The following is a 144,179-nucleotide window of genomic DNA, read 5'->3' as shown; positions in this document are numbered from 1 at the left end:
GCGTCCTCCTTGGTCAGGATGCCTTTGATGATTACAGGCAGTCGGGTGATGGACTGCAGCCAGTACACGTCCTTCCAGCTGATGGATGGGTCCAAGGTGTTGGCCGGGATCCCATACTCCTCTGGGACTGCAGTCTCCTGTTGAAGCAGGGACCACAAATATAAAACTGGTGAATATGTCCACTGGATTAACAAATGGACACAGAGCTACAACGGATTCGCCTTGGAGTACACTAAACTGTCTGATATTAATATTTACCTGGAACACTCCATCAAAGTTCTTGACCTTGAGGTGAGGCGGGAGCTTGAAATGGTTGCGGATGTCGTTGCGACGCTTCCCGGTGTAGGGCACGTCGACGGTGAGGACCAGGGCCTTGTAGCCGAGTGCCTCGACACGGTGCACGATCTGCTCTGACAGCTTCCGGTCCCGGTAGACGTAGAGCTGGAACCAGCGGTAACCGTTGGGTGCAGCTGCCGCGATCTCCTCCACTGAGCAGGTGGAGTAGGTACTGGCGATGTAGCAGGTGTTGATTGCCTCTGTGGCTGTGTAATGACATTTCATTGAATTTAATTTAAAACCTGAATTACCTTTAATTTTAAGGGTTCTGACCTCATGTGTTATATGAGTTCTAACTTCCAGCTCTACGTCAAGGACTTTTTTTTAGCCAAGATTATTCACCAACTATATTTGAGTTTTATTCCTGGCAATTCTCATAAATTCCTGTTAATTCCCATGTAAAGTTTCCAATTTAGAAAATTGTCCGAATTTTGCAACCCTAGCACAGACAGGTCCTCACCTCGAGCTGTGGCCACCTCTCCTTCATGCCAGGCCAGGCAGTGAAAGGCAGTGGGTGCAATACCAACTGGAAAACTGATTTCTGTTCCCTGCACTGTGGTGCGTGTGTCGCTCACTGACACGTCCCGCAGGATGCGAGGCCTCAGACGGATCCTTGGAATGAAGTATATAAATAAAGTGTCAGGGGGATAGAAATTGTAATGATGTTTGTAATGATGTTGAATGTGTGGATTAGCCATTTTTTTCAATCTTGTTACCTTTTGTAAGCCAGTAGATTGTCGTCCCTGGTGCAGCATTCGTCGGCTCCAGCTGCGTAATAGTCCCAGGTGGCCTTTGAGAGATGCTCCTTTGCATACTGCTCAAAATCTGTCAGACAAACTAAAGGCATCTCTGCACAGTGACCTCCCTCTCTGTGGGGGGAACAGAGATCAGACATTTTAACTACTGACACCAAACCACTGCTAGTGTTGCTTATAAAACATAAACACAGAGAGAGACAGAGAGATGATATCTATAATCCATCTATTAGTTAAGTTAAGATTAGTTAAGTATGTCTATCTGTTAATAGGCTAAATAGAGATTGTAGTCTAGCTTCAATTTGTGCTTTTACTATCTCTGATAATAATTATGAAGTCACACCAAATTAACTTACATAAAACAGTGGGGGTTGAGATGTTTTCAAGAAGGTTCCAAACACTTAACAGCTAGAAACTTTAAATTGTATAATATTGAAAACAACAGTTACAAAACAAAGACAACAAGAAGAAGGAATAGAAGAATGAAAACCCCTGCAGGACAACTCACAGGTGAGAGCAGGTGAAAATCCAGACGTAACAACTTATCACAGGTTCCAATAACAAAAGGCAGTCAAACAGGCAAAAATATTACAAAGAAAAATGGCACAAAAGTTACAAACAACTCTCCAAAACCAAATAACACGAAGAACACGAGAAACAACAAAGACAATGTGACAGGGAAAGAGAGGAAAGTGCATAATATAGAAGGAACTGAGCAAACAAATAAAACTGGTTCACCTTCTTCCTGGAGGCTCAACTGAGCAGAAGCAGAAGCAACTCTCCTGGAATCTTAATTTTGAGTTTGTTCTGAATTTAGGTTTCAAAACGTGTTCAAATACATAAACGTGGTCAAATACCCACGTCTATGTTTGTCTCTGTGTCCACGCAGTCAGTCAGAATCAAACAGAGCCTGTGTGTGTGTGTGTGAGAGAGAGTGAGTGCTTGTATTTGTTGCCACTTTAGGACCTGTTCCGCCATAAACACTGACCTTGTTAGGACCAGTCGTCCTCCTGAGGACCAAAACCTAGTAGGGTTAGGCATTTACTAGTTATGGTTAAGATTAGGGATAACACTTTGTTTCAGCTGTCCAAACAAATGGAAGTGTCCTCAGAAGAATAGCTTTGCAAACCTGTGTGTGTGTATGTGTGAGTGGGTCCCCTGCTCTTGTTGTGTTAACATAAGCTGGAAATGTGCTGATGGTGACAATGGTCGCTATAGTGACCATGCGGCCCCCGACAGTACATACAGTACATTTACAGTACATGCTCTGTACATACAAAACCCACATGCTAACACATACCATACATGCTGCTGTCATCTAACATGTTGGTAACCGTTTAACATATTTACCCTAACCCTAACCCTTAGGGTTAGGTTATATACATATATATGTGTAAACATCAGATTAGTTGATCCACTTCACATTCACACTAGATTTCAGGTCAAAATAGTTATTTTTATTTTTTGTTTTATTTTATTACTAAAATATCATAAAACAAAAGCCTGATAAATCTCAGTGGGGTTGGGGGATGAAGTTCTGGTTGTGTGTTTGTGTGTAAGTGTGTAAGTCGCTTTGGATAAAAGTGTCTGCTAAATGACATGTAATGTAATGTAATGTTATTGAGCAGCAATAACAACAATTCTGACATGATCAATAGTAGTCGTAAGATCATGTAGCAATAATAAAAACAATGAATAAAGGTTTACAAAAGCACATTCACTGCCCCACAACCCAAGTTAATACAAGCACATTCACTGCCCTCATCCCCTATTTTATTATCTATATGTTTATTTATGTGTTACACACAATATTAATAAAGGTGCATCATATATTACTGACATCATGAAAAGTAAACGTATTTAATTCAGTTCAAAAAGTATACAAAAACCACTTATGTCATTGTAATAGCTTGACCTGTCCAGTAGATGGCTAAGTAGAGCAAATGAAGCCTCAAGAAGCTTAACCCTCCCTTGAGTGGACCAATTTATTGATTGAACCCAAACCCTCACCATAACCTAACCATACAACATGTCTTCACCCTAAAATGTAATGTTATACAATCTTTGTCCCCATAAGGAAGACAAGTCCCCGTAATGTTAGTGTGTAATCACATTTAGGTCCCCACGACATGACACACACACACACACACATTCTCTGTTGTCACCCCATGTCATTGTAATAGCTTGACCTGTCCAGTAGATGGCTGAGTAGAGCAAATGAAGCCTCAAGATGATACAAACTTGCTTGTTGTCCCCATAAGGAAGACAAGTCCCCATAACGTGAGTGTGAAATCAGATTTACGTCCCCAGAACATGAATAATTACTGGAACACACACACACACAGCAGCAGATTGGGTTTTTTTACTCACTGATTACAAATGTTCATTCTCAGCAGATCTTCTCTCCTGACGACAGACTCATAACCTGAGGAATACAATAAAGACACTTCATCACTGCTACTACAAATACAGATATTACTGCAGTACTACTACAACTACTGCTACTACCAATACAGATCAGATACTATTGTGCTACTACCAAAACTACTGCTACTACAAATACAGATACTACTAAAACCACTGTTACTACAAATATAGATACTACTGCAGTACTAAAACTGCTGTTACTACAAATACAGATATTACTGCAGTATTACTACAATAACTGCTACTTCCAATACAGATACTACTGCAGTACTACTAAAACTACTGCTACTACAAATACAGATAACTGCTGCTACAAATACAGATACTAGTGTAGTTCTACTTAAATGACTGCTACTACAAATATAGATAATACTGCAGTACCACTAAAACTATTGCTAATACCAATCCAGATGCTACTGTAGTACTACTACCAATATAGGCCTTACTGTAGTACTACTAAAACTACTACTTCTACTACTACCAATACAGATACTACTGCAGTAATACTAAAACTACTGCTGCTACGACAATTATTTTTTTCAATGTGCTATAGAATTAAATGTTTAATTACATGGGAGTATTGTAGAACAACTACTACAAGTATTACAGTAACAGCAACTAGTAGTACTACAAATAAGTAATTCAAATCAAATCAAATGATTCTGTAATAATTATTGTATGGACACAGTTAAAGAGCCTGTGTTGTGCAGTTTTCAGCCATGAACACTTGAGGGCAGTATAACACAATACAAATTAAAACATTGTCTCAGAGCTGTGCTCAACATCTGTCAAGCAGGTCAACACAAGCAGACTTTAATAAACTTTAAGTGTGTGTGTGTGTGTGTGTGAACATGTTTTTATATTCTCGTGGGGACCACTGATTAAACCTATCTTTGTGGGGACATTTTTGTCCCCATAAGGTTAAAGGGCTTTTTCGGGGTTAAGACCTGGTTTTAGGGTTAGGGTTAGACACTTAGTTGTGGTGTTTAAGGTTAGAGTAAGGGGCTAGGGAATGCATTATGTCCATGAGGTGTCCTCATTAAGAGATTAAAAAAAAAACAGGTTTGTGTGTGTATATATAACCTTTTATAGGAAAACTATAAATGACCTCTGATGTCACACCTGTGGCTTTTGTAAACACAACACACACTTTACAACACTATAGTGTAATTGTAGCAACATAAAAAATCCTTGTTTTATTTTTATAATAATAACAACTTTATTTAATTAACACTTGTAGATACAACAAGATTACAACGTGCGTTACAAATACATGTTATACATAAAATAAATGATCATTAAAGATGTTGCTTTTTATCCTTTATGTTTTACTAAAGAAATACTAATAAATAAGGATCACGTGAGCTCCAGAAAACATAACATATATATAACATAATATAATATAATATAATTTACTTATATAATTTGACAGTTTTATGTGATCAATTTTGTGTATATACTATATATACAGTTAAGGTTAGGCATTAACTAGTTATGGTTTAGTGATGAGGTTTTAGTAGTTCTGCTGTCATAATCTATAGAATTCAATACAGGGTCCTTAAAAGAATAGCTGGACAAATCTGTGTGTGTGTTTACGTGTGTATGTGTGTGTATGTGTGTGTGTATGAATGGGCCACTGTCCTGTGCAGGCGGTGAAAGGAAGGTGGCGCTCTGTGAATGGCAGCTGTGAGCACATTGTTCAGGTGAGTTTCTAGAAAACCTGCTGTTTGTTATTTAACATGAGTGATCCTACACACACACACTTTGTAGATTAGATTATATTAGATTAGATTTAAAGATCGTCTCGTGTGATGTTATGTCACGTTCATGTGTGAGTGGTGAGCAGCTGTCTGTCTGCCTGCCTGTCACCAGGACATAAACATGTCACGACTCCATCACATCGCTGTCATTAAAATGTCTGATAGAGGAAAACATTTGAGTAAAAAAGGTAAAGAGCTAAAATGAATAAAAAGTAGAATCACACACACACACACACACACACACAGTGTAAATAACAACAGAATCATTGTCTTACCTTATACTGAGCTACTTTTCCAGCTTACGGTGAGTGACGGTGTCCTTCTCATGTGACAGGGTCGTGTCAGAGGGTGACCCCCACCCCCGTCCCCACCCCCACCCACTACACACACACACACACCACAACCCCTCCCCTCAAAGAGTGTGGCCCCTCCCACCAACGCGGCCTCACGTCAGCACTCTGACCCTCGGCCTCTTCTCTTTGTGCCAAAAAAGCTCAGGTCAATAGTCTGTCTCTGTCCTCGTCCACTTCTCTCCTTTCTTCCTTTTCTTACCTCCTTGCTTTCATCCTTCTTTTTCTTTTTCTTTTCTTCCTTCTTCTTTTTCTTTAACTTCCCTGTCTTCCTTTTTTTGACCTCCTCGCCGTCTTCTCTCTCTCTCTCATGTGACGTCTCAATCCGTCCTTCATTTAAATCCTCTACCCTTTCCCAATGTGTGTGTGTGTGCGTTTGTCAGTCAGTAACCGTGAGCAAACGCTCTTTAAATCTGACAGTTAATCATAAATGGACATGTAAACAACTTGCACTTATAAAATATATAAACAAAGGCGGATTAACAATCCCAGATAACACAATTGGAACTTGGATTACGACTGCGTATTTATGTAGAACTGGACCCAGGAGAGTTCCTGTTCTGAAAGATAAATAATAGAAGAATCCCATAATTATGACTGAGTATTAGGTCCCTACAACAAAGAAAATCTTTTGAGGATAAAGTTGTAATATTATGAGAATAAAGTTATTATTTAATTTAAATTTAAAATTTAATTACTCAGCGTTTCTCATCTTGTCGCAGCTGATCATCTTTGCTTGATTAATAATTACTTTATTTTCATAATATTACAACTTTTTAATATATATATATATATATATATATTAGGGGTTTATATATATATATATATATGTATATTAGGGGTTTATTCTAGTAATGTTATGACTTTTTTAATATTACAAGTTTATATTATGACTTTTTAAATATTACAAGTTTATTCTAGTAGTATTATGACTTTTTAATATTATGAGTTTATATTACGACTTTTTTAATATTACGAGTTTATTCTCGTAATATTAGGACTTTATTGATAGATCAAATCAAGCACTTTTACTTTGCAATATCTTAATTTGTGATATCATAGTGGAATAGTGTGTTATAACAATTTTTGTTTTCTCTTTAGACACGCCTCTTTAGACTCTTTAGACTAGACACTCATTGGCCCTCGGGTCATGTCACTTTGACCCCCCCCTCACTTACTTACTTACTTAAACAATAGTCTGAGAGTTTATATATATGGTGATAAAAACGTGAGCCACGAGAGACAAAAAGCTACAAAGACTCTTCCACGTTTGCAGCAGTGGCCTCGGTCTCGACAGGTGTTTTGAGGGTCTTTGACGTATTTAACACAGATGTCTGAACCTTTTGAAAGTTTCAGCGCTGTTATGTTAACTGGTCCCAAACCCGTAAGTGATTGATTGATGGCAATGTCACAGCGTCTCTCTCTCTCTCTCTCTCTGCTCTCCACGGACGAAAGAAAACAAAACAAAACAAAACGCCTGGAGAAGTTGTCCAAGCATTTGAAAACACCAGTGGGGGTTCGGGGCGATGCTAAATTAGATTCTCTCGCTCTTATTTCATTACAGCCTCTCAATTGAATTTACTCTTTGTAAAATGTAATATCTTTGGTAACAGAACCGGAGAAGCAGCCTGTTTCTCTTTCTCTCTCTTTCTCTCTCTTTCTCTCGCTCTGTGTGAGGATTTATGTGTTTTATTTTGGCGTTCACACTAAAAGGCTGTGAAGGTGGAGCCAAAGGCTAAATGTGACGAGCTGGACCTCCGTGGGGAGGTGTGGGTGTTACCTGGAACCGAGAGGAGGTGCAAATTGTGTTAATCCACAGCTGGCCGGCCCTCGATGCTTAATATCACAGGGTGAGATCTGGCTCTGGGGGCGGCCGTGTTTCTGGGATGTGCTGGACGTTGGGCTGAGTGGAAAACCTCTTCCACATGGCTGGTGGAGGCTCTTCCCCCCAGGCTGCGGCCCAACATGCTGCAGCACATGTGTGTTGAATTGTCAAGGTGTTATCATGGGCTGGCGCCGCTCCCAGATCCTCCACCTCTGTCTTTCCCAGGTTTATTATCAGACTAAATACAGCTCCAGTCCACAGACGAGGGTCAGCAATCTATAAACTGTGCAGCTGATGGCTGATTAACGCTGGTTACACTAAGGTTCTTTTTTTCTAATGCATTTTAAAAAGAGAAGAAATCACCTGGAGACAGTTAAATACAAATCTGTTGTTTTCTTCACTTTCCCAAACAACAGAGGAAAAACAGGATCCATCCTTAACAAAAAAGGTTTAAAAGGAGAATTAAACCTCAGATTAGAGATTATATATAGACATACATATATACATATACATGCATGTATACATATATATATACATTTTTTAAAGTAAAAAAAAATCACTTAAAACTAATCTGAATAATTATAAATCTACATCTTATTACTTAGTGATTAAGTAATCATTTGTTAATGGTTAAATAATCATTAATTAATAATTATTTAATTATTAATTAAACATTAATTATTGAACTAATGATTATTTGATGCTTGAATTTAATAAATATATATACAGTATATCTTTTTTTCTTGGATTTTTCTGATAGTTCTCAATGATTTTTTTATCAAAATGATTAAAATCTAAAAAACAAAACACTTTATACTAATGAAAACCACTACTGATTGGGTTTTAAAAGTTAATAATAATATTAATAATAAAATATGATGTTGAAAAATTAGAGTTAGATGAAAAAAGCAGCACAAAGAGTATGAAGTGGTTATTGATGAACATTTATTATTATTATTATTATTATTATTAATAATAATAATAATAATAATAATAATAATAACAATAACAATAACAATAACAATAACAACAACAATAATAATAATAATAATAATAATAATAATAATATTGTCAAGATGTTGTTAATATTAAGACACATTAAATATTATTAAAACAATTTGTTTAGGTTTATCATTCAAAAATTTGGGTCAAAATAAAGTTTTTTCCCACTACATTGCATGTTTTTAAAGTTAAATATTCACTTGTATAATTGCAGTTATGACTTGAAACATGAATATTAAACTGGGTGTAAACTAATACTGTAGAAAAAAAACCCACATTATATATTACACAAGTGTTATTACACCTTTATTTGATTTGATGCTTGATTGTTTATGTATAAATACATAAAATACGTATTTTTTTAAAAAATCTAGGTTTTTTTGACACAAAATTCTTCCAAAAAAATCTTGACAGTCAACGTAGATCAGTGTTTTGAGATATTTTTGATCGGAACAATGAAAGTTACCACAGCCTGTTGTGTATATGCTGTAATAACTGATGTTTGCACATAGAGATTTCCCAACTTTTATCCCTAATTATACCTTTAAATAAATAAAAAATCCAAAAATAGCAGGAAAAAAAAGTTACACAATGTAAGAAAATGTACTGGCTCGTGGGTTGAAGATATCTATCAATAACTTTTATATATCTGTGTGTGTGTGTGTGTGTGTGTCAGTGAATTGTTCACAGAACCAAAGCAGAGGAGCGAACACATCAGTGCCTATAAATGTCATGTCACGGCTGTATGATGGACGTCCACTTCATCATTTGATGTCTGCGAGACATCTGAGCATAATTCACAGTCCACACAGTCCTCACGCCATATAACCCACACACACACACACACAGAGGATGGTTTTGTTGTGTGAAAGTTTTATTTCTGCTAAGTTTTTCTCACTCGTGTCTTGATTTAAGTGAACGAGTCATTCGTTCCTGAACCTGTAAAAAACCTTTCAATTTCGTGAAAACTCCACTGTGACGACACTAAAGTACGTGTGTGTGAATGACAGGTGAATGAATGACGAGGACAGGTGACAGAACTAAACCACTTGTCTACCAGTGAAGGTTAAAACTTCCTTTTAGCCACATTTTAACTTAGACATTGGACCAAGAAGATGTTCTTTCCCATTGACTCCATATAACCAACAGTGAGTGGGTGATTTAGCTGCCTGTTATATTAATGGTGAACCTGAAGGGTCAGATGATATGTGTGTTTTCGTGTGTCACACCAGACAAGAAAGAAAGAAAGAAAGAAAGAAAACATACTTTTTACAAAATGCTTCTGTAGGTAACATCCAAGTTATTATGGATTGATACGGTCAATAACTGAACTGAATTTGTCTCCGACTTTGGAAATACCATGCTTTTTATAGGGGATTCCAACGGTCTCTTCCAATCCAGCGTCACGTTAAAATGTGTCCATCATGATGGGCGATGATTGAGTGAGGTGGATGATGCTTACAGAGTAACAGTCAATTTTAAACTTAAGACTTTGTTATGTCACTAACCCTCTTCTTTTTGTCCGTGTCTTTCCTTTCGGTCCTCTCTCTCTCTCTGTCCTCATCTTGCAGGTTGCAGGATCCAGATCCAGTTTCGAGGCTATTACTATTATTATCATATATATATATATCATATCATGTCATCACCATTATTATTATGCTATAATTAAATTTGATATCTGTATATCAACTTATATATATACTGTATATATATACACAACAGCATAGTTATTTGTCTTGTCTAAACGTATAACTTGACACAACTGTTGTATATCTGCTCCTCTGTCTCCCAATTTTTTCCTTTCACCCCAACCTGTCTAGGCAGATGGCCGCACATCTTCTTCCTGTTAAAAGGGAGATTTTTTCTTGTTGTTTGAGCCAACTGTAAATTGATTTGGTGATTAGCTGCATTTGTATATATAACAGTGAACCTGAATGAAAAAGTGAATTCAAACGGAAGTGTAAATGAACTTTATTGTCGACCATTTCCTTGCTTCATTGTAACAGGAAGGAGATTATTTCTACATTTTTTGGCAAAAACCTTCTGAAGAAGAAGAAGAAACACTTATTTTCCTCCAAAAGGAAACAATGTCTCTGTGATATAAAAGAGTGAGCCTTTGAAGATGGTGTGTGTGTGAGTCTTCATGCCTGGTTCTGTGAACTCTTTTTTTTTTTACTGGGGTGAATACTTGAACTCGCCTCGGGGACACAAAGACTTTATGAAAATAAAAAAGCACATAAAACTCACAGAGTGCAGCTATTTTGCTTAATAATATGTAATAAATACTCTGGAATGATTCGCTCTGATCATTGAAAAATCAAGCGAGCTTTGATTTAGTGCCTCTGTGAAAGGAGAACGGTATACGAGCGCCCTCGAAAACCACTTTTCTTTCCCTCTCCTTCCACGTTTCGCTCGTTCCCTGCAGCCTCATCACGCTCTGGGCTTTTCATGTGTCCTCGGGGCTCATTTGGAAAAACTTCACGTCCAATCAGTGGCGGCTGAAACGCGAATCCGCAGTGACATTTTCTTCTCTAATCAGCTCCCGACGAGCACCGCCGCTCCCTCTCCTCTTACACATTATGCAAATAATCAGCTCCCGACGAGCACCGCCGCTCCCTCTCCTCTTACACATTATGCAAATAACGACGCAATAACCCGGTCAATTAAACTCAAATCAGACTCGTCACTCATCCCTGCTGCTTGTCTCTGTTTCCTTTGTAAGAGGAGGACAACGACACAAAACCGTGGACTCTCTGACCTCCACTGACTGAAAACTCACTGGCTATGTTTACATGGACACAAGTAATTAAAATAAAAGCCTGATCGGAAGGAAAATATGTCATGTAAACGTGCCAATCTAAAAACTTTGATCCGATACGGCACATTCAGAACATTTCTTTAGTGGGCTGGTCCATGGTGATCCTCTGCAGAGGTGGAAAGAGTTGCTTGAATATTCTACTCAAGTAAAAAATCCACTGGTTTGGTAACATTTTTACTTAAGTACAAGTAAAAGTACTGGTTTAAAAATGTACTCAAGTTACTTGTTTAATCCTGTACTTTTTTTAACAAGGTTGGGTTTCTGTCCTCATTCACCTGTCCTCATCGTTCACCTGTCCTCATCATTCATTCACCTGTCTTCATCATTCATTCACCTGTATTTCCTCATCATTCATTCACCTGTCCTCATCGTTCACCTGTCCTCATCATTCATTCACCTGTCTTCATCATTCATTCACCTGTCTGCCCTCATCATTCATTCACCTGTCTGTCCTCATCATTCATTCACCTGTCTGTCCTCATCATTCATTCACCTGTCTGTCCTCTTCATTCACCTGTCCTAATCATTCATTCACCTGTCTGTCCTCATCATTCATTCACCTGTCTGTCCTCGTCATTCACCTGTCCTCATCATTCATTCACCTGTCTGTCCTCGTCATTCACCTGTCCTCATCATTCATTCACGTGTCTGTCCTCGTCTTTCACTGCCAGTTTCCCGTGCGTGATTCTTTAAATTATTATTATTTTCTACATTTTACACAGTACAGTACTTCCAAAAAAACATACTTAACTAAAAGTAAAATCACTTGAAAATAAAAAGGACACAAAAGTACACAAAATGTAATTCATGACTTTCCACCTCTGACTTCCTCTGCTTCAACACACCTGATTCACATGCTCACCTCGTCATCGAGCTCTGTAGAAACCTGATAACGACTCATTTGAATCAGGTGTTGGAGCAGGAAACATCTCCAGGACCAAAAGTGATGGTTTGAGAAAAGCTGGTTCTGTGTGGGGAAAAAAAAAAGCCAACATAGAAACATTCATGTACACACAAATATTAGCTACCTGTTTGCATCTAGTTGGATGTTCTGCCTGAAGTCAGGTTTCCTGTTTCCAGATTTGCAGCTCAGTGGGTCGCACTGCAGCCTCACAACAGGAAAGCTCACCAGTTTGGATCCCGCTTTGACCTTTCTGTGGGGAGCCTGCATGTTCACCGAGGACACGCAGAGGTTAATTGACTATGTCACTTCTTGGTTTTCTCAGTTTTCTCTGTGTCTGCAGAAGTTACCCAGAGTTATTTTCATTTTAGGCCATTTTGAATCCCTCAGGGCTTCAAATATGACCTTAAAGAGTCCAGGTTTCCCCTTAACAACAACTGACCGGAAGTAAAACGTCCAGTGTGTAACATTTAGTCGCAACAGCGACTCCAAGCCTGTGATGACTTCCGGTCCCAAACTTGGTAGCCAATCAGCAGGCAGCTTCCTAAGGCCCGCCCACAAAGAAAAAAAACATAGTAGTCAGGGGAGTGTAGAGAACAAGTGTATTTTCAAACAATAAAATACAATATTTTTTAATGCTTTAATCAATATTATTTTTGCTATTAAAAAGTGTTGTTTTAAAATATTGACACAAATCTAATTCCATAGTTAAGGAGCTGACTATTGTCCATTGGACACTCTAAATTTGTCCACCCTGCAGGTGTGACCATGTCTTTCAGCTCCAGCTCACGTGGAAGACAGAGCAGGAGACAGTAAGTGAGATTTGCAGCTGTTTGCAGGGATTTCACTTTGAATTTACAGGATTCTTACCGTCCACTCATCTGGGATTCAACAGAGGATGAATCCTCCAGCTCGGTTTTTTTTATTTCGTAATCCGATACAAAGGTCAGGGAACTGTCTTGTAATTTAAGGCCTGGTTTCCTTCAGCACAGATTACAACACTGGGTTTGGTTTTTGTGGCTGAAAGTCCAGGCTCAAAGGTGCTGGATAATTATTGAACATTTGGACTTTTGGAAAACACTGATCACAAATATATTGGGTGGAAAATAGCAGAATAATATCATACGGCAGCTTGTTAAAGTCTCCGAAATACCCTTCCCAGGGAAAGATTTCAGAGTCCATTTAGCAACATGAGGTTGGTTTGGACCAAGAAAACAGTTTCCAACACTAAAGTGAATCGTCAATATTTAGAGAAAGAGAAGAGAAGAAATCGTCCCCCCGTTTAATCCCATTAAAATCTGATACGTTTGCTAGTTCTAATCCTCATATTAGCTGAAGCTGTGGTGTGTGGTTTGAGTTTTAGTGGATTATTTCATTTAAAATCATGTTATTATAATTAGTTCTACATTTTTCCAGCAGTAGCAGCAGTCGTTTTGAAACCACAGTATTTTAATGCTGTGACTAATTATGTGTTGATGCAAAACCAAAACATTTTAGTAACTCAGTTTGAGTTTATTCAGGAGAAGAAGAAGAAAAAGAAGAAGAAAAATGTTTGTTTGATGCTTGTGAAGCAACACGCCTCATTTACAACAATCATCGGAAAGGTTTGAGTCAGAAATAATGAAAGCCACAACACACACACACACATCAGTGTTGCAACGTAATAAAGTACAAATAATTCATTACTCTATTTAAGTACAAAATTCATGTATCTGTACTTTTACATTGTTATTTTATCTCTTCGAGAGTTTCCCCTGGGTCATCATGTGGTCATGTGACCGATGAATGTGTGGCTCGGACGCTTGAATTTCCAAACTGCTTGTGAAACAGTCATAAGGGAATTTTTGGTGGAAATCTACCCTGATTCGGGGAGAACCTGGAGTGAAATTGCTGCTATAATTTCCACCGTGACCGGCGCCCCGCCTGCTGAACGCAGATTCTCCCTCCAAAACCGAATCAACACCAAAGCCCAAAGAAGCCGCTTTTAATGAAACACCGACGCAAACGGACATAAACGGAGAATCATGACATTTGGACCGAGCCGTGTGTTTTCATACGTTTGCACTTATTTCCCTTCTTTTCATTATTTATTTCAAAGTGAACACAAGAGATAAGCGAGTCATAAGGAAGTCTGGGGAAATCTACTCTGACTTGGGGACGAAGCTGAGAAAGATCGTCACCATAATTCCCCGTTTCCGGTGCCCCGCCTGCCGAACGTGGATTCTCACTCCCAAACCAAAAACTAGAGCCATGTGTTATCATACGTTTGCACTTATTTTCCTTATCTTCATTATTTATTTTGCAGTTAACGCAAGAGATAAATAAGCGTGTTAATTTAACGGACTCTTCGACGTGATGTATTTCTGGTTCATTCAGCAGCGGCATTCATTGTTTTTCTCATTTAGTTTATAATCATTAGATTTTTGCCTGCTCAGTTTACAGTTTGCGGAATGTTTGTTTTCCAGAATTCAATGAAAACTTGTTAAATTGTAGATTTTGTGTGTGTGTGTGTGAATATTTTCTAACATAAATTCTGCTCTGTAGACAAACAATGGTTGCCGGGGTTACACAGAGGCCTGTGTGCCACTTTGCCACTTTCAGCTCAGTCTGTACTGAGTTGGGTTAGGTCTGTGCTTAAGAATGTGAGTTTGCTAATTTAAAGAAGGCCGAAAAATAATAATAATAATAATAATGATGATACGTTTTTATTCTCCTACAGTTTCCTTTTTAATGAATCAAAATCAGAAGATCCAAACTTTCATTAAGTGAACACTGATCCCATCACGTTGGTGCCATATGTTAGGGTTTGAGGAGAAGACGAAGAGACTTTAGAGGCTAAATCAAAGCCTATGGCGAGGTGGGTGTGGTTTCTGCATGTGTGTGTGTGTGTGTGGATTATCTTTTTGGAATTAAAAGAGGTGATTGACAACTTTTCATGACGGCCAGAGGGAGATTCTCCAATTGGCTAATACTCGCGCACACACACACATTCTGGCACAGCTTTCTTAATGAGGACACTTAATGCCACTTAACCTAACCCTTAACCTAAAACAAAAATCTAACCCTAATCCCAAAACCAGGTCTTAACCCCCTTCCAAAAAAATCCCCTTTAAAGTTGTGAGGACCAGACTCCCTATGGTGTTTGGTCCTCATGAAGATACACACACAAGTACACACACACACACACACACAGAGAAACATGTGTGCCCATGCAAGCCCTTCCCACGGCAACATGGTCCCAAGAAAAGCCCACAATTTGTCGAGTTTTCATCAGAGTAGAGAGAGGAGAGTTTAGCCCGAGTGTCTATAATGCGTAACAAATCCTCAGTTCCCGCTGCCAAACCCAAGAAATCAAAAGACCACATTTGACACAAACAAGCGTAGCCTTTCGCTTGTAAAAAAAAAACCCACCCCAGATATCTGGTGGGGGATGAAGGATCTTGGGTTTATAAAATGCAAGAACCCCAGTAAGGCATATTTAACCTTTGGCCTCCTCAATGCCAACTTGAAAGTGTGCTATTGTGTCTGGCTGCTTTCATATCGGCGGTGACACCGTGGAGTCAGAGAAGCGATTCCTGCGCCGCTCGCCTCGTTCCACATCTGCAGCGGATCATTAAACGGAAAAATCCAGTAAAAATATTGACTTCCCCGCTCGACTCTGAGGCTAAATATTCTTCCCCCGTTTGTCTTTACGTTGATTAGGCCGAGACACTGCGATCGTCCAGAGTGCATCTGTCACAAATCACAGTGTCTGTGTTTCACCATCAGTATGAATACATGAATGTTTCTCCTGAATATGACGTGGTTCCAGTCTTGTTTCCCCACATAAATGTTGCTAATTAACACTAGAAAATGTTAAATTTGGAAATTCTGTACGTGATAAAATGATTAACTCTTTAACAAACTTTTTTTGTGCTTATTTTAACAATAAAAGGGCCAGAAAATGTCCTGTAACTCAGTGCTTTTGCTAATTTTTCCAGAATAACTACCGGTATCTGGCAGTTATTTACAATTTACTGCACGTTAAAAATGCTGTTTTAACAATTTAAAATGAAGAAAAACGTGTTGCGTGTTAAATTAGAAATCTGAGCAATTTAAAACATATTTACGCTAACTTTTTTTTGAGTCTCTCGATGTTTTTTTGTCTCTCAATGGGCAAAAAACAGGTGTTCTTCCCACTCTCTCCTCTCTGGTGACGCTGATTCTCTGACTTCCTGAAACAGAGTGTGACTGAAATTACCGTAATAACCACACATCTGGTCTTTCAGAAACCGTTGGAGCTTTTCCGCACAAAACGCGTGCGCTTGTGCAAATTAACCCAAGTAATGGGGAGCGATGGGGACTGGGAATGGAAGAAAAATCTTGTAACGCCAACACTTTTGTGTAGACAACCAATACGCTACTTTGAGAAAACGATGATGTCACAATCCCAGCTCTCTCTTGCGCTTCATCGACTATTGTCGTCGTCATCGTCTTCTTCTTGTGTTTGGAAATGTTTCCGTCACCCTGACTTCATTCTTTCTGTCTCTGTTTCTAAGAGTGTAATGTTTACTTATTCGAATAAAGCTTTCTTCTTCTCCAGCGTTGATGAAGTGTAGCAGCACTACAGTGCCATGTAGAGGCCAAGCATAGGTACTGCAGCGTTCAGAGTCTGTTTTTTTGAGGATGATTTCTATAAAACTAAGCCGTTCTACAAAAGGTAAAAAGAAAAATATTGCTTTTACGTTTTGGTCCACTTCCATTTTGGTCCAAAAAATACACAAATGTCTCTTTTTTCTGTTGTATTTTCTTTTCCAAAAAAAAAAAAACCCACTGACTCTTTGAATGCAAGATCTTAAAAAGTCAAACCTCAGTGACGCACAGCTCCGACTTCAGGTGGTGGTGAAATGCGTTTCAGGAGGAGATGAAAATGTGAGAACACGGTCGGCGTTGACAGATTTATGTGCGTTAGAGGGAGACGTTGTCGACTCCCTCTTCTCCCTTCTGCACTTCACCTGCGCGTAACGAGGCTCTTTCGAGGTGGACACCTGCCCACCTTGCAGCACGGCGCCCCCCTGTGGCCACCTGGTGTCTGCACTGACAGGTGAGGACAAAGAGCCTGCAGAGAGAGTGAGGCCTTGCACGTGGCATCAGGTTTAACGAGCTGTCGCCAGGCTTTAGGGGACGGAGGAGTGATGGGGGAGTTTAAATGTGTGTGTGTACTGTATATATGTGTGTGTGTGTGTGTGGGATGCGGCAGAAACACAGGAGGCGCCTGGACCTGTTTCCAGTTAAAAGCAGAAGCCCCCACAACAAAGGTTCTGGCCGGGGGAGTCGTAACGAGGAGAATATCATTTTTCTTTTTGGCCTCTGTGATCTGCCATTCTTACGTTTCACTTTCAAAGAACCCGGCTTCGCTGGCACAAGCTCCTCGGCTCCCTCGCATCCCTGACGGAAAAGAAGGAACGTTGGCCTCCGCCTCTCCTCATCTCTCTTCCCTTCTGCCAAAAAACACCGAGAGGGAAAGAAAAAATGAGCAGGGAGAGAAAAAGAAAAAAGGAGAAAATGCCTGTGTTAGTTTGTCGTGGCTGATAAAAGAATCATGGAGGTCATTTTTCTCTGCGTGTGCAGACTCTGCTCTAATCCTCAAACAGGCTGTTAAAGGTCTGTTTGTGGCTTCCAGGTAAAAAAAAATCTCTCCTCATGAATCCTTTTCTCTGAACGTCACACTGCAGCTCATAATCTGCTCATAATCTGCTCGTAATCCTGTAATAACAACGCAATATTATGGTCACACCCTTATAGTATATATACAACATCTGTAGACGGACAAGTTTATATAGGATTTTTGTGTATATGGTGTGGAAATGTATATAATAAGTATTCTGATTTATAAACACAAACATTTGAAGAAATAACCATAACTAATCACGGCGTTGTAAATAAATTAAAAATAAAACAACTAATTTGTCAGTTTCATATACGAAAGGAGTAGAAAATCATACATATGATATGGACATGTACTTTAAAAGGATCATTGTTTGTGTTTATTTATGCTTTTTTGAGTATAAATGTACAATAATAATAATAATAATAATAAAAATAATACTAGTAATAAGTCACATTGTTGAATAATAAACATTTCTCACAGATAAATAATCAGAAATTAAACACAGAAAATGTTTAGGTTTCATGTCTGAAAGTAGTAGAACATTTTATACATATACATAATATACTATCAGGATGTTGTATGGTATGGAAATGTGTATGAAAATGATCCTTGTTTATACTATTCTATTTGAACATTATAAACACATGCATTTGAGTAAAAATGTGTAGTAATACAATAATAATACTATTAAGTCATATAGTTAAATATTTCACATATATATGTATATATATATATATACATATATATGTATATATATATATATACATATATATATATACATATATAACCAGAAACCAGAAATAAAAAAAATCTAAATAAAAACTTTTTTTTTGTAAGTTTCATGTCCAAAAGAGTAGATATTAGATAGTAGAATATTGTTTTTAATCTACTTTTGTTTCACTTTCTCTCTTTAATTTGTATACATATATATATATTTTCATCATATGTGTTTTTATTTTATGTTTATTTATTGTAATTATTTCATTCCTCAAACAAAGCAAATACAGACACAAAAAAGCAGAAAACATGAATCAAAAAGAGCAGAAAGAAGAATAATCTGATGATATAATCTGCCCATATTTCACGGGACATGAATGAACTAAACACCAAAACAATAAAGTTAAATAAAAACGACCCTTTCTTTCTGTGCATCTCATAATATCTTACACAAAAGGGCTAAACTGCAACAAATGTCATTATATTCTCTCAAAAAAATTGGCTTTAATTTTCTTTTTCTTCAATGTTTTCCCTTTTACACTGAAACATGTATGTCCTAATGTTAAAAAGGAAGAAAGAAAAAAAACTTAATTTCAAATGGATTATTATATCACAAAGCACAAGCTTGGAAATAACAATGGAAACTATTTCACATTTCCACGTGAAGCTTTTACACTGATTATCGTCAATAATTATGGACATTACTTTTTTTTGGAAAACCTACTACTAAACTATTATCACTATTATCATTTTTACTAATAAGCTGGAACTTTCACTGACATTTGACCATAATATTTTCATCCCTACAACAAAATAATCCTCACTATTATCGTGATTTTTCCTCTGCATGAGTGGAGGTGGAAGTCGAGCAGCGAAACTGTGGTTTCACTGAGTCACTGATGAATAACAGCCAGTGATTGTGAAATAAAACAGCCGCAGTTGAAAATGTTTGGACTCGTGCGAAACAGCCACTTCCTTCTCCAGAGACCGTCCCGTCCAATTAGAGACACACAAGCGGAGGAGACGGTGAGAGGAGACGACAGAGTCCAGCATCGCCCCTGCTCTGCAGAGATGAACGCAAATTGCTCGGTTAATCATTTGGGAACTCCCGGATTTTCTTGCTACCATACAACAACTCCACAAGTCCATGAATTACGGTTTTCGTAAGTTCTTACGTTTTCATTTCTCTTCCAGAGTTTGTTGGAAGTCGTTCAGACGTCGCTCCACACTCACAAATGCCCTTAATGGTCGTTTAAAAGCTGAAATAATCACATATCATCGTGACTTTACCTCAGAAAAAAACCTCTAATCAGTGCACCTGTCATCAAGAAGATCAGTTTTAACTCCAGCCACTGCTCTTTTTTTTTTAAAAGGTTTCATTGTGAGTTTGATGTTTTTCTGACTCCTGATCTTTTCCAGCAGCTGTGACCTTTACAAAAATAATAAAGCACTTATTATAAAAAAATCCTTTAAAGCTTCATTGATAATATGTGGAAAACAAAGTCAAAGAAAAACTTGCTTTTAAATGATAATATTGTCTTTAATCAAGTGGCACGGTCAAACACAAGTCTCAAACACGCGTTTTTGTGCTATTTTGTGTAGAGCACCGAATCACAACATACATAGATAATCTCAAGGCACTGCGCATAGACAACATCATCGAGAGCAGAGAAACCCAACAGTTCACACACTGAGAAAACACTAGGCATCAGGGCAGAGAAAAAAACAGAAGAAGAAATCTCTGACAGAACCAGAAGATGTGCAGCCATCTGCCAAGACAGGTTGGGGTGAAAGGAAAAAATGGGGGAAAGAGGACAGAAAGGTTTCTGTTGATAAAAATGATACTGATATCAACTTTAATTGTAGCATAATATTAATGGTGATATATGATATGATTTGAATGATAATAATAATAATAGCCTTCGAGGCGGGATCTGGATCCTGCAAACTGCAAGATGAGGACACAGAGAGAGTGAGAGAGAAATTTGAAATTCTAGGAAACTAGCATTGCGACGAGAATGTGGAGAATTCCGTCTTTAAAGTAGCCCTGAATGATATAAAAAAAATAGTAAAATGTTACGGCCAGAGAGCTGCTGGATGTCCTCCTGTTGTCTGTTGTGTCGCGTACGATGATGTTCATTGTCGTTGCACTGGTACAACATCAGGCTACGTATCTCGCAGACGTGGCCATCAGGCACAGCCCACACCTAGCAAGCCTACCATGTAAAGGTACAGTTCTTAGTCGAAACACAAGCCTGATCCAGGTCTTTACCATTCCAAACCAGACCATACCATGATGGAACCACAGCATGCTTCACGCCAATCTGACCCTTATTTCAGTCCAACACAAGAAGTATGGACAGGCCACGAAAGGCCCCGAGCGTAATATTTAGGAGAATTTATTGTCAGAGACTGAATATACAAATTCTTTCTTTAGTCCTGAATAATATAAAAAATACAGCAAAGTATATTTGCATTGACTCTACTTATGAATTACAATCGCATCCCTTGTTTTTGTGTTACTTTAAAGCAATTATTAGACTTATGGACAGTAAATTCATTTAATTTAATTCTCCATTTAACATACACACTGTGCCTTTAACAGCGCCATCTAGTGGACATCTGCTGCCTCAGCGTGAACTCTCCCTCCCTCCCTCTCTCTCTCAGGAAATCTTGTTGCAATAAAACACAAGGTGTTGTCGCTACAGTTGTACGATATAAACGTCCATGGAAATCGTCTTGAACGATCCGTGTCTCTCATGTGTCGACCAGATCTGTGAGTCTAGCTCCTCCATGCCTGCTGCGCGGCGGGTGAGGGGGCGAGAGAGAGAGATGGGGGGGATATTTATGGGCGGAAGGAAAGTGTCTTTGATAGAACACCCCTTGAGCGTTCTCCAGGATGAGTTGTACTCATGTCCTCGACCTCTCGCCTCTTCCCCTCTTCATCTCATCATCTTTGTTTCCCATCAAACAAACGTGTAGGAACCTCACAACGTGCAGAAGTTCTGCTCTGTTAAAAGTCTCACAGGGACGTGATTGAACTCGCCTTGTAAAAGTTCTGAGTGCGAGTGGGGAAAACTATCACTTTGTCGTCTCTCTTCCCGTCACATGACCGTATGTTTTCATTCTGCCGGACGAGCTTTTTGAAAAAGATCCAACCATGTGTTTCCACTGCTGTGCTACAGTATTTCACTCATATGTCACAATGTCGTCAGACAAATGGCCGTCGGTCCATCTGCCTGTGAGACATTTGTTTGAGTGGACTCTACAGGATTCCTCCTCCTCTTCATCTCCATCATCATCATCGTCGTCACTGGGAGCCGGTCCAGTTGTGGTGGCTTCAGGCAGAAAGTGCTGAGGCCTTCACGCTGTTTTAAAGTACAGATGTAACCATCACACACGTTTTACTGCTCCAGCACTAAGAGGCATGAAAGAACCACCAAACTGGCCTCAAGAGGAAACGTTTGAAAGTTTTACGTCTTTTAAATGTGTAACTAAAACCACTGTTTTTTTCCAGGTGTAAACCAGCGGATAAGTGTATCTAGTTAATGTTATTTGTTGATCCAGGTTCAAATCTACTAGTTACTGCACTCAAATCCTGCCACTGGCTTTCTTAAGCCATGTTTCAACTTAGTGGAATGGTTTGGTTTGGGTTCCACACCTTGGTTGACATCAAATTCCAGGAATTTTCAAGGACTTTCCAGGACCAATTCTCTTTAAATTCAAAGACTGACACAGCTTAAGATGGTAGGGCAACTTGTAGGAGCTGCTTCGTCCATGATGGTGTCCACTTTCAATGGTTTGCAGCATGCTCTGCATCTGGACAACTAATTGTCCTTTTTGGGATCTTGGTCAAAGTCAGTGTTTGTAATTTTCTTTGGTGAGATGCCTGGGAATTTTCATTTCATTTGCTCTTTTTTGTAGGGTAGGCCTGAATATCAACTTAACTTCAAAATTCAAACACTTTTAATGACCTGTTGTCTAATTAGGGTGATTTTCAAAAACATTCAAGGACCCATTGGGACCCTGAGTAGGAATAGTACCAAGATCTATTGGCACCCTTCCCTTGGAGTAAAATGGTGCGGTCAGAGAGCTGCTGGATGCCCTCCTTTGTTGTCTGTTGGGTCGTGTACGATGTCATTGTTCATTGACGGTACAACGTTGTACTACGTATCTTGCAGACATGACCATCGGGCACAGCCCACACCCACCAAGCCTACCAAGTAAAGGTACTGTTCTCAGTCGAGACACAAGCCTGATCTAGGACTTTTCCATTCCAAACCGAACCATACCATGATGGAAACCATACCATGATGGGTCCTCTCTTACTTCACGGCAATCTGACCCTTAATTCAGTCCAACAGTGCGCAGGAAGTATGGACAGGCCTTGAAAGGCCCTGTGCGTAATATTCGGGAGGATGTATTAGCAGAAACTAAAGGTACTACCCATAAATATGTTTGTACAAGTGTATAATTGCTTTGAAATAAAAACATTGGTTGTCATAACCTTGGTATGACAACCAATAGTACCTAAGTACATAAGACAAGGGCCTTGCTTTATGGAGTGCGCCATTTGCGCTTACCATGTTTTTTTACAGCAGTCCTAGCATGGGTTTTTGTGATCTTGAAGTGAATGCGTACTACGGAACATCTTCTACATACTTTCCAATACTGCAATCTCACCATTAGATGTCACTAGTTCTTACACCCTGGACCTTTCGCTGACATCCATGATACTGAAGGGATGTCCAGTTGGAAATCTGTAAACACTGAAGGCTGCAGAATGTTCTGTCCGGCGAGTGGAACAAAATAGAACCAGGTGGCGATGTCTGACTTTGAAGTGACGCTCAATAGCTGCATATATCACTGGAGACTTTCAGCTCGGTTTATGAGCGAGCCTTCTGATATTCGCCCCCCACCTCCTCTTTATCCACTTTTGCATCTCACTTTGAGATTTTTATGGCGACGCTCACAAAAGTGTCAGCTGCTGTATCACGGCCAAAAACCTCACATTTTGACTATATAAGTTTTCGTTCCTCCTCTCTGGTTCTGAAGTATCACTCCAGGTTCTCACTTGTTTCAGCTGCTCAGATGCTCCAGGATCCATACATGTGCAGAGCAGCTTCAGAGTCAGGCCGCTCGGCTACACGAGGAGCATTAATCTGCCTCGAACGTCTGCTCCACATGTGTGTGGGACGGAGCGGGTGGTGTAAATATGTGGGCATGCGCTTGAATAATATTAGGTGAGTGTTGGTGTGTATGTGTGTGTGTGTGAGAGAGAAAACAGCGGACGGGGATTGTGTTTGAGGGTGATGCAATCCTTTAAATACAAACAAATGTGCGTTACATTTAAACCGCTGTCAAATGAGTTCACACAAGTCTATCGACTCCACATGACTCTCAAATGTGTTTCTCAGCGTAGACCTCCGGATGTCACGTGACTCAAGTTTGTTTACACCGTCGTGGTGGCAGGAACAGCTTCTGCAAACAAAAGTGATTGGCGGCGGTGCCTGTAGTGTTCTAGTGTAGGTTAAACTTTACTTCCACACTTCCTCATTAACATTCTGGTAAAAACAAATAAAATGATTAAAAAAACTTATGTATTTCGTTTAAAATGAAGGTTTATTTTTATTCTCATTCAAACAATACAGTTGTGATCCAACTCTGCCGTCTCTCCGGATCTTTGGTGATCCGATAAATTGTTCTCCCACTAGCCTGTCCCTGACTATTTTAGGTCTAAAATCTATCCACCATCTTCAGTTTTTTATAAAAAATGCATAAGAGAAAGAGACGATTAGTTGCACTGACATATTGCCTGGTTTCTATGCTTTATTCATGTCTATGAATTTGAACAGCAAAGCTTCCTGCCAAAATGGCGTTGTGTTGGCTAACCCTAAACCTAATTCTATAGCAGTGTTTCGTTTTTTGTGTCTGTGGCAACAGTGCTGCGCTACACACAGATGCTAGCAATGTTTTGGGTCATTGACTGAGTAGTTTTTCCATAAAAAAACTGTTTATCTATTGTCAAAACTCTTTAAAGTTGTTCGTCATCTAACTGTCCAAGTGTCCACTTGATAGGCTTCAAACTTGGTAAATGACTGACTAAGGACACCAGGGTGTGCACTGCTGACTTTGAACAGTAGTTGGTAGGCGGGGTGTGGGCTATGACAACAATGGAGGATACAGCAAAGTCTTTAAAAACTAATCACACACAACACACACAAGGTAACGGATTACTTTTATTTATACTACCTTGAGGGGCGCCTTTTTTAAAAACGTACCTATGGATCATAATTCCTGCCAACGTCCCATAGTGACGAGGACAGTGTTTGTCCTGTGACTGTTTGTCTCTTTGTATCTTTGTATGAGAATACAAAGAGAATACAAAGACTGCGGCTGTTTGCCTCAAATTCCATGGGATATTTACACCAATCGCGAGGGAGTGACCTTTTTCTGTCACCCAACACTGTACCATTTTATACCCAAGGGAAGGGTGCCAAAGAATTGAGTGTTTGGGGCTGCTTATCTTGGAACTATTCCTAATGGGAACCCCCAAAAAATACATACTGTACCAAACCCAACTGTTTCACATGGTGTTATTGAACAGGTACTACACTAGTAATACATTAACTACAACAAGCCTCTTAAATTACAATGGGGTGACTAAACTATTGGGTCAAAATGTAATCATCTAAAGAAATCATCATACTCAATTAAAGAAGCTGTAAAATATTCAAGAAACTCCCTGTTTTCTCTCTCTCTCTCTTGACCTGTCAGCACAGAGGCATCACGTTAACAAGCAGCCGTATAATTGAAGCCAGGAAGAAAAGGTCAGTCCCATCTCATTTACACCGCTAAGGAGGGATAACCACTGTGAGAATTCCTGGTTCCCGTCAGTCCCTCGGAGATGGTTTGGGATTGAAGCTGGCAGCTCGCACTCAGAAGGAGCTCGGAGGAGGAAGGAGGCCCAGTCCCGGGCGACTCGCCACCAGCCGAGGTGAGGGATCACGAGGGAAAGGAGACATGGCAGCTCCACTTCCTCTCGGCTATGCAGCGGGGAGCCAAATTAGAGCGAGAGAGAGGGAGCGGAGCCTTGCCTCATCTGTCATACTGTCCTCATCTCTCACTCTTTCTGTCTCCTTTATCTCTTCAGTCCCACCTCTTCCCTCCGTCTCCTGGATTACAGAGCAGAAATATAATCCAGATGATGTCTGACCACAGAGCAGGGGGAGCCAACCAGAAATCAGCAGGCCTGATAATCAGAGTGTGTTGATTACGTTGCTTTGACGTCCATAGAGGAGCCTTTTCTTGAGCAGGTCTCTCACTGATGACAGGTCGAGTCTACGGAGTCTTGTACGGTTTCCCTGTTTTGTGTTTTATCCTCATTCTTCTCTGTTTTTCACTGCAATCAGAGGCTCAGTTTTGTCATTTTTCCTCTCATCGTGCCCTTTTTATGAGTCTAGTTTCTTAAATATCTTTTTCCTTTGTTATTGAGGAGTTCCCCCCTCCCCCCACCTTTTGTTTCACATGCCATGGTAATAATTATAATTACACAACTAACTTTGAAATTATGACCCCGATATGTCATCTTACAGTTCATAAACAAACTCCCAGAGAAGACAATATAGTAATAACAATATGGTAATTGTAATTTTATGTGAAAACCAATACATCAGAATCAGAATTGATTGCTTTTATTGTATCTTCATTCACTGAAATTTAATCTGTAATGGTGTAAACATAAAAACACAGACGATTGAATAAAACAATAAAACAAACAGGAACAAAAAGAGTTAGGGTTAAGGTTAGGCTAACCCTAACCCTTCTTGTAAAATTGCTGCAGACGGAGGAAAAAAAAAACAGGTTTTGAGTCCTGTCCTGGAAGAATTGAGTCCACATGTGACGTCAAGAAGAAGATTCGAGCAAACAAGACTTTTAAAAAAGAAACGTCTGACATATGGAGAGCAGACTAAAAGTTAGTCATTTGTCATGTGTGGTATTCTACACAAACACATTTATATTATTGTCATACACAACAAGAGCAGCCAGGACTAGAGGGGTAAACCAGATTTTTTGACAGAACTTGCGCTCAAGGAATGTTTCTTTGCAAATAAAAGATGAACATCTTCACTTACAATAAAAAAAAAAAATTAAGTTTGTTTTTGTAGGTATTTGCACTGATGGTCAACTGTAGCACTTAATACTAGCACTGCATGCTAATGTATCACAGTTAGCATAAAAGCATAAAGCATAACATAAAATGAAAACAAAAGAAAGAAAGTGTTTTCAAGAGCCTGGCCCTGAAGCTACAGCAGCTGCAGCTACAAGATGTTAGCATGATACTAACATTACTCTCACCGCCAATTGATAGTTTTGGACAAGTCAGCAGATATTACTATAACAGCTTGGTCTTATGTGTACTGAATGAGTATTTGGAACAGCAGGGGATTTTGTTCTCAATATCTGTGTTTGTTAATGTTGTCATGATGAGTCATTGTAAGTAGCAGCCAAGCTAGCAAGCTAAAAGCTATGCAGAGCAGCTGCACCTACTGTAGAGGCTAATGATGACTTTTTTTAGAATGTTTGTTGTGTGTTTCTTTAGTGAGGTAGATAGCATTAGCTTGCTAGCACCCTATTATTAAAAAAATAAGTACTATGTCCAATTTCCTGTTATTATCAACAGATAACTAATCTTACAAGCTAAATCTTAGCAGAAACATTCAAGTACAGGTACTTGAATGAATACAGGTTTTTTTTTGGTTTTTTTTAAAAGTGCCATGTAGGGCTCTATATCAGACATAAAAAAATAATGTACATATAGTTATGACAAGATAATAGAAGTAGATAATATCAGCACTTTGACCTATGTGTTGGACAAATTTATTTGGGTGTGGATTTCTCGAATTCCTCAAAAGGCTCAGTCAAATGAATCCTCCATGTGATCCGTATTTTAGTGTTGTTAATTAAAACGCAATTATTATGAGACCTTCCTGCCCCCAGTCACCCTCTCAGACTCTGCTGCCTCTCTGTCTGTCTGTCTGTCTGCCTGTCTGTCTGTCCGCCTACTGCCCAGCACACAGCCACACACAGTTTACTGCGGCTGAACCAGACCGCTCTGTTTTTTATTGTTGTATCTGGGAAACAGACTCGGTGCAGGACCCTCAGTAAAATCGCATGCGGTTCAACCTCAGACTGTGAGCTTTTCAGTCACTTCATAAGTGGCTTTACAGCTTTTACTCTCTTCAAAAATATATATGTAGGTCTTCTGCGGCGAGTGCATCGTGTGCTGATTCTGGAGGGTTCGTGACTCATGACATCCAAACTCACTTTGACTGAAAACCATATAGTTTGAACCTGGGGTTACAGTTAAGTTAATCAATTAATCCATTATTAATCCATTACTAAATGAATCACCAACTATTTTGATGAATTGATTCATTGATTTGTTTTTTTTTAATAATTAAAATGAAACTGAATCATTTTTCTTTTTGAGATTCATCTTCAGTTTGAGGTTTGGGAAAAACTAATCAGCATTTTTCACAATTTTAATGGCATTTTATGGACCAAGCATTTCATTGATTAATCAACAAATACTGTAGTTGTGTGTTGCAGCCCTGGTTTACAGCCACACTGTTTTCTTGCCATCATTTCTTCCCAATATGGGCTTCTGTTTGTGGCCAATGAGTTTGGCTGGACTTCTTTTGCTGCTACGATTAAATTTACTCCAATCTATTATGTATTTTAAACGGCAACGATGTATAGACTAAATATTAAATATATAAAACAGGTCTTACAAAGACTTTTACATGTAAAAAGTAAGTTTTAGCAGCATTTGTCAAGGTTCTGAGACCCAAAGCTTGTAAAATACATATATATATATATATATATATGTAATGATAGTGTCATTAAATAATAATTGGCCTTTTATTATTTTGGTGGATTAGTAGAAAATGGCTAAAACAATAAATCTAAAACAATGAGACACAGATTGGAAAAGGACCAAAAAAGGTAAAAAAAAAAAAGTGCTCAGGACGCCACAAATAAATAATGTTGCATCAATATCACGCAAGATTTACGCACTGCAGCTTTAATATCCCACAAAATAACAGATATAGAAAAACCCGAGGCCTGATATATGGTGACATCAACAAGTCGCCCTCAAACAGTTTATTTTATTCCAACCAAACCTGCAACAAACCACAATATTCTGAGTGTGTGAGAAACAGAAACTGCAGAACTTTAAACTGCAGTTTTTAAACAATTTTTTTTGGATCTTCACGATGACCCAGAGACTGAGACCTGAGAGCCGCTGACAGTTTCAGAGAGTCAGAAACCGTTTAGACTCAAACGAATGCGTTGTTGGGTCCTTTTTAATGGCTCGGTTGACAGTTTTAAGCTTTGATAAAAACACACTGTGCTGTTTGTGGACAGTGGAGGCTCTCAGTTTTCCTCTCTCGCTGCAATATAGGCCGTGTTTTAAAGCTGTAATAAATACTGATCCGGCCTACTTCCTCTCTCTGTGTGTGTGTGTGTGTGTGTGTGTAAGTGCACACATAGCAGAAGCGCCGCACTCCACTCTGAGGGTCTGGTTTCAATTTCTGGAAAATGAAGAGGTTGTGAGAAGGAGAGAGGGGGAAAAAAACCTCTCAAGCCTTGTAAATCCATTATTGTTCAGGATATATCAGAAATCCAGCTTTAATAGCAGTGTTTGTGTAGGATCTTACTCTCAATCCCCCACTACATAATCTGACTGTGCGACCAAAGCTTAGCTGCACAAATAAATATGGTAATGGATTCCCTTCTCGCATATATACGGCGAGCAGAGGAGGCAGAGAGTGAGGCACACTTCGGCCCAATGTTTTCCAGATGGCACCAATAGATTCACTTTATTTACATCGGCTGTGTTCGGGTTCCCGAGGCAACGGCGCTCTGTTTTACAATCGTTCCGTCCAATGACCCGAATCCTCTCCGCTGCCCTTCTCTTTCCCCGCGTCTTGATTAGTGCGCAATCCAAAAGGTGGATCCCAGTGTCACTTGGACGGCACCTTCTCCAGAGTCCCTCACCTCATCGCCCCCATATGGCTCCCCTTATATGATATTCAATCCCCGAGCTTGGCGAGCATTACGCACTGATCAGTGCGCGTCATTTCCATTAGCGAAGCTCGCTCCCCTCTGTTCACCCGTAAAGTGCGGTTCGGTATTCGGGACTCATTTACTCCTCGCCCCGCTCCTCTCCCACTGCGGTTATGCGTAGTTAGCTTCGTTCATGACCCTTAATTGTTTCTCCTTGTCTTTGCTGCTCAGAGATGAACAGCTGGAGACAAAGACCAGAAAACAAATGAATGCTCCCACACAACACATGTTAAGAGATTATAATCCAGTCTCAAACTGTTTATTCTTTATTAGATTAAAGGTAGGGTGGGAGACGATTTTCTGGAGCAAACGCAATAAATGGATCATGATGCATCAGTCAAACTGCCAAAGATTCCACTGCAAAAAAGAGATATAATTAAGTGTAAACATGCATCTAGATGTAAACTAATAACAAGACAATAATCTGTAATAACACAGAGGAACATGAACGTAAAGCTCAGAGGTTCTGATAATGTGTCAGAACCTCTGAGCTCAGTTTGCTCACGTCGCCATGTTGGCAGGAAAAACTCCTGCCGGGTTTCAAGCTGTAGGAGTTCACTGTGCACTTTGAATCCACGGAGATTAAGTAATATATCCAAAATTGTGACAGAATGGTAAACTTCAGCGTCATTTTTAGGACAGGAGCTGATGAATGAATGATGAATTAATCACTAGCAGAATCCGTTGTTTGTGGATTCCCATCGCTTCTCTAATATTCCAACTTCCTGACAAACTTTCCTTCCTCCTCCTACTCTGGAGAAACAAGATATTAAAGTTATTTGGCGTTGGATTTTGTGCCTGATATAAAGAGATTATTACACTTTGAGTGTGTTTTATAGCTGCGATCCACCTAATCCATATAATTTCAGCATCCTGCACCACAGCGTCTATCCAGCATCTTCAGCCAGTGAAGAGAGGAGTCATGTACTACATCTATGGATGTGACTTTCCTGCCAACATGGCGTTGTTTTGGTTTCTGTGTGTTGCATGAGCTCAACAAACACGTGTTTCCATTTTAACAGACACAGAAAAATCACCGTCCAGCGCATCAGTGGACGACCTCGCCCGGCACACGGTGATGAGGCAGCGGTGAACTCCTGTGCTCTCGTCTGGAAAAACGCTCTCCCGACTGCGTGTGTTCGAACTCCTGGCCTTTAACCGCGCTGTCGTATTTCCTCCCGCCGCTGCACACGTTCCCGATAAAAACCCCATTATCCTGAGAAACGGCCGCTCACTGTCTTCTTCTTTGAGAAGAAACTAATTTAAAACACAAACCAGTGAACGGTCGGTCACAGGAACTTGATTCACACTGGAATAAATCACACGTCTTTCATGAGTGAATCAGTGCGAGAGTCAGGGAAGTGTATGAAGAGGCAGCGAGCAGCAGATGTACAGTTACTGGAAATGTCATTAGAATTAATGTTGGCGGGTGGGAGGCAGGTGAGTTTGGACAGTAAGCAGAGGCTCCACAGTCTGGCTCCGGATGGTTGTGGGTGCAAATCCCTTGTTCCTAAACTCAGTGAATGAAGCACAACATCTTCAGTTCATCTGTTTGTCCGATTCTGTCATGAAAGAGTGACTGATTTATACGTTACAATGTAATGATGCAAAGTAACACATGAATGAGTGAATGAACACTTGAACAAACGACTGAATGAACGACCCAAAGAATAGAAAACGAATGAACACATAAATGAACAGACAATCAACAAACAATTGAATAAAAAATGAAAGAACAAGTAAGTGAATGAACGCATGAACAAACAAATAGAAGTACAGACAAATGAATGAATGAATGAGCAAATGAAAGTTCAAACAAATGAATGAACACATGAACAAACAAATAGAAGTACAGACAAATGAATGAACAAACAAATGGAAGTTTAAACAAATGAACACATGAACAAACAAATAGAAGTACAAACAAATGAATTAATGAACAAACAAATGGAAGTTCAAACAAATGAATGAACACATAAAACAAATATAAATTCAAACAAATGAATGAATGAACAAACAAATGGAAGTTCAAACAAATGAACACATGAACAAACAAATGAATGAATGAACAAACAAATGGAAGTTCAAACAAACTAATGAATGAATGAACAAACAAATGGAAGTTCAAACAAACTAATGAACACATGAACAAACAAATAGAAGTACAAACAAATTAATGGATGAACAAACAAATGGAAGTTCAAACAAATGAATGAACACATGAACAAACAAATAGAAGTACAAACAAATGAATGAACAAACAAATAGAAGTACAAATGAATGAATGAACACATGGAAAAACTAAACCAATGAATTGACAGTCAAATGAACAAATGAATACAGAAACTAATGAACAAACTAATGAATGAACAAATGAATCAACAAATAAATAAACAATAAAGCAAATGAAGAAAATTAACAATCAAAAAACGACCAAACAAAGAAATGAAAGAATGAAAAACCAAACTAATGACTGAACAAATAAATGAACGGATTAGTTGACAAACAAATACACAAAAGAATGAACACATGGAAGTACACATTTATGAATGAAGAAATTAAACTAATGGTCAAACAAATGTACGAATGAATAACCAAAAAAAAAAAAATAACTAATGAATGAACAAACCAACAAATGAAAGAATGAGCAAACAAACTCATAGAGAAACACACAAATGGAGATGTGAATGTATAAATGAATACATGAATGAACAAATGACTTCCTGTAACAAAAGTAAACACAGCTCTTGATCTCAGTGAGCTCATGACTTCATAGACACGTGGACCATGAGTCAGCAGAAAGGAGCTTGTGCGTCGTCACAGCTCAGTTACACAGCAACACTGACATTTGCCATTTAATCACTGGTTCTTCCCTAAAACGACGGCCCCGCAGAGGTCAGAGGTCGCTCAGAGGCGGAGAAAATGAAACCGTTTGGAGCGGAGCGTCACAGACGAGAGGAAGCTCCCGCTGCACAGCCTCTAATTTCACAGACGAGGAGCCGTCTTTGTGTCACACCATCTCTTCTTAATCATGTATCTGCTCATAAACATGTCTGCTGGGACGCACTGGTGTCTCCTCTCATGGCAGCCGAGCATCACTCGGCTCTTTTCATGTCTTTGGATCCCACATGGAAAAAAAACCCGCCACACACTCAGAAATAACTTTGTTTTCCTCCATCTTTCACTGCTCTCTTGTGCACAGACCTTATTTGTCTGCTTCGGTATCTGCGGTCAGTAGAACTTAAAAAAATAACACAAACACTTCTAAAAAAGCTGATATCGTGTGTGCATTCAAAGGACAAGAATGTGGACGTGAAACGCAGTACAAACTTTTCTCCACTGTAATTCTTATATTTAAAGAAGTGTCCTTATGTTTGTTTGTGTCACTTTGTTCAAAATAAACCCACACAAGATCATCCTGTACCACAGGAACGGTGAATACACTACTTGGCGGGAACTGGGGACACTATATAGGGGAGAGGGACTCAAGGGCAGGTGCGAGTGATTACTAAAGGATCACCAGGTGACGTGCATGAGGGAATTAGGGGGGAGATGTGTCAAAACAACTGAGGAAACTACGCGACAGGAAGCCGGGACATTTACCAAAATAAAAGGGGAAGTGAAAATCAAACCCACACTAAAAGTGACATGAACTTAACGTGACTTTAAACCTACAAAACACTGCAGGTAAAAACCTCAGCTTATTATGATTAAGTGATGATTAAGGTTAATATACACACCAAAATAAACAGTGAAACTCGCTGTTGTCGTGTCCGGCTCTGGATGGTGTTGTGCAGCCACACACAACACTGATTTCCACAAGAGATAGAGTACAACACTGCATCTGATATCATGGGAAAACGAAAGAAATGCCCTTTATTTCTGTCGTCTCTAACGAACACAATACGCCAACATCCAGTATTTTGTCAATGAATGTGCGAAATTCGCAATCCCCATTTCTTTAGCCACGTTGGTGGTGAAAACAAACAAAACTGCTCTTCTGGCCAAAACATACCGACTCCCGGAAATACACGTCTCTTCCGTGACGCGTGCAAATGTTCACAAAGCGCACAAATGTGATCCCGCGGTACGTAAATTTTGTTTATCATTAATTTTAATAAAAATCACAGCACAAAAAAAATAAAAACACATGTTGATAAAAATACTCACATGGTCAGGTTTGTTTTTTTTTGTTGTTGGCAGAACAATCAGACACACACACACACACACAGACAGACACACACAGTCTCTGTTTTCCACAGTGATTGTGTGTGTGCAGGTCGCTGCTACGTGAAAATGAGCCGGGTTTGGGTTCCAGCTGCATGACTTCAGTAAAACAATCCTCCGTCACACACGCTGAAGACCTGACGTGATGACAGCAGTGATGAGGCCTGGGAACAGATATTACACATCTATTACACATGTGAGCACACACACACACACACACACGCTTACATGTGGGCTATCACTGCGCCTGCTCCTTCCTAACATGTGCACAAACACATGGGAAAATGTGAGCAACAGTGAATACTCTGGGGACATGAAAAGGGAAATGCTTTACTGTGTAAATGCGTCTGATTAAAGGCCTTTTTTTTAAAGGTATAAAAAGATAAAAACACCTTAAAAAAAACTATGTTACAGCAAATATTGGCACTTACTTACAAATTTTTCTGCTTAAATCAGAAATACTTAATGAATATTTGGGGTTAAAATGGATTTTGTTACAGAAAATACAAATATTTTCATCGGTGTTACGAAACCAATATTCAGTACATAAACAGAATATACTGCATATTTATGGTAGTTTGGATGAATTTCTGCCCAATTTATATATTAAATGGACTCAAATACTCATTAATTCTAGTTCATGTTACATTAAATTGGCCGTATTATGTAGGTCATTTTGTGCCCATATATACAATATGAAGACAACTATGATTAATATCGATAGAATAGGTTTTCATTAGGTCAAATTCAAACAAATTCAAACAAATAATATCATTATTTGGTTTAATTTGTTCAAATTCAAACAAATAAAACCAAATGATATCATTATAATTATTTGAATTCAACCAAATAAAACCAAATAATTATATTATTTGGTTTTATTTGTTCAAATTCAAACAAGTAAAACCAAATAATATCATTATTATTATTTGAATTCAACCAAATAAAACGAAATACTGATATTATTTGGTTTTATTTGTTCAAATTCAAACTAATTAAGCCAAATGATATCATTAAATATTCAAAATGTGTCGCTTAAATCAGTAAAGTCAGCGATATAAGATGTAAATGAGTGAAGAAACACCAGGTGTGTGTTTCACCTCATCACACTCCAGGTCCAGGTGCACTGAGTTACAGCAATCAAGTTTCCTGCAAGGGCAGCCAGAAAATTAGGCACAGAGTAACTTTTATACAAATGATTATATAACAAAAAGCATTAAAATGTAGAAATAACAAGAAAATTACAAGATTTCTGTGTAAATTCACGTTAATACGTGTGACGGTTTTCCAAATGTCATTGAAAATACGCTTCTACTTCTCACTTGATTTGAAACGTCAGTAAATTGTGGATTTGGGGGTTTAGTTACACCTTTATTCAAAATCACAAAAGTCAGAATTGGACGGACCAACAAAGATTGAAATGACCGTGTAGATCTGAGACTTTACGTATGAAGAGAAGCAGGAACAGCTGACCACATCATGTCACTCTGGGATCAGCGCAGTCCAGAGGAATTACACAAGCGGGGAAAACGACGCGGAAAACTGTCGTGTGGATTGAGTTTGAGTAAGTGAGACTTGTGTGGTGGACGGAGACGGAGGAGGTTCACACCCAAACTTCACAGCGTTGTCAGGCTGACTAATGACTCCAACGTCTCTGCTGCTGCTGCTGCTGCTGCTGTTGCCGTGGAACCCGGGGAAGAAATTTCCTCCGCCGGTGATTTCACGATGCGGTGCCGCGGCACTGATGGATCGCAGGGTCTGGTTCTGATTACACGCCACACTGGCCTCCACTCATCCCCCGCTCTCTTTGCTATTTTGGAAACGGGTAATAAACAGTCAGAACGTTACACACACACACACACACATTTGTGTAGCAGTCGTGGTGAGGACGCTAACCCCTTACCTGAAAACCAGTGACGCTTTTTCATGGTACAGTTCTACCTCTGCTCGGCTTTACTCTACCCGTATCAGTCACGTCGTTTTCCATGACTTTATAGTTCCTCCTCCACGTGGGCGGGGGTTGTCATAGTGACGCCGTTTTATTATACGCGACACAAACACACAAGCTAGTGACTTGTAAAGCAGCTGTTTTCAGTGTAACTGAATCATTAGAATCAGTCGATTAAAAAGAATCGAGCTGTGATTCGACTCACGATTAATCGCCGAAATACACCAGACTTAGATATTGACATTTTAGACACTTCCTTCTGTTAAATGTTGGAGGTCAACACACATTTTCAGGTTTTTTTTAGTCTTTTTAACTGATCTACAGTTCGCTCATTGTCAGCTTTCGATTCTTGAGTTGGACGTTGTGCTCGTGACTCTTCCAGTCACGACACTATCTGACCGATCAGTGGCCGGCAAATCTGTTGACGTCACATTTTAGTATCGGCTCAGCAGACTTGGAACCTCACTTAAAAACAACACCAGGTACCAGGTACGATCACTGATGGGAAAGCAGCAAAAACAGAGCAGAGTAGAGTTAGAGTTGGAAATCCGACTTCTGGAGCGTTCCAGTTTAAATGTTCGACTCGGAACTCTGAAATTCAGACTTCCGGCTACAACTGGAACAAATTACTAGGGCCCTGAGCACTAACGCCTGGGGCCGAAACGGTATATTGACATAGTGCCCGGACCTGTGCGTTGATTAAGGGATCATCTATAGCGCCCCCTAAGGTGAAAACAGAGCCAAAATTGAGTTCCACCGAATTTCCCGAAACTTGGTGGGAAGACGTTCTAGCCCAAGACGAACAAAAAAGTCAATTGGAACCATGACCTCAACTCGACGGAAAGTTGGTCATTTTAAGTTTTTTGGTGTCCATTTTGGCGATTCTTTTGCACATTTGTCGTACTGACCTAAAAACATGTCAATTTGTACTACTTTCTTCTAGTCTTATAGCAGGCGGTGTCCATAATGTTCCATTCCTTTTGTTTTGCCTCTTTTTCCTCCTTCTTTTCCAGTCTTTTTCTTCCTCTTCTTCAGTCTTTGGTGTTTTACGACTGTTTTCATCCGTTATAAGTTGCATCACTGCCTTCTTCTTTGCTTCTTCCCCTTCTCTTTGAGTTTATTCTTTGATTTCTCTTTTTTATTTCCTTCTTCTTCTTCTTTTAGTGTTTTACAGCAGTTGGCATCTGTGATATTGTGTTTCTGTTGTAATATTGCATTCTCTCTTTCCTTTGGCTTTTCTTTTTCTCTTCAAGTCTCTTCTTCTTTCTTCTACTTTGGTGTTTTATGACAGTTGGCATCCGTCGTGTGTTTCTTCTTCGTCATGTTTTGAGGACTTTCATAGTAGTTATAATTACAGGTTATTGAGCATAACTACAGTTATGCTGGTCCTTCGTCATGGAATAACTTACAGAGTGATCTGAAATTGAGTTTAAACTTGATTTTGAAGGATTTGTTTGCTTCTAAATAGTTGGCAAGTTTATTTGTTAGAGTCACCTGCACAATGAGGCTTTTTTACCTGGTTAAGTAAAGATTTGTGTCTGACTTTAAACACTTTCTGACTTCAGCAAAGCTTTACGTTGAGCTCAGGAACTAGAGACACATTTCCTGTAAAACAGAGGTGTGTGTGTGTGTGTGTGTGTGTATCATTAGTGTTAATATTACAACTTTCATTCTGAAGTTGAGGAAGTGTCCTTTTGATCTTTGGTAATTCTGTGTCTCACCCTGTCTCACCCCCGACTCTTGTCCTGTCAACACTGCAATGAGACAAGGTGCTGAAAGTGACTGAGGGACCCCCACAACCCCCCCATGACCCCCCACCTCTGATTTAACACACACACAGGCTTGTGCAGCTATTCCTCTGAGGACTCTGCGTTGACTTCCATTCATTAATTTTTAACCACAATTGAAATCTTAGTCCCAAACATTACCAGTTCTTCAGAAATGAGGTTCTGCCTCATTAGAACCAGGTTTTGATCTGGTCCTTACAAGGTCAGTGTTTATGACAGACAAAAAGGTCCTTAAGAGGCAACAAATACAAGAACACACACACACACACGGAAAAATAACACAGAAAACCTGTGTTTGTTCTGATGTGTCAGCAAATCTTTAAGGCTTATTTTTTTTTACTATTGCTATACATTAAAAATTGTATGTTTAGTACTTTTACTTTGTATTTTTCCATTTTGAGTTTGTTCCCTGTCTCACTCATGTGTCATAGATGTTTATAAAATGATATTTTCTGTTTTAAAAAGTGTTATATTTCATGTAAAACTGTTATTATGACACTTTCATGTCCTTGTGAAGCATTAAAATACATTATCTTATTAAAATTTGATAATAGTTATTTTTTGTGTATTTCATCACCCTCCTTTTATTATGTTATGAACATACTCTGACCTGTACGTACACTTAATGCACGGCTATAGAACTATTCTGGGAGTGTTTCAACCTAAAATGTTTATTTTATTTATTTAGATTATCGGTTAATTAAGTTACAATTATTAAGTTACCAAGTTTAAACTGACTGTTCCACAAACTCTTTCCTTAAATATCTGGAATGCAACTGTATTATATATATTTATTTAAAAGCTGTGTGTAATTTGATATAAAATTCCCACATAAATAATTAACGTGGATTTAAACCACAGCAGATTAGCAACCTCAGTGAAAAATGTGTACGGCAAAATTTAACATTATATATTGTTATATATCACCCAACCGTACATACATATATATATATATATATATATATATATATATATGTAGACATACACACACGAGTAATGAAATCCAGATCCTCCTCAGGGAAGAAAACATCGCTTTTACACAAAATACTTTGTCCCCGAGTGTTTATTATGATTTCTGAGGCTTCCCACTCTGAGATCAGCAGGCCGGTGGAGGAGCAGCGCCGCAGGCTGTGTGCGGTCTCACGCTCCACCCGGGCAAAACTCAATCCCTGACACATTCTCTGCTCCATCACACTTATTATTCTTAGCCCCTTGGCCAAAACCTGTCGCTCCGGCGGCCACCGACTCATCTGTCACTACGGTCTGCTTACTCATCTTTCCATATGGACATGGCCGCCCGTCCGTCCATCTATACGTCTATCTATACGTCCATTCATCCATCCATCCATCCACTTGGGTGGTGGACGTCCTGTGGGCTCTGGATGCCTTCAGTGTCAGAGGGGAGATCCTGTCTTTCAGCGTCACACACACACCTCACTCAGCAGCCCTCTACCTTCCCATCATGCTTTGCCTGGCTGTATTATGACAGGTGGAGTGTCAGCTCAGCTCAGGAGGCCTGCTGCTGCTGTTGCTGCAGAAGTGTGTGTGTGTGTGTGTGTGTGTGTAATAATTATGTACACATCCTGCCTGAAAATGTATAATGTATGTTTTTTACGTAAGCTTTTATATGTTTAAGATGCAGTATGCACATTTATTTTTTGTCAAGCAATACTACCATTAACTGACTGAGGGAGTGCTTGTGTGTATACAGCAGCAGAGCGGGGGGGAGTGCGACTCGCATCGGAACGGCTATTTTGCTTTTCCATTAGTGATAGTGCCTGGTGCTTTTTTTAGTACCTGCTCTGGCTAAGCCAATGCTGAAATGCGACGTCAACAGACTGCCGGCCACTGATTGGTCAGAGAGTGTCGTCACTGGAAGAGTCACAAGCACAACGTCGGACACAAGCATCAAAGTCAACAATGCCAAACTGTAGATCAGTTAAAAAGACAGATTTTAATTTTATTTACTGTAGATCACATATTTACTGTAGACCACGTATTTACTGTAGATCACATATTTACTGTAGACCACATATTTACTGTAGATCACATGTTTACTGTAGACAACATATTTACTGTAGATCACATATTTACTGTAGACCACATATTTACTGTAGATCACATATTTACTGTAGACCACATGTTTACTGTAGACCACATATTTACTGCAGATCACATATTTAATGTAGACCACATATTTAATGTAGACCACATATTTACTATAGATCACAGGTTTACTGTAGACCACATGTTTATTTTAATCACATATTACTGTAGACCATATATTTACTGTAGATGCATGTTTACTGCTGAACTGTAGATCAGTTAAAAAGACTTCCTGAAATCCCTGAAACATTGTTAATCTCCAACATGGAAATGTCTAAAATCACAATATTCAACAGGGGACTCTGATGTATTTAGCAACAGCACTGCTGAAAACTGACAAAACAATGAAAATAAACACAGAATCATGTCATTTATGATTCTATTTATAATGAATGAATGAACGAATGATGGGGGAGTAAACGATGGAGAAGAAGGAAGATGAAGAAAGGAAAAACGAGATAGAGAGGTGATAATATACCAAAGAAAGAGTATTTTTTCTTCAAACAGAAAGAAGAAGAAGACAATCATGACATGAGGTGAGGATGGAAGGATTTAAGGTGTGAAGTGAGGGTGGAAGAGCAGGAGGAGGAGGAGGAAGTGCGGAGATGCCGCTGAGGTTGAAAAATGAATTTACCACGATGGTGAAAGGAGAGAGGGATTTTTGTTGAAAACACAACGTCTTCACTCATCACCTGGACGACCTCTCACTCCTCCTCCTCCTCCTCCCCCTCCTCGTCTCTGGAGATCAGCTCGTGCTGAGTTTCTGTTTCTGCTTCAAACTGAGTGATGGACACTTTTAACACTTTCATTAGCGGCGACGACGACAGAGAGGAAAGAACCGTCAGCACCACGTTCACTTCCTTCAAATAACACAAGATCACCTGCTGTCAGAGTTTTACACAGAACATGTTCTGTAGACCACATATTTACTGTAGATCACTTATTTACTGTAGATCACATGTTTACTGTAGACCACATGTTTACTGTAGACCACATATTTAATGTAGATCACTTATTTACTGTAGATCACATGTTTACTGTAGACCACATGTTTACTGTAGACCACATATTTACTGTAGATCACATAACCATAACCAAATAACCTTTATTTAATTGTTTAAATGTTACAATAACATTGAAAATTACAATTTTCAGGTTTTTTTTCCCCCAGAAAAATGTTTATTTTTAAACATATTATGTATTGATTTTGTTAACCAGGGCTCGAACCCGGGTCTTCTACAGCAAGGCGAGAGTGCTAACCACTACACCACCGTGTGGCCCCACACACACATTCTGTTCAAATTAAATTAAATATGATATGAAAATACTGTATATATTATACAGATATAAGTATATCTCATGTTGTGTACGTGACATGTGGTATGTATTTTATTGGTGAAAATGTCTGGAATGTATGTGGCTTCACTGACACTTTATTACATTTTAAAGGGCTGCAACTCTGACTGAGCTAGAACCAGCTGCAACTGTGTGTTACACAAACTCAGAAACCTAAGATTACAGTGTGCCAACTGGTTTGTGTTCATTAAAATGAAAACATGTCTGAAAGCGCGTCACCTGACACGCTAAGAGCTCGTGTTCTCCAAGCTCACTTTCTTTACATATAGTTGCTGTGTCGGAATCCAGACGCAAGACTTTGATTATTTGAGTTTTGCGCTTTGTATAATCAGATTTACCGCGTGGCCAAACCAGAGGTGCAGCCGCGGGGCCTCCTGAGTGGGTTAATACGGCCGTGACCTTCTCTACACCACCATGTTGTGTGGACGAGTCCAACTTTTATGACTTATGACCTCTGTGGTCTTCATGTGTTCACTCAGTTTATGGAACAGGATTTCTGGACTAAACCAAAACTCTGTACATTGAGAATTATATTGTGTTTATAACTAATCCCAGCTTTTTGTACCACCTTTTGGGTTTTAGGCCTGATCCACACAGCGAAAACAGACCTTTCAGTGTACAATCTTTTTCTTTGACGTTATATAAAGGGAATCTTTGGGAAACTGCCATGATGTTGTTTTATATACAACACAAACTTATACACAAACTAGTTGTTTTTGGTGTAACTGAATCATTGTGAGACCGTGTGTGTGAGACTGGATGGTTGTTTATCTCTCTATGTGTGTCCCTGTGATGGACTGGCGACACCATTTTTGAATTTGGTGTCCATCTTTGGCGTTTTGACCCTCATGCCCATGACCCTCATGTGGAGGATAAAGCAGTAGAAAATGGAAGGATGGGATGGAAGTTGATTTACAGTTTGCATGTTCTCCCCGTGTGTACATGGGTTTTCTCCAGGTTCTCTGGTTTCCTCCCACAGTTAATGGTTGTTCGTGTGTCCCTGTGATGGACTGACGACCTGTCCAGGGTGTACCCCACTTTTCTCCCTATGTCAGCTGGGACCTTCATGTAGAGGATAAAGCGGGTAGAAAATGGATGGATGGGTGGATGAATTACGTTCTCTTAAATATTCTGTCATATATAATCCCATGTGGGATGGGCCAGCGGGCATGGCACAGAAATAAAAGAGCAACCTCTACTACAACTACCACCCCGACCCCACAGAGCTCCAGTGCTGCAGATCATGTTACACAGATAATTCATCATTTGACTTTTAAAAAGAAAGGCGGAATGAGGAAAAGGAAAGTAGGAGATATAGTAAAGGAGGACCAGCCTCTACTGGGTGGCCAGGAAACAGGAGCTGACACACACACACACACAGCGACCACATCTCCCATCACAAGGCGTGAGAGAACAAAACGGCTCAGGTCTCTGAAAAAAATCTGACGCACCAAAGCTTCACCGCCTCAGGATGTAATAATGAATATGGAATGATAGAAGTCTGTATTTTGTGCTGCAAATGCAACCAGATGCAAAAAGGTGGAGGAAAAAAAAGTAAAAAGAAAAAAGAATCAGGAGCAGATGTTTGAAAAGGTCTAAACTCAGGGATTGCGAGCGGCCACTGTGCCCTGCAAACATACTGTAACCTTAGCCAGTGTGAGGAATAATCACTTATGGTCTGTACATCGCCACGTTGTAATGAGACAGACGGAAGGTACTGAGCAGAATGATTCTGCAGCTGCTCACACCGGGCTAGACACAACACCAGCCAATTATACACGGACCGCAACAAGCTCTGGTCACAGTGTTGTCATGTGATGAAGTACAAATACTGCGTTACTGTACTTAAGTACAAGATTTACTCCACTACATTTGCTCTAACTCGTTACTAACAAATAAAATCAGAAGAAGAAGACTTGGTATTATGGTCTGTATTTATATAGAGCTTTTCTAGTCTTGCATATACACTAGCAGCGCCAGGAATTGAACCCACAACCTTCTAGTTGAAAGGCGACTTGCCCTATCACTGAGCCACCATGTATACAGCTGGTGTTCAGTTCAAGATGAGAGGAGAATATCACATGTTTTATTTCAGTGGTTTGTGAAAAAGATGGATTTAAAACCAGCCTTCTTTCATTCTTTCATTTTCTTTTTCCACCCTGTTCTGTCTCTGTTTTATTGTAGTGCCGAGGATTAATGATCGTGGTAATCCTGCAATGCACATATTATTAGTGGGGTTTTATATGGAATCCACCGCCGGGCAAGTAAGAAAAAAACAAATCAACTGGAATTGGAAGCCTGTTATTACTGTGACATGGATCAATAATCCCGAGTCTAGCTGATATTTATACACTATAACTCATACAGATTTAGAAATCTGTTAAAAATGTTTATAATCTAAATATAATAAGTCAGAGGATACTTTAAAAAGTGGCTCCTGATCAATGAATTAAACAATAAAATCAATAAACAATACTTTCTGAATCAAACTATTTAATCTTATTACATTTTTTGTCGTCTGAGTGTACATTTTTCACATATTCTATGTTAATATTGTAGTTTATATGAAGATATAGACACCAACAGATACATCACGTATAATAAAGATTATATTTTGTGGTGTTATTGTGGAATTATTGGAGCAGATTACGTGCATAGTCAGATGCTACTGCCCACACTGTAATCTGATCTCGCCGCTCCTTAATAAATGGGTTTGAAACACATGTTTGTAAAGGCTCTGGTTCAGGAAGGACTCCCATTTATTTTTCAATTATTTTCCAAGAAACTCCCTGTAAAAACAGTCACCAGGTGAATCGTCGCCAGAAAATATTTGATTTGCAGAGGAAAACTACTGAGTACACTCTTAGATTTCATGGAATATTGCAAATTTTCCCACTTCCAGTACACTTTTTTCTTGAATATAACCTTTTTATTTAAAGATTTCTACATAACCATATCAAATTCATTGTCCTTTTTCACTTTAACTTGCTTATATAAATTACTATTTGGACTTTAGACCACATTATCCTCCATAGTAATTTCTATGTGTGTATTATGATGTATAACAAATCGTTTCTAGCATGTTGGAGCTAACAGCTAGCTCTCCCTGACAACATTGCAACATTGATATCACACCAATAAGACTATTTGTCCCCCTACAACATAGTTTTTATACAGTTTTATACGGAATTGTGTAACTTGTGGTGAATCTACCGTCGATTCTTACTTTATTGTCGCAGTTGATCAGAATCTGGACCTTTTACTTCCGGAACCGCGCTTTGAGACCCGTTTTGCCCTTTCGAAGCCACCGTAGTGTGACGTCACAGTCAAAGATGGCGCTGCCCGTGCGGACTAACTTCGGACATGTCTCCCGGTTCATTCGGTCTCTAAATTGTCCTCAACGGTCTCTGTGCGCTGGAGTGAGTCGGGAAAACACGGTGAGTGTTTTGTTAACAACATTTTTACGACACGAGAGTTTGTGTTTTTGTCGGAAACCGCGAGGTTTTCGCTCAAACACACACTGAGTGGGAGACGTTTCTGAGTCCTCTGTTTTTCTTCTTTCCCTCCGTGACATACGTTCACACTTTGTCTCTCTGTCTCATACGTTCATAGTTTGTCTCTCTGTCTCATACGTTCATAGTTTGTCTCTCCGTGTCATACGTTCAAAGTTTGTCTCTTTGTCTCATACGTTCATAGTTTGTCTCTCCGTGTCATACGTTCACAGTTTGTCTCTTTGGCTCATACGTTCATAGTTTGTCTCATACGTTCACAGTTTGTCTCTTTGGCTCATACGTTCATAGTTTGTCTCTTTGTCTCATACGTTCACAGTTTGTCTCTTTGGCTCATACGTTCATAGTTTGTCTCTTTGTCTCATACGTTCATAGTTTGTCTCTTTGTCTCATACGTTCATAGTTTGTCTCTTTGTCTCATACGTTCATAGTTTGTCTCATACGTTCACAGTTTGTCTCTTTGGCTCATACGTTCATAGTTTGTCTCATACGTTCACAGTTTGTCTTTTTGTCTCATACGTTCATAGTTTGTCTCACACATTCACAGTGTGTCAAACACAGTCACAGTTTGTCTCACACATTCACAGTGTGTCAAACACAGTCACAGTTTGTCTCACACATTCACAGTTTGTCTCACACATTCACAGTTTGTCTCACACATTCAAAGTTTGTCTCATACGTTCAAAGTTTGTCTCACACGTTCACAGTTTGTCTTTTTGTCTCATACGTTCATAGTTTGTCTCATACGTTCACAGTTTGTCTCTTTGGCTCATACGTTCATAGTTTGTCTCTTTGTCTCATACGTTCATAGTTTGTCTCTTTGTCTCATACGTTCATAGTTTGTCTCATACGTTCACAGTTTGTCTCTTTGGCTCATACGTTCATAGTTTGTCTCATACGTTCACAGTTTGTCTTTTTGTCTCATACGTTCATAGTTTGTCTCACACATTCACAGTGTGTCAAACACAGTCACAGTTTGTCTCACACATTCACAGTTTGTCTCACACATTCACAGTGTGTCAAACACAGTCACAGTTTGTCTCACACATTCACAGTTTGTCTCACACATTCACAGTTTGTCTTTTTGTCTCATACGTTTAGTTTGTCTCACACATTCACAGTGTGTCTCATATATCAGCCGTTTTTACAGCTTCAGTGCACTTTTCGGTTTGTTATCTACATAATTAAGCTAGCTAATTTCAGTTAAAATCGAGTTTATTTGAAATAATCAGTGATAATCAGTGATAAAAGGTGAAGCTGATTTATTTATGGTTTGCACTACAGATGGAGAGAAAATAAATTATTATCTAAAGGATTATCTATTCTACGCCAAAGATATTTATTCAATACATAGTTTTGTCTATGAGAAGAAATTTATTTCACGAAATAAACAGAAGCAAAAAAGCAAGATAACATGGACACAAAATGATTAATCATCTCCTTGTTTGTTTATCAGTTCACACTGACTACTTTCATTTGTCAACATCGTATACGATAGTTTGAGTAAAAATTGCGAATACATTATATATAGTTTTCTAAATCTGTTCCTTTCTAGTATTTCTTCTCTATTAAATTGATTAATTGTTTGGCGAAACAGAATCTACAAAACTTGCGTCAATACAAACACCCTGATGTGTGTTTTATCATTTGAAATTCTATTGTTATTATTGTTAATAACAATAATAATAATGATAATAATAACTATTATAAATATAACTTTTTATTGTTACTTGTTATTGACATGCACACATCTGCACTAATGTTGAGAAATCTTTGGTATGAAGGAAAAGAAGACAATCATGTTCTCTGGTGTTGTATGGACACTTTATGTGTCTCACAGTTGTCAATAATAAGTTAATTGAGCGATTAATGGTCATAACTAAGTGTGAAAACGTTAGTTGCTGATTCACCGAGTGTTGATGATGTGTTAACATTTTTTTTGTTTCTCAGAAAAATCCAAATTACTCACTTTCTTTTTTTACTGGTCCTTAAATGCAGGATGTTTTATTAGAACAGCTGCTTTTAGTTTGACAGCAGTTTTCAGATGCTTAAAACCTGAAGAAAAGAGCTAATGTTTTCTGTTTTTTTCCCCCCTTTCAAAGCACAGATTAAAGCAAACGCCCAATCTTTGTAAAAGAGAGGTATGGAAGCAGGCATATCTCATGCATGTCTTATCCAAACACCGCCAAACTCGGCGCTGCACACACTGGTGCACTTAATAAGACACCTGCCAAGTATGAAGCCTGTCAAGTGAAGTGTTGGACAGTTATGCGATTACAGATGGACAGATGTTCCTTGGATTTATAGTATAGTTGTCAGTAATCTTCTGATTTGGGCATTTTCTATTATCCTTGAACGTAGCATCTTTTGTCTATTTGCAGTAGTTTTACTTTCACGGCCTCGGCTACTACAACTCAGCTCAGAGGGTTTCTTATTATTTCATGGCCGTGCTGGACGAGCTAATGAGGTGTTAAGACAAACAACGAGTCCCCTGTCTCGCGTAAGAGTAGGTTGTGGGTTTCAGTTTGACAACAATGCTAATTATTGAGCTGTCCTTGCTCTACGGCGTCTGTAAAAAACCTCACCAGAGTGTATCCATACGCTGATGTACGAGCTGTAATGCTGTATGTGCGCGCGCCGCTGTTCCCGTCTGTGTTTTGTTAAGACGTGGTCTCCTCGGGAGAAGCCAGAGGTGTGTGTGTGTGTGTGTGTGGATGGGGGTTTGGGGGGGGTTTAGAAAAGGATCACAGCAGTGCTTCATTACCAGTAATAACATCAGAAATGAGGTGTTGGTTTTCATTTGTTTTAATTTTCTCCAAATGTGGTTGAGTGAGCGCAAAACACCAGCGCGCTCTGAGCCCTCAGTGCCTCGAGGTATGAGGAGAGAAAAAAAAGAAGGTTTTTCTGCCCTGGAAACTTGACGTGTCAAATGTCTGTCAAACACTTTTAAGAGATAATTCGTTTGAGACGGCTTGCTATTAATATTCACCATGAGAGCAAATATCAGTGATGACCTGTAGTATTTTGTCAGCAAAGAGAATAAAGAGAGAACAGATGTATCACTATGAAGTTTCACTGTAGATTTTTCAACATTTTTAACTATTCTTCACACCTCATCCTGAGCTCTGAAGTAAAATAACTGGTTGCTTTTAGAGGTAGCCTGAAACCCGGCCCAAAAACCAAAGGGGAATTGCGGTATTTTTCGGTTTTAATGTTTATAAATGTGGGTGTGTACGGCAATGTCTGCAGTGTAATCCTACAGGGCTACAGCGCCACCCTGAGTTATATCCATAAAAAAATAAAGCTTGTTTACGCCCCAATAAATGGCTTGTATGTTGGTTATTGTAAGCAAGGGCGCACATATATTCATATCAGCCCAACAAAACATCTCTCTCTCTCGTCCACTCGGCGGCTTGCAGCGATGTTTCTGCTCGAACGTGATGCATTCAATGACGCTAGTAAAATCCACCCGCTCACTCTCGCTCCCTTCTCACATTCGCATTTGCGTAAAAATATGTAGTAAGGGCGTAGGTTTGCGTATATGGGGTGATTTTGAATGTAACGGACAGTTGTATGTATTTAAAAATCACACCGTCCAGGTGTAAAGTAAAGTGATGAGTTGGAGCAGTAATGTGTGCAGCTTTACTGCCTTTTTACCTCCAGCCTCATGTCAGCTGTAAATATGGAGGCTCCTCGTCCCGGCGTCCCTCTCCTGTGGTCCCGTTATTGGCTGATATCAGTCATGTCAGCCCCGAGCTGCAGGAAAGAGGAAGTGACTTCTAATTTGCTTCACTCTCCTCTCCTTTGGCTCCAGAGTTCACCGACTCGGGTGTCAGCTAAAACCATTATGGGAGCTGCTGCTGCTGCGCCACATGGGAGCGGCCTGGGCGAGAGCCGGCCTCCCCTTCGTGGATGTTCATTAACTGCCCTATTTATTTTCATCTGTCAGAAAAGCCCCGCTAATTCTCAGCAGCGCTGCTCAGCGTAATTGCCTCTGTAGTCGTCGTGCAGCCTCTCAGATTAACCCTGTGCACATTAAACCTTTTCCTCAAACTATCCCATATGTCAACATTTTTTCTTTTTTTAAATATATATATATATATATATACATATATATACATATATCTAGAGAGAGAGTCATTGAATTACAGAATCAGTGTAGACGTGCGCCCGCATTGGCGCCTGGGGAACTCTTTACAGCGTTTCCCATGTTTCGGTCTGAGCCTGATCCACTGGCTTCAGCTTAGTAGCTGACATTTGTAATTAAAACGTTGCGTAACTCTCTGGTGTCGCGTCTTTGAGCTGCTCTCAAGTCAACAACTGCAAAAGCCTTCGCAGGAGGAAGTGAGGGAACTGTTCAGAGAAGCTGCTCAATGTTATCATAATTACATACAGATACGTTTATGAAGTTTGTGTGTATAATTTTTTTTGTCTGTGTCATGAGTTGTTTTTCGGTTTTATTAGCTAGAAGTAGACCGATTCATTGGTTAGGCCGATATTTGCCGTCTTTCTAATAATCAGCATTGGTAGATTATTATTTATTAATCGACTTATTATTACAAAGGCATTTTTGTTCTCAGAATTGCTTACAGAGACTGATGATATTGGACTTTTTGACGATAGCTGTTATGCCGATATATTGGGAGTGCTTTGGCCGCTAATGATATCAATACCAATTTATACGTGACTGTCATTTATAGGTAACTATTCCTCATTGTACGAAATAAATAAACATCTAAAATACCCTGAACTGCAGTCTTTTCAGTCTACTTTTTTAGTCGGGGAATCTCCTGATAATGAAGTTTAAAGCCAATATCGTCTGATGTTGTGTCGATAATATTGCAAACTTTTCGTTGCTAAGTCACTAAAACTTTATTTTATTAATCCATAAGGTTTTTTGTTGGTTTTTCAATGACCTGTTTCATGTAATTAAACGTATCAACGAGATTGATGCCAAGTATTGTGTGAGTATATCGCAATATATGATTAGGCAAATTTATATTGTGATGATATCGTATCTATCTCGGTGTCCGCCCCTAAAAATCAGTATTACTGCAATGTGTCTTATAATTCTACATTCTTTTACTCGAATTTCCTTTCCTGGAATGTATTTTCAAGTCTTAATACTTTTTAAAAAAGACTTATACATTAGCTTATAACGTATTTTTCCAATATCTTTCCTAAAATACAGTCTGATCTCGAGTTTCTTCTCGTAACTGTTCATGAGACGGAGACTACACCAGGACTCTCAAATGACCTGGTGGCCATTGAGGGTCTAGTCTGATATTTCAAAATAAAAGTGTTTGTTGTGATATGAAACGATATATTTATTTTGTGATTTAAAAGAAAAATCATAAATCATAATCATAAAAAAATCAGTTTAAAAGGATAAGAAACTGACATTTTAAATGACTAAGTGGAGGGCCGTGAGTGATAGATTGGGGGGCCACATGTGGCCCGCGAGCCACAAATATCAGATCTCTGGTCCTGCAACTGCACATGTTCAAATGTGGGTTGTTTTTATGGATATATCCTCACACACTGATGTATAATTAACAGTTCATACGATACTGTTACTGACACAGTATCAGATGCCAGTGTTTGTCACTTCTCATCAGCTAAATAGGTCGTTAAATGTTTCGTTTCTAACGAGGCAGATTACTGTTTCCTGTCCCAAGTATTTTTGGTTACTCCCCCCTCACGCTCACCCGCACCCGCACCACCACCCAACCTACCAACCAGACTGCATTGAAGTCTGGATCCTTCAGAAGCTGCAGCCTGTTAGTGCTGGAGACTGAGGCCGCCTCCCCTGCCCGGTTATTTTTGGAGCTCTGTCGGACCCTGTCTGCGGGGAGTGCTGTTTTTGAAGGGCCTCCAGTCCCATTAATCAGCCGAGGGACCCCACGGTGCGAGCGGGCCCCGAGCCCTGGCCCCGCCACACTGCAGCGTTCTGTTCCTGTACCCCCGCTCTCTGCACAGTGTGAAGCTCAGAGGAACCTCATCAATCTCACCTGTCCCACACGTCAACCGCAGATTTAATCAAACGCTCCTTTCGGGGCCTTCCCTCCACACTATCCCCCCCCCCCCCCCCCCCCCCCACCCTTAGACAGCCTCCCTGGTTTTTTTCCCCCCTTTTTCTCCCTGCAGGGTCTTGACTGAACTGTAGTTATAATTTTAGGGCCTGTACACATGAGACGTAGTTTTAGAGAATCTACAAAAGTTTTGTATCATATCAGCTTTTTTTTTAATCCACACGGAATCAACCAAAAAAAACGGCAATTCATGTATTCTGGGGGTCAACCGATATTGTTTTTTCAGGGTCGATATCGATACTGATTATTTCGAGTTCGAGAGGTGGGAGGAATCGTCTATTTTACGATGCATCACAATATTTTAGATCGGCCTGCTTTTACAGTAAAATTTAAAAATGCAAATTTTTCAAATTTTATCAACACCCAAATGTTTTTTTTACATGAAATTTAAATAAAAAATTTTGGACGTAAACGTCGTCCAACACTGGAAGCACTTGCATCGGCATTCGCTGTCGCCATCTTTTCTTGTTTGTTGTCAGTTTCTTAAAGAACTAGTTTTGGAGAATTTGCGCCAAATTTTTCTATCAAATCAGCTTTTTTTTTATCCACACAGAACCAACATTTTGGGAATTTGAAAGTGATATTTTATTTTGGAAAACTTGTCCCAGAGGGAACATGAGTTATAGAGGTGGGAGAAATCGTCTATTTTAGGATGCATTTGTGATGCTTTGGACCCGTCTGCATTTACAGTAAAAAAAAAATTCAAATGCAAAGCTTTCAATCTTTTTTTTTACATGCAATTTAAATAAAAAATTTGGATGTAAACTAAATAGATGTAAATACAGGAACTGCCCCCTCGTAGTCTTTAAGCGCTCGCTCCACGACTTTGTCTTCTCCATTTTTTGTGTATTTCTGTATCAGCGTCACAGTGCCCCATACAGGCCTGGCATATGTACTGCAGAGTCATTGTTTATGAAGAGATTTTTTAAAACGATGCCTCTCAAGAACAAAATGGAGGGAAAGGGAATATATAGCTTTTTCTTCTACTTTCTGCATTTCTCATTTTTTGTGTTCATCTGCTGTCATTCATGCGTGTTTTCTCATGTGGTCACACACTTTGTATCAAGCTGTGGTGTGGTTACACACACACACACACACACACACATACATACATACATCCACACACACTGTTAAGGAAAGGAAAAAAGGAAAGGGGGTGAGGAGGGTGTCGTACAGTAAACCCCACGTTTCCTGTTTGCTACTTCACTGCAGTGCGGCTCTGCTGGGCGTCCGCGTTAACAGGTCCCAAAGTGAGCACAGAGATGTAGAAAGATACAGAGGAACGGCGCTCGCGGCGTGGTGCCGGCGTTAATGGGGTGCGTGGGGGACAGAAGAAGGACACTGGACCCTGTGTGTCTGCAGGCCAGTCTTGATTCTCTGCAGTGGAGGCTCTCACGCAGCCCACAAAGAGCTGACAGTGAGCACTGATGATCCCACAGGCGCTTCTCACACTTGTTGAAATTGGCGCCGTAAATGATGGGGGGGGGGGACCATCAGCTCGGTGAGGGAGATGTCAGTGGGCCACCCCAGGACTCTAGGGCTCTGATATGATGTATGAGCCCTGAAAAGGAGCCCAGAATGGATCTGAGAAAGAGAGAAATCCACTGTTTTGCAATGTCCACACTCGACCCAAAAAACTGTGGCTGTGATTAATAACCGCGATCAGAGTGAGGGTTTTAGGCCCCAGACACGCTGGGAATCTGCAACCGCTCGCCGTTTCCTCTGTTTGGACTTGTGACTCCAGCTGGACGTCAACGATTTAATGAGCAAAATATAATAAATGACTGAAAAAAACTCAAACCATAGTCGGGTTATGAGGTTGGGTTTACTGGCAAATATGTGAGCTATCATTTACTGTCATTTAAAAAAAATATGAATACTTTTTCAATTGAACGACATTTATTTGCGTCTTTTCAGTCGTCTGCAGCTACACATCAGGGCTGGACGATGTGCTTTTAGTCCCATTTTATATTTTATCTATGGTATCGATAGATTTGTTGATTCAAAGAAAATGATTTTTAAAATTGTCTGAATAAACAACAGTATATTGTTTGTTTATTAATTTGTGTGAAGTCTGAGCTGAAGAATTATTATTTTTCTTTTCTTTTCCATTTGGTAAAGTGTTGATTTGTTGCCTTAAATGAGGTGAATTGATACCAAATTAGAGGTTGGTGGAAATTGTTGATAATTGATGCCAATTTGTTTTGGCCCTTACATTCAGACAATTACAATTTTTTTTTTTTTTGAAACTCAATCTGACAAAATGGAACCATTTATTGATGACAAATAATACAACAAATTACCAAACTTCAGTAACTGGCTACTGAACAACACTAATGGTCTGTCCAAAGAAAAATAAACTTTTTCATTGGCCAAATAATAAATAGTAATTGACCAATGTGGATAATGGCAGATATTGGCCCAATTAATCAGTCTACCTCTACTCCAAATAATAATAACAATATTAATAAACTTTATTTGTATAGCTCCTTTCATGCTATATTGCAGCTCAGTGCTTGACAATGAAAGGAAAATAAAATTTAAAAAGAAAAAAGATGCAAACACAATAACAAAATACAACACAGTGTGGAATGAAAAGGAGCTAGTTGAAGGCTAGAGAAAAGGTCTTTTTTTAAAAATATCTAGTGAGCTGGCTTCCGTGATATCTAAGGGTCGTGTGTTCCAAAGTTTAGGGGCGTAAGTAACAAAGGCGGCATCCCATAATGATGAGTTTTTCCATCTCAATGCTGCCGTCTTATCCCGTATGTAAGCCGTCATATCAACATTCCAGCTGCCATAATGTTGATGTAGGCAAAGACTCCTCATGCATATACTACATCTATGTTTGCACGCATAACCTCTATCCCTGCGGTTAGTACCACACACACTGACAAACCAACAACTATTCCCGGGGAAAAAATGCACCACAAGTGTGAAAACATGGGCCTTTTCTGTGTACGTAACCTTCGAGCTGTTGGCGTTAATGTCACACACACACATGGCGCGTAATGCGTTCAGCACATGGCAGACGGAGGACGGAGAGAGCTGTCGCCACCTTGGCGACGATGTAGTACGACAACGCCGCGCCTGTCAGCGTTTAAATATGAGGAGAGAAGCCAACGGCGTTTCCTGCGTTCGCCGCGTGTGTCGTCAGCAGACGTTAAATGGCGGCGAGGAATAGAGGTCAGGCGGCTTAACGTCCGCCATTTTGGTTCTGTAATAAATATGTTAACATCTACTGGCTGGAGTGCAGTATAATTACGCACAGATGTTCATGGTTCGCTCTAGAATTAAAACTGTAATCTGTAAATTAAAAGATAAGTTGTTTGGTTCATGAAATCACAGAAAACCTAGAATAATTACGTCATTGGTTTCCCAAACCTCAAAATAACGATGTTCTCAAATGTCTCATTTTTGTCCACAAACCATAATTATTCAGTTTTAATGATTTCTTTGTTCTATGGTGCAAAGAAACCAGAAAATATTCACATTTAAGAAGCTGAGAAGTCAGAGAAAAGTCTCTTTCAAGAAGAAATAAAACATTGACCATTACGGGAATATTGGGAGTTCATATGTCTTTGTCCATAAATTCCTCGTTTAACATGGACATTTGGACTTGAATACTTCTACTCAATGTGCCATTAAGTAGAAGAAGCTAAGTTGGAGCTTCACCAGTCCAACTTACATGTAGAGTTGTGTTTGGAACCTCTAGTTTATTTATTTTTTATTTATAACAGTCACAAAACTGGTTAGACCTGCAAGCAATAAAACTAAAATGTATAACAAAGCAGTGGTGGACTTAACAGCAGAAATATTGACTGTATATCTGTTATTTACATAATATTAAATCCTGCCTATTTTATATAAATAGTTGTGATTGGTCAAACACGTTCCTATCAGCAGGAGGTCGACCCATGATAGATTCATCTGTTGATGATTGGGCAGACAGACAATATGCCGTTTTCAAATCAGTCAACATCATTAATTATCATGGTAAATGTTGAGTAGTTGATGTATTTTTGCTTTTGATTGAAATTTAAAGGAACCTTAAAACTTCTACATAGAGCTGCAAATGACTACTAAATTAATTGGCAACTACTTTGAGTTCTCAAGTTCTTAAATGTGAAAATGTTCTGGTTTCTTTGCACCTTTTGTTTAGTTATAATTCTTAAAAACATAAGAAATCATTATAGCTTCATAATTTTGGGTTTGTGGACAAAACAAGACGCAATTATTATTTTGAAGTTTGGGAAACATTTTTCGACATTCATCAACATTTTCTTAAACTTTATGGACCAAGCCACTCATCGAAGAATCGAGAAATTAATTGATAACGAGAATAATTGTTAGATGCAGCTCTATTTCCATATGTACACAAAACAATAAATACGTTTTATTGAACCTTTGTTCGATTGTAATGCAAAAAATTGTTATTGAATCTTTGCCCAACCATATTTAGATGTTATTGGGTCTTCACCATGTTAATTCCTGAACATAAACACTTTTGGTGTATTTTCCTGACCGTATCCTCCTCCTTTACCACAGGGTGTCATCTCAGAAGTATTTTGAATGCTGACAAGAATCCACTTGCACAGGTTTAATATAGTCCATGGCAAACGTAAGCTGTCTGATATTTTATGACCGTTTGGCCTGGTCGGGCGCAAGTGTGCGTTACAACCATTAATTGCTTTACAACATTTACTGTCTCCACTGTCATCGCACACTTGTTGATTTACTCCGTCGCGGAGCCCACGTCGTCCTCCAGGAGCCATAGAAGCACATCTTTAAAGACGCTTTGCGATAACCCCCGCGGTCGGCCAGTGGCCAGCGGCCGGTTAGACGCGCTGTTGACTCTCATTTAACACTAGATTGGCTCAAATGACACCATTAGCATGTCTGCATGGCTAATGGCTTCCCCCTGGGGGGCGGGTGTGGAGTGGGGGAACATGCGTTTGGCGTGTCAGCTCGAGGTGAGAACACACATGAGCCAGACTCGAGGGGCCCCGTCCGCGCCCAAATCAATCCTGACACTTCTTAAGAGGCTCTCAGCATCAATGGCACTCCAGTGCAATTACCCTGTCGGTAATGACATAAGCACCCAGTTCCTTCCTCTTCCCTCTGGCTGAGCAGCGAGCGAGCGAGGAGCTCCCTCAGGCCGGCAGACGGAGACGTCGTGGACCACGCCGGCCTCGGAGCGCTTGTTATTCGATCCCCACAGGGCTGAGAGAGATGGAGAAGCTTCTTGGTACCGAGGGGGGGGCCGGTGAGCGAGCAGCTGTTATCTGATCTCAGACGCTGTGCTGAGCCTCTCCCCTCAGTCGGATTGAATGTGATGTGGCTCAGCAAAGCTGTCAAGATAACCGATTTCCCAGCAGCGAGTGAAGAGGATATCCCCTGAAAGCATCAGGTTTTAGTGATTAGTTATGATAACCTTGAAAAAGTGCAGCCGGGGAACACATGATCACCAGTCATCTCTGAGAGGTGATAACACTCACATCTCATGGGGGTGGAAAGTTAAAAAAGAAAGAAAAAGGGCTCCACTGTTGAAATGTGTTGCCGTTTGCGAGACGTCAACACGCCGAGCAAAAGCAAACTTAACCTCGCTGTAATTGTGTAGATGTTTTTTTGACAATTATTGTAAGATGTAAAGAGCCAGACAGTTTGTTGACTGAGATAATTTAACAGGAGTTTAGTTTTCACGACAAGAGACTGAGTTTAGGAGAAACCGCAGAACTTTTGTATCTTATATCGGCTCTTTAACCCACATTTTGGGAACCCTAAAATGCTATTTTGCCATCTTCTTGGTCGTCTTCTTCTTGTGTTTGGAGTTAATACAGCACGCAAGCGTTATGCGCATGCTCCACATCTTCTTCTCCATGTTTGGTGTTTGTTTGTGGCAGCATTACAGCGCCACACACAGGCCTGGCATGGTTTTGTGTGTTCTGTTGATTATTTTCACGATTGAACGAGTAACTGTTTGGTCCATAAAATGTCAGAAAACGTTAAAAAACCTTGACCAGTGTTTGTCAAATCTGGAAATAATGACGTTCTCAAATGTTTTGTTTTGGTCCACAAACCAAAATGATTCAGCTTTTAATGATTTCTTTGTTATACGAAGCAAAGAAACCACAAAATATTCAAACTGAAACAATCAAAAATCTTGTTTTAATCAAAGCTGTTCATCGATAAACAAAATAGTTGACGGTTAATTAAGTAATCGATGAATCGAGTAATTGGCGTGGTATTTGTTAATATTTCAATATTTACTATTTTAGATGAAGAAGTATTGTCCTGACCAATAGACATCATATTGTACTGACTGAAGAAAACACATTTGTGCATAGAGTATTGTTTTTAAATATGTTATTCAAATACCATTGGTGTGAAATCGCTGAAATTGCCAAAAAATTGCCTTTCAACCAAAGATAGCGGACTTCCTGTTGGTTTTGGATCATGGTCATAATGTAATTTTTTCTTTATCCTGACTTTCTACATACGTGTACCGATTTTCTTAACTACGATAATTGTACTGTTCATGGTGAATTTGGACGGGGGCGGCGCACTTATTGACTCCTCCCACATCCAATTTTCAACGTACATTCCCCAAACCTTTTTCAACCCAAATAAATGTCACCATTAACTCCTTAGTATGAAGACATTTCTTGAAATGGTTAAAGAAAAAGTTGTTTATGAGTGGATAAGGCCTGAATAAGGTGACATACCTGGCGCTCTGAAATGCGTTGTTTTACCCACAAACCAAAACACCAGCAAAAACACCACAGCATACATGAAGTCACATTTAAGAAGCTAAAATCAACTTGTTTTTATTTTTATTAAAAATAGAGATGAATTCATGATACCTGGTATCAATATCACTGCGGTACTGGTTTAAAACTGGTTAGGATATTTAAAAAAGGAAAACCAAAATGGTCCAAAAAACCTGAAATAACACAATGGCTGCTTATTGTTGAGGTACTAAATGCATCAGCAGCACAAATGTTATGTTATGTTGTCTAACTCATATTGGTACCAGTAGATTCCCAATGTTGTAATATTGGTATTGTATCGGACATAAAAAAGTGCTATCATCCATCCTTTTTTACAGCCAGTTAACCTGTGTGTGCAGTTAAACTATAAACTGTGTTTGACTCGACACAGATACTGTACCTCGGGTTATGTGGGAGTTTGTGTTGGAGTCTGTTATTGTGGGAGCCGATTGTTGATGTCAGCAGACTCCGTTTCTAAGCTAACATTAGGCTTTCGAGGCAGGCAGGGCGAGCGAGCAACAGTGTCACATCTTTTTGGATTTTCTCAGAAGCAAAAATCCAACTCGGCCCACAGGCTGTTATGGGAAACTGAGAAAGTCAGGAAATGTCTCATTTATTCAAAGGTGTTTTTTTTTATTATTATTGCCGTTTGTTCTTGGATTGGCAGTCAAATCTAAGAAATATGTTAATTTCTTCATTTTCTCACATAACTCTTGTATTTTGTATTCCACCATCTGAGTGTGACACGTTTATATGATCTCTACCGTTCATCCACTCATTCCAACAAAGACACAAAGATCCCTCATTACCTTCTCACCTGTGGCCTGGAGCGTCCTGCCAGGCCACATCACAGCGCCTCTGCCAGGAAACTGGCGTCCGCTGTGGCTTCTCCAGTCTCCGCACATGTCACCTCGGCAGCGCCAGAACACTTTGCCCAACAAAAACACCAAGTCCCAGTCTGTTTCTTTGTGTTTTTCTGCTCCGTTAGAGCCCTAATCTACTGTGTAACGGGCCCTAAATGTTGGACGTCACACAGTATCCCGTTGCGGTCTCATGTCTCGTGACAGGTGCCGCCCTGCTTTGCCCTCTAATTGTCTCATGTGGTGCTCAGTGACCGAGCAGTGGTTAAGATTCTCATAGAAAACGCCAAGGTTCTGTCCAGCAAGCCGGTGCCAGGAGACGTGAGGCAGTCCAGCTTGGCCAGGTCCTGCAGAAAAGTTTGCCCGATGATTCAAACTCTTACAAGTGCTCGCGGTTGTTTTTAGTCTTGTTTTTGATGACGTTCTCTGCCATGTTTTATCTCTTTAAACCGGCCTTTCTTCTCCCTTTTTAAACACTTTGCTCCTCCACACTCGGTGTGTATACTTGTCTGTTTTGGTAACGGAGGCCTTGAAGTTTGCTTGGATGGTTTGAAGTGTTATTGTTGGCAAGTGAGGTGATGCATTCTTCTCGCTGGAAGTGTTTGGGAGAGAACAGAGGTGCTAGCCATGGAGTTAGCATCTCGGTAACACAAGCGTGACCGCAGCTGGCCCTTGGACCTGCCAATAGTTTAACACTGACACTTCAGTCTCCACGGGCTCCTTTCGAGCTGTGACTTTCTCACCTTGATCCCTCTCTCTCTCTCTCTCCAAACTTGAACCTCTTCTTTGGAGTTTCTGTGTCTTTTTCAAGCAGCAAACAATGTATTCGTCAACTTTGAGTCTATGGTGCTACGAAAGCTGTTTTTCATTTTAAGTAGCACTTGTGCTCTAATGATGGACATACGAGATACTTCCCGCTGTATCTTGAATATTTAGAAGGTTTATTTTGAAAGAATCCCAATAAAAGTTACCTCAAACTTCTCCACTCACTCACTCCATTTCCCAATTCCCCAATTTTCCATTCGTCCTGCCAATTATTGTTCTCTTTTGTTCATGTATATCTGTATTCTAGTGCTGCGACGACGAATCAATTATTAATCGACTATTTTGACAATCGATTCAATCAATTTGAGTGTTTTTTTCAACAATTAAAACATATTTTCTGATATTCCAGCTTCTTAAATGTGAATATTTTCAGGTTTCTTTGCTCCATTTAAGATATAAATAATTGAAACAGAATCATTTTTGGTTTGTGGCATTTGAGAACGTCATCATTTCCAGGTTTGGGAATCAAGATCAACATTTCCGGACATTTTACAGACCAAACCAATATGGATGAATGAAGGAATTAATTATTCGTTGCAGTCCTAGTTTATTCAGTTCAGTTATTATTAATTTGCGTATTTCAAAACTGAAAGTCCACATCTGTTCTGGCTGCTGTAGAAAACAAAAATGGCGGCCTCGTTTAAGCAGGGCCCTTGCCTAAAGTACATATGAAGCACTTATGCTGCATTCCATTTATTTCTTCAATTGGGAAAAAAAAAAATCTTCTCTGAGTTGTCCGTGTTCCAAAAAAACAATAGATGCAAATGTATCCCAGGCTAGCCATTGTTAGCCGTTGTTAGCTGTTAGCTTTGTAATACCAGTTGATAACGGCACTCAAAAGTTAAACAGGACAATGTGTACGACTGATTCACTTTGAAACAAATTCAGCAAAAGTCCTTAATTTACTGTAAAAGTAAGTGGTTGGGAATGGTGAGGTAGCTCCCAGTCGGAAATTCCAACTTCTGAATACAAATGGAAGACACCGTGATTCTAAAGCTATGTTTTAAGTGATGTGTTGTTAATTTTCTGCCAATAAATGCGCTTAGATGTTACATACTGGACCTTTAAGTGTCTTCTACTTCATTTCCAGGACCCGCCAAAGGGTGGGCGCGTATTTTCTGGGATCCAGCCAACTGGTGTGCCCCACCTGGGCAACTACCTGGGTGCCCTGGAGAACTGGGTGTCCCTGCAGCACCAGTATCCGTCAGTGCTCTACAGCATTGTGGACCTGCACTCCATTACCCAGCCCCAGGATCCGGCTCAGCTCAGGAGCAACATACTGGACATGGCGGCGAGTCTGCTGGCCTGTGGCGTCGACCCAGAGCGGGCCGTACTGTTCCAGCAGTCTAAGGTACTGTAGGTTATTATCTCCTTCTCGGGGAAAGCACACACACACACACACACACACCACCACAAAGTCTTTCCTCAGCCACATGAAGGAACTGAGAAGGATAATGACAGATTCAGCGCTGCTCGCACACAGCAGATCCCACATTTCAGGTTTAAATTCACCGTGGCGACAGAAAGAAATCACAGCTGTTTCACTCCCCCCCCCGCCCCCCCCACGCCGTGTCTGTTTTGCTTTCTTCCTCGTGATTTTACAGACTGAACTCTTTTGTGTTTGCACATTAGGAAAACTGCGGCGAGGTTTGTCTGCGACGCACACGTCCAGTTATTCCTATTTTTACTCCAGTTGAGCTTCATGCCACATCACTTGGCAGCGAGGTCGACCGTCCTGTCGAAACACGCCTGCGCCCACATGTGAAAACACAGGACTACGAGCTGGTGACCGGCTGAACTCCGGTGGCATCATTGAACGAATCGGCAGAGCCACAAATCCTCCGGGGATTATACAAGTATGAAGGAGAAAAGCAGATTTACTGTATCGGACCAACTGTTATCTGACCTCCAAAATCCCTCGCTGCATAATCTGAAGGAGTCACCCCGGCCGCCGCCGCCGCCGCAAAATCTGCGTAGTTCAGATACGATGCGTGACATTAGCATATCTCTTCTCGCGGTGGAGAATGAATGGACGCCTTGTTCTTCTTCCCAGGCCATTTAAATGTCCCATTTTATTTTATTTCGTTTTATTATCTGTCATCAACATCTGTCCCATCTCTTGTCCGTCTGCAGTCTGTAATGAACACCCACACACACGTTAGCCCCTGAAAATCCTGTCTGCCGTTGACGTCACGCCGACCAGAAGAGCTTTTCAAGCAGCGAGAGAAGCAGAGGATGAATGGCAACACAGCCCCGGTGTCCATAAACTTTAATTTGCTGAAGCAGCATCCACTGCACAGCCTCCATGAAAGCAGATACGTTGGGAGTTCATTTACCGCTGCCAGATGCCCCCAGAAAAAAAACACCCTTAACCTCACATTCACCTCTGTTCCTGCTCCACAACACTTAATTATTCCACCACATTCAGGAATAATTAAGCTAATGTCGTTTACTGTCGCCCACACTGAGAAAAACCTGCTTAAATAAAGGTTTTAGTGACACTATAAAGGTTTGATAACTCTGTAAAAAGAAGCGTTTATGTCTTAAACTACCTTAAACTCAAAGTGTTTAGTAGCCTCCTTAAATACCTTATTTTGGGGTATTAAGTCCAGCACAGGTGTGAGCTGGTGCACCTGTGTTAGAGTGAAGCACAGAGGCGTTTAAACGCAGTACTCCTCTCTGCCACTTGGAGGCACTATGCCGTTACCCTCCTCTCTTTCTCTCCCCTCACAGCTGTGCGACACCAGAACTCTCCATCCACTCTCCACTCATCCATTCACTCATTCATCTGTGTTTGCTTAACGTCGCTGCTTAATGTACTTCTCCCATTTATCTGTGCTCTGCGGTCACCACTGTTCTTTTTTTATTTTCACACACACTCACACATGTGTATGTACACGATATACATCCATTAATATATACAGTAGATTAACCTAATCCTCATCCTAAAAATGTGTACGGTGGTTGTGTGGAGATACTGCCATATGATCGTCTCGGGGGTTGTTCTTCTTTTTAAAGCCGAGTTTCATGACGTCGTCGCTTTTATAACGTGACACCACGTGAAATGGAGAACTTTAAGATGCGTACTGTGAGTAAAGACGTTAAAAAAGTAAACTTTATGAACCCTAGAGCCTTTGAAATGTGCAAATTTGACATGAAAACACGCATAAATTCTAGTTCTGGTTGTTAATCAGACAGTAAAAAGTAGAACATGTGACCCTAGGGGTCAGCGGTCAAAAATTACGTTTTAGTGTCTGAAAACTAAACAATACATCATTTGTAATATTCATACATAATAATAAAAATGCAGAGTATTTTTAAAAAAAATGGCAAAAACTCTTCACCAGTCAGTTATTGCACGTGTGTTTTCTTGTTCCTGTTGGATCTTAAACTGCAAGATAAGAAACATGTGATTCCCAGTGATGCAACAATTCCCATTAATTTTTTTACATATTATTTGGCTCCAAAAAAACAAAAAACAAAAACGTAATAACCGACTTTGTCCCTTTGTCTCTGATTCCCTGCAGGTGTCGGAACACGCCGAGCTCGCCTGGATCCTCGGCTGTCTCACCAGCATGCCCCGCCTCCGACACCTCCCACAGTGGAAGGTTAAACTTCTTCTTCTTTTGTTTGTTTCCACATAATCAGTCCCAATAATCAGAATAATTACTTGTTATTGTGTCTTTAACTCCTGGTAAATGCAAAACTGTATTAATGATTTAATTAAAATAGTGTTTTAAAAGATGGCAAATTAGAATAATCATGTCTTATTTTAACGAGCCTCTGTTGACTAAGGACCGCAGCTTCATTTTTACTTAATGAGACAAAGAATAAAACTAAAAACGCACATTAAACCTTTAATCGTTAAGATACTATTTAAAATAAATCGAATTCTTCCAAGATTCACATTAAAAATGCACAGTTTTTAAATGTTTTATGTAATTATTTTGGCCAGTATTAGGATAGTGTTTTTATTTTATAATGTAAATTATTTTTTGGAAGAAATCTATAAATTTATTCTAATCTTAAAATTATACACATTATTTAAAACACACCAAAACATTTAGTATGTGTGTATAACAGTATAATGTTAACCAGATTGGTAATATTTTACAAATTCTGTACATTAATACGCACTAAATACTTAATTTATTTACATTATTAAGTTATATAATCAATAATTTAAGTGTTAATAGACAGCTTGTTAATGCTAAACAGTGGAAGGTCACTACGGATGCTGTTTACGTCACTTTTATGCTCTTTAGTGAGACGTTTAAAGACAAAAAAGAGCATAAAATTCAATGTAATGGAGTCTCTGTGTATAAACGTGTGTGACCTTCTTATCTGTGTCTTATAAGACGTCCCTCGTCCGGCGCTCTGATCCGTTTGTGTCGTGTTTTCATGGATTCGGTTGCTGCTGCTCGTTATAGATGAAGTCATCGTTTTTCTTCTCCTCGCCGGGCCGATTGAAAACACACAGACTTCTCTCTCGTGACAGAGTGGACTCGTCTTCTCCCCCCCCAAACTACATTAATGCAGATCCAGAGCTTAATAATATTTTGAATCAACTGTGGTGAAATCAAATTGATCCCAGGCCTCACATCCTGTTAGTTGTTGCGGTCGGATCTGTTCTCTCTTTCTCTCTGTGTCTCTCTCTCGCTCAGCTTTACCATATTGTCAAGTCAAGATGAAAAGAGTTTAGCTCATAACTGAATACAATTAAGACAAGGGAGTGGGGGTGGGAGGAGGGGGGGGGGAGACAATGTCCTTAAAAAGTCCGGGGCTTGAATAGCTGCGACTGAAATAGTTTCCAAAAGCCAAATTTGCCATCAAACAGAGTGCAGTGTGAAGGAGAGGATGGTTCCTTTTATAGAGAATTGCTTATTTTGGGATTATTATTGAGACTATATGTTTATCAAAGGTCCGACCTCCTCTCTCTCTCCCTCTCTCCCTCTCTCCCTCTCTCTCATGCTGCTTTAATCACCGCAGCGTCTGCGTTCAACTCGACTGTAATGGCTACAAATTAAGATCAGTCCTCTCTCGCACTCCCTCTGAATTTCCGGCAGTTGTTCTGCCTCATTCTTCTCGTCTCCAAATGCCAGATTCTAATTATTATCATTATTATTATTATTATTATTATTATTATTATTATTATTATTATTGTGGTTTTTCCAGCCATGGGCGACACAGGGAAAACACGGGAGTGGATCTCAAACACGGTGGGGGAAAATTTTAAAATAAAGCCGCTCCATGAACTCATGCGTACCTCGTTTGTCTGAGAGTCGATGAGTCGGAAAAGTGGAAACGGCTTCTTCCCGGGGGAAAGAAAACATGTTCACTCCATGTTTCTTCTTCTTCCTCTCCTTCTTCTTCTTCTTCTTCCCCTTCTTCTTCTTCTTCTTCCTCCTGCAGATGAAGAGCAAACTGAAGAGCAACGAAGGCAGCGTCGGTCTCTTCACGTATCCCGTCCTGCAGGCGGCGGATATTCTCCTTTACAAGTGAGATCCCATTTTTGGGTGTGTTTGTGTTTGCATGTTTGCCTCTGTGGTTACGATGATGGATTCTGGCTAAAAAAAACGTCACCATCGACTTAGAAGAATGTTTTTAGGACTAAAATACTAGGGTTAGAGTTAGAATCGGTTTAGGTTAAGGGTTTAAAACTTTTAAATATAAGGACCCACGTAGAGTTTCACAAGTGAATTCTGCTGCTCAACAAAAAGCATCTCGTCTCCGCCCGCCCCTGTGCTGTCGCTGTACACACACGAGAATTCACACAGAATTGATGCTTCGATGATGTCATAAATCCAAGTCTCTCTCTTGTCGCTTCACTTCCTCGTTGTCGTCTTCTCGCGTCTGGAGAATGTTTGTTTGCTTTATTCACTTGACGAGAACGTCCCTCAGTCGCCCGGTCTTTCTTCATTAGTCGGGTTTCCGTTACCCTGAGAAATGCGAAAAAACACCTAAATATCGCAATAAAAAAACTATGTTTTTTAAAAAAAAAAACAACCTCAGAAATGGCTGAAGCATTTTCACTCAAAGTTTATCGCAAAAGGTGACGTAGACCTCTTTTTTCAGTCAGTGGCGTAACTGGGTCACATGACCCTTTCACTTCAGCGCAGTAGCGGCGGTCGAGATCACTGTTCCAAAAAAACAGGAAACGCCGAATGCTCTCGGGCCGTCTTCCTCAAAGTGTGGTCTCACCGGACGAGATTTTAGCGAGAAAAATTGAATATTGCGAGACTTTGTTGAAATTCTGAAAATATTGCTTTTATTTTGCTGGAAAAACTGTAACGAGAACCCAACTGTTTGTTTCGTTTGGCACATACGTGTCCGGAAACAGAGTCGCGATCTCTGCCCTCGAGAGCAAACCGCGTCGCCAGTGTGATGGAAACTTGACAATAAGGCCTGAGTTTGGTAAAACATTTAAAAAATAAGTTTAATTTTATTAATCCCCTTAGGGAAAGTATTCCTCTGCATTTGACCCATCCTAGAATTAGGAGCATTGGGAGTTGGGTACCTTGCTCAGGGGTACCCAAGCCCTTTTTGGCCAGGTGGGGATTTGAACTGGCGACCTTCCGGTTACAAGTCAAGTTCCCTTTCCACTTGGCCACAGGCTGAAAACACATCATATCACTCACGACACCACAAAAATGAAACGAATGACTGTGACATAAAACCAATGCTACCAGACTAAACTAGACACGCGTACATGTGGCAGAACCGTCAAAATGGAATCAAGGACTGAGAGAATCGAGATTCTTCGGGAAGACTTGTGGCCAAAATGAGAATTACAACAACAAACCTGAGCGTATTTCTTAACAATGTTAGTATCAAGTTATAAAGCTGGGGAATTGGCATAGTTGTGTTGTGTGAATGTTGTTAAATGTGTCAGTAGTTGGTGGTAACGCCAGCGATGAATGAATGAATCCTTCAGCCTCACGTTTCCGAGAAGATTTAACAGTTATCTCGTCATATGTTTGAAGCATCAAAACCACGGTGACACAGCAGATAAAACCTCATCTCTAACTCTCTGTAAATAATGTATGGTTTCCTCCAGAGTGACGCTGAACATCTCCAGCAGAGACGAAGAGCGTCTCCAATTTGTCTCCGCCGCGCGTCTGAACTCCGGGCGCCGTCACCGCGCGCGTCTCGCTTTGTGAAAGTGCGCTCACGCTGCGTCTCGTGGCCTCTGCTGTCTTTCAGGTCCACTCACGTCCCCGTCGGAGAGGATCAGGTCCAGCATCTGGAGCTGGCCCAGGATCTCGCTCGCATCTTCAACAACCGCTACGGAGACGTGTTCCCCGAGCCTCGCGCCCTGCTGAGTGAGAACAAACACACACACACACACACACACACACACACACACACTTACACGCAGTGACATCACATTCTGCACGAGCTTTTGAATAGAAGACGCCAACATGTGACTCTACCTGGTTTTTTAATAATCCAGTAAACTAAAAAAAAAAGTAAATAATCCGGTAAAATTGTCAGCGATGCAGGGATGTTCTCGATGTCGGTGTCTGTAGAAACAGGTCTCGCTCAGACTCGTCTGGAAACTTTAACTTTCTGCCTCCATTAGGACCAGGTTTTGGTCTCCAGGAGGACTGCTGGTCCTGACAAGGTCAGTGTTTATGACAGAAAAACAGGAACACACACACACACACGTTCTTGTTCCTTCTTTATGATGAGTTTCATTAAAGCACAAGATGGAGTCAGTGACATGTGCAGAGACGCTGTGATTAAACAAAGACTGTCGTCCTCTTTTATTCTTTTATCACAATAACAACAGCGATAATACAATAAAACAACATGTGTGTGCGCACAGGAAAGAAAGAAAGAAAGAAAGAAAGAAAGAAAGAAAGAAAGAAAGAAAGAAAGAAGGAAAGAAGGAAAGAAAGAGCAGTATGAGGAGGAGTTGTGTATCTTTGTGAGGACCAAAAAAGTACAAACTATAGGAAGTTTTTTGGGGAAGTGAGGACATGATGAAAACTGAGGACATCTTGTGCAGGTGAGGACATTTGGAGAAAGTGAACTTTTAAAGGGCTTTTTTCCAGGATTAAAACTTTCAATTAAGGTTTGGTCAGATTAAAGGTTATAGGGTTAAGCATTCATTTGTGCTGGATAAAAGTTAGAGTGAGGGGTTTAAGGAACACATAGTGTCCTCACTAAGAATGCTGTACAGTATCGTGTGTATGTGTGTGTGTGTGTGTGTCGGAGCACAGCTGCTGTCGTCCTCCTCCTCCATCTTCCCTCTAAAAAACCACACCAAAGATTTGTTTTTGTTTTGCTTTTGCTTTTTTTTTTCCCTTCGCCTCAAACGAAGACGTCTCTGGGGAGACAAACATTATGTGACATGTGGGACGGATGTGGACGGTCGCTCAGAGAGAGAGAGAGAGAGAGAGCGATGGCAGCTGGGATGTTGTTGATAAATAAGGAAGGAAACAAACTCCCGGGCTCGTGCCGTCTTTTCATCACTCGCTTTTTAAAAACGTTTGTGAATCACTGACGCTTCTTCCGTCTCGTTCCTCAGGTTCGACGCGAAAGGTCAAGTCCCTGCGCGACCCCTCTGCCAAAATGTCCAAGTCCGACCCCCAGTCGATGGCGACCATCGCCGTCACGGACTCCCCCGACGACATCGCCCTCAAAATCCGCCGCGCCGTCACGGACTTCACCTCCGAGGTCACCTTTGACCCGGAGACGCGCCCGGGCGTGTCCAACCTGGTGACCATCCACGCCGCCATGGCAATGACCGGCGTGGAGGAGGCGGTGTCGCAGGCGCGCGGTCTGGACACGGGCGCGTACAAGAGGCTCGTGGCGGAGGCGGTGATCCACAGGCTGACGCCCATCAGGGAGGAGATCCAGAGGCTGAGGGCGGAGCGCGCTCACCTGGAGGCGGTGCTGGCGCGCGGGAACAGCAGGGCTCAGGAACTGGCCGCGCCGGTGCTCGGCGAGGTGCGACAGCGGGTGGGATTCTGCTGAGAGTGGAATAAAGCCACATTCATGGCGCTCGGCACTTTCCTGCTGCTGATATTAAATTTTTATTCCAGCGGCTGTTTACATTTCCAGGATCGTGGGAGGACGTTAACGCATTTATGACAAGAAACGTGTGGAAAAGACTCTGCTCACGTCTGGACTCGCCGCTGGAGGAACTGTTAATATTCTTGCCCTTTAGGTTTGTCCCCGTTGACATGAATGAGGACAGTGTGTGTGTCTGATGATGCGGCGTTAACGTTGATCTGAGCTGAGCCACAACAACGAGACATTTGTCTGGGTTTGAGTTAAAGCAACACTGTGCTCTCCTCTGTCCTCCAGACTTTGTACGTTTATGAAGTGGGTGGAGACTTTGTGTTACAGGTAGGGGTGTCACCGTCTCGATTTTAAAACCGAATATCGATCGCAACGACGTCACAACCTAGAATTTTCAGATTCAGGTCAGAGAGCGTCGTCACTGGAAGAGTCACGAGCGCGACGTCCGACACAAGTGAACAGTGAACAAACTGTCGATCAGTTAAAAAAAAAAAGACTTAAGAATCCTGAAAACATTTATCTTAATTAGGAATGCAATGAAATTGTAATGAAACACCAAAATTCTGTACCATTGTTTTTGTTTTGTTCTTTTAATCTAATTTTGTTGCTATGGCTGGGACTGTGTGTCAAGGCATTGCAATTATAGTATATTATATTATAGATGTATAGATTCATATTCATGCTTCCGAGAAGAAGTCAATGAAGAATCTGAAAATATTTACGAGATCAAACATCGAACAGAAAATTGAAAATTGAATTGAGGATTTGGAGAATTCTGTTAAAAAAAAAACAAAAAAAAGGCTTCTGGATGGAATCAAAAATGATTGTAAAATGCAAAAAGTGACAAAGTGTTTAAACCTTGGCTGGTGGAGATCTGCGCTCTCTTGATTTGTGTTCCATCGATTGAGGTCAACGCTTCTAGAGCTTTTCACCGCTGAAAGAAACTGGAGAACGAAGAAGTGAGGAAATGTAAATAAACATATTTAAAAAAAAACAACATTTATTTACGTGCCTGTAGCAACACTGTAGATGTAAGTCATGGATGAATGGATGAATGTACACACAGAGGTAAGTTTACCTCACATTTACTACAATTTACACAATTCTCTCCCTTTTTTTCTGGAATTTTCAGTTTTGGCTGCGGCTTCAAGGTCAGACGTCGCTCGTCATGACGACTCAGAGACTTGAGTTCAGGTAAAGACGTGAACCTGAGCTCTGACACCGAGGTGACGGGAGGAATAAATGGGATTAGCTTTATCAGATTATGTCCTTTTGAGTATATAAAAAAAACCCACTTTATCTTTAGCTCTTCACTTTTCCTCATTCCTAGTTTCACTTTCATCTTTGTTCTTTTTTCATCTCTCCCACTTTTCCCTCTCTCACCTTTCCATTCTTAATCCTTGGAGATGATGGACACACATAATCTGACTCACGATTTTAATCTGAATCACATTTGCAAACATACCCCTCTGCTACAGAGCATAATCTGATTATGACTTGACATTATTATTATCCTCTGCTGTGAAAACTGCAATAAAACCTTCTAATCTGATTTGAGATGAATATAATGTGACAAAAATGGATTAATCCACGTCTTAATCGGATTAGGTCTTATTCAGAGGGATGACTTTATACCCTTATTCTTGTTAAGTTAAATTTAGATAAAAGGTGATGTTAACGTGGCAGCGACTCAATAACACGAATAAGAGATTTTATTCAGATTAAGATTACATGAGTTGCTCTGAGAATAAGATATTTATATTCCTGTTGAATTTGATGATGTTAAAGAGCGTAGTCTGATTAGGACACACATTCACTTTATATATGAATGAATGAATGTGTGTCAAATTTCAAATATCGTCAGATTATTCCAAGTCTTAATCTGGTGCCTGCTTCTTTCAGAATACAACATTTTTAATATTATGAAAATATAGAGGTTTGATGATGTCAGGCAACTAAAATACAAAAGATGTATAAATTAGGCCAAATTCATCAAGTTTAATGTGTTTTCAGACGTGATTTAAAAGATCGGGACGTCCCAGAGCCAAAGTAATCTGATTAAAATAATCTGAAAACTAGTGATAATCTCAAATGAAACTCTGGATTATTATCAGTCACACACTGGTGGAGTTATCTGTATCTGAGTTTGGAAAAGGCAAATAAATCAACAGTCCAAAACCCCTTAAATCACACGAGTGTAACAGAGTAAATAAAAAAAGCAGGGGCAGCGTTTTTGCCGAGTCATGTTATGAGACTGTTTATTAGTTGTTAAAGCTTAATGTTGTTTTTTTTAACAGGCTGGTTATGACTTGGCGATAAATGTGTCGTTAACGGTGAAGTTTGTTTTAAAAAGTGTAAAACGACCGCACTGAGATAAAAACTCATATCGGTATTGGACAGAAAATGTCATTAATCTAAGGGTTTATAATTCCAACAACATGGTTTTTGTTCATGAATGAATAACGGCTGCATTCCATTTAGCTTCCTCAGTTTCAGGACACCATTAGCCTCATTTATATTTGTTAATTTTGCCCCAAAATGGCCGCCATGCACACTTAGCTTGACTTAAATCTCCCTTTTATATTGCGTAACTACACTGGTGAGTGAGGTCCGAGTAGGGAATTCAGAGTTAATTAATTAGATTATTTACACCTGTGTTTATTTTCAAAATGGCTGCTACTCTTTACGGTGAATTGTTGGCCAAGCAAAACTAGCCCTGGGAACAAAAAAAACTGTTTTTTTTGTATGATATGATTTCTCCATGAAGGTAGATTTTCAACATAATTTAAATGGTAGATTCTTGTTCAGACTATTGTGTTAATCTGGTTAATATCAGATTATTGATGTTCATCCTCTCTCAAAGTTCCTCTCTTTCTTTTCCTTTTTTCTCTTTTATAATTGAAAACACACACACACACACACATGTTGGACATTCATGACTTGAGGGGACATTGCATTGACTTACATTCATTTCCTGGAGACTTTCTCTATCCTTAACCACAATTACTACTGGCCTAATCCTAATCCTAACCCTAACCTTAAAACATATCTTCACCTTAAAATGTAGTCATTTATGTTGTGGGGGACTTCCTTGTGGACTTTTTCCACAAGGAAGACAAGTCCCCATAATGTGACTGTGTAAACAGTTTTAGGTCCCCGCAACATTAGTAATATCCGCACACACAGACAGATGGACTGTGCAGTGTTTTTCCATCTCAGTGTGTTTACCTGTGAATCCTCACTCTGTAATTCATGTGTGTGTGTGTGTGTGTCTGGTACAGTCAGCTGAGTGAATATACATATATAGACTTTACACACACACACACACACACAGAGAAAGACACACTCTCCCTCCCACTCACTCAATCATACGCATACACACACACACACACACACATTTGCTCTCTCTCTCTCTCACGCGCACACACAGGAGTAAATAAAGTTTAATAGAGGGTGAAAAAATAAAACTTTTATTATTAAAGAACGGAAACGATGTCACGTGGAAACAGGCGCGGTCCACGAGGACACTGAAAAAACACACGGGCCGTTTTTACTCAGACTGAATAGAAGAGGAAACTATAAACCTGCAGCTCATTCATTCATTCATTCATTCATGTGCTGCTGTCACTGACACTTCAGTCACAATTCAATACAATTATTAAAATGAGGAATTACACATAATTGTACATGTAAAACTGTCAGTTTATCATCATATTTACATAAGATTGTCTCTTTTTTGTTATTTAATTCAACCTAATATATGTTTAGTGTTTTGTTTCGTTTCAGCCTTTAAACTACAGCGTGACATCTATTTATTTTTACATGATATTTATTAGAGTTTTACTGATATTAACTGTGATTTTTATTATGATATTTATTTATTTTTTATTATATTTACTGATTATATTTCATTCCTCACTTTTTTTAAATTATTAATGTACCCTATTATTGCGTTTTTCTTCGTTCTTTACAACGATGTCATTATTGCGTCAATGTTTTTGGTAATTCACATCCTCCTTTTTATATTCATTTACATATAAAACATAATAATAAATGTAGAATATTTTAATTACAACCAGTTGAAAAATGTATAATTGAATTGCATTGATAACTTATTTATGTATAAAGTCATTTTAGCACATAATAAAACCCACACTGTTACATTAACACTGGTAAGAAATCAGCGTGTACTTTATTCAACATGATCGGAATCTTTTATTTAACGAGCCGAAACAAAAACAGCCTCGCCATCCACATCATCAGATTAGATTAGATTAGACTAGATTAAGAGAATATAGAATAAGCATTAAAAACAAGCAGATACATATACAATTTAAAAAAATAGATCAGCAATACAACAAGAAAACTAGTAGCAGTGTGTGCGTGGGCGTGCGTGCGTGCGTGCGTGGCCCCACGGCTTCATTGTACGCTACATTTAATACGTCCACTCAACTGTGTGTGTGTGTGTGTGTGTGTGTGTGTATCGCTCTCTTGACGCTTCGTTGAATTGCGTCACCCTGCTCTGTGGGGTCATCGGGGGTCATCAGGGGTCATCAGAGGTCAGACGCTTTCTTTCACTAATTGATTATCAACTCATTGTTCCCGTGCCACTGTCCACGCGACTGTGAGGGCAATAAAAACTAACAAACGGCGCGTGAGTTCGCGCGTAAAAGACTAACGAACCATGTTTGGTTACAGTGAAAACAAAGAAAAGTTAGAAGATCAAAAATGATATATATACATATATGTATATATAATCATCATGATTATTATTATTATTTGTTTTTGTTATTGTATTTTTGTTAATGTCCTTTTGGTGTTTTTCTGTGTGAGTGTGTGAGTGAGTGTGACTGTGAGATGCCATCTAGACTATAATTGGGATCTAAACAGCAAACACTTGTTTTTTTCTTTTTACTGCTCGTGTTTAACGAGTTCACTCCCACACACACGCACGCACACACACACACAGTGTTGACTTTGGCACAAGTTTACGCACAAATATTTACGCGCATGAAAATAGAAAAAAACAAATAAACTAATGAAGCAAAAACTCAAATGAAAACAAACACGCTGTTGTTTGTTTGTTGTTAACGAACTATGTCTTTTCTTGTTCTCGCGCTTATAACGAGATTTTAATTTCAACGTGGCTTCGCAGTAAAAATTATTTAAGTATTTGTCTTCTATAGAAAACGGGAAAAAAGCAAATTCTGCGTCAGTTTTAAAACAAATATTGCGTTTTTATTTATAACTTTTTGCACATGTTGATGAAAACTAGTTAAAATTATCATTATTTAATAAAGTAATGATGTTATTTTAATTTTTAACATTATATAGTGTGTGTTCTGGAACTGCGGTTGAAACAAGTGAATTTCAAGGATTAATATCTCTGATTTAGTCTAATCTGATCTAATCTGAAGTCTGACGGTCATAAATCATACATGTGTGTGACTTTAAAATAAACAGGTGTTTTTTCATTTAATTTAAACACCTGTTTATTTGTTTGTCTCTTAATTTTATTCACAGTAAATGCAGTTGCACGCTTTAATATCGATTAATATGTGTTAATATTTATTATGAAGTGATTAGTTCACAGCGTTGACCTCTAAGAAAAGCCTTAGGTTGATTTAAGGCCCTTTCCCCTGCGCACGTGCAGAGTACGAGAGAGAGCTCGAGCTCACATTCTCGTTTCTGTTTTTACCAAAAACATCAGAAATATTCATTTATTTTTCTTATTTTGAAACAATAAATTCCATTAATCGCTTTCCTCCTCCTCGCCCTCGTCTCTTCTCTTCTCTCTCTCCCGCGTGCGTCAGCACCGCGCGCAGATTCCACGCAACTCAGACTCAGTTACTTGTGAGATGTTTTTTTAAATACCAAACCAAACAAAATATTAAATCATCTGCGTGAAAAAACTAATAAACTTTTACGCGTCTGACCAAAAAATATTACAATAATTCTACTTATTATTCCCTTAAAACGTATCATAAATAATAATATATATATATAATATAATATATATTATATCCTTTAAATAGCATCATTTATTTTGTCATAGGCTAATTAATAACACTGCTCTTTAAAAATATAACATTACAATACATTGAAGGAAAGGTTTAAAGTGTAATTTACATTTTCCAGGTAATAGTCTGTCGTTTAAAGATTATTTTGTGCCATTTATGTATTTGAGTGTCTGACTGAATGTAAAAACCTTCAACAAGTGAGATTAATATGATACATGTCATAATCTAGATTAGATTTAAGGGTTTAGAATAAATCAACAGATTAATAGTCATTTATTTCGAATGTGAAATCATTACATGCCTCTCTATTGTCCACGCAGAACCCGCTGATCTCACTGTGACCGTGTCACCACTTCCCCCACTAATCTGCTCCATCCTCTGTGAAGACCTGAGGTCAGTCCACCTGTCCGTGTGTCCACCACCTGTCCACCTGTCCACGTGTCCTCTTCTCATCTCATAATCGAGCTCTAATCTGACTTTTCCACTCGCTAACAGGTAATCAGTGTGTGTGCGCGCGCGGGCGTGCGTGTGTGAAGGCCTTCACGTGATCCACATGTCCACAGAAGACGAAGCTGTGACGTCACTCAAACGTCAACAACTCCACTCTTTAGTAGTTGTTTTTTATTATTGAATAAAATGATGAGTTTTTCCACCTCAGTCGCATCGTGAAGCCTCTGCAGAGGAAACTGTGGACAGAAAAAGTGTCTCGCTCTTTCAGGGACGCGCGCGCGCGCGGGCGCGTGTCTCTCCCCTCTGCGCGCTCATTGGACGCCAGCGCTGTGTCCAAATGTCAGTCCTCGCCTCTCATTGGACGCCGCGGCTTTGACAGAGCGCGCAGCAGCGCCGCCCTCCGAGCGCGAGAGGAAGGAGGTAAAAAAAAACAAAAAAAAACACTCCTCCAGAAGTGAGTATCAATCAGAGACAAGTTAGAGAGACAGAAAGAGGAGAAGAAAGACGCGGAGAGGACGGAGACGCAGCCCACAACCGAGTCTGGACTTGATCTCACGCGCACCCGGGGATGGCACAAAAGTCTGCCGTGAAAAGTTTGATGCAGCGTTTTTAAGTCTCACTTGGATTAATTTTGCACGCGCTCGAAACTCCTCATCCTCCCCCTCTTCTTTTCCCTTTTTAAAAGAATAAGTGTTGGACTTTGTTCGGACGCACACGGGAGTGAGTGGGTTTCCTCGCCGCGTCCTCCCGTGCGGGTGGATTTTTGAGAGAAATGAGTGAGAGGAGGCGATCTGCCGCAGCCCTGAGCTCGAGAGCCCACGCGTTTTCCGTGGAAGCCCTGATCGGCTCCAACAAGAAGAGGAAGCTGCGGGGCTGGGAGGACAAGGAGCTGGAGCTGTCCATGGAGAGCCTCGCCGCGGACGGAGAGGACGCGGCGCACTGTCTGGACATGGACCCGGGTCAGTGCCGCACACGCGCAACATACACGCAACGCAACACGCACGCAACACGCACGCAACACGCACGCAACACGATATACAAATAATCTGCGTTTAGATCAGAGACAAAAACATGGCTCCAGTGTAGTCTGAGTGACCCAACCCATGAGCAGAGCAGGACAAATCAGGACAGATGAGGACAAGTCTCATGTCTCTGAGTCTCTGCTGCATTTAAGAAAACTTTAGAATCATTTAAACACAGAAGAGGAATTTGAACTTTCACTCTTGTGACGCGTTAGAATTTAGGGGGAAAAACGCCCTTAAATTAAGTGAAATTTGCATCAAAACAAACAGAAAATGACTGAAGGTCTCGCGCAGCATATGGTGGAGTGATTAGATGAGTGTGTGTGTGGTGTGTTTGGGTCACGGCGTTTGGACTCCACACTCGTGGATTAAGACGTGGATTATGAGCGAGACAGTGAGTCAAAGATAATTGGAGTTGCAGTCATAAAGTTGTTGTTGTTGTTGTTGTTTGTAAATCTGGCTGCAGGCCGGAAATCAGGCCTCTGCTGCTTCTGTGTTCAATGTAAAAAAAATATTAATTCACATTTATATTTAATATTGAATTTATTTTGTAGTTAAATAACAAAATAAAAATCACATGATCAGATTGTGTTTATATTAATAAATAATCTGAAATAACAGTAAAAAGTGCGCAGGTTCTGCGCCTCACGCGTAAAATCCAATATTTCTTTTGTTTAATGTCTAAAATGAGCAGTGAGCGTTAAATAACATGTGCTACCAGATTTAAATTTAAAGAATGTTTTAAAAAAGAAAAGTAAACGCACAAGTGTGGAAAATAAAAACAATAATCTGGGGATTAAATAAAATCCAAATTATGATTTACAATTAAAAACATAATCACAGCTGTTGGTACTGGAGGAATACAGACAGTAAATTATATTACATTTCTGTTGTTGCTCATAATTTTAAATATTCAATAAAATATTCGACCTCCTTTACGCACACAAGAAAGAGAAAACTGTTTTATTTTATAAATTATTGGGATTTTTGTAAAAAGAAAACAAACTCACGTGCGTCCAATGCATTTAAATTATGAGCACACATTTAACTATGTCATGTAATTAGGTCACTCCTGGTTTTGGATTAAGTATAAATGGAGTTAAAGAATCAAATTAAAGTGTTTAAATTTAAATAATCAAAAAAACGCAGTGTCGCATAGTTTAACGTTCTGCTTTAACTGCAGGTATATATACAGTATAGTGGTTTATAAACTGTGGATAATTCGGTACAGAAATCATATATAATCTATAGGATTAAGACAAAGTTGACAAAGTTTATAATAAGTGAAAATTGATCATCTTTGTGCGTCCAAATCCAAAATAAATCTGCTCTTAATTATTGACAAATTGAATTGAATTGGACATTAGTGAAGGAAAATGATGTGACAGGAACTTTACGCGTCACTCAATCTTTTTGTAGAACATTCACAGAGATGAAGCAGCAGCAGAAACAGCAGCAGCAGCAGAAACAGCAGCAGAAACAGGCCGACGCTGAGCCTCAAACTCCTCCACGGCGCTGCGTCTTTACGCACGGCTTCTCCCTGGAGTCACACCGCTGCTGCTGCTGCTGCTGCTGATGATGCTGATGATGATGATAGAGAAGCGTCAAAGTAAATCAGCGGCAGTGACGGTGATGATGACTGGAGGGAGGGACATTTTGTCTGATAATGGATTTCCATGTGAAGTTTGCTGCTCGTGTGAAAACGTGTCTGTGGTTAAAGGCGGAAGCAGAAACTGGAACTCCTGACTCCACCGTGTTGACAACAGGAAACAACTCAGTTGTGTCTGATGATAATCTGTGAGGAAAAAAAAAAATTACTGCAATAATTCTTATTATTCTGACGAGTTCAGGGTCAAGTTCAGGATTTTTTGTTTTGTTTTTTTGGACTCGCCCTCCAGGATTCCACTCATTAGCAGTCTGGTTCTTGGCAGGTTCCGCGCGTCCGGTTCGGGTCCTAAACGTCCTGAGGCCTGTGTCTGTGTCACAGAGAGTCTCTGTGGTCAGATTATGCGGTTTAAAGGAATCCCGAAAGAGGCGGAGTGAGAGATTTTATATTTTTCCCTTAACTCCAGGCCAGACTTGAAGCCATTGCTGCTCATATAAGTCATTTATTAGCTTCCATGGAAGACGAGAAAAAAAAAAAAAGGAACGGTCACGAGCTGTGACGCAGGCGCAACTGAGGGGAAAGAAAATCTCAATAACCTCACACAATTTATTTAACAACTCCAACTCCATCTTAAAACTTCCAGGTTTGGCCCAAACATGCGCTTTACAAGGTGACAAATTTCACCTTTACGCACAAATTACGCACGGAACAAATTCACCATAAACACGTTTTTTTTTTTTTTTTTTTTTTTTTAATATATTCTTCTTCCTCCTGCGGATTAAAATCCCACTCTTCCACTTCCTCCAAGTGTCTCTTTAAAAAGTGATCTCTCACTTGAGCGCGGGCTGATAAAAGACACGTGTTTATTTATAAATATTACAGTGTGTGTGTGCGTGAGTGAAGGTTTTACGGCCGCGGTGCGTGCCATCAGCGTGGAAACAGGTGCACACACACACACACACGCTGCGTGGATTGTGTTACTCAGTGATTTCACGGTTGGCAAACGTTTGCTGCTGGGCACTTCAGTAATCTGCTGAACCTTCACTTTTTAAAAAATGACAAAGTCACAACCATCAGCTGCAGCTATATGAAAGTGTAACAACTACGCAAAATAATCTATGTAATCCACTCCTATTTGTACATGTGGCCGTTAATTCTAATCCGACAGCATATTATTTTAATGCTCAAACCCTATTGTGACGTCATTTTTAATCCAAATATTCCCTCAACTGCCGTTCTTATTTAAAGGTTTGACAAAATGTGCTTAAAATGAATATAAATACTATATGACGACAATAAACCTCATAGAGAATATCTATATCTGCAGCTCAAATGCAGCCTCTCACGTGTAGATTATATATGAATCTGTAAATAAGAACATGTATATTTACTTTTATGTTAAAAAATATACATGAAAGCTCCACAAAACGGCACTAAATATATAGATTTATGATTTAAATCGTCTTTATTCCTTCATGAAATGCCCAATTTCCAGTATATATAGTGTAATCTGGTATATATGTATTTATAGAAACAGATGGGAGAGTAACTTCATCTTGTCAGGACCAGTCGTCCTCATGGAGACCAAAAACCTGGTCCTAATGAGGCAGAAGCTCATATCTGAGGGACTGGTTAAAGTTTAGGACTGAGATTATGATTGTGGTTATGGTTAAGTTTAAGCTAAGGGTTAATGGTGAGTTAAGGCTGTCTTTGCATACTGTGTGTGTGTGTGTGTGTGTGTGTGTGTGTGTGTGTGTGTGTGTGTGTCTTCTGCTGAGTGGGCACATTTTTTGATGTCGGTCTGAATTCATTCAGTTTTAAGAGAAAAGCTTTTAATCAGAAACGTTTTATTATTTCATCATTTTATGCTACATATTTGGTGTGTGTGTGTGTGTGTGTGTGTGTGTGTCTTTGTGAGGACCAAAAATCATAAAAACCATACGGAGTGAAGACATTTAGGTCTGGTCCACACAACTTTAAAGGTCTTTTTCAGGACCTTAAATACCTAGTTTAAGGGTAAGGGTAATGGTTACGGTATAAGGCAATTATAGTTGTGATGGTTAAGGTAAGGGTAAGGGTAAGGGGCTGTGACATGTCCTCAACTAAGACTTTATATGCACACTCCTTTCTATGGCCTCAGCGCCTTTTCTGGTTTTAAACTGTTGGGACCAGTGAGTCCTTGTGGAGACCAAAACCTGGTCCTAATGAGGCAGAACCTCATTTCTGAGGATGTGTTTAAAGTTAAGTGTGTGTCACTGTGTGTATTTGTGTTTCTTGCCTCTGTCGTAAACCCTGACCTTGCCAGGACCTGTAGTCCTCATGGAGACTAAGACCTGGTCCTAATGAGGCAGAACCTCATTTCTGAGGATGTGGTTAAAGTTAAGTGTGTGTCACTGTGTGTATTTGTGTTTCTTGCCTCTGTCGTAAACCCTGACCTTGCCAGGACCTGTAGTCCTCATGGAGACTAAGACCTGGTCCTAATGAGGCAAAATCTAATGGGTGGTTGAATATTTTGCTCAGAGGCACCGTGTGTGTGTATGTGTCACGTCTGCTGAGTCAGCATATTTTTGATCATCATGCAATAAGTTTTTTTTTGTAACTTTAAGTTTTTTTGTTTGTTTTTAAATATTTGACTCTAAGTGTGTGTGTGTGTGTGTGTGCGTGTGTGTGTTTTCAGTCTGCATTCAGTTTGCGCCAGAAATTAAATTAAAATACGTCAAATTAATTTCTTGTCAAAGTTGAAAAAACGACAGCTTCTGTTTCAGTAAAAATACTGCGTTGTATTTGATTTACATTTATAATAAAAATGTATAACATGATAATTCATCATCAGCTCAGTGATTAAACTAAATAATTCAGCATTAGATATTTTACTGTCACTGTTTACTGAATCATTTCTATACTAAATACTTTGACTTAACTGTGATTTAAGAGTATTTTCAGTGTAACTTCACAGTAGTAAAACTGCAGTATCTTCACGTATAAATACTGTTACTGTGTGTGTGTGTGTGTGTGTCTAAAACAGAAAATCTGGGATTCTATCATCGTGAAAATCAATTTATTTAAGGGGTTTGAATAAACCTATTAAAACCTAATATAAAATAATAATAATAATATATGAGTCTATTCATTTTATGAGATAGATAAACTTCCACTTTATTACTGTTTATGAAACATGATTTTTGTATAATATCTGCATTATCTTAAATCATCTTATCTAATCATATTTTCTTTGCCTTAACTTAAATCATCTTATTTTATGTTTTCCTTATCTTAAATCATCTTGTCTTATCTTTGCCTTATCTTAAACCACCCTCTCTTACCTTATCTTATCTTTGCCTTATCTTAAATCATTTTATCTTATCTTATCTTATGTTTTCCTTATCTTAAACCATCTTGTCTTCTCTTTTCGTTATCTTAAACCACCCTCTATTGCCTTATCTTATCTTTGCCTTATCTTAAATCATTTTATCTTATCTTATCTTATAAGACATGAAAACCTTAATTTGAGTGATATTTGTATTTGTCAGGAATCAATGTTGTGATATTTTTTATCATTGGTGTAAAGCCATCCATGCTCTCTCTCTCTCTCTCTCTCTCTCTCTTTCTCCTCCTCCTCACTCCATCCCTCCCCTCCTCCGTGCTCTTGGCTCGGCTCGTCTGGCCTTGGCTCGGTCCACAGTCCAGTGGTTTGGTCTGGGACAGTCTCCAGTGTCTCAGCTCCTCAACATTTGCATAATCATATTTTTGGTGCCCACGTTTTTGCCAAGTGTCTCAGAGTCAGAGTCAGAGTCGTCCATAAATAATACATTATTACATTCTTTCATAGTTTTATTTCATTTTTTTTATATTCGTGTGTGTGTGTGTGTGTGTGTGTGTGATCATATGACTTTTATCTGGATATAAAATATAAAGTTTGAAATCCAAGAACCTGTGTTGGATCTTCACATTTATGATTTTATTTTGAAATCACTTCACACATGAGCTGAAATTCAAGATTATTATTGTGCAACACAACAAACGTGCGTCTAATAAAACCCTGTATGTACATTTTAAAAAGCCTGAAGCAAAAAAGAACCAAGAAAATAAGAAATACTGAAGCTAAAAGCTAAAAAAAAATACATTAAAGGTGCAGTATGTCTATTTTCTTTATTGTGTAGTTACACCTCACCCAAATGAAAACCTATAGCATGTGAAGTTTGTCCATCATGGGCTGCTGTACAAGAAAAAAAAAAGAGATATAGTTTCTGCATAGATATTAATATTAAAGGCTCATTCCGGGCTAATGAAACACAAAAAGTCACAGATACAAACTGGAGCTTTAAATAAATGCAAATAATCACGTTACATCACGGAAAGTGACTCTTCCCTGTGTTAAATCATTCATTTATTTCCAATTTTTGTGATTTTTTAGGGATAAATTGTGCATTTTTAGTTGCAAGAAGTGACTTTTTGGGCAATTAAATGAGTTTTTATTTAGTTAATTTAGTTAAAAGTTTAAAAATTTGTAGTTTCTTACAGAAATGTGTCACTTTACAGTTTCTCATAAACCAGTGGACGTGAATTTGATGAAGAAAATAGATTTTTCTCCATATTTTGCGTCTTTAAAAAAGCTTTTTAATGGTTTTCTTAGTGTCAGTGAGCTGTTTGTTAACTTGTAGGTGAGTTCGTCCACATTAATCTGATCTGTGAGGGTTCACACTGATGGAAACCAGTCCTGTAGATCTGGATCCGCTTCATTAATCTAACATCCTGACAGTGTTGATGTGTGTGACTGGTCAGTCTGTAAAACTCAGTCCAAGAGGGGGGAAAAAAACTCATTTCCCACCAGAATCCTTCATTCGTGTCCCAATTTAAATCTTTAATCTTCTCCACGCTGCGTTTCAAAGACTTTACGCAGCATTTATTCTGCTTTTGACACCAGACCAGGACTCCGTGACGAGTCGAGCCAAAGTGGGCCGCTTCTTGTCCAAGCAGCAGCAGACGGCAGGTGATTCTGGAGTCAGTGCAGACTGAGGCGCGCTGCGCCAAGTTTCCTGCGTAAAAAAGAAAAAGAAAAATAGGCCGAACGCGCATATTAATTCCACTGTTCCAGAGCCGCCTCCTCATCATCTTCCTCCTCATTTTCTCCTCAGACTCGGAGGCGAGTCCCGGCTCGGACGGAGAGGGTCTGGCCGAAAGGACGTCGTGCTCGTTCGGCTCACCCGCCGAGCTCGCTCCGGGGCCCTGTGACCCGTCACCCCCGGCCTCCATGGAGGAGATCCAGATGGAGCTGCAGTGCGCAGACCTGTGGAAGCGCTTCCACGACATCGGCACGGAGATGATCATCACCAAGGCGGGCAGGTGAGGACGCGCACACACACGCGCACACACACACGCACACACCTTTAGAGCAGTTCTGAGGCCAAACTGTCAACCCCAACCGTGCGTAAAAATGTATTTTCGTCATTTGGCGAAACCGACCGCAGCTTGTTCCTTGTTTCGTAATATTTTACGTTTTTGAAAATAACCTATGAGGTGAGAGTGTGACACCTCTCTCTCTCACGCGCATACACACACACTGATGGGAAGGTTTAGTGAAAGACACTTTGAGAAATAACTTCTGAGGTGACATTGTGGCACGTCTCTCTCTCTCTCTCTCTCTCTCTCTCTCTCTCTCTCTCTCTCGCACGTGCCTAATGAGCTGCTGGAAGTGAAAGGTTCACGCGCAGCTCTGAGGCTGGACAGCCACTGTCTCCAAAAGGCCATTTTGTCCGCATATGGTTTCCTTGTTACGCAATAAGTTACGTTTTTGAAAAAAAAAAGATCCTCTTATGAGGTGAGACCGACGTCACTCACACTCACACACGTACGTGCAAAAACGCACGAGTGCGTCATCTTTTAAATCGACACAATTTAGTGATACACGCACGCGCCCACATTGACACAGACACAGTGAGTGTGTGAGTGAGTGACGTCGGTCTCACCTCATAAGAGTTTTTTTTTGTTCTGTTCAAAAACGTAACTTATTACGTAACAAGGGAACCACATGATGTGGACAAAATGGCCTTTTACGAAGAAGAAAAAAAAAAGTCAGTTCATTTTTGAAAATAACGCCTCACACGTACGTCAGTGTCACACACACACACACACACAGACGGTCATCAAACTCCAACTGTGCGTAAAAGGCGATATGCAAAAAAAAGAAGGTATATTTCTGGAGTTATTTGGCGCGAGCAGCTTGGTTCCGTGCTTTGTTAGGAGTTTTTTTTTAATTTATTTTTTAATAAATGTCTTACTCATGCACGACACACATGCACGCATGCACGCACCGCTGCCCTGTTTGCAGGGTGTTAATGTGTCGCACGTGCACAGGCCGCTGCTCTGCTGCTGCGTTCACGGACCCAAATGACGCTGCAGGTTTTTTTCCTGATGTTGCAGCAAAAAAACACACACAAAAGACCCTGAAAGCTGACTCGAATTAACACACACACACACACACACACACTCTCTCTCGTGCAGGATTTGACCTGTAGATTCAGGTCTTTTTTCCTCCCGTGTTTCCACTGACATTTCCTCTCTTTTCTTTTTCCTCATCAGTAGAAAAACCTGACATCAGTTTTTCTTGTCTAAAGGAACTCATTTATTATCAGTTTTCTTTTCTCTTTTTTTCTTTAATTGCTTCTCAAACCAGGCGAGATGAGGTCATTCTGTAAAAACAGCTGTTTGCTCGTAAATATTCAAATCAGCCAGAGTTTCCCTGTAAAACTATTTTAATGGGAACAATAAAGTGTTTTTTTAACTTGAGTTTATTGAAGTTTTTCATGAATATTTTTCAAATGATTTTTTTCTCTCGTATATATTCCGCTTTAATGTTTAATATACAGTAGAATATACAGTACTTACAGTTTATATATAATATTAGTGACAGTAAAATTGCCTGTATTCAGTTTTTAATGAAAAATAGCCACAAAAGGAGGATTATTCTGATTAATGTTAATTCTGATCAGTTTTTATTTAATTGTTATCAATTTTAAAACCAAAAACAGACTATGTGTCATTTTCATGGCTGTATTTTAAAATAATAGGTGATTATTGTTTGTGTAATAATTGCAGCGGCTCCGTTTTATTAATGTAAGACTAAAATAAAAGTAAGAATTTCATATTTAAAGGCCTTTACGTTTTTGATTGGATTATTTTTTGTTTTTTCTTTTGCGTGGTTTCAAACTGAAACCAAAAATGTTCTCCTTCAGATTAAAATAATCTCCCATAATCTCGCTCTCTCTTTTTCTCTTAATGTTTCTGCTCTTAAATTGGTGATCAGCGCCATAAATGGAGTCGCAGTGAGTTTGCGCTGAAGCGCAGCGAGTGCGTGCGTGCGTGCGTGCGTGAGTGAGTGAGTGACGACGTGCGCGGAGACCTGTGTCCGCGTGGATTTCTCTCGGCCTCTTCATAATAAGCTCATAAATAAATCCAGAGGAGAAACAGCGCTCTGTTCTCATTAGAGCTGCGCGGATTTACGAGCTCCAAATGAAAAAGAGAAAAAAGAAAAGAAGAAAAAAATGCTGCGTTTGAAGTAAAACACACACACACACACACACACACACACACTGAACAGGAGGAGCTAAAATAAAAATATGTTGCATATTAAAAAAACTAAAATACCTCTTTTTGGCTTTTTACATAAAGTCCCATGTATTTTAACTTTGTATTAAATATTATCATAAGGAGAATAAATCAGAATGTTTGGACTGTAAAGGTCATAGGTCACTTATTAAAAATATGGAAACTACCAAGGGGAAAAAAAATTATTACTGAAATGTCGGAAAATTATGTTCAAGAAAGTCGTGAAATATGTGTATTTCAAATAAATTAGTTAAATTTTTATTAAATAAAAGTCAAGTTTAAAGCTGTGCTGTGAAATGTTTTTTTCATATTTTTCACCTCTGTAATGTCTTTAATAAGCAGTCTAATATGTATGTAATGAGTTTATACCAGAGATTAAAAACAGACCAAAGAAAACCAGAAATATTTCTGCGCAAATGCAGCGAAAATACAAACAACATGAAGAAAAAAATATTTTTTTTAAAAAATATTGACACAATATTTTGGGTTTTTTTTTGTCTTAAAACGTGCGATATAAAACCCCTTTTTATATATTTATTTATTTTTGATTTTTATGGCGTCGGGCAGATCAAAAAGATGTGTTTTCCTCAGAGAACAAAGCAGTAACGTTTGAAAAAAACACACCAAATAACAAACAGAATTTTTAGTCCATTTTTTAATGGAGCATTGTAAGTGAAAGCAGGACAGGCATTTATTTATTTATTTGTTTGTTTGTTTGTTTGTTTTGTTACATTCAGACATAATTTGTACTATTTGAGAATAGAATAATCCATGTTGTTCCTGGAAACTGTTTGTTTTGGTGGCGTTTTTTTATTCCCCTGCACATACTGCGGCGAACGTCGTCCTTAATTACAATAATCTCACTCAGTTTGAGTCGATGCATCAAGTCTCCCTCAGGTTTCCGTCCTCGACCACAGCTGCAGAGAGAAAAAGAAAAAAAAAAGTGGATTGAGTTGTTTCTGTGAATCGTCGTCGCGTGTTTTCGGTGCATTTTAAAGACCTTTAACAACTCGAGACTTGAATTGTCTACGTGTTTCTTATTAATATTATTTGTTTCTCTCGTTACCAGGAGGATGTTTCCTGCCATGCGGGTAAAGATCGCAGGACTGGACCCTCATCAGCAGTATTACATCGCCATGGACATCGTACCCGTGGACAACAAGAGATACAGGTAAAAAAAAAACTCTCACACGTCCACACGTCCGTCCATTCGCACAATGAGGGTTGGGTACCTTGACCTGTGCCAGGGTTTTGAACCCAACGTCCTTCCAGTTAAAAGCCCAGTTCTTCTCCACTTCGCCGTGGGGCTGCCATTATCGGATACTAGCTTATCGGGCATTTTTAGGGCATTACAAGTAACAAAAAAAACCCACCTTTTAATCTCTGGAAATTCAATAGTTAGCATCATCTTCTTTACCCGGTCTCGTGCATTTCTTATCCAAATAATGTCAATGAGTCGGCACTTTTAACAAACTAATGTTCAAGAGTGTGTAATTTACTACCATGGTTGCCATGGTGACACGCATACACATCAAAGGAAGGAAGGAAGGTGAGGGCGGAGTCTGTGTCCATGTGAAACAGAGCGGACGTGGCTCGTTTGGTGATATATCTGTCGCACTTTTAACAAAATCTCTTACATTTCTTGTGCAAATGCTGCCAAATTTGGCGCCACACACCCCGGTGTCCTTAGTAAGTCAACTGTCAAGTTTCAGTAATTTAGTACCATGGTTACCATGGTAACCCACATATAGTTTGAAGCCTGTCAAGCCAACTGTATGACTGTTATGCGATTTACAGACGGACAGACATTGCTTGCAAACACACAATGCACACAATGGTTGTGTTCTTTTAACAGTGTGTGTGTAACCTAGGACCATGGTTGCCACAGTAACTGGTATACAGATCAAGGGAAGGTGAGGGTGGAGTCTGTCTCCATAAGAGGGGGCGTAATTGGCTCGTTTAGTGATATATCTGTCGCATATCAACCAATATCTCCGGCATTTATCGTCCAAACAACGTCAAAGTTGGCATCGCACACCCGGGTATCCTCAGTAAGTCGACCGCCAAGTTTCAAGACTGTCATGCGAACACTTCACAATTTAGCACCATGGATGTCATAGTAACGCTCATCCAAATGCAGCCAAAGTCAGTAGCCAATCAGGCATTTCCAGGACATTATAAGCAACAAAAACAGCTTTAATCTCTTCAAATTCAACAGTGGTTTTGCATAATCTGCTGTACAAGTAAAACAGCCTCTTCACCCATTCCCAACAACAACAAAGGCTGCACTGCCAAGTTTCAATCCTGTTCGAAAACTGAAACCGATTCAACAGATATGTGAACTCCTTTAGGGATACATCTGTCACAGTTTCTACCAATATCTCTGCCATTTCTCGTCCAAGCAACACCAACGTTGGCGCTGCACACACTGGCGCCCTCATCACGTCACCTGCCGAGTCTGAAGCCCGTCGATCAAACCGTCCGACAGTTAAACGACGGCACAGACAGCTCCTTGAAGTGATAGAGATGTACACTTCTTTCCATTTTCACCCCCGTTTTCCAAAATGCTAACTGTTTCCCGTCAGTGCTGTCACACCAGAATGATTTCATTCTTTTGGGTTTCAGTGGAGAATTTAATGTCCTACGATGGTTTAAAAACTCTTTCACATTCTTTTCTCTTTTTTTTTTGAAGCCACAACAAGAATTAAGCTGAGAGAGAGAGAGAGAGAGCGAGCGAGAGAGAGAGAGTACAGATGCCTGAACCTCTGCTCTGAAAATAGCTGCGTCCGCCTTCAGAAGTCGTTCTTTTAATAAATGCACAGCTGTGCACAATAAGCGCATGCACAGTCATATCTGCGCGTGTGTGTGTGTGTGTGCGCTGCGCCTCTGACACACAACTGTGTTTCCCTGGACGATCCTCAAATGTCAGGTCCGAGCGCACAAAAGCAGTTCTGACCTAGTTGGATTGTTTCTCGTCTTCATGCCGTTGCTCATGTCTCAGACGAGGACATAACAGCATCTGGAGCGAACAAAGGCGCCGCCCCCTTTTCTTACTTCTCAGATTCTCTCACAAACTGCTGCTGCTGAGTTTTCTCTCTCCCGGCAAATCCACCGGAGGCCGTTACTCCCATCATTTGCATCCGCGGAACTGAAGCGAGAGTGATTAAAGTGTGCATGTGCTGGAGGAAAGCTTGCGCATGATGGATTTCTCTGGATATGCAATAAGACTGATAACCCAGCCAACGGTCCCAGTCCCTGAAGTCGGTGCCAGAGAGGGAAGATTGAAATGTATTCATCATCCCAGCGGTCCGAGGAGCAGCAGCGCCAGAGCCCGCCCGCCTGCAAATAGGATAACTCTCAACATTCGGGTCTAATGACGGAAATGAAGAAGTGGGGTGGAGATGGAAAGAAAATGTGTTTTTTACCTGCTGTTGCAGCGTGGGTGAGCGTCCGTGTTTTATGTGGTTTACTTTCATGGCTCAGTGTCGTCTCGCGGCGGCAAAGATGACATTTACCCGTAAATTGTGTCGTTTGTCGTCGTGTTTTTGTCAACGCTGATGCAGATTCAGGCTGTGAAGTATAATCCAACATTTGCCTCCTTTTATTGTTTATTGTGTTGTGTAATCACAGAGGAACTATAGTAGGATCGTTGGGATCATGAGCTTCAGCTCAATCCCTGATCAAGTGACTGAGCCTCTTGGTCTTCTTCCTCAAAGTCATGGACTATTATCAATCGCGCTGGCACGGATTCTTGTTCCGAGGACTAGCAACTCAACAAGTTTGACCCTTGACTAATCACCGTTCACGACATTGTGTGAGATCGTAGGTCTTTGGGGAGGCGGGGCAAGGAGTCGTCAAAGAGGCAGAGGCACTGTTGCCAAAAGGCTCAATGAAACGTTTTTAGGGTTCGTTTAGCGGCATCCGTCTTCCTCTGTATGTCACACCGTATCTTATTGGTCAACGTCCAGCAGGACGTCGTAGGAGACGTCAGAGAAACAATCTCTTTGTCATTTGTCTTTGGTGAGACAGAGATCTTGGAATTTCACGTCATTTTCTCTCTCTTGCGTAACTTCACTCGCTCATTGTTCGGCACGGAATCTCGCGTCAACATCAGAGAGCGAGAGAGACGTTGGACAGTGTCCTCAACACCGTTAGGAATTATGACTCCATGTTTGTCCTGTGTGGTCATGAAACAGGAGGTGGAGCCGCAAAACAAACAATCAAATCAACTTCACTTCTTTCTTGTACAAAATTCAAGCACTTTCAATGACCCATGGCTATTTAGGGCAATTTTTGAGAAACTTTCAAGGGCTTTAAAAAAATTTAAGGACCCGTATAATTCTAAAAATTCTCAGGACAGATCTGTATCACAGATGAACACCATATTTTGCGTGTTAAATTTGAAATTTGAACACTGTAAAACAAAAAAACGAGCCGTAGCGTTACACCTCTGCAGCGGCCACACAGACGTCCAAACGTGGACGTGTTCCGTCTCTCAGCTCTGCATCAGACGTGTCGGCGGCGTCTCTCGGGCCCGCGTGTCCTCAGCTGCCGGGCACATGTTACAGCGCACGACGCAGAGGCAACATGTTTACAGGGAGGTTACGTTGTTTGTCATGCGTTGCTATGCTCAGAGTGACTGTGTTATGATTAAAGAGTGCAGTGTGTGTCATGGCAGAGACAGAGGCCGGACTCTTTCCCACGTCGACTCGTCCATTTTGACAAAAACCAGGTCGGTCAGACACAGGAAGTGAAGACGCACGTCTTCCTGAAAAGAAGAGATTATTAATAAACTGGGACGTCTGTCGTCTCTTATCGTCGCTTATTAACGTAACGTTTTCCACCGGGACGTCTGTGAAACCAAGACATCAGACATGGAGGACTGCTGTGTTTTTGAAGGTCTTGTTAAAATTAAAAAAGGATTTTCTTTGCCGGCTGAGGAATTCACCGCACAGAGACGCTGGGAATCCGCTCTTGCTTTCCTTTGGGCTCCGCTCTGCCTCCTCTTTAGGAACGTCTCATTGGCACCACACTCGTTAAATCTTTATATATTGCCGTTCGTTTCATGTGGACGCTCGTTCCGGCGCTCAAACCGCTCCTCATTCTTTCAGTCGACGTGTATCGGAGCGTGGATTTAACGTCCAGCTGAAAGATTTGTCTCTTTCTAATCGACTTTTGTGGCCGAGAGACAGAGGAACACACACACACACACGTGTGTGAATGTGTAAAACACACGTAGACCGCTTCACGCATCACAGATTATGACCTAATCCCACACACAAATCCTAATCTGACTTTAAATCTTCACTGTTAAACATCTAATGTTAAATGAAAAGTAAAATCTTTAACTTATTTGGTAATGATCACAATGCCCTTCAATTTAGTCTACATGAGATTACATATATATATTTTGACATAATTTTATGGATTAATTGAGTTGTTTTAAAAAGGAAAAAACCCACCGAGATATTGATTTTTGTGGGAAAGTTTGGTCGAAAGACAGAGGAACACACACGTGTCACAGGTTCTGGTGCCTGCAGTTTAATATACATAAATTAAACACACATCCTGCTATAATTTTATGGATTAACTGAGTTGTTTTAAAAAAGGAAAAACACACAGCAGCAATTTAAGAATCACTCTGGTTAAGAGGAACACACACGTGTGAATGTGTAAAACACACATAGACAAACTTTACGCATCCCCGTTGATGACCTAATCCCGCGTAATCTGACTTTAAATCTGCATTTTCTTAAAAACATAAACCTAATCTTAAATCAAAGTTGATCTGGAAATGATTACATTTATAGTAGATTTGAAGTGTTAAACACACCCCCTGCTATAATCTTATGGATTTATTGAGTTGTTGCAATTAATTTGAGTTAAACTCAATGTAGATTTAATCCTGGACTCAAAAATAGAACATTTCTCTACTTGTGTGTAGAGAGTTCCCTCTTGAGTGTAATTATTGTCAGCACGATTTATAAAATAAAAAGAACTGACCAACAATTCTGTTTTTATTTTACACCGTCCTGACAATTATTACACTTTGACCATTTATTTGCATCATTTATGCGATAAAAATGTGCAGTTTTAATGTAAATAACTTTGCGAAGGAACATTTTCTTCTTCTTTGTACCCTTCTAGGTACACGTCAGGGCTTTTATTTTGAAATGTTTGCATACCCCAGTGACAGGACAATAAAAACAAAACTGAAAAGATTCTAAATGTCCAAAGAAATGTAGAATGATGATAATAGTAATAATAATAAAGTAATAACCGCTAAAAGTAAAAATGTAAACAAAAATCACCAACAAGTGTCTTCACAGAGGAATCTGATAATTAAATTTAGAAATTACACAATAAAATATCGCTGACGCGTTTATTTATTTATCTGTGTGCGGGCGCCTGGTTTTCATAAAAACACATTTACACACAAAAAAAAGCATCTGTGATACAATTTCTGAGTGAAAATCAGTGAAATCTGATCATAATCTGATGTTAAACCGGCCCAGGTTTAATCTGTCATCAGAATATAATTCAATAAATAATCATTTCAGAGTCTGAAGTGTCTCTGTTACAACACTCATGAGGATTATTGTTATTGTTATTTTTATTATTATTATTATTATTATTATTATTATTATTATTGTTATTATTCATGACCGATGGTAATAATTACCGAATGAAATGTGACTTTAATCTGGAGTTAACTCTGAATCCATGTCACCTAATCTTAGCTCGGACCCTGATCCAGTCTGGTCCTCATGAGTATAAATAGAAGACACCTGGTCCCTCGCACAGAGCAGAGTCGCAGTGAAATGTAATATAATATAATATAATCTAACACACACACAGAAAACGCCCCGAGGCATCGTTTTATTTTTAAAGGACGATCATCTCATGGAGTAAAAGAAGAAAAAAAATGTCCCATCTTTTTCTCATTGGATTATCTGTGTGAGGACATCTGGACGTGGACGTGAGACAGAGACACGCAGTGAAGGAGGAGCCCACTTTAAAGCAGAAACACATTCATATAAAAATAACAATTTTTGTCGCACATTTTTGTGACCTCTGACCCTTTTAAAACAAATACGTCCTTTAACCTTTGTGCGAGGACGGGTTGTTATTCATCTTTGTGGAGACATTTTGTCCCTCGTAAATGTAAATATTCACACACACACACTTGTCTGAAAAAAGCCCTTTACTTACTCAATATGTCCTCACTACGTACAATGTTTGGTCCTCACAAGGCTACAAATACAGACTTGTTTTCATATCTTAGTGAGATGTATCATAGACATAATGTATTCCCAAGACCCCTTACCTTAACCGTCACAAATAACCCTTAACATAAACCAAATTATAACCCTTAACCCTTTAAAGTTGTGGGGTCCACAAAATGTCCTCATAAAGACAGGTTTGTAGGTTTTTTTTTGGACCTCACAGAGGTGTAAATACAAGTACACACATACACACAAACTTGTTTTCATGTCTTAGTAAGGACACGTCATAGACATAATGTATTCCCTTAAACCAGGGTCTTAACCCTAAAAAAGCCCTTTAAAGATGTGAAGACCAGACAGAATGTCCTCACTCTATATGTTTATGATGTTTGGTCCTCACAAAGCAACACATACAAGAACACACACACACATCATACACGCAGTGCATTCACTAACCCTTAACCCTCACAAATAACCCTTAACGTAAACCTAATTCTAACCCCTTAACTCTGGAGAAAGCCCTTTAAAGTTGTGAGACAAAATGTCCTCACAAAGATATACACACACACACACACACTGCTGTTTTTAAGTCTTTATATGTGTGTGTGTGTGTGTGTAATTGTGTATCTGTGAGAGAAAAAGAAGGAGAATGTAGGCGTTTAGTTTTGTCAGCTGTACGCTTCAGTGTTGGCAGAGAAGAGGAAACAACACCAGCCCCCGCCCCCCAACACCACCACCACCACCACCATCATCATCATCATCATCCTCCTCCTCGCCCGCCGCCCCTCCCCCGCCCGTCCAGTGTGTGAGTGTCACATAAAGTCCAGTCTTTATTGACGGTGCCGGTGCCAGATGGCAGATTTATGGAAGATCAAAGCGCTGAGACTAATCACATTTCCAGTCCTGTTTTGGGGCTAAAGTTTCCTCGTTCCTTCACACTTTCTCTGCTGCGCCGAGCGTAACTCTAAACAGCGCTGCAAACAGGAAATGACACATGACGCCCGTGTGAGTGTGTAGTTTTCAAACTGATTCAATTTTCTGTTCTCCTCTGTAAACGAGACGTACGGAGCTAAAACACAGTGGTGTGGATGAAACCCGTGTTTGGACTTCTGACTTCTTTTTCAAGTTCATTTGTTCATTGCGTGACACAGTGAATTAACTCTTTTAAAGAGTTCATATTAGTTCATTGGTTTGCTCTCAGTCAGGTACGTATGTCTAGAGTCCGGCCCGCGGGACAATCACCGGCCCCAGTTACGCCACATCATCGTGAGCTCGGTTACGCGTCGTCCTCGTTAGCTCGGTTACGCGTCGTCCTCATTAGCTCGATTACGCGTCGTCCTCGTGAGCTCGGTTACGCGACGTCCTCGTGAGCTCGGTTACGCGTCGTCCTCGTGAGCTCGGTTACGCGTCGTCCTTGTGAGCTCGTTTACGCGTTGGGTCGAATAATTTCATTTGTTCACTCCTTGGTGGCTTAGATTTTATTACATTGACATTTTAAAAATGATAATTGTGACGATTGTGACAGTCTCAATGACTCAGACTCCCAAGATCTTTAGATCTTTAGCCCAATTTTTGAAGCTCTTCAGTCCATAATGAAACAGTTCACAGACTAACGTTGTGATCAGATTGAAGCAGAAACACAAATTTTATCATTAAAAATGTAGATTTCTTCAGGATTTTGGTCAAGATCAGAAAAAGGACTCAAAGAAACTAAAAATATTATACTGACATTTGACAACACACTCCAAGAAGCCTGAATAATAAGTAAAAGTTCCCCAGAAACATAAAAAACAAGAGCAAGACTTTTACAAACCGGCACCTGACTTTAATACATTCTGATTCACTGGATCCAGAAGAACTTTCTGGATCTGTATAGAACTTTAACTTCTCATAGCTACAACCATCTGACATAAACATAACAAACTTCATACTGATCTGTTCAGATGTTGATGAGATAGTCACATGTGAATTTGTTAATCTGGATCCGATCCAGATTAAATTCTGGTTGATGGTCGAGAGTCTCATCCTGCATACACACCCCAAATTTTATGCATGATTTTTGCAATTTTGTCCATTATACGTGTGTGGATTCTTACCTAAATTTAACGGGAACATCACAAAGGAAATGGGATTGATTCGACAAAGAAGCTGCAGACAGGAAGTTGCTAACAGAAGGACAAAGTTACACATGAAAACATAACAAGTGAGAACTGGAACGTTCTTTCCCGAAGCACAAGAAAATGATTTCCAGGTTGTTTGAGCTCAAGTTACTATGAAGTAATCACACACACACACACACACACACACTCAGCCAGTTTTAACTCCAAAACTAAATTCAAAAAGTTTTTTCACTGCAGGACTTTGAGAATGACTCACGTTCAACGTGTGAATTATGAGGTGCATTCCAGATTTTCAGTCTTTGGACAAAAGTAACGAACAGTAATAAACATATGATGTGTTAATGGACAAATGATAGACTTGTGCTGGTGAGATTCAAACGTAATTAAATAAATAAATAAAAAAACCTCCCAGACACAGTTGAGTTCAGTCATGGAAGTGTGTTTATATTATTATCACAAACAGAAGAGAAACACAGGGACGGAGAGAATCATCAGGGGTTGCTTGTTTGTTTGTTAACAATGAAGTTTGAGAAACAATATTTCTTGAAAAACGTTCAAAACTGTTAATAACAAATGAAAAAGTCCGGTCAGTTCCACTTCTGTGTAACATTATAGATATATGATTATATAGATATATGAAGTTATTTTTGGTTTGTTTTGTGCTGTCAATATAACCTGGTTTTAGTGACACAACTGTAGCAGCGGTTACTTGGGACATCAACTCAGACACAAACTACACGCAATCCTTTACGGGACACTCATTGAAATAGTTAGAAATTAAAAATCTCAAACCTAGAGTTTATTGGAGGAGACTACATGGTCCATGAAGGTTCCATATATGGTTCTTTGCCCAAAGAAACATTATTTTAGAATATTACAGAACATTTTAGAACAGTGTTTCCCAATCCTGGTCCTCACGGACCCTTGTCCTCCATATTTTAGATGTTTCCCTGCTCCAACACACCTGATTGATTTCATCAATAGTAGTTTTACAAAAATATGACTGTAGATGCAGGAGAAGACATGATTGATTAGTAAGATTTCACAATGATGCTTTCTGTGACGCAGCTGAATCTCTGCTGACTGACTGGGTCAGATCTCGCAATACCGCGGTTTCAGATGTCTGCGGAAGTTACCAAAGTTCTGTTCCCGTTAAAGGGTTAACCAAAATTTGCTGTGGTAGACCTGCCGTGTTCCATATCGCAACCACTTCTCTGATGAAGTGAAACAAACAAACATAGAGATTCAAATTTATTTAAGAAGGAGAAGGAGGAGAAAAGTTCGTACCGCGTGATCCAAACAATTCCTGTTCTAGCTGTTCTATCAGATGTCATGTTATGTTTCAGCTCAAATTAAGGTCCATACCATAACATAGATTACGGGTTTTACAGAACCCTCCTGATTCTTCACAGTTCATGTCACAGTGTGGATGTAAAGTGTAAAGTGTGGACATGTAATCTGATTTATTATGTGTCTAACCCAGGTCAAATCTGATTTGTGTTTTGAACCTGAACGTGATTGTCCTCTCCAACAACAACAGGAAATGTCATATTTTTGGAATTGAAGCAGAAGATATTGAAGCAGAGATAACACTATGTTTTATTGAGCTAAAGGGAAAAAAAAACGAGGCTCAGAGCCTGTGTTTCAGCAAAAAAAACCCACATATGACCCTTTTCATTCACGTAAAATGGCTATATATCAGATATAGATCAGATATAAATCAGATATATATCAGATCTAGCCCCACATGCTGTAGTGACACAGATCGAATCTGCACCGAGGCAGAACTAATACGTTTAAGAAGTCATTGGTTCCTGCTGCTGCTGACAGCCTTTTTAAATGACTCTTTAATTTAATCATGTTGTCTGTTGACCACATTTCCCCCTCAAGGACGATAAGACCTCTGCTCTGCCTGGTGATCTGACTGCAGCAACTGTTGGAGAAACAAAAATCCACTTCCATGAGGTGGAGAAGTTGGCGAATCGTCCAAAAACTGAACAAAAAAAAGAGTAGATTTTAAGGATAAATCATGACGTGTGAGACTTAATAAAGCTTCCACTTAACTGAGAAATCTGCAGATTTATTACAGAGTGATATCGTACGCACTCTCATGGAGCAAACAATATATTTCCGTGTTTTGTTTTTTTTTTTACTGTTTTAAAATAGTCATAAAAAAATAATTTTCTTGACAAATCAGAAGTTTGTTTTGCTGAATTTGACAAAAATTCAAGCAGAACTGTCGACTTTTAACGTCTTAAACACACTAACGATGCTGTCACTAAGTCACACAGAGCTGACTTGACCTCCAACATGGCCGCCACAGGGCGTATTTGCCAACTTCCTGAGAAACTCCGCCCCCCCCCCATGTTTTTTTTTTTTTTTTTTTTAAATGTTTGCGTGTATTTGTGTTTGCTGTGTTTTCTGTGGCAGGAGGAGGCTGAGTATGTATTTTTGTGTGCGCACTGGAATGTACTTATGTTTTATGAGTGTGTGTGTGTGTGTGTGTGTGTGTAATGGGGTGGTGCAGCCCTTTGTGGCAATAACAAAAGGACCAAATGAGAGTTTTGTCCATGTTTCAGGAGTGAGTGATGACTTTGGCAGAAACGCTGCAGATAAAACACTCTCGACCGAGCGCTCGGCCAGAACTAAAGGCAAACAGCTGTGCTTCACACTCTTTCTTTCCCTTCTTCCCTCGTTCCCATCTTCTGTCTGTCTTTCATCTCTCTATCTGTCCATTGACTTCATCTTTAATAATGCTTTTTTCTGTCTTTATCTCTCTTCCTGATCTTTATTTCATTACCAGTTCTTCCCTGGTCAAGACTTTTATTTTTCTTTTGTTTTTTTTTTGTTTAAAACACAGCACGCAGTGGTGACTTGTGGTTTTCGGGGACTTTTTTTAAGAAAAAAGAGACTTAAAGTCATATTCTCTCTTTCTTCTCTCTCTCCCCCTCCTGCTGTGTAAAGTGTGCGACGCCAAACTCACACACACACACACACACACACACACACACACAACATCGTCGAATAATATGGCTCCGCTTGCTTGAAACTATACGGTGGACGGAGTGTGTGTGTGTGTGTGTGTGTGTTTGTCTTTGTCGCTCTTGTTTGAAATTTCAAGCACAATGAAGAAACAGCAGATGAGGTTGCTGCGGCACAAAAACGGGTTTGTTTTTTCTCGACGGAACAGAAGAAGCAGATGTCTTTAAACCTGAAGTGAACTTTTTTTGAAAAATGTCCATGTGGGGACGATGTTTCCGTCTATTTCGGCTCAAAAAACCTGAGCTAATTACCTTTTAGTATATATTTATTTAGTTATTTTGAGATGCAATGCCACTCCAGCTCAACAGGTGGCAGTAAAAAAAAAAGCTCCTTGTTTTTATCAATGAAAACCTTACACGTGTGGTTTCATCACATCCAATGTTCGACCCGTGTCATGAAAAGTGCGGCTGTTCCTTCACCTTTGACCCCGCGGTCTCCATGGTGATGGTCATTGACCAAAACATGAGACACACACACACACACACAGTACGGTTGAGGCCGTCCGTCAACTTTCATGGAACCAGACCGTGATTATTGAGATTTCAGTCAAATTAGGTCAAGGTTTCAAGACGATTAAAACAACACATATTTAAAGCAACACTATGTAACTCTCACTATGTGAGACGGGCCACTATGAAAACAGGTCAGATGTTCTGTTTTCTAAATGTAATTTAACGTCACTCTTCAACTTAACCTGCATTTAAAGCTCATGAAAAAAACATTTCTTACTAAATAACTATTTCAAAAAGTTTTATTTTGCAATAAATATACTTCGTTATCTGTACCTAAAGATTACAGTTTATGTTCAAATAAAAACAATTATATTAGTTATAAAATGACTCGATGAAATAAAAGGATGTGACACTCTGATGCTGATATTTCCCCCGTGTCGTCCTCCAGGTACGTTTACCACAGCTCAAAGTGGATGGTGGCAGGGAACGCCGACTCCCCGGTTCCTCCGCGGGTTTACATCCACCCGGACTCTCTGGCCTCAGGAGACACGTGGATGAGGCAGGTGGTCAGCTTCGACAAACTCAAACTCACCAACAACGAGCTGGACGACCAGGGACACGTAAGCAACACAAGCCTTTAACTCTTTAACTGCTCACAGGTTTCTCTGCGACTGAATCAAAGTGTTTTTTAGACAAATGTGTTAAAGTCACGGTATGTAAGTGTAGAAATACTAGCAAAAAAACGTCAGATACATCCCGCCCCCTTCTGTTGTCCCTCTCGCTAATAAGCTCCGCCTACAAAAAGATTGGAAAACGGAGAATTACAGACCCTTTCTGAATAATTTAGGGAAAATATCTAATTTGCGATTTTTCTGACGTATATATTGCGCAATTTCTGGTTTTATTTGCGATATTTTTTTTTTATTCAAGGTAAGGTTTAATACGACTTGTGTTATATCTTTAAAATGTCACCATCAAAACATCTACTGCTCTAAATTCTACTACACTGATGAGAACTTTTCTAATTTTGCTAATTATGTTGTTTCAAATTGTAATTTTTTATAATTTTATTTTTGATTAAAATTATGACAACGTAAGCAATCTTTCCACAAAATGTAATGTATAGTGTAATTAAAAGATTTTAAGGTAAATAAATAAATAATTAAAGGTCCAGTAAGTAATATTTAGGAGAGTTTACTGGTAGAAACGTAAAATATACCACCCTTAAATGAGTGTATAATCACTTAAAAATAAAGATTATTTAGTTTTTGTAGCCCTACAATAAGCCACTATTGTTTCACTACCCAAAATTTGTGCCGGAAAACTACTTCCTTTTCCTGTGGAATGATGACTAAAACAAAGTAAAACAGGAAAAAAACCTGTATTTTATTTCAAAAGAATAACTACTAAAATGAAAGATAAAAAAAAAATGTGTGTATTTTATCAAGCTATTTTTCACAGGAAGTAGCAAAAAAGCCACAGTCCGTGGCTCTTATTTTGAAAGCACAGGTTGAAAGGAAGTGCCCGAGTAATATGTTATTTTATTCACACTTTGAACGCAACAAATATAAATATAAATCTTGTTGTCTTGCTTTAAACAATCGGCCATTTTGTGCCGCCCGTATTTCTACAGTTGCCCAAATGGACAAACAAGACAGAAGAACAACAACAACAACGTCCTTTCTGGCCGGTAAAGGCCACCGTAGTTCCCTGACGCCTGGAAGAGTTGTTACTGTCTGCCGAGTCACCATAAGATTTAGTCACTAATTCTTACACATTGGACCTTTTAAATGATCAAATAACATGTTTTTAATAAACAAAACAGTTTTATTTAAAACAAAAAAAAAGTGCTGAGTGTGCATGAAGTCTCATAACAAAGATGGCCGCCGTACAGCTGAAACGCTCTGGGTGAAAATGTTGAAGCTGTGATTCATTAGCTTCATTTTTTTCTCTCTCTCTGTGTGTGTGTGTGTGAGTGAACACACTGTGTTTTTCAAACACTGTTCCTCACACACACACACACGCACTCACTGAGGAGGATTATTAGCCTCCCAGATTAGCGTGGATGACATACTGGTGTGGGATTGGGAGCTAAATCTCCCGTCATTTCCTTCACGTTGACCGTAAAACATTTCTCGGTAATGAAACGGTTTCTTTTTTTTTTTTTTAATGACCGAGTTTGATTTGTAGTGAGCTCCGGCCGCCGTGAACCACTGAGCTAAAAATTTAAGCGTGACCACAATCGGCCTAATTTACTGCCGGGCTTGTATGCAGTCAGCAGCCGGGGTGGGTGGAGATAAAGTAAGTCTCTTATTGGGCCTCCGGGCTGCTGCTAAATGTGAAATGTGGCTTTCGTAGGTGAAGTATTTAAGAGTAATGCAACGAGTTGCGCCGCAATTCTGCTGGATTTACGGCGCGTATTTATGTAGAATCAGCGAGTGGGCAGCGAGTTAAAGAGAGTCTCTTATTTTATACACGTCTATAGTTACATTTACTTGTGTTTTTAGTGGTTTTTAAGGAGGATTACACAAGAACTCACCCGACCAGTGGCCTTGAAACTCGGCGGGAAGGTTGGATTTCGCCCCGAGAAAGAAGTCATTCACATTTTGGTGTGAATCTAATAACGAGGATTGTTGTTGCTCTTGTGTGTTGTGAGGGCAAGATTTATTGTGTAATTATGGATTATGAGGGGAAAAGAGAGGCATATTCCAGGGACATTTTCCACCTTGGTGGACAATAACGTTCTCTTCCACTCCATATGCAGGGAGTTAATATTTCAAAACAAGGAAAATCATGTTTGGCAGGTCTTTGCGCACTAGAAATGGGATAGGAACATGTTTTAACTCTAATTTGCCACTTAAACTCAAAACTATACAACAAAATGTAAGCAATAATTAAATATTATTAACATTGACTCAAACAATATAAAAAGAGTCATTTTTAGGCTAAAAAGCTACTAAGGTTTAGTCGCTATTATTTAAGTTTATGACATTTATTGTACTTAAGTATCAAAAAGTAATTTTCTGATATAAAATGTGCTAAAGTTTTAGAAGTAAAAGTATTAAAAAAGTGAGGAGTCAGGATTGAACTATAGTGGCTCAGTGGTAGGGCGAGTTGTCTTTCAACTAGAAGGTTGTGGGTTAAATTCCTGGCTCTGCTCGTCTATGTGTCATTGAGCAAGACACGTAACCACCCCATGTTACAGCGGGTGAATGGGTGAACGGCTCGTCGTCTTCTTCTTCTGATTTTATTTGGTAGTAGCGAGTCACAAAGACAGTGGAGTGAAAGCACAGTAGGTGATGAAATGATGAATGACAGTGCAGCGATGGCACCGCGTCTTCAGCGACTGCAACAAAATGGCTGATGATCGCGTCAGCTCTGCGGCGACAAATGCAATAACATGTGGGTGTTGTTTGGCGAGGATCCACATACCGTGTTCCCTCCTCTCCCGCTGCACAGTTTAATGCCTCTGTTTCCCCGGAGGCGGCGCCGAGCCCAAAGGAAATTAATTTTGGAGCTTCCTGTGCGTTGAAACCTTCGCCACTTTATCGCTCCTCCTCCTCCTCCTCCTCCTCCTCCTGCTGCTGCTGCTGCCTTGTGGTTGTCATGAATTGTTGTCTGCCTCATCAGAAACAGACACCGTTGCATTCACGTCGTCAATCATCAGAAGCGAGAAGAGTCTGTGTGTGTGTGTGTGTGTGTGACGGCGGCGGCGCATCGTCGTCCAGACTGATAAACTGTGCCTCCACCCGTTTGTGATGTGCTGATGAGATCTGCAGGTTTTAAGTCACGACCAAAACAAAACAAATGCTTGAGTTGTCAAAAGACAGTAGTGGGAGGAGCTTGTCTCAAACTCAGATGACCTGGGGGTCACTGAGTATTCAGTTGGTCATTAGTTGGTCGGTCGAGTGGAAAAAAAGTCCAACTTTTTGAGAAAAAGGCATCAAAATGATAACATTTAAAAAAGTTAAAGTGTGCGCTTTGATATGAAATGATAAATAACTCACAATATAAACAGATTTATGATGCAAAATTAATCTATTAATAAAAAAAACAACATACAGAAATAACTCATTATAACTTGATATTAAGTGGGGGGCTGCATGACATTGATTGAGGGGTCACTGAGTGTCGAGTGAACGTTTTTATGACGCAAAATTAATCTGTTTATTAAAAAAAAGAAAAACAATTAAAATATAACTTAATATTAAGTGGTTTGTTATGGAACGATAAATAGTTCACAATATGAACACATTTTTGTGGCAGAATAAAAAATAAAGAAAACACGCTGGAGTACCTCATTACACCTTGATATTAAGTGACGGGCCACATGAAATTGATTGGGGGGGCCACATGAGTGTCCAGTTTGGTCAGTAGGAGCCAGTCAAGTGAAAAAAGTCATCAAAAATTTCACACAATTTCAAAATAAAAGTGTGTGTTTCGTACAATATAAACCGATTTATGATGCAAAAATGAATACATTCACTAAGAAAAAGAGAAATAACTCATTCTAATGTGATATTAAGTGGTGGGCTGTGAGTGTGAGACCTCTGCTGTACATCGTTTGTGTCTGCCTGGATTGGTTAAGACTCATGGGTTCACGTCAGGCTCACTCTGTCATTTGTTTCCTGTCTTCCTCTGCTGCAGCGGCCAAACGCAGAGAGGCTTTTTCTTTCCTTTTGCTTCTGTTGTTTTGGCATTTTTCTTTGTTGTCGGAGATTGATCGCTTTGCAGTGTGTCAATACTGTTCCAAAAAAACCCGAGCTGCTGCTGCTGCTGCTGCTGCGAGTGAGTTTTTTCTTTTTCTTCGGTCCAGTGGATCACAGACTCCTCAGAGACGACGGTTCGTGTTGGTACTGAGTCATTTCACAGGGGAAACGATGGGAGTGTAATTACGCGTTAATTATCCGCGGACGTGAAAATGAAAACACGACTTATTGAGCGTAATTGTATTTAAACGTGAGCAGCGGTCAGCTGACGTCCTCTGGCTGCCTCCCCGAGTTCAAAGTGCTGTGGAGTGTGATGTGATTTGACTTCACATCCCCTCCAGCTGACTGCAGTCTGAAGAGCGTGTCTCCTCTGGGGCCTCGTGTGCATCATAAAGTGAGATCTCTATTGCTAAAACATCACTGTGTTCCCCTCAGAGAAGTCAGCACAAGCAGACAATTGAGTTAAGCTTTTGCACTGACGGCCGCTGGAGTCCAAACCCGACCACATCTGACCGATTACTGACCGACATTCCTATTCTTTTTGTCAGCTTTGCTTGTTTTTTGGTCAAATACTCAACACAGTTAGAGGAAGGTGAATTTTAAGACAGTTTGACGGCTGTTTTTAAACTTAGTTCTGTTTGTTTTCCTTATCTTTACGATTCATTCAGTCCTTGTTGAAAACTGAAGGACATAAATTGAGTTTGAGATGACCATTTTGGACAATAATCCCGCGTATTTGTTGTGCGGCACAGGAGGCACGCACCTATTCACACCCATTGCGCCTACTGCTCGAGTTGAAATCTTTCAACTTAAACGAAAAATGGCTATGACGTAAATGGCCAATCCACGCTGAGATTGTTCGGAGGATTTTATTGCGTCATAAAATGTCTAAAGCTCTTTCCTCTGTCTCGACCTCACCTCCCTCTTGTTCTTTCTCTTCCCCATTTTTCCTTTCACCCCAACCTGTCTTGGCAGATGGCCGCACATCAAAAGGGAGTTTTTTCTCTCTCCACTGATGCCCAGTGCCTGCTCATTGTGTGAATTGTTGGGTTTCTCTGCTCTCGACGATGTTGTCTATGTTCAGCCTCTGAGATAATGTATGTTGTGATTCAACACTACACAAATAAAGGTGAATTGAACTGGATTGAATAAAAGGTACAAAATGATCCAACAGATATATGCGATGGGCGAGACGTGAGCATTACGCTGCGTTTCCATCATGGTACGGTCCAGTTTGGAATGGTAAATCCTTTAATCAAGCTTACATTTCCGACATGGAACAGTACCTTTACTTGGCAGACGTAGCGTGACGTCGTACCTTGTAACGACAACAAATGAACGCAACACAATGGAGAACATCGCAAGGGATTGACGGTTATCTGTCGTCCAATGAGCTGACTGTCATTGGGGGGGCGTACCATACCTTTTTACTCTGGTACCCTCAGGGACGGGTGCCAAAGAATGGAACCCTTGGGGCTGGTTGTTTTGTAAAATATGTAGCGTACTGTATCAAACTGAACTGTTCCACTCAGTCCAAACACAGCTATCGTCATGGATAAATGGATAAGTGTAAGTTAAACCATTGAAAAAATTGTCAAGGGGGCCACACGCTGGGGTAGCGGTTGCCTCACAGCAAGAAAGGTCACCAGTTCAAATCCCACTTCCACCACCGGGGGCATCTCTGTGTGGAGTTTCAAACACAGGTTTTGTAGTTAATCTAAATTGACTGTAGGTGTGAATGTAAGGGTTTGACCAGTGACCTGTCCTGGGTGTGGCCTCACCTTTTGACCTCTGCCGGCTGGGATTGGCCCCAAGTGGTAGACCGTGAATGAATGAATGAATGAGTGAATGAACGAAGTTGTCTGGGAATACATTGCTTCACATAACTTAATGTGGGTATCATATTTTACAGTGCGTGCCATGATCTGAACCTTCTGAAAGAACAGTAGCCAGGAAACAAAAGAACTAAACTGAGCAACTTCAAAAATGTGAAAGAATTTCCTCCCCGCTGTAAATCTGACGCTGAGTCATGCTGCCAGGAGACACGTGTTTCTTCAGGGAGATGCAATTTAGCACAAGCGTCCGGGCAGCGTGTGCCAAGACGCAGAATAAATGGGCGACATCGGTGGATTTGTTTTCCTTTAAAAAAACAAACCTGAAGGACTGCAGATCAGATCAGGCATCTGTGTCTCTGTGCTCTGCAGCTCACTCGTATAATGTGTGTGTGTGTGTTTGATGTTGTGTGTGTCTGGAACGTTTAAATGTAGTGTTTCTGATTCTCTGGAGTTGTTCCCCCCCCCCCCCCCCCGTGGGCCCGGGTTTGAAAATGACCCCCTTCTGTTGAAGCAGAGAGCAGCTCAGAGTTCTTCGGGGGTTGTCTCGTTTCTCTGAGGAGGTTTTTTTCACTCACTCACTCACTCACTCGCTCACTCTCAGATTAATCAGGAGCAGACCGGAGCCCCGAGGCGAGGCTGGGGCCCGACGCCGTCTGACGCCTCCGCTGCTCTGTGGAATAATCCCCGGCTCTCCTGCGCGCGCCGTCGCAGCGTGAAACCCGCCGTCGCGGTCGCTGCGAGATCGGGAATCTGTGACAGCCGATTGAGTCAGAGATGCCGAGATAGCTTTTAGAATCACCCTGCACTTTAACGTCACGCTCGCGAACCGTCTGCCTTTTACGTCTTTATCCTTTCGGTCGCTCAGTGTCTTGAACACAACATGAGGTGGACTCATTAGGTGGCGTCAGATCCGACGACTCACTGAACTTTTATGACGTATTTCCCCTCAAACCGAGACCAGGTCCGAGTTTAAGTGCTTTATTTGACATTTTGCTCCAGTACACGAGGCAGACCTCCTCACTTCCTGTTTCTTTTTAAAATCACATCTCTTCTCCTGCAGCCTTTGACACAAAGTGTGTGTGACTGCCTAGGTTGTTTCATGTTTTCGTTTTCACACTCTGTTCATGTTTCATTACAGCTCTTTTATAAGTGGACTCATCCCTTTTCAGTGGCCTTTGACTCTGTTTAAGTTGTTGATGTTATTTCTGTTTCATTTTATTTGACTTTATTGCCTTTATTTGCAATTTGGGAATAATAGTCTTGAGATGGGGCCAATGGTGGTCTATGGGAGTAACACAAAAACAGAGAACATGTACATCTACTAAAAGCCATAAGAAAGAAAGAAAATTAAGTGAATAAATACGAAGCAAGATGTGCTAAATAAACAACATCACGACTCATACACTTCTTAAATGCATCAGGTGCAAGAATCCTGGGCAAGATATTGAATTACTGTAGACCATCGTCTCAAAACAAGTGTTCCATTATGTGGTTTCATCCGATTAATAGCAATCATTTTTTTCTTTGCTGTCATCAGCAAAACATGCAACACATACATCACATACTTGTATTTATTATTCTGTGCAGCGACTTTGGTTCCCTGTGGTTGTTTTAAAGTGGAATTGCAGGTCTTGTCGGGATGAAATGTCCGTCTGGTTGTTAATAGCGTTACTGTCCAGTAATTCGATTGTCAGGCTTCAAATTTGGCAGGCGACTTACTAAGTGCACCAGTGTGTGCGGTGCCGACTTTGATGTTGTTTTGATAAGAAATGCAAGAGATATTGGTGAAAAACACACAAAAACAGCAGATACACAAGAAATAATAAAGAGCATTCATAATAAATAGAACTTTACGGATTTATGAAACAGTAAAATCTGAGTCTTTCATGTACCTCAGCTGTCTAATTCCTCGTGTTTGATATAATTGGTCTTTGTTATTCATGATTCAGTGCTTCATTTTGATTAATGTCTATTTAATGTCCTCTTATTCACATGTGAATGGGGACACTCACTCACTGAATCTAAAACTCTGGTGTTTAATTCAGTGTAACTTCAGTGTTCCTTTAAATAAAGAATTAAATAAAGTGCACCTGTAATAGATTGTGCTCCATGTATTGAAGCTACGGTCTTTTTTGCAGCTCTAGCACAGGTTTGATTCCTTAAAGTAAAAAAAATGCCCTAAAATATCACAAAGAAAAGATTAAAGTTTGCACTTTCCACCTTTTCTCCTATTTCTAATTCTGTTGTTCTCAAAAAGGTTAAAAAAAGGTTGTGTAACGACCTCTCCTTCCTCTCCTCCTTCCTTCAGATCATCCTCCACTCCATGCACAAGTATCAGCCTCGCGTCCACGTCATCAGGAAGGACTTCAGCAGCGAACTGTCCCCGAGCAAGCCCGTGCCCAGCGGCGAGGGCGTGAAGACCTTCAGCTTCCCTGAGACCGTCTTCACCACGGTCACCGCCTACCAGAACCAACAGGTGAGAAACCTCACTGTCTGATGTAGTCAAATAAAGTATAATAAATAGTAAGCATGCGTTATTAACACCAGGAAATACAATACAATACCATACAAATGTATGTCTATGGCACATTTAAGTGTTGTACATGGCATAAATACATAAAACAGACACGATATGAAAGAATTAAAATTAAATTAAATAGAATATAAAACCAATAAAACACAGAAAAGGTCAATAAGAAGTAAGATAAAATATGAAGTATAAAAATAGAATAATACATACAATATAAACAACAAACTTCTGCTTTCACACACCAGATTTTAACATACTCCATAGTATTTATCATTAATGAGTATTATTAGTGCAATTTCGACTTAATTCTTATAGTATTTTTTATATATATCGTGCTTTTTTTGCCTTTTACAGATGTACTTTTACGTCATGTGTCGTCGTGTGCGGTCAGATGCAAATGAACGACTGTAATTTCCTGTGAAAGATTAATAAAACATGTGTCTATCTTCATATATGTAAGATATATGCAGGCATTTCTGTTTTAATATAGCGTTTCATTGTACAATCACTCATTCTCTCCACAAATGCAGATCACCAGACTAAAGATCGACCGCAACCCGTTTGCCAAAGGTTTCCGGGACTCCGGCAGAAACAGGTACGACAACCGACCAAAGCATGTGTTTACCAACTGAGAGAGCAGCCACACAAAAAACAGCCTGTCGCAGCCTTTCACCAAGCTGCCAACTCAAGTCATATTTTCTTTTCCCTGCGACTTTTAATATGGAAATTATCCTCTGAAGTTAGCACTTAGTGCCATATGTTGTTCTATAGAAAAACAGCTGCTTTGTGCGGTGCCAAGAAGAACAAATTCAAGATCTGCCATGTCTCCCTCTCTCCCTCTCTCTCTTCGTCCCTGACTTTGTCTCATTCGTATGCTCAAATGGTCGTGAAGTGTCACGATGTAAATAATGCAGATCATGCGTGAAGATACAGACATCATTAATAATGCATTCAGAATAATTCACCGACCACAAAACGAGACAAAATGTGTTGTCGATTATCCGGCCATGTCACGCTCTAACTCCATCCATCTAAACATGGCACAGCAAATCTGAGCAAACTGGGATTCAAACCAAGAACTTTCCCTCCTGTAAGGCACCAGTGCTAACCACTGCACCACCGTGCCTCATATCTCACATTCATTCACTTTTATTCATTTACTCGACGAGTTTGATGTTCATTTTACATAAAAATACAGTTTATTTACGCTAGTTTTTAGTGTCAGGGACGTTTCTATTCTTTTTTTCTTTGTGTTTTGGTGATTGCACCATTAATTCTGTGATTTTAAATTCATTATATGAACTCACAATGACAAGAAAAGCCCATTCTGATGCTGCTGAGGACGACAAACTGTCCTGTCAGTGTGATGATTGTTATAGTTGAGCTGGTGACTGCACTGTGCAGCGAGCAAAACATGGCGGCAACAGAAAAACACAGATATTAACAACACGACATCAAGTAAAATCTACTTCAGTCCGAGTTTCCACCATCTTAAGAACATGTTTACTAATTTAACTTGCTGTTTGAGAGCGTTTAATTCGAAGAAAATGAAATTTAAGTCGCTTTCTACACCAAACTCCATTGGTAAAAATTGTTGTGAGTGCTAATGACTTTGTGTTGTGTTTCCTGTGTCCCGCCCCCCATTTTAATGTCGCGAGTGGCTTGAATAATTTTTAGACGGTAACTTAAGACCATACATTTTTTTCAACACATAGTTAGGACGTGTTTCAGACTGAAATATACTACTGTCGTTAAAAAAAAAAGAAGGAAAAGAAAATGCTGTCGGAACAATGGTTGCATGTAATTTAGCCACTTTTAGCCCGAGACGTCTAGACATCCTTTGACCTGCAAATCACCAAATCCATGCCTGCAGGGTTATTAACGCTCTGTGTGAGGAAACTTCACAGACACACACACACACACACACACACACACACACACAATCGAGAGTGAGAAGTTGTGAGTCATCACATGATTTAGGACTCAAACAGAATTCTTAAAAAAATCTTACTGGTCCCACATTACAGGATAATTGGCCAGATTTCATGCCCGATTTGGTCTTCCCGACAATAACGAGGCGTTTTGATTTGAAGCCAAATTAGCCTGTAGCATGAGGGGTTTACAGACGTGGTCGTAATGTCGACCACTAAAATAACAGTGTCCCTGATGTCAGATCGTAAATATTAAACATGTTTGATATAAATATGAATCACCTTTGATTATTTCAGTTAAAAATCACGGAGTAAACAAACAATTTCACAGAAAATTGAGAGAAAAAACATGGCAGTGGACTGTTAGCAGCCTTAGCCGTTATATCGCGACAGTTAGCCAAAGTTTCCAATATCAAAAAAACAGAAAAAAAAAAACAGAATAAACTTGGGTTTTAGTTGAAAGTTAATTGATAAGTCTCAGATGGGGTGCTAGTGCTAGCTACTGCTAAAAACTAACATATGCTAACCATCTGCTTTTGTGTAGATTATCGCAGGCTCGCACACCCAATCATCGTCTCCCTGATTTCATGCATGGTAAATGTGTAATGTGTTTGGTATTCGTATCAAACGTGTTTAGTATTTATATCAAATGTGGGAAGCATTGATTAGCAACATGAGCTGGAACTAGCAAGCTATCCACCAACCAGATGTTTGTGTCTGTTAGCAAACACAGTAGCTAGCTACATCTAGCAACAGTTTGAAAGTGACACACAAGAGCTACTATAGCTGCTAGCCACTAGCCACTAGCCACCTCCATGTTTGTTTTCATTCTGAAGAATTAGGACAAACTACAAAGACAATTTGTCCATGACAATGACGATTCTGTGATAATCTGTTCATTGCTGTGCTATAATTATTCTATAATTTATGCTATTTTATGATGTATGCGTCACAGAAGTGTTTCTTCACAGTATTTATTCACAATAAAACACCTGTTTCAAAAACAGACAAGTGAGATCTGAGAACAATAAGCACAGTAACTTAACTTAACTGCTCAAATAACTAGAACTAAAACCATGTACCAAATCATTTTGTTGTTTTCACATCAACTTACATCAAAGTTACAGCGTCAAAAATGTGCAGATGAAACCATGGTCTTTTAACTATTCACAATTCAAGTGTGTTTTAATGTGTTTCTGTCACGTTAGCCGCAGCCAAGACATATAAAAGCATCGGACATATTTGATCGACACCCACTTCCACTGTTAGACCGTAGATCTTAGGGCGTTGGAAGTTACGCGGCGTTCCAGGACAACTCCAAAAAGGACTCTACACGATTGGACGTACAGAATAAGGCTTCCTACGTTTTTTTAAAGTCAGTTAAGGGTTCAAAATCCTGGCATTAGCGCCGTCCCCTTCCTTTCAAAAACCAGGGACATACCGACGCAGAGACAGTGTCCCTGTCACAGTCTGATTCTGTCGTCCTCTGTCGGCTGTTGCGTGACTTCACCGGCGCGCTGATTCAATGCTACGTGTTAGCAGGTCCGTAAAAGACAAATCGCTCGTCTTTCCTTGAATGTCCTTCTTCCTCCCGTGAAACATTTCTCCGTCTGCCTTCTCCTCTCTCTTCATTCCTCTCCTTTTTTCCCTCCCTCCGTGTCTGAATTGTCATAATGTAACGTAGGCGGAGGAGAGAGAAAGCGAGAGAGCGCCGAGCCACCAAAAACCCCTCCGCACATAAAAGCAGCCCCCTCATCTGGTCCGAATTATTGGCACGCAGATATTTGAGACATATTTTTTTCATTTTTCAAACAATAGAGCGTTTGATTTATTGAGTGGCATTAGAATTTCATTGCCGAAAAAGCAACAGATGAAAAGATAAGGGCGAATGACATATTTGTCCGTGGAGAGAGGGAGAAAATGAATTTCGCCTCACGTATTCGCTCCGTGATTTCTCTTTTTTCTTCTGCTCTGAGTCGAGTTATGAAGCTTTCAGAGGATTTCGGAGCGCGGACGTCGTCACCTTAAAAACCCTCTGAGTCGCTCTTGAATTTCACGCAGTTTTTAAATCGTGTAAACGTTGCTAATGAGCTGCAGCTCAGTCCTTTTAATCTTCATTTTGAGTGATTTTTGGATTATTTTTCTGTCTTGTGGGGGTTTAGTGAAGTCACAGTGGCGGAGCTAGACTTTTATCTTTGGGGTGGCCAAGGCTATTTCAGGGGGGTTAGGGTCTTTGGGCAAACTTACTTTAGAACAAAGATCTCACTCTCCATCAAGGCTTTTTCATTCTTCTTCTTCTTCTTCTCCTGTAGTAAGGTGGATTACAACTCTTTGTGGTACACAGCGCCAACTACTGTGCAGGAGGGTTCAAAATGCAACAGGCTCCTTTCGGCATGACGTGTGGTGCCGTGACATGATGTCAATCAACTGATTTCAGGGACCCCCCCCCCCCCCCCCCCCCCCTTGCTCCGCCGCTGGTCTTTGATACTGTAAAGATTCTTCCGTCTCTTCCATTCGGCTCAAATTTCACATTTGATTTCAAATTAAAAGCAGAGAGAAAGCACTCAGAGATCGCAAACATCCATCAAGGCATTGTTACCAAAACCAAACTGATGGTTTACTTTGTGAGTTATACTGCTCTCACACAGACATGAAATATAACTTTTGTCTTGAATAACAAGCACTACAAGGATGTACTTATTATTATTATAATAATATGAATGAATATGAATGTTGGGGGGCATTTAATATGAATTCTACTTACTGTATATTCCCAAATCCTCATGGTTCTCAAACTGTAGTACATGTACCACCTGTGGTACACAAGATTCCTCTGGTGGTCCTTGGAGGAAAATCAGAAATACTGCGTAGAAAATGAAACGAGTAGTTAATCTCTCGCTCCACCGTAATCTAATTTCACTATACCAGTGTGAGGAGGATTATATGTTTGTATTATACATATTTTGGGAGTTTACATTTTTCTGCCATCTACAAGATATTTTGTGTTGTTTATAGACATTTTTATTCTTGGTTAAGATACGTTTCAGGTTTATTCTCCTGTAATAATGTCATTCAGTTTATATTATTTTATATTTTTGCAAGGATTTGTTTATTTGTCTGTCTGTTTGGACACTAAGAGTAAAAAGAACAGATTTTAATGACATTTTCTGGGTATGCAGGTTATGGCCCCAGGAAGAAATTGTATTTCATATTTTATATTTTCTTCAAAAACAACTGTCAAATGTGCGGAATTAGGGACATTTGAGTACTCCTAGAGGTTTGTGTTCTCGGAGTGCTTTCTCTTGTTGGCAGATACGAGTGCAGTAGCCATTCAATACAGAATTAATGGAGTATATCTGGAATTTCTCAGCGATAAAGTGGCAAAGGTGGCTGTTTTAGCAATATATCTGCCTCATTTATAACAAAATCGCAGTGTATTTATTATCCAAACACTTAGTAAATCCCCTGCCGAGTTTGACAGACATTAACAGTCGAGCAAAAGCCTCGGTTACTCCTCTTCTGGATCTGCAGCCCAGGATTTACAGATTGTCTATAACTCGGCTGCTCCGTTATCTCACCCACTGATTCCACGTCAAGGGAGGAAATCTAAAATGAATATGGAAAGGTAAAGCAGCTCTGCTGAACCTCACAGTCACACCGGTGCAGTCGCTTGTGTTTCAGCAGAACAGGTTTTTATGGCCCCTGCACACGGATACAGCTCATTTGTTGAGTTTTCTTGGTCGTTGCCGCCGTGAAAACTCTATGAAAGAGTGCAGTGATGGCGAGGGCCGGGGCAGATTAGCCGCGGCACACTAACGAGCTGCCGCGGCCAGCGAGAGCCAGTGGCCCTAAAATAACACGGCGGGCGGCGACGGACGCTGGGTTCTCTCTGGGACGGCGAGCGGGGATGTAAATCAAGCAGGAAGGAGAAACCGTGTACAGATTCAAGATGAAACGTCACCTAGATTTATGTGCTCAGTAAAAGCCTGCTCCTTTTTAATGGCTCCAGTTTCCTCTGAGCAGGACTCCAGTTTCTCTCTCTCTCTCTGTCAGACTTATTTACCTCCAACCTCTCTCTCTCTCTCAAACCCTTTTATCAGTATTTTCTTCACCTGTCTCCTGTGTCTATCTCTGTCCTTTACCACCCATTTATTTATGCATTACAACCAGCCAAAATGTCCTCACTTCCTATGGTCTTTATGTTTTTTTTAGTTCTCACAAAGATGTATACGTACAAGTACACACACTTGGTGGGGACTTAAGCCTTAAGAAACCCTTAAAAAGCCCTTTAAAGTTGTGAGGACCTGCCGAAATGTCCTCACTTCCTGTGGTCTTTCTGTTTTCTACTGTAGTTCGTTTTTAGTTTAGCACACAGACTTAGTGAGGACACTCAGAGGCATAATCCCTTACCCTAAACTTAACCATCACTTACCCAAGCCTTAACCCTTAAAAAGCTCCTTAAAGTAGTGAGGATCTGCCAAAATGTCCTCACGTCCTGTGGTCTTTATGTTTTTTTAGTTCTCACAAAGATATACACACATACATTCTTGTACAGCACACTTAGAGAGGACACTAATAGACCAAAGTATTCCCTAATCCCTTACCCTAAACTTAACCATCACTAACCCTTACCCTAAAACCACAAGTTAAGCTTTAAAAAGTAGTGAGGACCAGCTGAAATGTCCTCACTTCCTGTGGTTTATAACCTTAACTATAACTCGTCAACACCAGACCTCGACCTAACCACAATTAAATGTCCAGTGTGTAAGAATTAGTGACACCTAATGGTACGATTGTGTAACAAACTACGGTGGCCTTTACTGTACAAACCAGAAAGGTTTGTTTGTTCTTCGTTAGCGTAGTTAGCTTCTGTTCCTGGTCGAGCTGCTGTAGAAACACGGCAGTGCGAGACATAAAAGAGATATAAAACATTTAAATAATGCTTGGAATTTCCAGGGAAAGAAACGTCACATAAACCCAGAGTTAGGATTCCACGATGGCTGCACTAACAATTATTGCTAGCCTAAGCTACATCTGTGTCCATGTGCAACACAGTATTATTTAAACCAAACAGTTTTTCTTATTTCTAAGCCATTAAACACGTATATGAACAAACATATGAGCAATTCTTATGACCACAGGGTCCTTCTCTCTTTACGTGTGTGTGTGTGTGAGTGGTTACAGGTGTGTGTGATTGACTGATTGTGTGTGTGGGTGAATCCTGGGAGCTGATTGGTCCAAACTGGACAGGTGATTCCACTATAAGAGGCGTGACCATCGCAGCTGCAGTGGTTTTCACTTCAAACCACTCGCAGCCAAATGTTACCAACACTGAGACGTTTTCTCATGTTTGTGTTTTAAATAACTTTTACAGAGTTGTGTTTAATGTGTCGTTGGTGGTTTAGTGGAAGGAAGGAAGGAGTTTCTTCATTCACATTACGATCGGTTTTCCTCCAAATTTGGTCGTACATGTTAAAATTCAGCCCATAAATCCTCCTAAAAGTTACACACTGAGCCCTTGTTAATCCTAATCCTTGGAAATTACATGTACTGGCCTGAAGAAAAGTAGAAAGACTTTCACTTTCTCAACACCGTAAGGGTGTTTTTATATCCACAATGAGCATTTGTTTTTATTCTCCATAGACCTTATATTTATCCACATATAGAATATTAAATTCACCCCTGATAATAACATAGTCTGTGTTCAAAGACATGCAATCTGTGAGTGTGAGAAGCAATTTGAATATCATGACAGACAACAAGGAAAATCAACAGCAATAAATCACAAATGACTTAAATACAGGCCAGAAAACAACTGCTGTTTCAAATCCAGTTTCTCCACCGTACAAATTTAATTATAATTTAAACAAAGGCAAAAATGGTCAGGTGTGAAGTCCCTGTTTCTGCTTCTCTGCTGACAGACTGAGATTAGGGAACAGCTTGGAGATTATACATATAAGTGGGAGCTCACATGCAGGGAATCCATTCTAAATCTCCCAAAAAATAAACCTTGTCCTCTTCATCTCACTGAAACTTCATATGTTTTCCTCTATATTCATGTCATGTGGTCAACATACAGACGCAGAGACCGCAGTTGTTCCATTTCCTGCTTTTTTAAATTTTGCTTTTGTTGGTTTGTCTTTTGTTTTGTTGTTTTTTTTTAAGAAAAACTCCTCTCTCATGTGCACGTCTCTCTCTCTGTGTCCGTCAGGACCGGCCTGGAGGCGATCATGGAGACGTATGCTTTTTGGAGACCTCCTGTGAGAACCCTGACGTTTGAAGACTTCACCAACATGCAGAAGCAACAAGGTGCGTTCAATAAAAAGCACATTGTTTTGTTCGCGACCAAGAAAAACCCACCAACTTCAAATTTCACGTTTCCTTCAGTCATCCTTGTCTTCTGCTTCAAGGCTTACTAGTGCAGTGTCCGTTCAATATGAGCCTGTTTTTTGTGTATTTTTTGTGTTCGTGGACCAAGTTTAAAGCCTGTAAAGTGACCAATTGGACAGCTTTGTTTCAAATAAAATGGATTATACCGTATTACCCTTCACCTTTTACAGAACTATTCACAGAAAACAAGTGTTTTTCTTCTATTTTTGTTCATAAAAATGAGCCAAGCCAACTTTCAAATGTGATGTATTTGCCAAATTTCACAAATTAATCAGATTCAATCAAAATGTTTTTTGCTCAGGTGTGATTATATAGTTGGTGAAAATGGGGAAAAAAAGGATATAAGACACTCTATAATACACATTCTTATAGCCTCTGTACATACGTACAAAACAAAGCTGTTTCCTTTAAAGTTTGAAAGATAACGTCATCATTTTTTACAGTGCACAGGAGTAATTACGTCATAACGCCCTCACTGCTCTCCCTCGTCTCGTAGTTTCCGGGTTTATTTCAGCACATGTTGCTGCATCATCAGCTTCAGGTCGGCGTGCGTCTGCTGAACTTTTCACGCCTCCCTCGAAAAATCAAATCATTTAAAACAAAACCCCCCGTGTGCGGCTCCGCGTCACGAGTCAGTGTCGCTCAGGTCGCGTCGTCTGCACTGAGTCTTAGTCACGGTTCATATCAGGGGCCTGGTTTGCTTTTAAAATCACCTCTGCTTCCTCGCTGACTCCACCTCTGCTTCCTCTGGAGGTCAACATGACGTGTGACACTCTGAGCTGTAGGAACATGTGTTTGTTATCGTTAAAGTCCATCATTAGTGATTAGTGTGTGTGTGTGTGTTCTTGTCATGGACTCTGCAGAGTCAGAGCAACATGAGAACAGAACCAAAATAATTACAATTCATTGTATAATTATAGATGTTTTTTAGATTCTTATGATAAACTTCAGAAGCCTTTTGCCCATAATGTACTCTTAGTGCGTTCCTCTGTGTAAAGCTTATGGAAACTGATGAACAATTATCCCGAAAACTTTACCGACATTTCTGAAAAATGTATTGTTTTGTTACAAAAACACGCGACGGATACAATAAAAGCATGATATCACCGAAAAGTTCTATGAAATGTGAGGTAAATGTTATCTGTAATGTTGCAGAAACGTGTTGAGAAATACAAGTTACAAGAACACGAAAAATTATTTTACTGGCATCTTAGTGTCACGAAATGTTGCAGTGTCACCAAAAAAAATATGTTTAAAAAAAATTTGCTTTAAAAAATAAAATAGAAACTGTTACAAATAATTTTTTGGTTAAAAAAACACTAATATTTAAAATATAATATTGACATCTTAAAGTGTCATGAAATGTTGTAATGTTACTAAAACACATTGCAAGTTATGTTTAAAAGAATGTTATTAAAAAAAATTACATTTCCTAAAACAGAATTTTTTTTGTTACAATAACTTGATGAATTTTTATAATTTTTACGTAACCAAAAAGTTTTAAGAAATGAAATTGAGAAACCTGTTAGAAAACACAGCAGACAAGTATCTTTATAAACAATTAGATGCTGCAATGACAGTAAAGATTCAGGCTCCCCCTTGTGGCTCTTCAAAATAAATCACTAGGACTGTATGTTAGTGAGCCAGACAAGTTTCACGATTTCCACTCTTTTTTTTTAATTAACCTGATTATGGAAATTCAACTTATTGTGAGTGCTTTTTTTTTTTTTTTTTTTACCGCAATACGTAATAATATGATATATTGTTCCATCCCTGTCGTATCTGGACACTGTTTTCCCCTTCAGTTAATCAGCTCTTCCACCTTTAGCCCGGCTAGCGGAGGAAAACATGACATCACTAAACTCGTCCTCTCCTCCCTCCCTCTCTTCTCTCCCCCCTGGAGCAGAACAGAGCAAAGTGCTGCAGCAACATTATGGAAGGCATATGGTGCAAAAATCAGAACTGCGGCCAAAAAAAGTGCTGGATTCTTTAGTTATGCCTCCTCATGGTTTTCAGACTGAATTTGTCCTCCAACAGAGCTGAAGAGAGACGAACCCCTGCCAAAGTCTCATTAATAGACAGAAATATGCTCTTGATATCCCACAGCGATCAATTCACCATGAAAGGCTCGACGTATAGTTCATGTGTGTGTGTGTGAGGCAGCTCTGTCAAAAAAACTGAATCCATATTTATCCCCGTATATATATCATGTTCTAGTGAATGATTGGCTCCAGAAACGGCCTTTAATTCACACCTTTTTGAGCTTTTAATCTCCATTTTTGGTTGTTTTTTGTGGATTTTCATTGATTACTGTGAAATACCTTTGAGTACATGAAGTATTCAAACATTTTACTGAAGTGGAAGTAAAAATAAATGAACAAGGACATGCTCAAGTATAATTAAAAGTTAAAAAAGTAGGCACATGCTTGAAGTAAAAGTAGTTCATGCAGCAGTCTCGTACATCATTAACTATACTGTGTATTATGTTTAATATAGATCTGCAACGATTATTTTCATAATTAAAGTAATTGTCTGTTACATAAAATTACAGAAAATATAAAAAAAAAAAAACTCTTGTTTTGTGTGGAGCATTTAAGAAGCTGAAACAACCAGAAATCACATTTGAATCATGAATAAAAGCTTCAAACCAATGAATCAAACCATCAAAATAGTTGACAATTAAGTTTAATACAAGAATCATATCTGTCAAAGATAAATCAGAATGTGAAGTGAAGTACAAGTACATAAAAAACGTGTTTCATGCTTAAAAATCGCTTTAGTTTGCTTTACTTAAAGACACGAGAACATTCAAAAACCTTGGAAATTACATTACAATATAGAATCCCAGAAAACTTAATCCCTCAGGGAATAAATGTGGATGAATAAAATAAAAGTGTCCAGTTGTGGGACATGTTTCCCTGCCACGGGGTAAAAAGGATGTGGACGTGTGTAAATGAGAGGCTAATACTCAAACCTGCCCACAGGGAAATCCTGTTTGTTTCCTCGCTACCCTCAGAGGTCAGAGGTCATGTCGCTTTCTCTTCATATCAGATTTTCTGTAGGAGAGAGGGGGGGGGGGGGGGGGGGGGGGAGTGAGGGTTTTGTGTGGACGTGTGATTAAACACGGCAGCTAAACACTACATGTTTAAAGCATTTTGATGGAAAAATATAACCTGTGTGTTTATTTAACTAAAAATAATCATTTAAAAATGATTTTTAATCATAATAACTTGTCAAAAGTCAGCAGAGCTTGTACAAGTATATTATTCTATGCCACAAAACGTCAGTATAGCAGTGTTTAGATCTCGTTTCACCCGGCGTCACGTGACGGAAGCAACAGCAACATTGCGTTAGTAAAGTGAGACGACTGCAGACAGGTTGGAGTTTGACTTAAAACATAGAAAAGTGTCCACACGGTAAATAATGTTCAGAGACAGAAAAATTCAACAACAAAACGACAAAAAGTTACTTCAAGTTTGAAAAGTGCAATCTGAATAAATCTAAAATTAATCAGAATTGTTTTGTAATGGGTAATTGATCATCTAAGTTTTTTCCCATTACATTTTATTAATAATTTACCCAATGATGATGTCACAAAAGTATACATTTTCAAGAAATCCCTGTCATATAATGAACAACACTGTAAAAAAATAAACAAGTTAATAAAACATATCTCTGTCAAGACAAAAAATATCGGATTTGAACAAAATGTGGTATGTGTATGCAGCATCAGACTCTCTATTATCAGACTAAATTTCATCTAGATCTTATCCAGATTATGGCTTTTGCAGTCATTTAAATTTTAACATGGAAAGTCCTATTTGACATAGTTCAGATCGGTAAAGTCTTCTGAAGTGTTAAAGCCTCGGCTGAGGTCTGTGCTCTCTGAGTGATCTTCATTCTGTCTGTGTGTTCTCAGGTGGAAGCACTGGAACTTCACCCACCACCTCCAGCACAGGAACTCCCTCTCCTTCCGGTGCCGCTCACCTCCTCTCCCCCTCCTGCTCACCTCCGACCTTTCACCTCGCCCCCAACACCTTCAACGTGGGCTGCAGGGAGAGCCAGCTCTGTAATCTGGGCCTGTCCGAGTACCCGGCCTGCGCCCGCAGCAACATGGCGGCGCTGCAGGGCTACGGCGGCCTGGCCGACAGCTCCTACGGACGCCTGCAGGCCGCAGGTGGCGCCGTGGCCTCCGCTCAGCAGTCCGAGTCCTTCCTGCCACAGAGGACTTCCTCCTTGATCGCTGCTGGAATGCAGGGCAGCACTCACGCGTCTCTGAGCGGCGGCGGTGGAGGCGGCGGCGGCGGCGGCAGTGGCGCCGGAGGGAAGATGGAAGCCTACAGCAGTCAGCTGGGATCCTTCCCGGCCTCGCAGCTTCAGTACGTGATGCAGGCCGGCGGCGGCGGCGGCTCCGGCTCGTCCGCCTCATCCGGCTCCTCCCCGTCCTCCGCCCACATGTTCAGCGGGAGCCACCATCACGTGCAGCAGGGCTCCTACAACGCGTTCTCCCTGCACAACCCTTACAACCTGTACGGATACAACTTCCCCACCTCCCCCCGCCTGGCCGCCAGCCCCGAGAAGCCTCAGGGAGGTTTGCTCTGCTCCTCCTCGCCGGCCGGCGCCTTCGCCGAGCGTCAGTATCTGTCCAACGGCGGCATGGACACTATGCACATGATTGGCAACACCGGCGGCGGCCAGCAGGGGGGCGGCTCCTGCGACGGCCGCCAATATGGCTCCTCCTCTCAGATGTCCATGCACATGGTGTAAAAAAATAAAGAAAGAACTGAGCTTGAACCTCACAGGGCTCCGTGTTCCTCAAACCTTTGAGCTGAGGAAACAAAAACCTCAACTCAAGTTTGACGTCGATGTCGAAAAACAGTGTTTTTTTTTGTTTGTTTTTTAAAAAAGAAGGTGCAACACAAACCTTTGGATATCATCTCACGTTTTTTGTTTTATTTTTGTGTTTGAAGACTCTCTGCCACTTACACAGCAACAAAGAGGGAGTCCGAGTATTATTAAATTATCTGCGTATTAAAGAAGCAAAAGTGAACATTTTGTGGACGTTAACTAAATCAAATCAGTGTTAGGAAAAAAAGGGAGACGGAGAAGGCGTCGTCCAAACACTCAGACGGGATTATCGGTTGTGAATATGTCGCGCGGTGCAATAGAAGCAACGACCTCAACGAGTGACTTGTTCTTGTTTTGTCGGGGACTCCGACATCCCAAAGAAATGTCACTGTGATCCGGAAGCTTTCACGTCGTGCCGTAGCAGGTTTTTCATTTTTTTAGGCTGGACTGAAAGGGACAAGATTACAGAAACACGGTGAATACAACACACGGGACACATCCAGTCAAACATGTTTTCAATAAAACTGTCAGGACAACAGGAGACGCGTCTGTCTTCGTCCTCCACGCGTGGACGCGAGTGCTCGCAGGACTGTCCCGCGCCAGCGACACCAACCTGTTTTTCTTTCAACCTCATCGGCTGGAATGGCTTCTCTGTTTTCTCTGAGTGGATTATGTTTTTAAGCATATATATATATATATTATATATATAATAGATATATAAATAAGATGGCAAATGCAATCGATAACATAAGCTTAAAAAAAAGGGGTTGTTGTGTGATTAAAAAGTGTTATACAAAGAAAAGAAAGCAATAGCAGAGTAATTAAAGTTTTTGGTGTGTGTATTTAAGTGCTGAGCAGTATATATATCGATTTCTGTTATTAAAAGAAAATGTGTGGGAGAAAGAAAAAAAGGGAAATTGCTAAAATAATTCTTCTTTTTTTTCTTTTTTTGAGGCATTTAAAAAAATGTAAATACAGGTGCCAAGCACATAAAAAAGCTCAATAAACGTCGTTTTAATTCATGTTATATGGCTTTGATTAACGCTGAGAAAGCGTGTGTGTGTGTGTTTGTGGCGTGTTTGGTTTTACTCCATTTGTGGGGACCGAAATCTGTTGTTTTCTCACTCTCGTATCGCGTAAAAAAAAAAAGAAGTTTCCCCCATATCTAACTAATTACGTTGTTTCAAAGTAGCTGTCAGTGAAATGCTTTTAAATTAAAGTACATGTTAATTAATTTTATTATATCTAGAGTGTTTTGTCAGTGACGGTAAATCAGGAGCCAGAACAGACAGGAAGTTAGCCAAAACGACAACATCGCTGACAGCTTCTTTAAGTTTAAGACACGTTTATATAGACGGTATATTAAAACAGACGTGGTCTACAGGAACATGAGCTTCTACACGCTTGATTTATAGCGGCAGTGAACATTTTCTTCATAAGTTAATTTCAAGTTTCAATAATTACTAGGTTTCAGATGTTCTTCATTAGCACATGGTGTCAGATTTTGACAATTATGTTCCCATTTCCAGGGAAAATAGACGTGGACATGTGAGTGGACACCAGCTGGTGACATTCGATCATTTATGGTTGCAAAAGTTGGACATGACGCAAAATCAAACTCAAATCTCGAGGCTTTGCTTTGACTGCGTTGTGGCAAATTTAAAAACGATGAGTCATTATCGTGGAGACACCGACTGTAGCAAGATTCAGACGCAAACCTAATGTGGGTGCAGTTCAGAGCTGCAACTAAAGATTATTTTCATAATCCATTAGTCTGTCGATTATTTTCACTATTAACTGAGTAATCGTTTCATCCATAAAACATTAAAAAGCGTTGCTCGGTGTTTGTCAAACCTGGATAGGATGATGCTCTCGAACGTCTCATTTTTGTCCGCAAACCAAAATCATTCAGTTTTTAATGCTTTCTTTGTCATGTGGAGCAAAGACACCAAGAATATATTCACATTTAAGAAGCTGAAACAATCAGAAATCTTGTTTAATCACGAATCCATGATCAGAATAGTTGATGATTAGTTTCGTACTTGTTTCAGCTCTAGTGCAGTTTCCTTATCCTGTGTTGTCTAATGTGGTCAAGGATGAGATAGAGCCATGGTTCCCAAACTTTGGCTTAAAACCACTGGCTTTAAAAGGGACTTTTTGCTTATTTTAACTTAAGTGCTTTTGACCATTTTCCCAGAATAACTTTCAATATCTGTCAGTTACTTACAATTTACTGCATGTTAAAACACTGTAGCTGTACATGAACACTAGATTTTGCCTGTTAAATTTGAAATTTGAACAATGCAAAGTGTGCTTGTGCAAACGTGTTGTCTGCGATAGATAGATAGATAGATAGATAGGTAGATAGATAGATAGATAGATAGATAGATAGATAGATAGATAGATAGAAAGAAAGAAAACCCTGTCTGGTTAGCCAACTACAAGCTAGCTATTTAGCTCGATTTCTAGATAGAAAACCCTGTCTAGTTAGCTAACTAAAAGCTAGCTATTTAGCTTGATAGAAAGATAGATAGATAGATAGAAAGAATGAATCCCCGTCTGGTTAGCCAACTACAAGCTAGCTATTTAGCTTGATTTCTAGATAGAAAACCCCGTCTAGTTAGCTAACTACAAGCTAGCTATTTAGCTTGATTTATAGATAGATAGATAGATAGATAGATAGATAGATAGATAGATAGATAAATAGCAGCTCTTGACATGTAAGTATAAAAGGCAGAGAAATATAAAACATGTAACAAAAAACAAACAAAAACAGATAAATAGTGAATGATGTTTAGTGTTAAAGGGTTAATTGATGTTACGCCCAAAACACATACCTTTACATAACTCAGCACATAAGCACATATGAAAAATACTCATTTAAATAATAAACATGAACAAAGTCATAGAAAAAGTCCCAAAAACTAAACCCCAATTACTCATTTTGCACCTTGCACCTCATTTAGTGTGTACATTACGCGCTACGTAACGTCCTGGCACGCCCACGCCGCGCTCTGTCGACCATGTGCTATAGATTATTTAAATTCTGTCGTCTTCTTTCGACCAAACTTTGGAGTGCACCACCGACCACGCGGGGAAAGTGTAGTGTTGTAACGACATGTCCCGATAATGTCAACGTCGGTGCTCTGCATATGTTCCACATGTATCGCAGACACGGCTCGTGATGACATTTACGCCGCGCGGAGAATCGCACACATCTGCACACTCGCCAACGCGCGCCAACATGTTGGTTTTGTTTGGTGTTAATCGTCACGGGCAGTAGAAATGTCCACCCGAGTCTCATATTTGAGACAAAATTCTCCGCAAAAAACACTTCACGAGAGAAAAAAAAAAATGAATTTGAATGAAATTCACCATGAAGAATTTTGTCCCACAACTCCAGGGGCGGGGGACGGGGGACGGGGGGGGACACGAGGCGCTCGTATAAAACAATTTGGAGCACATTTGCAAATGAAATGACAGCATTTATAGTAAGTAATCAACAGAATGATGGTGTTTTTACACACATGATGTTTTATTTTTCACAGCTATTTGCTAATTAACTTTTTTTGGAAATGGCTGGAAAAAAAAAGAAAGAAAAAGAGTTAGACTTTCAACACATTTGAGTTTTTTGAGATTATAATGGTGGGAGTCAACTGAACCAGTCAGTCACAGCCTCTGGGCTCCAGTACCAACCACTGACACCATTATTAATCACACCAGAGCTTTTCTCTGCTTATAAAACTCACACATCTGCTCTCGTCCACATCACAGGCGCGGGCTTCAAACGCTGACGCAATCTGTCCATCATAAACCAAACGGAGAGAGAAAAAGACCCAAAAAAGACGATTTCTCTCTCCCGCTGGTTCTGTTTATTACGAGAGCGCCGAGGCGAGGGCTCGTGTGCCAGCGGCGCTGCTGTTGTGCTCCATGCGCACAAATATGGCACCTGTTTAAAGGGATGGAGAAATCCCCTCGTAATCACTGGGAGCTCAAAGGGAAAGGGAGAACATGCCGCGCTCGCCGACGATTCCTGCAGCTTTCTTGTTACGCAGGCACACACAGGGGGATTTAGCCGGAGCCAATCAGCATCCATTACACGCATGTCTCCCCAACCGCTCGCCCTCCCAATCACTTCCTATCATGTGTACGAGTCCAGCCATGAAATATCATATCTGAACCATCATAAGAAACCGTGGAGACAACGACCCCGGTATTGGAAACACCTGTTTTTCCAAGCATGACGCCAAATAATGAGCGGGGAGAGAGAAGCGCATGATTTCATAATTTGGCTTCGCTGCACGGATCTGGACATTATTTCCAACAATTATTCACATTATTTGTCTCTGTCTCTCTCTCTTGCCCCCAGTAGGATCCAAAAATCACCACTCTGACCTCCGACCCCGTCCCCGCCGCAAATCTACTCCACTGCCTGTTAAATTAGGACGTGTGTGTGTTTGTGAAGAGGAGGCCGCGCACACATGGAGCCGCGGCGCATGACATAATGCACATCAGGTCCGTTTTTATACCATAAAGCGTCCATCACGTCCTTAAGTGGAAAAGAATGGCCGGGGCTTGGCTTTCATCGTGGCATCTTTCATTAGAAACCAAATATGCAAACAATCCCCGTCGGCTGATTAATGGCAGAGTGCGGCGAGAGCTCGCCGTAAAACATGAAACTGCAACAATGCGAGAATACGCCATCGGGTATTTTAATGAGATCCTCCGACGGAGATGAGAGGGATCCGGTGCCTCGTCTGTCGCTTTGGGCCTATTTTGAGTGACAGCTCGCTGACTGGAGGGTATCCCATAATCCCCCCCCCCACCACCTCCCTCCCAATGTCAGCCATTGATGTTTCTCTCCAAACACATTTCAGACATTTTTAACAGACTCAGAATCCTTCTCTGGAGAACTGATGCAAGTCCAGCTCGTAGGAGTGTGTGTGTGTGGGGGGGGGGGGGGAAGAAGAAGTGACCACATGCAAGAGAGAGGGAGGAAGAGGAGAGAGAGGAGAGGAGAGGAGAGCGAGAACATTACTCCAAACTCCCTGAATGTGAGAGTCTGGTTTTGATACGGCCCGTATCATGAAATGCCTGCAATCAGAAATTCCTGGTAAACTATTGCCCTCTTGTGTTTATTCCTCTGTTGTGCTGCAGATCCCTCGGCCGTGACTCGTCCTCGCCCGTAAATCACGGCCGACAGGAGACGTGGACCCACTTTTCCGAGGTGTTACAGTGCGTCTGACATGTGTAGCCTGTTGAGGCACTAAATCACCGCTCTCTCTCACCGAGAACGTTCACATACCTTCAGACGCCTCACGCCGCTGCTGCTGCTGCTGCTGCTTCTGCTGCTGCTGCTGCTGCGTTCTCAACCCCGCTCTCTTTTCTCGTCTCCTTTCAGGGAACATCTTGAAACTATTTCAGGACTGATAAAGTCATGATACAGATGTCAAGCTAAGAAAAAAAAAAAAAAAAGAAGAAGAAGAAAAAAAAAGAAGAAGAAGAAGAAGAGAGAAACATACCCACTCTGGTGATGTGGCCAATGTTTTTACAGTCACAGAAGAACGGATCTGGGCGAGTGAGTTAATGACTTCATCTGACTTTGTGCTGCATTCCCAAACATCCACACATATCAAAACTCCCCGAGTCATAAACCGTCACAATAAAGGAAAATTAGGTCTGAGGGGAAACTTGAAAGAGTCTCTCTCTCGCTCTCGTGATCAGCGACTGACAACAATTTAATTTTGGGATAACCGAGATAATTACTGCCAAACACTGATCTGCTTTGTTTAGACAAATCGGTTTAAAATGAAAACAATGAGTCAGTTCTCAAGCGTCTTTCTTTTATTAAAGGCAGAATAATAACACCTGAGTCATCAAGGTTCAGTGATGCTGTGATCCAGATATAATGAGAATTTCTTCATAATGTGTTTATTACATAGAGAAAAATACATTTTTAATACTTCATTATGTTAGAATCACACTTTTCCTGCAAAAATGCATTTGATGTCACAATTTAATTTTTATGTAATAGCGATGAAGGTCATGTTTAATGAATGAGTGATTTTTAACAAATATTGTGATGGAAAAATTATAAAAATTTGACCTAGTATATTTAATGATAGCAGTGATTATAGTTCACATTAACAACATAAGATTTAATCCCATAAAATAAGGTAAAATTATTATTTTTTTTAAGTAAATTAAAACAACTGATGTTTTTTCAATTCTAGAAAAACGTAACAACAGTAATACACACATTCTCATTCAATCACAGTCTCTGTATATGATACATATGTAGATTTGATATTAATACTTAAATTCAAGATGAGTCTGATATGGACACATGTTGGATTTTTGTCTTTTGAGGTTTGAGACACCAACACATACAAAACCTCTGTTTTTTTTAGCACTGTTTGTGCAAATGACCGTGTAAAGTGCTGTTGTTATCGCCTTGTTTTGCGCTCAACAGCTTCCTGGTCTTGGTTTCCCGCCATTTACCTGACCACGCCCACTTTCCCCCCACCCCTGCTGTTTTCACCGGGTCAACCTGTGCATATATACTCCAGTACTCACCCACATGTCCCTGCCAGATTATCTTTGTTTGCTTTGCGCTTTTTCTTGTGCCGCTTTTCCTTTTTCATGACTCGACTCTACGTAGTTTTTTTTTTTGCTTTTGCTTCAGTGATAGAACCTCGTACCTGTTTTTTTTATTAAGACGAGGATTTAACAAAAAACGCAAGAGTCGTACAACGAGGCTGACGAGTGGATGCAGAGAGAGCTGGGTGTGAGGGCAGTTTCGAGCAGCCGTGCTGTGATCACGAGGTACGATAGTAATGGAAAACCGTGGAAACCGTGTCCTTGTCTAACTTGTTTACCTTTTGCTTTTTGAATTTCGTTGTTTGTATATGTTACAGTTCTTTATTATTTCTGCTTCTTCTGGTGCTCCTTGTTGGGTCGCTAACTCCTTCTACAAATCGTCTTACTTTTCCTCTTCTAACCCAAATGATTGAATCTTGCTGTGACTCAAACATGCATGAAATATTCATGAAGCTCAAGCAATGTTGTTTATTATGTTCAGTTTTTTTTTTTTTTTTACTGCTGCTCATATTTTATATATTTTTTTTTTAAATATTTCACTTTATTTTCCTCCATTGAAGATTATTTGAGATGGACATTGTCCAGAGCCTTTGATGTGGGAGTGCGAGGGCGGGGTCAGTGCAGGGCGGGGTCATTGCGAGGGCCGGCTCAGCATTAATTTTCAAATTAAAATTTAAACGTAACGTTTGAGACTTCTGACACAGGACCAGAAACAGGAACTCTGCGCATGTGTTTGCAATGACACAGCCACTGGTGTGCTTAGTGCTTGTCAACATTAATTCCTTCACACGTGACCATAATTCCACCCTGCGCACGCCAAAACCTCAATCTGTTCCCCGTGACGTCCCTTTATCTTAATCCCAAACTCAAACTTAAACTGAACACCAATCCCCAACGGGAAAACCAAAAACTTTAACAACCGAAAATAGATTCAAGAACAAAAACCTGGCAAAAAAGAAAGGGCTTTGCTTTTAAATCATGCTGATGTATTAAACCCACACACGAGAAGGGGGAGAAAAACTCACTGCAATATTCCCACAGTTTTGAAAAAGTGATGGCATGCAGGTCAACAGGAAATAGTCCAAATGATTTTTCTTCTTCCTCAGGAGGGAAAAGAGATCTTGGAGATACGGTTGACTCCCACAGGCAGGTGGTTCTGATAAAAACCCTCCGGCCCGCATGGAGACAGACTCGACCTATAGGCAGTCCCAGGGTGTAGGACCTGCTGTGTACAGAGACTCCCCGCTGTGACCGCCCCCCCCCTGTGTTTAAATGAGAGAAGTCCGGTCCATGTGCTGGAGTTCTGCAGTCAGGTCTTTAGAGGCCCGGCGGATAGAGTGACTGACTGGGCAGGTGACCTGGATATGGAGACTCCCGCCGAGGGGTTGATGTCAGAGTGTGAGAAACGGAGTGTGAGGAGGAAGCGCGGTGGTAAAGGTGAGGTGTCACTGTGAATGTAAACGTTATATATAAAACGTTAATAGAAATGTTTGTTATACACACACACACACACACAGTGTCGATGAAGGCTCCACACGTGTGTTTTTCATGTCGTATTTGTGTCTGTGGAGACACAGAGTGATGCGTTTTACGTCATGATTGACGGAGTGAAGGCAGCAAAGTCAGCATTGAACTTTAGGGGAAGGAGTTAACCCCAGTTCTCTGAAACCTGAGAGAAGACTGTTGAAAGAGAACAATTGGAACATGGACTTGGAGTTTAGCCCCAAAACCCCCTCCCAAAAAAAATGTTCTTAATTATGTTCTTAATTATAACCAAGAGCTTAGGTTTGTATATGGACAATGGGGACAAGTCCCCACCAATATTTGGAGAAAGCCAGACTGTCCCTAACAGTATTAGAGACAGGACAAGTGTATGTATGTGAAGGGATTTTTACGAGCATCAGTGAATCCAGACCTTAAACACCTGGGCTGGGTTGGTCTCGGTTAGGGCTCGGGCACAGTTTCTGAACTCTACCTCGAGTCGTCCTTTCAGAAAGTTCTGCAGACTCATCTGCTGGGAACGCCAAGAAACGCCCACGAAAAGTTTCCTCCTGACTCGAGCCAACAGCCTCGCTCTCTTCCTCGCTCTCTTCCTCGCTCTCGTGTTTTACTGAGTTTCAGATCATAACCTTTGATTCACTGCTCTGCTCATTGACTGCGCGGGGGCTGGGGCTAGCAACGCTAGCAGTGTTTTGGCAATGGAAGTTACACACTGGAGCTTTAAAGCGTAGACGGTCTATGGAGAATGATGTACTCCACTGGTTGTGAGGCCTCAAGATTTGTGATTTGACCAGTGCCCTTATGGGGTGGAACTAGCTGTCAATCACATACGTGTCATGTTTTATCATCTATTTATATTTGAATGTGAAAATAATTTACTAAATTAGAGCTGATTGAGACCATTACTGATATAAGAAGTACAATCTCGTTTTACCATAGACCACCATTAAGTTATTTTAGCAACCAGTGGAGTCGCCTCCTGGTGTCTAACTACTACTTCCATCCTACCTTTTAAGCCTCATTTTTCCACACTGAAAGTCATTTCTAATATACCGTTTATTAATTATTACTTTGTTGAGTGGAAAAAAATGAACTGAAATCAAAGGACAATGACACATTTGGGATTGAAGGCGCGGCCTAATCATTATCCGTATATCGATGTTAACTTTTTTGGGCTGAAATTAGTTTAAATTTAGGTTTAGTTTGTTGTTTGTGAAGGCCAAAGGTTCGTCGAGATGACCAACTATTAGTAGGGATGGAGTACCAGATGTTAGACCAGGCCTAACATCAGCTGAGAAGGTAACAAATAGGTACAGCTAATCCAAGGTCTGGCTCAGGTCTAAGTTTTGACGGTCCCCCAGCCTCATCTGATGAGCACATTGTCCATCATTACAGCTAATGTTGCACAGCAAGTCTTGTACTAACCCACACCATTACCATCAGTTTTCACCGATGACGGAACAGAACTCTTCAATTCAGCAGAATTCAAACACCGATACAACGTCCTGTTGAAAGCATCCGGTTATTTACAGAATAAAAGCCTCCAAAAGCCACCGAAACCACATCAACTAACCAAAAAAATGTAATCTTATTACTGCAAAAAAGACAAAATTAAACAACAAAAGTTTCATATTTTACTTTGAACTAATTGATTTGGACGTTACCACTTTAAATATTGCTTTTCAGTTTGTCAACCCTTTTCTTTTTTTTAAGTGTGGAGAGTTGATGGAGGGAGGAAATGAGTAACAGGTGTGTGGGTAGGCGGGGAAATCCCAGTGATTGGAAATGGGAAACAGGTGAGCAGGTGGATCTGGTAACAGAGAGTAAAACTGGCTCGGTGGAGTTTGACATGAGGCCAGTGTGAACGGCTGAGACAGACAAATCAGTGCAGAAAATTAGGAACAGCAGCTTATTTTCTGCCCTCCGACTTCACCTGACTCTGTCGAACCGGTGCCAATAAAATCAGCACAGAGCTCCGCTTTTCTTTTCTTTTCTTTTTTTACGACCTCTTCAAAGTGACATCTACTATTTGTACCACAAACTGTTCTCTGTCAAATTATACTCCACATGGAGCGGCTCGTTAGTGTGAGCAGGTACAGCTGTGGATTGTTAAAGAGTGAACCATGTGGATTTCTCATACCTGTCCTGAGATATTCTGCTTTGACACCTTATACGCACGGAAACGTTTTCCTTTTATTTGTTGTAAATTTTTTCCTCCCAACACTGTAGCATATGTGTTAGCCCTGTATGTGGCGCTGTAACGCTGCCATAAATGCCCCAAAATGCCCTTTTGTTCTCCAAAAGTTGTGTATTGGTTGAATACACGTAAAAGAGTTGGTGGTGTTTTGAGTTTTCTTTCACTCTGGGGAAAAAAATTTGCAATTTTATGGCTCCCAAAAATGGTACAATGAGGAGTACAGTCAGTGCTTTGACGTTATAAAGGCAGAAAAGAAATAGGAATTAATCTATTAGATCAGAGATGTCAAACAAGTGGCTCGCGGGCCACATGCAGCCCCCCCAATCGATTAGATGCGGCCCGCTACTTAATAACTTAATCGCGTTATAATGAAATCCTGACCTGCAACTTCCTCTTCCTTTAAACACAATGTGTGTGAGGCTATAGACAGAATATAATACTTAATATATTTGCTACCAATATTGTCATAATAGTAAAAATAAAACATTAAATGTAATGTCTTAAATTCAACATTAAATTACATATATGAGCTTGTTTGGTGTTTTTATTACAGTTATTGTTAACTTAATTTGAGATTTAAATATGTTTTTATTTTGAAGTATACAATTACATTCCATATCAAAATAAGCACTTTTACTTAGACCCGCCCCCTCTTGTCCAGACTAGAAGCTCATTGTATTAGATATTAGATTTCAACTTTTATTTTCTGGAATAAACGACGCAGGAAATTACAATATTTATATAGATCATAATTATCATAATGAATAAAATATGTTATTTACTTTTAATAATTAATGTTTATCTTCTTAGTCTAAATTCTGTAGACTTGGTGTTTATTCATAGTTTTATATCGTAAAGTTCCTGGTTAAACTGTCGGCAAAAAAAAACTATTTATTTATCACAAGCGTTTGATATCGTGTGTATATATGAATCAACTGGTTTATGGCAGTAAGACGTGTAAAAGGTTATAAATTACATATTGCAGCTTCTTAAGTTAATAATAAACATCAGTTTCAAACGTTAAATGTTTTTTTTTTTTTATGTGATTTATGACCAAAACCCTCTGAAGTCCTTTTCCACCAGAACTCTTCTGACGGTTCATGTTGTTGCTCAAAAGACTTTTGAAACTGAAAACTGATGTGATATCGACTAAAGCTGAGTTTTTATTAGATACGTAATACGGAAGATTAGGTCTGGATATTTTGAAGGGAACAGAGCAGGAGATTGAACCCTTATTCATTGAGTCGTGGCGAGTATAGTTGAAGCAGAAGTTTTCATATTGTGACATCAATTTGATTATATTCCTTTAGCTAACTCGAAGTTAAAGTCAAGTAAATAACCAATGGATTAACTGATTAACCAAGTTACTAACCATCTAACTTACAAAATAACGCTTTATCTAGTTAGCTAGCTAGCTTTTGTTTTTCCAAGTCACTGGGTGACATTTTTGTCCATGGTAACGGTCTTCTTCATTGTCTATTTGGAGCAAAACAAGAGTAGAAACTACAGAATTTAAATTCCTTACTTTTCTTTATCACAGATGTATCTTCACAAACACTTCTTTACTTGAATGATGAACAGATTCGGATCGGTCTACTAATGGTCAGTGATTGTGAGGCTTCACAGTCCCTCTCTCTCTCTCTAGGGTCACATGCAGCTTACTCATGTGGTAGAACTTGTGACTTTCACTCTTTGGAAAGTAGCTCAGGTTTTGGCCAGAAAGTCATCACTTTTTAAAAGAAAGTGGCTCGAGGGAACTGAAAAGTCGTTAAACCTTTCTTCTGTAGGTAGCTGAAGGTGACTGGACTTCCTTGAGTACAGTTTGAGGACGTTTGACCGTCCAAGAGGCTTCTTCAATTCTGACGAACTGGTGGAAAGATTCAGGTCTAAAGAGTCATTAAATTTAGTTGAGTCTGCAATGACACTGATGTCCTCATGCCTGAATGTCTGACGTAGCTATTTTTCTTTTCATGACCCGACAAAAGAAATGTCAGAAAGTTCATAATGGCACAGAAGTCAAGCTCGGCCGTAATTTACCACTCCAGCTCTCTGAACTGTCCCCCACGCGCCATAATCTCCACTCCCCTGGTTCTGCAGCCATTTCACATCAAAGCTCTGAACTATATTTGCAGACTCTCTGATCCGGGTCAGCTCCCAAACCAACGAGAACAAAGGAGAACGCGCCGGGAGGTCAGTGCCATACATAACGGGCCATCCCATAAAAACAACAATGCACATTTAGTGTGTGCTTCCAGTAGCAGCTCTGTCCTTGTCAGCCTCTCCGAGGACACTCGCAGTCCTCCTCACATTCGCCACGCTCGTTATTTCCACATAGGAAGTTTGTTTTGCGGTGTACGTTCCGACGGCGTGAAGAAACGGGCGGGTTTATGAAAAAATGCAGACCTAATACTCTCGCCCGAGAATATTCCTCCGATACATATGCGTCCGATAAATCACCTTTATAATGCTTGTCACATAAAATGTTACTATGACTGTGAGCTTGAGAGCATGTCCAGTGTGTTAAAGCTGGCCTGTTTTCAGGTTTCCCCTCCACCACCACCACCACCATCAATCTATCTATGGGGGCCATACATGCCTGCTGGTGCGTGTCTGAATGCGAGTTAGAGTGCGGCAGCTGCGCTCCCTCTCGCTCTCTCATGGACCTCACCTGGGCAGAGGCCAGGGACAGATTCGCTGAAATTTCACGGTGACATTTCCACCACGAGTGTCGGAATTATTGCGCTGATAAAACAGCATTCTATCGCGGGTCCCGGTAACGCTGAATCGCACCCGCGCCAGCTCGTTGTGCGGCCCTGGCTGGGTTCACACTTTGCCGAAGTGCGCTGGGGAAGGGGAAAACAGGAAACCGTAGGGTCCTCTCTTCTTTTTCTCCCCCCCCCCCTCCCCGTGTGGAATCTGGAGTGGCCGCCGCACATGTGCAGCAAGTGCGTGGAAACCTGTGTGTGTGTGTGTCAGAAAACACACACACACACACACACACTGGCCAACTGCTTGAACGCCGACAATCCCACTTTTAAGTCCCAGAAATGCACAGCTGGAAGACAAAAGCAGGCTGCGGATGTTTGAGCGGCTTCTGTGTTTAGTTAAAGTACAGTAGCTTACAGAGAAAGAGAGATCATTCAGAGGAAGTCGTGCATGTGTGTCCTTACGTACTCCTTCAGAATGTTTGTCTTTATTTTTTTTGGGGGGGTTAGTGAGGCTTCTTTTTCACGCTTGGTCCAGATTTGTATTGGAACACACAACTGTGAGCCATGGACTCCCTTTGTGTTGCAGAATCAAATTCTAAAATCATTTTATTCACTTTTAAATCCCTCAGTGGTCTCATCAGCTGCTCCTGGTTGTCTCAGAAACAAGACTAAAGCTCCGCGGGGATCAGGCTTTTGCAGTTGCCGCTCCAAAACAAGTTATCTTTCCTTAAATTTAAAAAAAAAACACAATCATACTCCTGAATAGAGTCATTATTTTTGTTTTAATAAAGTGGGATCATCGTGTATGACTCTACATTGGCCATATTGCAAGAGAGGGCGGTTAATCTTGAGTGAAAGCTCATCTACCGACACCTGTAACTGTGCCACACTGTGTCTATGCCATTGGTTCGTATTGCAGGGCAGTGACGGGGAGCTCGGACACAAGCTCCTCTGAAAGCTTTACTTTGAGACACTGATGGGGAGCTCAGGCTGACACGGCGTCCATTTTTGTGTCACACGTTACGTACTTTGATTTTCTGTACGACGAGGTTCTGGAAATAAATAGTAAAACATATCAATAATGTATTTATTAGTGTCTCCACTGATAAACCTAATGCTATTTCAGCTGTTGCCACCCATGCTTGGAGGTGTCTGCTTGCTTGTTGTTGTTGTTGTTGTTGTTGTTGTTGTTGTGCTTTCAAGCTGCACAGAAACTGCCTTTAAATTCAAGGACTTGAATGTGAACTTGCAAGAGCGTCTTCGTCTATAAAGGCGTCCACTTTTATTGATTTGCAGCACGCTCTGCATCTGGTAAGTGGTTGTCCTTGGGATCTTGGTCAAAGTCAGTCTTTGTCATTTTCTTTGGTGAGACAGAGATCTTGGAACGTCATCCTTTCCTCTCTCTTGCTTAGCTTTACTCGCTCATTGTTCTGCATGGAATCTTACGTCAATGGCGCAGAGAGAGAGAGAGACAGTGGACAGTGTCCACAACACCATTAGTAATAATGACTCAACGTTTGTTCTACGTACATCAAGCAAAGCAGGGCATGAAACAATAGGTGGCGTCCTCACAAACAAGGGAGGCATTCACCTGAATATCAACTTCACTTCTTTCTTGCACAAAATTCAAGCACTTTTAATGTCTATTCTGGGCAATTTTTAAAAACTTGAAATCCTTTGTGATTTTTTTTTTTTTCAAAATCACAAAGGATTTCAAGGAAACGTGGGAACGCTTATCAAATGACACATTTTTCTGACCATTTCTGTTTTTTATCACTTGTAAAATTGCCGATATTGACGTACAGTACATTTTGTTCCCCACATTACAACGTGATCGCGCCGCTGCCCAGAATCAATCAATATCTGCAAATGTCTTCTGAAAGTCTACATGTGTAAAGGTGCCGCAGTGTAATTTATGTGCGCGGTATTGTGTGCACTTCACACACAAGGAGTGTGTAAAACAATCTGTATGTGAAACAGTTCAGACGTCTCACAACGTGTACGCTTTGCGAGAGGCTTCCCTCGGCTAATCCCTCACACCTGCTCCACGCAGGAATGCAAAGTTAAATTTACAACCATGACTGAAGAGCCGCTGGAGAGTAGATTTTAAAGTGAGGATGACTCCGACGTTCACGCTGCATAACACAGTTGTTTCAAGCACTTGGACAGTTTGTCTTCCCTCTTTCTAACCCAAGTCCTATGAGCTGGAAACTGTTATAATAACTGTTAATAACTCTTTTAATAACTTCTTTTACACAGTAGTTGCTATAGATACTGGACTAGGAGTAAAGATTTGTGGTCACGAGTGTGTGATTTATTTTTAATTATTATTGGGTATTCAAAGGACTGTGGGCAGTAAAATATGTTTTATACTGAGGAGTGACTGGGGTGTGCATAATACGAGCAGCCATAACACAATCTGTTGTCTAGATTGAGACCTCACACTCAGTCACAGCCCGGGCAACAGGTTGTGTTTGGACGGCCAGAACTTCTCTGCCCTCCCTGGCACCTAATCCACTTAGAGCTAATTACAAGACTATTATTGTGATCACCTTCCAGACAATGACGGTGGATGAAACGAGAGCAGAACATGACCGCAGCTCTGTATTCCCACATTACTTTCTTTGTGTGTCTCACGCGGATGTTTTGTCCTGTTTGTTTCAGCAGTTGTGATTTAGTTTAGTTTGTAAAGATATAAGATGGTGCTCATACTTTCTATATTCTTTAGTTTGTAGACGTCAGTTAGGCTCTGTGTGATATCAATTTTGGTTGTTTTACTTAAATATAATAAAATAACCAACAAAAACTCCCTGGCTAGCTAGCTAAATAAACAGTTATATTGTAAGTTAGATGGTTTGTTAGTTGGTTGGTTGGTTAGTCAGTTAAACAATTGGTTATTTGCTGGTTAGTTGGTTAGTAGGTTAGCTAGCTAGACAGTAACCAGTCTGGGTCCATGTGAACCGTAGGCGCCATGCATGCTACATATAGCACTTTATGCATGCTACATATAGCACTGCATGCTACATATAGCACTTTATACTCCAGTTGTTTAAGTCAAAAGAGACAATGAAGAAGACAGTTACCATGGTCAAAAATGTCCCTCAGTGGTTTTTGTTGTTTTCTATAAAGTTCAATGTGATACTTGAAAATCAGCAATTAAAGCTAGCTCACTAGATAAATAGCTATTTGGTTTGTTAGTAAGTTGGTTAGTCAGTTAATCCATTTGATTAGTAGGTTAGCTAACTAGCTAATCAGTTTAGTTTCAAACATATTAGCAATGAACATTTTTAAATAAAATATTGATGGAGATATAAACAGCTGTATAATTATAGCGTTTAGCTACACCTATAAGCTATAATTATTAGAAAAGTAAATATAATAGACATAACCCACAAAACATGATTACATTTAGTTCAAATCTGAACTAATAACCGAAAACCAGGTTATAATATTTGTACAATGTGGCAGTAAGTACAACATTTTTTATTACATAGAATAATAACAATATTTGTATCAATCATTCTTAATTTTAAGACATTTTTGGTAAATCAATGGACTGTATTAATTGACGTTGACTTAAATCAAACTCACATTTCCAAAACAATATATATATTTTTAGTAAAAACCCACTTTTTCACTCCTGATGTCTCAATCTAAACGTCACACAAACAGTCTCTCCATCAAAAGTCTGACATGAATCCTCAGACAAATGAAAAAGTTTTGCACTCAGACGTCAAAAGTGTGTTTGTGCTCACAAAATACAGTAGACAGACAAGGAGTGAGTGTGTGTCAGTGAACATATGGCAAACACACACATCACATACAGTACAACATGTTGATTTAATTACACAGGAAGTCGGTCCTGTGACATTTTTTTCCGCCTTATTTATGATGTGTTGCGGCCATTTATGTCTTAACTGACTGAAAGGGGGAAACCCAGAGCTGCAGTTAGTCAGGAATTCAAACCACTTGTGTCAGCAAAACACGCTTATTACAGTAAAGACTAACTATCAAAACAAAAACAAATGTGCCGAGAATCAACTTGTCCGTAATTATAGACACACAGAGCTTGTTTTTATTTTTAAAAGTTAGCATTAATACACTACTGGAGTCTCGATATGAGAAAATAACCAACTGGTTTATACGAAATCCTTGTGAATTATAATTATTTGTGTGGCAGGACATCATTGTGCTTTTTCCATGGCAGCTTAATTACAGGAATAAAGTAAGCCGTGATTAAATCATCAGTCATTTCGCAATGCTCTTTTGTTTTCACTAAATTGTGAGGTCAGTTACATCAACTGCGGTAGTCATTGTGGACAAATTTAAAGTGGGAGTTAAAAACAATTGCAGGATTAATATTTCTAGTGGCCGTGAAGGCAACTAGAGTTACCAAGCAACTATCGATTAAGTATAACAAAACATGGAAGAAATTACAACCTTTTTGTCAAATAAACAGTTTTTTTGTGTCATTTTAGTTGGTCGAATTATTAATTAAGTGAATTCATTAATTTAGTTAATTGGACGCCATTGGAGCAAGATGGCAGTATTCAAATCGGGATTTTTATTATCTTTCTTTATTTTCACCTTGAGGAAGTGGAGACATGTTGTCTTGTCCAGTCTATAGAAGGTACAAATGTAAAAACTATAGCAAAACAACCTGTTTATCTATATTTCATGGACAAATATGAGGGAAAAGTCAACTACTTAACATGAGATTGTTTATTGTATATATGTTTATTTGTCCGCAAGACTCAGCCAAGACTGTGTAATTTAAAGTCTTACAGCAAGTGAAGCCCTTTGAAATGTAGAAGGTGAGAGGGCAACCAACAAATTGACAAGAAGCCGCCAAAAGTGGCTTTGAACAGTTGCCCCACTACCGTCTGACGTCTGTGTTTCCCCAAGCTGAAATACAACATTTGAGGTCACCATTTTCAGAGAGATGGTGAAGTTATTCATGGGGCTGAGGAGAATCTGGAGGATTGAGAGATAACCTTCTCCTGAATAAACGGACAATGAAGCTTGAACATCAGTGGAACAAGTGCAAGGATGATCCAAGAACTCCAGAAGAAGATCTCTCTTGTGGGAACTCTTTCCTGATAGAGGTGTAGAACTTGTTGAAGTGCTCTCACACATGGCCGTTCTGAACAACCTCAACGTTTTTCAAATTCGGAAAGCTTGTGCTTCTTAGAATTTGACAATCCTGGGAAAGTGTTCCCAGAGGAGGCATTCCAATGTGTCCGGGAAAAGTTATGGCCATTTCTTTGATTCAGGGAGACTCAAATGTGAACTTCAAGTCCTACGTTCAAATCGTGACTTGCAGGGCAACAGGGATATTGATTTGTTGGTGTTTTTGTGAGTCATTCATAATCTCGCCCCTCCATACCTGTCAGACCTCCTCCACACTGCCTCCCCTTACCCTTCCCTCAGATGGACAGTGCAATGCCTCATCTGTAGAAGCTGTTGGAGCCACAGCAGCAGGTGTAGAGAGAACTTAAAACGGGTTAAGTCCTACACCTGCAATACAGTGGCCCAAGACTGTTGAAGCAACCTCGCTCTGCTGGCCTTTGAGAGGAAACTGGTCAAATCCTTGGAAGAGACACCCAAAAGACAAACGGAACGGAGGGGATAATTGACGTCTAAATACCTGGACCTGAAATGAGCTTCTGCCACTGTCACAGGGTCAGGGTTGGGGACATGAACTCTGTATAAAAATGTTTGTTTTGTTGCAAAACAACCAAAGATTTGACCATTGCCAGGTCAGTTTTTGAAACAAGACGTTCACAGGCTCCTATTGGCTGATACCAGCTGTCAATCACACTGGCTTTATCATCTAATTCACTTTTAATGGGAAAAAAATGATGTTACTTCTGTCCACTTATATATTTATAGACAGTCTATGAGTGGGAACCTGTTTTTCCCCCACTGATTTAAATTCAATTCCCTCTTTAAAGCCCTTACAACGTCCTTAGCCACATGTTTCCAGCTGTTATGATACTCGGGGTCTGGCCTCGTTTTCCTGAGCAAATAACATTTTATTCATCTCTCATGGGAAGTGCACCATTTGTTTCCTGACAGTTGCCAGTGACGATGCTCTAACAGGCAGTTTCATCACGCTACCATGAAGGGGGGGACTGACGGAGCGCAGGGACCACCCTGAAGCTAAAGTTTTGTCTACAATTGTACAATTATTTCCTTTTTCATTACGGATAAATAATTGCTGTCATGAGAGCCTTTTGTGTGTTTCTTAGCGGGCTTGTGGATCGTCTCACTTTGACGAAAGGAGCCGTATTGCGTCCGTCAGCCGGAGGTTTCCCTGCAGCCTCCTTTGCGTCAAAGTTAACGGCAACAGTTTTTTTGGAACAGTGAGACACGCTCCGCACTCGCCTGGACGTCCCGGGCGTAATTTTATCCATCTTTTTTTATTGTCTCTATAGTGAGTGAGTTGCCAGCTTTAGTTGTGTAGGTTACAGAGCAGGCACACTAAGAGCTATCGGGTTACCACAGCCTGTGTGTGTGTGTGTGAGAGGAGGGAGGTGAGGGGCAGGGGGAGCGTTTGTTGAGTGGAAAATGGCCTCTAAAGCTCCTCTACTCACCTTTCGCAGTGACAACATTTAGCACGGTGTGCCGCCTCCCCCCCCCACACATCCCTGCTCCCCTTTCTCACCCCCTCCCCTTCATCCATATTTCCTTTTTATGGCTTCACAACCTGTTTTTGGAGTGATAGAGGGATAAAGTGATTTTGCAGTAAATGCCCTTCAACAGATGGTCAGACATGACATGGGATAGTGGGTGGTGGCGGGTTGGTGGTGGTGGTGGTGGTGGGTTTACAGTTTAGGGTCTTGGTCAAGCTCCCACTGTGGCCGAATGTGACAAAATGCGAAGTGGAATTCGCTGGCCCCTCCAGTCCAGAATTGGCCCGGGGGAAAGAGCATGTGAGAGGCACGATGGCATGTCCTTCGCAGTCCAGGCGAGTTTGGGTGACAGCTGCGATGTTTATAGGCCAGCTTCGATGACAGTCTGCAGGGGGGGGCGGGTGGTGGTCGGGGGGCTCGGATCTTTTCAGACAGGAATTAGGTTTGTCATCAGATTCTAAAATCCCCCTGATTTATGACATTTCCACTGGTGTTTTCTCTTCTACCCCTTTGAACCCCACTGACAAACACCCAGCGGGGAGACGACGATGACATTCAGCCAAACTGTTTGTTTGTTTACCTCTTACTTTCACCACAAAGTGGATCGATTTCCGCGCCGACGCGCAGCTACAAACCCACTTTCTACCGTCTTTTCTACCACATTTTTTAAAACTCATCTCTGTTTGACTGAAAGTTAACCGATGGCACTTAACCAAAAACAGATATTCAAGTTGCATTTCACATTTAATTTGTAAGCAAATTCCTCTATGCACTGATATGAAAGTGTATAACATGTTGAGAAATATGTAATATTAGTCATTTATATTTTGTTTATTAATGTCATGTGAGAGGGACACATTTTTACAAGATTATTCTTATTTCTGCTGCATTTCATTCATTCTTTTTTGGTATGTTCTTCTCTTTTGTTTGTTTGTATTTGCTTTACTTAGAAGTTATACTTAGAAGTTTTTCCCAGAGACTGCATTGGGTGCCACAGATGGCTCACAGGAAACTTTTTATTTCCAGTTCTGAAGCTCTGAAGTTATATGTTGCAGAAATGGCTGTAAGAAATACCAGAAATTTGCTCTTATAACAGGTTTATATAGTAGGTTTTGAAGGTTTGCCAAATTAAAAATAGTCTGTACCCTCAAAACAGTTAGTTATTATTTTTATTATTATTATTATTCGGTGTATTGCCATTTATATTTATTAATTGAATAAAAAATTGAATGGAATAGTTTGTACTGTCACTAGTTTACAAATATACTGTTATAACTGCTTAATCAGTGATGTTTGTGGTCCCTGAGGAAATGATATGCAGATTTATACGTAATTATTCAAGCACTTATCAGTTTTACAAGAATCAATCAACCAATCTGTAAATATGTGAAATTATAAAGCTAAATGCAGAAGGACGTGAGGTTGACGTTGAGTTTGGTCGCCACTGCATCTGTTTCCAACATTTCTGCTACACTGGTAAAGTTTAATGGAGCAAAAAAATGATCTCTGTTCTCGGTGCTGTGTTTATTTCAAAAATGGAAATAAAGGCGGCGTTGTTTCCTCACATCTTAAAAAAAATGACACTGAGCTATGTGACACTTCCCCTCTCCTTATCATGGGAATTTAGAAGCTCTGCTCCACACCAGGTGCTCCAGGCTGGGGAATGCACACACACACACACACACACACACAGTGCAGACATATGTCATTCACATGAGTCCTCAAATTAAAACACATGTACGGCCTCAAACACATAGTGCAGAGCATTGTGTACAACTTTAAATCTACAGTATCTTCTCATTGCACTATTACTAATGTGTTCTTACACTCACTTTGTTGTTAACTGGGAGTATTTGGGGGTCAGAGGTCAGATCAGGACAGGATCTGTGGACTTTTGCCCCCACAGGTCACTGGTTCTATTCCAAACCCAGCTGAGTAGCAACTGAGGAGAAGATGTGGAGTGAGGATGACTGAATACATTTCTGTGTCAATTTTGAGTCATTGACGTCCAGTAAATGTGTCCATGGCTCTGCTACTTTAAGCTTAAGCCTAGAAAAGCAAATAAGTGACAGTATTGATCAATTAAACCATAATAACCTTCTAGGAACTAGACTTCAGCACGGCCTTTATGACAGTCAATCCTGGATCTGTACTCACATTTGCAGATTTAATTTCTAGCGTGTTTCGTTAAGAATAGGCATACAATGAAGTTGTGATTCATTAATGGAAGGAAAATGTCGTGGAAGAAGCTGATTTATCCATTTAAAATAATATTAGGTGTTACAGAAATGGCAAAAAAATAGACAGACACAAACCAAACCAAAATACCAACCAAATACAGGGCTGCTCAGACAGAAAGAGCAACCTCCATTGGTCTTTTTGCCACCCTTGAAATAGAAAGTTGGACAATAAGTGCAATAAAACATGAAAATAGGGGCAAAGCCTTTCAGAGATGTAGTGGTTGCTTTATATCATGTGTCTTATATAAAGTTCTCATCTGCTTATTTCAAATTCATAAATGAATGCCTTGTAATGCAATTTGAAATCTTTGCAAAGTGCTCTACAATTAATAATTCTTAGCATTTCTCATATTATATTGAAATGGGCACCTTCTCAATACGATCTTTTTTCTTCAATCCTCTTTAAAGGTTTTGTAAGTTATGTAAAAGTTTCCCATTGTTGAGACCTGCTGAGTTATAGACGTGAATAAAAATATGAAATTAACCAGCTAATTATTTAAATATCAACAAAACTTTTGTTCACACATTCAAGTTTTATCTGTCTCCAAGTAGGCACTGTAGAAATGGGCGACTTCTCAATACGATCTTTTTCTTCAATCATTCTTTAAAGGTTTTTCACCATAAACGCAGTAGTTTCTATGCCAGGCCTGTGTGTGGTGCTGTAGCACTACCACAGAAGTACACAGAAAACAGAGAAGAAGACGTTTCGCATGTGCACAAAAACTCCAAACACGAGAAGAATGCGACGACGACTCTGAAGACAGAGAATGCAAAGTTGCGTATAACATACAACGCAATCGAAGCAGTCGTGTGGATTCGGGCCCTTAATGGTTAAGAAGTTGTTGCTGAGGTTTTGACGGTCGGGTTAACTTACAGAAATGATGTGGTGCAACCCCAAGTGCTAACATGGCACAAGGACAAGGACAGGGATCAGCACAGAGATACAGTTACAGGCCTGGAGTCGGATTTGTTTATGAGCGAGTAACCTGGCAACATGACAGGTATAGACTACACGTGGAAGCAGGAAAACACACACACACACACACACACAGGACAGGTCCTTCATCAGCTGTGATCAGATCTCAGCAGATGTTAGGATGCTTGTTGATCACATTTGACGGCTAAGGTTTTGCTTTTTTCTCCTCCTCCTCCCTCAGTGTTGCAACGAGACGCTGCGTCCTTCCCTGCTGCATGTGATCCACTCCTCTCCTCCCCCACTGATCCATCATCAGGTGACAGTTTGTGTCCGTAGCTGAATTTCTGCTCCACAAATAGCTCGGCCAGACAAGCCTCACTTTTTTATTTTTGAGCCTCCGCAATCTCTTGCTATCTACAGTAAGTCATGCGTTATGTGTGTGTCCCCGGGTCTGTGAACGCACTCGGCCTGCAGGCGAGAGCATGGTGACCCCTGCTTCTGCCCTTGCCAACTCCCCCCCCCCCTCCCCCCACCCACGTCGGGATATTTTGGGACCACAACTCCATCTCTCCTCCTGTCTTTCTCCTGTTTCTCCCTCTCTCTGGTCGTCCCGTCATTAATCATCCGCCTGCTGGAGGTGAAAAAACAAACAGTGCCCTCTCTGCGACGCGAGGGGCAATTTTTTGAGCGGTGGCAACAAGTTTGCGACTTTTCAAAAATATTCCTCCCCCAGCGGGAGGTTCCTGCCCGGCTGTGAATCTGTTAGCAGACAGAAGTTAGCACTCAGCAGTGTCTGTCACTAAGCTCAGCACTTGTCCGACCAACAATTAGGACTTAATAAATCAGTTCCCCGTTTTAACAGCGTGGTTCTTCACACCGAGGAGTGTCTCCTCTCCTCTGCTAATCAACTGCTGAGAGGGTTAGACCAGGAGACTCTGGCAGAGGCAACGTTTATGACATTGTTTAATATTAAGGGGAGTTATGTAAAAGTTTCCCATTGTTGAGACCTGCTGAGTTATAGACGTGAATGAAAATATGAAATTAACCAGCTAATTATTTAAATATCAACAAAACGTTTGTTCATACATTCAAGTTCTATCTGTCCATCTTTAGTATGAAGCTGTGGTGTACTATTTTTAGGGGTGGGGGGAAAAATTGATACAGTGAAATATTGTGATATTTTTACATCTTCACAAACGTTTTTGCATATACTTTTTTGAACGTTTACTTGGTTAGCATTAAAAAAAATCTATTGATGTTTCAGTCCACTAGTATATTAAAATATATGATTTCACAAAACATAATCACAATATCGCTAATACTGTATCATGACTTAAATGTTGTGACTTAAATATCGTGATAATATCGTATTGTGATTTAAATCTCATGATAATATTGCATTGTGACTTAAATATC

General features: G+C 40.1%; 3 protein-coding genes across 6 annotated transcripts in view; 2 read left to right on the top strand and 1 right to left on the bottom strand.

The window, feature by feature from the left end:
• The window catches only part of hao2 (hydroxyacid oxidase 2 (long chain)), a 6,781-nt gene extending 1,146 nt beyond the window's left edge, over positions 1-5,635 (bottom strand). The window contains exons 1-6 of one of the 4 annotated variants that reach the window (XM_058622299.1): positions 5,554-5,635; positions 3,462-3,516; positions 1,053-1,205; positions 797-948; positions 259-542; positions 1-137 (exon numbers count right to left, since the gene is read on the bottom strand). The exon at positions 1-137 is cut by the window's left edge and continues 82 nt beyond it. In XM_058622299.1, coding sequence (XP_058478282.1) covers positions 1-137; positions 259-542; positions 797-948; positions 1,053-1,205; positions 3,462-3,478 — 743 coding nt within the window. In that variant the 5' untranslated portion in view covers positions 3,479-3,516; positions 5,554-5,635. Of the gene's footprint in view, positions 138-258; positions 543-796; positions 949-1,052; positions 1,206-1,447; positions 1,466-1,599; positions 1,688-1,829; positions 1,925-3,461; positions 3,517-5,553 lie in introns of those variants that run through there. The other 3 variants (XM_058622300.1, XM_058622301.1, XM_058622302.1) reach the window with 3 other exon arrangements.
• Positions 5,636-44,419: 38,784 nt separating this feature from the next.
• Positions 44,420-69,150, top strand: wars2 (tryptophanyl tRNA synthetase 2, mitochondrial). Its single transcript, XM_058622130.1, has 6 exons — positions 44,420-44,535; positions 60,242-60,502; positions 62,679-62,759; positions 64,564-64,649; positions 66,355-66,473; positions 67,685-69,150. Exons 1-6 carry the CDS (start codon positions 44,431-44,433, stop codon positions 68,131-68,133), a joined length of 1,101 nt encoding a protein of 366 aa, XP_058478113.1. The 5' UTR covers positions 44,420-44,430; the 3' UTR covers positions 68,134-69,150.
• Positions 69,151-75,102: 5,952 nt separating this feature from the next.
• Positions 75,103-120,989, top strand: tbx15 (T-box transcription factor 15). Its single transcript, XM_058622128.1, has 8 exons — positions 75,103-75,610; positions 82,415-82,622; positions 85,954-86,055; positions 98,173-98,344; positions 106,577-106,744; positions 107,329-107,393; positions 114,941-115,038; positions 119,039-120,989. The coding sequence occupies exons 1-8, from the start codon at positions 75,424-75,426 to the stop codon at positions 119,884-119,886; spliced, it is 1,848 nt and encodes a 615-aa protein (XP_058478111.1). The 5' UTR covers positions 75,103-75,423; the 3' UTR covers positions 119,887-120,989.
• The last annotated feature ends 23,190 nt before the right edge of the window (positions 120,990-144,179 follow it).

Source organism: Solea solea, chromosome 2 (genome assembly GCF_958295425.1).
Source record: "Solea solea chromosome 2, fSolSol10.1, whole genome shotgun sequence".
NCBI classification, from domain to species: Eukaryota; Metazoa; Chordata; class Actinopteri; order Pleuronectiformes; family Soleidae; genus Solea; species Solea solea.
This window is presented reverse-complemented; position numbering and strand designations above follow the sequence as displayed.

What these genes read in the sequence shown, in the direction of transcription:
- wars2 (XM_058622130.1), top strand. Translation starts at nt 44,431, where the DNA reads ATGGCGCTGCCCGTGCGGACTAACTTCGGACATGTCTCCCGGTTCATT. An exon ending in GAGTGAGTCGGGAAAACACG is followed by an intron (nt 44,536 to 60,241) that starts GTGAGTGTTTTG and finishes CTTCATTTCCAG; the next exon opens with GACCCGCCAAAGGGTGGGCG. An exon ending in GCGGATATTCTCCTTTACAA is followed by an intron (nt 64,650 to 66,354) that starts GTGAGATCCCAT and finishes GCTGTCTTTCAG; the next exon opens with GTCCACTCACGTCCCCGTCG.
- tbx15 (XM_058622128.1), top strand. Translation starts at nt 75,424, where the DNA reads ATGAGTGAGAGGAGGCGATCTGCCGCAGCCCTGAGCTCGAGAGCCCAC. An exon ending in ATCATCACCAAGGCGGGCAG is followed by an intron (nt 82,623 to 85,953) that starts GTGAGGACGCGC and finishes TCTCGTTACCAG; the next exon opens with GAGGATGTTTCCTGCCATGC. An exon ending in AGCTGGACGACCAGGGACAC is followed by an intron (nt 98,345 to 106,576) that starts GTAAGCAACACA and finishes TCCTTCCTTCAG; the next exon opens with ATCATCCTCCACTCCATGCA.